Source organism: Thermobia domestica, chromosome 3 (genome assembly GCF_964235325.1).
Source record: "Thermobia domestica chromosome 3, izTheDome1.hap1.1, whole genome shotgun sequence".
Taxonomy (NCBI): domain Eukaryota; kingdom Metazoa; phylum Arthropoda; class Insecta; order Zygentoma; family Lepismatidae; genus Thermobia; species Thermobia domestica.
The window spans coordinates 126859603-127003781 of record NC_137456.1 but is presented as its reverse complement, the minus strand read 5'-3'; the positions used below and the strand labels follow the sequence as shown (position 1 = coordinate 127003781).

Sequence of the window (144179 nt, the reverse complement as noted above, 5' to 3'; positions counted from 1 at the left end):
TTGTAGGTTAAGAACAGAGATAATATGCATTCTTAGGACGCTTAATCGATTTTCAGAAACAGCTTCTAGTTTTCTACTAACGTCTTTTGCTCTACAGTGATCAATCTTAAACCAGAAGTCGTTGATTTCTGCCAATTCCAGTTCAAGAGTCACCTCCATTAATTTTAAAACATTTTTTCCTACATATTTATGTAACACTTGATTTAATTCCAACTAAACTTGATCCGCCTTATGCAGAGTCGTTTTGAAGAATGATTAGCGTCATGCTAAAGACCTGACTATTGCACGAAACATATGTTAGTCGAACTCTTTAGTATGATACTAATCACGCGTCAGAATGACTCTGCATAAGGCCCGATATGTCTTACAATCTGGAAAGAAATACGCGGGAGGGTAAGGAACCCCTAGCATCCCAAGGAGTAGGGATGGGAGAGCTGACATTTTAAAATAATTGTAATGATCGATATTCGTGTTGAATCCATAGTTTTCGGGTGAGTCGCTGATATGGATAATGCCTGTTTCCATGCCGTTCAAGTTCATCTATGAAGAATCGTGAAGAGTGACATTTTAAAAGTAATCAAAAATGACGGATATTAAAGGCGAATCCATAGTTCTCATTAGTGCTAAGACGAATAGTGGTACTTTTCATACAATTCAAAAGGAAGTTAGAATGCAACTTTTGAATTTAATTAATGTAAACTTATGCATTAAGAAAAACTAGACTATTTGCCATCCAATGTTGAAGGTGCGACTGTAGAGGTTTTTTTTTGTTATTATTATGTTTAAAGTATACTTCTAAATAGCACCACGACATGGGAGGGAAAGAGATTGAGAAATTTCTGGCCTTTTCGACATATTCTTAAACGTTTATAAAGATTTTATTAAGATTTTCTTATAATTTTAATTTATGTTTGTTTCTTATAATGCAAGTACATACAACTTGTAAGTAAATACAACTTAATTTTGAAGAGACTAAAAAATGGTGACGCCATTTCCGGTGTTCTAGTAGCTAGCACGCGCGCCTTTCGTGCACGTAGTTACAAGTTCGATTCCCAGTGGGAGTCTCTTACAAAATTTGGACGATTACTGTGTTTGAGTTTCATCATAATGTTTGAGTCTACATCTTATATAATCTCGATGCAGAAATGATATTCTAAACTGAAATAATTAACTAACTCGAAACCGATGAGAGTTCAAAACTCAAGGTTTCGGCAGAAAACTAGCACAAAACTTTGGAATAGAAAAAGTATCAAGTATCCAGTTGGAGGAGGAGGGAAAGGATGGGAACACGGACATAAGACCATAAAACACATTATTGAAATGGCAGTCAGTGATGATTACAGAGGTGTTTCTTGGGCCTAGAGCTTCGAAATTCCCTGTAGGGCATTTCCCAAGCGTGCTCAATTTGAGTTACCAGAATTTTCACAGTACTATATTCACCCATCGTTTATTCAATCCCCCCGCACTGGAAAATCTGAAATGAACATTGTCTCCTATCGTGCTCAATATGAATTACATGTATTTTTGCAGTACTGCTTTTCACCTATAGTGTAATTAAATTCTTCCACGAGAAAATCTGTAATCAACACTCAGACACGTAGCCAGGGAACCCGGACTCCCCTTCGAGACCAGAAATGAAAAAAAATAAGGAAGGAAAAAAACAAATGAAATGACAAAAAGAAGGATGAGCGTTAAAAAAAATAAAGGAAACTACAGGAAGCTTTTGCTTACTCTTTCTTATGAGGAGATTTGTATTACTTGCAATATGGTGGCGAGGTAAGCGAGGTATTCTGGAAGAGTCAGAGAATTTGAAAAATCAAGAAAAGTTATGGAATTCTCAAAATTCCTGCTACTAGTCAGGGAGATTTCAAGCTTTCGAAAACGTAAGTGCCGTTGTGTAACAGCGTGGACATTTTTAATCATAACTTTTCGTCATCGCATCCTTGCAGTATCAAATATGTCATTTCAAGGACAATTTTCTGTTGCTCCTTTAACCTGTCATTTGGAACCGACAGTAGTTGAGGAATAATAAAAACAAAAAGTTCTGTTGAAAGAAAGTTCTGTTAGCATTTGATTCAACAGAGAAAGGAACGCATATATTGTAAAACTAGTTGAATATACACATGCTTCGCACATGGGGCTGTATTTGGAAGTCAACGCCTGTGGGAGTATCACCATTGATCTCAGCGACCGCGAAAACTATGGATTTGATACTAACGTCTCCTTCATTCGCATCCACTGAGTGGAAACACTGAGTTGCGCCACTGCTTATGAAAAGACGAGCAACTGACAGCAGGTATAACCTGACCAGGATAGCTGTGCGGTTTTGGGAGGGTGGCGCTGCTGTTGTGTTTACATCAGTATTAGGCAAGCGCGGTAGGACAGGGGAGTGTAAGAGTTTCATTTTGCAGTGTATCCAACGGTTTTTTTCAAAGTTGCAGTTTAGATGTTATGCATAGTCTAATCTCTTTACGCTTAATAAAAAACGCCATAACTGATGTATGTATTGTAGTGAACCATTCCTGAAGTAATGCAGATGTATTGTGAATAGTGATTTATGAATGGAAATTACCAATTTAAGAACAACATAGCACAGTTGACAATTCAGTGAGCTTCTACCGTGTATTAAGCAGATTGTATAAAAATTGATTGCGTTTTATTCGATTTCATTATAAAACAGTAGCAGCCTGTAAAACGCAGGAATGACAATGTCAGTGACTAAAAGATTAATTTTGGGTTGATAGCTTAGAGTTTTGCGCAATATCTTGTAACTGTAAGTTTAAATCAAGTTAAGGTTAAGGCTCATGATGCTGCTGTTTAAGTGTATGTTTATCGATTGACAAATAAATTATTTTTTCGAGTTTTAGCCAGGGAGGAATCTCGAAACGTTTCCTCTCGAGAACTGTGAAAGTCCTTTCTGTTGGTCTATTGGCCAGCGCATGTGCTTTTATTGTATGTGGTTCTGGGTTTGATTCCCATTGAGAGAACAAAATTTAATTTTACAATCCTTCACTTTCATTAATCATCTGTTTCCTCTAGCATAAACAACATAATCATGGGACGTTAAAATAAAGAAATTTCATTTTTTTGTTCGAGAAACGTGAACCCTTTGGGGGAAAAGGAGGTGAAGAAATTTTTGCTTCATTTTTTAAAGATTTATGGGATTGGATAGCTTGCCTTTAGGGATTGATTTGTACAATTTGGTTCAGTGCACCCTTCTTTTAGGATCATTATAGAAATCCAGCCCTTTGGTAGAGTTCGAATAAAACTATTGATAAACATCAGCGTATGGGTAGTGTAAGAGTAGGTATCATTGCTTCAGCACACAATAAATTTTATTTATGAGGAAAGAAATTACCTCTGGACTAACTCTGAATTTCTCTCAGGTTTTAGCTAACAGGTCACAAAGAATTAAATGTACTAACTGTTTTCACACACAATATAATTTTGAAACTTGGGAGCCTAGTGTTATATTTGTGTCTGTAGTATATAATAATGCTGATACGTTATTCTGTTAAACATATTAAAGGTATTTGTCGATTGACTTCAGAGGACTGAGTTTAGCCCGTAAACACAAGTTGCTTATAGTTCAAACATATCAGATGTACGGTCTTGTTCAATAAAACCTGCTCCTCCCTGTCCTCTATCTGAAAAGTCCTATATTGTTATTCACATAAGAAAATCAAAGGCAAAGTCAGTCGTCTTTATTCAGTTGTATTTTTATTTCAAGTGTAAGTATTAAAATGCGCTACGCATGGTTGCAAGAGGTTGGGTGGCTTTTTTTAAAATACTGAACTGACATATCTAACATTGGCACTCATCTTCTTTATAAATTATTTCCAGCCAATTACTTCATCACCGGTATCTTTGAGCAATGGATAACAATGGAAGACAAACTTCGTTCTTTTCAAACTTGATACTTTGAAAAACTTATGAAAGTGGTTTTGTTATTCAAATACATATTCGCTCTAATCAATTTCAGAAGTAACATTAATCTTAGAATATCGTAATGGCTGTAAGAGTTACCCTGAAAATGTATTTTGTATGTTTTATTTTTTACGTAATTTAGAGATTTTGTCTGAATTTTACTGGAGTTATAAGGAACCTTCAATTATCAGGCTCCCCATTTTAATCGCTCCCGCTCCGCCGTCAATGCAACACTTCTAACCGTCTCCCCAGGGGTCCTGGGTCCACCCCTGATTGAGATGGTACATAAAAATAACTTTGTCTAATCTCTGTCATTATTTAGCATGCGTTAGTATTTTTTTTTTTTTTTTAAAAAACGATATTTCTGCCACATTTTGAAAACTTTATTTGAAAGTTTTCAAAATATAGCAGAAATATCTTCTTTTTTTTTTAAATTACTAAACCATGCTAAATAATGACAGAGATTAGACAAAATTATCTTTATGTACCATCTCAATCAGGGGGTGGACCCAGGACCCCTGGGAGACGGTTAGGAGGGTGGCGGTAAAAAAATATCAGTTCTCCCTCTCACCTAATTTTTGAAGTACATCCGAATATGATGTCAATGCAAAAGAATTTTCTTACTCAAGACTCCGATCGCTCCGACCCTGACTTGAGCATATGCGTGAAGTGGTTTATTACAAACAAGATAGAAAGAACTGTGATAGATTGATTACAGAACTGTGATCGATTGATTACAAGTAGTCCGGTTAGAAGCACTGCTGCTTGCATTTTAGTTCCAAAACCGGCCGCCCGCACTCGTTCGCTGGTTGTGTTATACCAAGACTTCTTGTTATTTTCTGTTTCCCCACCTCTTTTATTGCCCATGTTATGAATGGTGTTGCCAGGACACATAGAAATACATCGAACACGCAGAAGCGCACATATAGCTATTCATGGTTTGAGATTTCAGTGTCCATTCGGCGACTATCCGGTTCATATAGTTCGTAGAAGCATTTCCACTGTCTCAAGTTATTCCACTTTGAGAAATAGCTGTTAATAGTAAGCAAGCACTTCTTCTTATTTTGCTGCTCAAAAAGAAGAAACGTAGAGGAAAAAAAACGAATGTCCGTGCATCCTATGCTATCAACGAGATTGCAAACTGGCCTGTATCATACTTTGTATCGTGATCTCTGTGCAGACAAAATGAAGTTCTTTAACTACTTCCGTATGTCGAAAATTTTTAGATATTTAGAACTAAATCCTTTTCATTGAGTGAATTCCCTGGGTTTTGAAGATGCTGACATGAAGGGGAATAATTTAGATTCCCCGGATGACAGTTGGCCTGAACTAGCTTGAATGAGGTTCCTGAGAATTCACAGGACGGCTCTCTTTCTGCTAAGAGATTTGCCTTAGAGGAGGATTTGCATGAGAGCAATCCTGTCATTACGACTATATACATATGCATATTATTTCCATACTTTTTTTTTTTTTTGAGGTGTTGCAGCTCCAAAGTAAACATAAACTTTGTAATTAATTTCTCAATGTATATTCTTTTGTTAGACGCAGGTAATACTCTTCCACTTACCTATATTTTTGTTTATATATTTTTATTACTTACTCCGGTGCTTGTGGTCCCTAGTTCGACCCCAGCTCGCGCCGTGTGGACTTTGTGGTGGACAAACACCGTGCTCGTGGGTTTTCTCGGGGTTTCCCGTTTCCTCCCACTTTCTTCATTTCATCATTTCATTCATTTCTCATCATCACCGTCTCCTTTAGCCTAATCGGCATATCCGTGGGACGTAAAACTTAAAAATTTCATTTCATTTTTCATTTTTATTACTTCGAGTTCAACTTCATTTCAACACGTACGCTACTAGGCTACATGGGACGTAGATCTACAAACCACAGTACCTGTCACCGAAAATCGAACCCGACTCCTTCAAGGGTGCAAGTTCTAAGCATTTAGCCACAAAGAATCCCATAAATATATATTTGGTTTTGTCAACAACATATTTCCGTCCTTTACTTCTTCCCTTAATGATTTATTATTATTATTATTATTATTATTATTATTATTATTATTATTATTATTATTATTATTATTATTAATATTTTAATAATAATAATAATAATAATAATACATAATTCTGAAAAGACAATGAAGTGGAGCGTGCCAATATTTTTTTTTTTTTTCAAATTAGTCTGGAAACCAAAAATGGTACATGTGTACCAGGTTTGGTTTTAGTAAACAGATTAGAGTCGAGATGGAATATTATTCTTGGGACACAATTGATTACAGAAAACCGCTTCTCCCTACCTATTACTGTTTTTACCTTATAGTAATCAACGTTTAAACCGGAAGTAGTTGATTTATGCCATTTCTGGTTTAAATAGAGGGCTAAGAGGGGAGATAGTACATTTGAAATGCTAAATTGATTGCAAAAACACTTTTCGCTATCTATTATCGTTTTTATTCTATGGCGATCAACACTGAAAGCGGAAATGGTTGATTTCTGCCACTACCGATTTCAATAAAGTGTTAAAAGAGAAAATGCGAACTATTCTTAGAACGCTAAGTCGATTCCAAGGAAATCGAACTTGTTCTCTTATCGGTTTTCTCTATATAGATTAATATTGAAACCGGAAGTCGTACTGGATTTCTACCACTTACGGTTTTAATACAGTATTAAGGATGGACATGGAAGATATTCTTGGAACACTTAATCCATTTAAGAAAAACCCCTTCTCACTATCTATTATGGCTTTCGCTCTATAATGGCAACGTTAAAACCGGAAATGGTTGATTTTTACCACGTTCGGTTGATTAATCGTCTCCACTAACGAACTCGGACGAGATACCATAATCGCTCCACATATCTATTGCAAAAACAGAATATAACAATTTGGCATTTGTCCAAGAGTTATCGTAGGAGTAACGGACGGACGGACTAAGAATACAATATTATAAGTAGGGGTGTTCGATAAGGCTGAGGACCTATCGAACTTCGGGACTGAAAATTTATAGAGTTGTCATCGGTTACTCGAAACCTTTCGAGTATTTGAAATTATCGAAGTTTCGGGTATTATCGAAATTTCGAGTATTATCGAAGTTTCGGGTATTATCGAAATTTCGAGTATTATCGAAGTTTCGGGTATTATCGAAATTTCGAGTATTATCGAAGTTTCGGGTATTATCGACATTTCGAGTATTATCGAAGTTTCGGGTATTATCGACATTTCGAGTATTATCGAAGTTTCGGGTATTATCAAAAGTAGTGATGGACAGTTCGGTTCCTTCACCTCTCCAATGATTCCTTCTTTCAGCCAAACTAGTCAAACAACTTTTTTTTTTATCTGATAAGTTATTGCAAAGTTATACTTGTGAGGAGAAAGGAAAGCGTGCACAAATGGATTGCTTTTTGGTCCCCCCCCCACACACACAGAAAGCGTTCATTTTTCCCTGAATTTTATCTCTTGTTTGTTATTTGCTAACAACTAGTGTATTAGTGTTGCCAGAGATACGGTCTTAAACGTACAAATAGGGTAATTTGCTCTTCATACGATATAGTATACGCCCAACACCTCAACCATATTAATCACGCACGGTATTGCTAAAATGTTATAGCAAAATTTTATTTTTAAGCCAAATGTATTATCTTCTGTCGTGTTTGCTTTCTCTTAATGGTCACTAGTTCACACATTGTCGCAATCACATATGATATTGCTTTGGGCGCAAACTCCTCCTTTAGCCTTTCAGTAAAATAAATGTTAGTCAAATCAGTGGTGATTTCAGGGGTTGTTTAGGAGGAATATTTCCCCACAAACATATCTCTGATCATGTTCACGGTGGCTTACCAGTATTTTTGCTACTTTCACCCTCCGTGTATTCAAAATCTCCCGGGGTAGGATTACCATAATTTCTGGATATTTTAAAGAATGGTGTGTGTGTTTATTGAGAAGTTAAGAAAAGTCTAATCTTAACTTCCTAAAATGATTATGCTTATTTTCTATACTTAAAAAATATTTTTTTATATTATTGTCTTAATTATCTCCCTGAGTAAAGTATTCTTGCGAAGAACACCTTATCGTTACTGATTTTTTCATAAATATCAGCACAAGACAGAATTGCAAGCCAAGCAATTGACCAAACATAGCGAAATTTCCCAGTCTTTCATTTTCCCTAAAATTTCGGGCATTAGTTAATCCCAGACAATTTTCCGGATCGGGCTTGAATCTAGGACGTATGATAAGACTACGCGGGGGAAATCTTGAAATCATCACTAAGTTTAATGAAGGTGAAAAACGGAAATAAATCTATTTCCTCGACAGTGAATATACAGTGTAGCATATGTTCTATACAGTTGGTTTGTACATTATGATGAATCCACACACTAGCGGATCCAGAAGCGTCGTTTGGCGTCGTTAGATTGCTTCCTGGACGAATAATGTAGGTTTTAAAAACGTAAGAATTTTGCATGAATTTAGAATAACGTGGGGCATTATTTTATATAGAGTGTTTCAAAACAACACCGCCAACGTTTGGGTTGCCACACTACCTAATTTTAGCGGATACCACCAGATTTTCAGGTCTTATATTCGTCCCCCGCTTAATCATCTCTTAATCACGAAAAACCACCCGCTTTTTCGGATTGGAGAAAAATCTAAGACGACTTTGTTGATAAAGTGTTGTTATGTTCAACGTAAACCGCTACATTTCTGTGTCAATCTCAATCGTGAATGGACAGATGACAGAAACAAGATGAACGCAAAAACTGTCAAATTATTACTACTGGTTTTGTACAATATAAAAGACGTATCATTCGTAGAATTTTATGATAAGATTTTATCCCATCGAGATTTTTTAAAGGAAGTTAAAGGGAATGAAAAGTGTAAAAAATTTGGCATAATCATACACATTTTGGTTCAACCCATGAATACTAATGTATGATCTCATGGGTGCGTATTTCTTTGATAACATTCTGTCCAGTTCAACTGAACACGTCTATGTTGTTACGTAATCTATATGTTCAACTAGTCTTTATATATTCAGAAATGATTGCAAATTGAACCTACGGATCCTTAGCATATTGTTTAGATTAGATTCATTATTAGTATTTTTTCTTTTAAAATGTTTATACTGTATTTCATATATTGTGAAACTGTGGTATTTTCGTATGTTAGTATGATTTCAAGTAGAAATCATTGAAAATGATCAGAAATTTTATACCAAGACCCCTAAATATGTTTTAGCTTTCTTACGATAAAAGTTTAGAAATTATTTTGTATTCCTTAGAGAGAAAACCGTATGAACAACATCTGCCATATAGCGCTTTTTTTTTTTTTTTTTTTGAAAACTTGTCTTAGAGAAATCCTTATTAGAGATATTTTACTGTAATACTTATTTAATACTTACTTTACAATTCGAGACTCACATTTATTAAACTTAATAAAACATTAAAGGCAAAAACTAAATTTTCTTTATTTTAGTTTTGTTAGAAAAGTACATTGGAAGTGTCACTTAACAAAGAAATCACAAAAAAAAAAAAAAAAAAATGGTCAGAAGGATCGTCAGTATTTCTAATACACAAATTCACATCAGTACTTACGGTTTAGAATCTCCCGCTTTTCTAATTTCAAAATATGGCAACCCTATCCTGAGACCAAGATAAAACAAAAAGTATAGACCAACCTGGGTGCACAAATGCTTCCTTTTGGAGTTATAGGATGCCGAAAACATGAATAAATTAACTTTATAGGTCCATAGCTCCAATACTATAGGATCTACCGTAGTCCGGTTAAGGTTTTATTTAGGAACTAGTATGTGTCCTATCCAAATATCCAAATTTCAGAATGATCCAAATATCCCATATGATCTTTTCGCTGACATTTTCACTTCAGTAACTTGAACACACTTTCCAGTACCAGTGAATTAGGAGTATAATCTTGTTTCCCATAGAAAAATCTGATTACAACCGAAGTGCAATGTAATCGTAATGGGTTTTAAAGACATTGGCTTCTTGTTTCGGAAAAGAAAAAAACAATGATAAGTAGTCTATTGTATGCAAGACACAACAGGAGAGATAGGGTCTAATGTTTCTTTCAACAACTGCAAAGCAAGTAACTGCACGACCATCTTTCTTTGAAAGTCTGTTTGCAACAATATACGAAGCAGCTGAGAGAACCCTTGAGGAAATAATGTTTTCTATTTTTCCTTAAGAAGTGGTCGAAAGTTATTTTAATTTGATATGGAAATTGAATCAGAGCCATTGAAATGTAAGTCAGAGGATGTGTGTTTTTCTCCCCTTTCCCCTTCATCCCTTTTATCCCTCCCTGGTTCGATCCCCGACCAAGTAAGTTTGTGGTAGACAACATCGTGTCCGTGGGTTTTCTCGGCGTACTCCCGTTTCCTTCCACATTCCCATTCCACCAATTATTTCATCATCATTCACTTGCCTTAATCATACTTCTCCCTTAGCCTAACAGACATAATAGTAGGTCATTAAACTGGAAGATTTCACTTCATTTCATTTTCCTTTAGTCTTCGTTCTGTCATATGTAAAGTTCTCCCTTGTGCATAGCATCATGCCATGAGGGCATGTAGGGAGTGTGCCCTCAGTCATAGATGAATGTGGTGGTGTCGGCACCACGCTTCGGCCGTATCCCCCCCTCCCAGGTACGCATTGAATCTGAGGATGGTAATGCCCAGAGCCGCACGGTATCTTATGCACAAAATCAAATATCGTAAAGTAACCAAGAGCAACAGATACCTGACATATGCATTTAGACCAATCCTCTTTAAAATCGGATAATTCATTCGAAAGTTATCGTAGCTTTCACACGCCTACGCCCAAAGTAAGAACAAATACTTCAATTCGGGAAAAATCCCCTTGTGGTATGGCAACCAAAAAAATAGGTGTCTGGTGAAAGCAAAAGAGAGCATTTTAAAATAAGTTCCATCAAAATCGGACAATCCGTTCGAAAGTTATCGTCGGATGCCACATGCAAACAGACAGACAGGACGGCCTGTAATAGGGAGCTTCGCACCCAAAATTCTCAAGGTTTGTTTCACGACAATCTCAAATACTCGAAGGCATTCGAGCGCCGGAGAGTAAATTTTCGAAACGGAAGTTTGATAAGTCTTCAGCCTTATCGAATTTCCTTACCTCTACCTATATCAGTAGTTGTCTCTATACAGAACTTTAAATTAAACCCTCGAAATCATATTAAAATTATTTTTCTGCCTGCCCCGTTATTGGCGCAATCGGCAAAGTGACTATTACTAGACTAATGGTGTCTTGGATTCCAATTCCATTCAGGTGATGCATGTTTTCTCTTCCTCTTTCTCTCTTCTGACAGACTTCTTAAACCTTATACAGATCTGTGGGGAAAAAAACTTTCCCTTCACTTCATTGCTAAGGAGAGAAGTTTTAAAATAAACACTTTGCATATATGTAATACATACTATATACAACTATGATAACCTCGAATTCATTGTTTCTTCCGAACACTCCGATAATCCCGAACTTTTCAAAATATTCAAGCGACTCGACAAATGCGATCATATTGATACGTTTCTGTATTTGCTGCTTTCAAACAATTCGAGACTCTCGAAGTTGTCTAATGTTTCTTACATTTCGAGTGCCTCGAACACTTCGAGAGTCTCGAACATTTTGGGAGTCCCGAACATTTCAAGAGTCTCGAACATTTCGAGTGTCTCGATCATTTCGGGAGTCTCGAACATTTCGGGAGTCTCGATCATTTCGAGAGTCTCGAACATTTCGGGAGTCTCGATCATTTCGAGAGTCTCGAACATTTCGGGAGTCTCGAAAGTTCGATAATTCGATAAAATTAAAATTCTTTATCGATGAAACGGTTTTGAAATTTTATCGAATTGTTATCGATTACTCGATTATCGGAACAGCCCTAGTTCCGATACGAAAATAACCCCCTCCTGCAAAAAAAAAAAAAAAGCCTGACCGTAGCGAAAGGTCGTGAACCTTATTTATGCGATTAATCGGGTCCAATATTTCAATAAGTCTCTGCACACAAATATTTCAGTAAAAGAGGAAAAGTTATTCAAACTTTCTGAATACCTATTTATGGGCGAAATTTGGTTTCCTTGGAAGTGTTTAAGAGTTTGAAGGGCCGCCATTTTGAACATTTTCATCTGATTATTCTGGTTAACGAAATCAGCAAGATATTTCAACAATTAAAGTTTGTGCCAAGTTTCGTCTCAATCCGCTGAAAATTAGGGTGGTTATGGCATTCACAAATAGCGTTATATATATATACAGATAGATAGATAAATAGACACACAGAGGGAGAGAGTAAAAGTTTTTGCTCCCTTCTCGCACCTGTGGTGCGTCAGAGCTAAACCGGGCCCCTTTGCAAAACGTATTGACCAGCCTAACCTAAACACAAACCTCTTACTTGCTAACGTAGAAACGTGTCGGGAGGTGTAAGGCATGTAGAAATTGTATTTTTAATAACCATGAGTATAGTCCACTTCCATGTTTTTCTTTTTACTTTTTGCAGCTACATCGGAACGTTCAATTTTTATTCTTTACTAATTGCAAATGGCGTTTACATTCAAAATATGAGGAATTTTGGTGGCATTTGTTCGAATATTCTTCTCTTTTGAAATGAAGAAAAGAGTAAAAGCAATACGCAAAGACAAAAAGTATTATCTATACTAAACATTACCAATAATAATTGCTACGAAATACTAAACACGACCTCTTTTACCATCTCTCATGAGCTGCATGTATTATTATCGTCCAGTACATCGGGGTTGGTGACTTCTTCATCCTCTTTCTGAAGGAGGTTTCCGATCAGTCTTCTTGAACTATAGAAAGAGGCTAGAAAAGACGGGATAGCCAAGTCTGTGGCGCGACGGATTCCTAGACCTCCGTTTTTGACTGCTAATAATGCTTGTGGAAATGCTTCGTCACTGAGAGTACAATTTAGAACATTCTCCAATCCTGTTCTGTAAAATATGATATATACAACAAATTAAAGGAAATTTTAGGTAGACTCCAAATTACTCACAAAAGTTACGTATCTTTACAACAATTGAGGATATTCAACAAAACGTGTGGGGAAAGTGGACACAATTCCATCATGCTAAATGTTTATTTAATGGATGACTCGATGTTGCTTTCAGTGAGGTCCGCGCTTAATAAGGTAATCCACGTTCCAAGCGTGCAGTATGATTTCTGCTTCCTTACTTCTTGTGTAGGTTCCATGTGTTATGTGAAATACGATAATGTATGCACCTGCGGACGGATGTTATAAATGGAAAACAGCATTTATTATATATCGTGTTGTTTTCCATTTACAACATCCGTCCGCAGGTGCATACATTATCGTATTTCTTCTGTGTCATTTATAAGATCATTACTATGCGGAAAAAGGGTGTATCAATTCTCCAAACTGTCAACCGCCCGTGCATTAGGAACTGTCAAAATTATCGCCACTTATGAATATTTATGAGTGGCGAAAATATTGTAACAGTCTACTCTGGACAAGATTTGGAAAGCAGGGTACATAATAAAAAGTGGAAGAATTGGCAAATCTGGTCGAAAAATGAAATCCTCTCCTAGACAGAACAGTGTTTTGCGACGGTTGTTTTGGAGACAGGTTGGAGTCATCAGCAAATCTTGCTAGAAATTGGAAGAAAACATCTGGGGCCTTATGCAGTGTCGTTCTGTCGCGTGATTAGTCCCATACTGTAGTGTTCGACTAACATGTTTCCTGCAGTAAGGCCTTTAATATAAGGCTAATCATACATCAAAACGACTCTGCATAAGGCGGCTGGTGTCGACGTATGTCCGCGAACAGTGAAAAAGCAATGGGTTTGCGTTCACATAGCCATACCTTATACCGGAACAATGTAAAAGGCGCGTAGAGTGGGTCCAACCTCACAAGGATTGGACAAGTGACCAGTGCGCAAAGTTCTGTTAAGTGAGGAGACAAAAATAACCATTTATGGCAATAATCCATGCGCTAGAGTTTATCGCATGACTTGTGAAGCGCTTAATTCTGCGTGTACTGTAAAAACTTCCAGGTACTTTACCAGTGTAATGATTTCGGGATGTTTTTCTTTTAGTAGAATTGGTAAAATTCACATTTGTGATGGTGTTGTTAATGCACAAACTTATATTCTTGAAATGACAATGATACCTACGGGTAGAGATTTATTCAGCGGTGGTTCCTTTATTTTTCAAGACGATTCTGCCCCCTGTAATCGTGTCAGGCTTATAAAAGTCTATATGCTGTCCTTACGTCGTTTCCCAACTTCCTCGGCCTGGTAATTCGCCCGACTTAAACCCAATTGAAAATTTATGGAGTGTTCTGAAGGATAAGGTTCATGTAAGATATCATACAAGAGCTGAGTTAATTCAAGCAATAACCGACGTCTGGCAACACTGCATTTCAATAGAGACACTACAAAACTTAGTAAACTCCGTACCACAAGGATGCAAAGACGTTATTACTAAGCGTGGACATCCAATCAAGTATTAGCTTGAGCTAAAATCAATTGGATACGCTTCAGTTACTTTCTCTCCACTTAAAATTGACATCATATTTTGTTGAATATCATCAATTATTGTAAAGGTACGTAACTTTTGTGAGTAGATTTGGATTCTATATAAAATTTACTTTAATTTGATGTATATATCATTGTATGTTTGTGCATACTAGGTAGAAACTTCTTTGAAATCCTTACAAATGCGTAAAATTCCAAAGAGTTGCTATGAATTTTTCCATGACTGTATATTATATATATACCTATTGATCACCAGTTGAATTAGACACACCTACTAATACCATGTAGCACCGTATTTCGCCCTGATAACGGCGGGTACTCCACGATGCGCTTGAAGTGTTGTGGCATCTCAATCCATATCTACTGCAAAGTCTCCCACAGAACCTGCAGGTTGGTCGGTCCCCAAATGTTACTGCGCTGATACAACCTATGAACGAGGGAGTCATTGGAATCATGAAGATAACATACAAAACAAAGTTGTTTGGGTGTGACTGTCAAAAATCGAAGAAGGCAGTTATCTCTAAGAATTTTGAAGGAATTATACAATTTTGGATAGCGTTTACGATATTGCGTATGCATGGAATTCCATCAAACCCTTGTTAAATTATGGAGAAAGCTCTTTCGAATGTCGAAACAAATGTCAACCAAAATATTTGTGAGAAAAAGATTGAACTCATGCCGTCCACTACACTTGAGTCGGCGAAGAGAACATAGAGTGGCTAGAATGCGATTCAAGTGAGCCGAAGTTTGAACGACCGACTGACACTGTAGAACGAACAAAGTGAAGGTGATGAGGCGGATGACATACGAAACTACTTTGCAGCACGCAGATGGATTGCTTCAATATTTAGAGGAACAAGATGGTGATGCATATCTGGCAGAAAAACTCATTTTAAGGAAAGTACAATCTAGAATAAAGAAAAGGCGTTTCCAAAGGAAGAAGCAAAAACAAGTGACTGATTTTTTTAAAGGCTTGACTGAATACCTTTTGTTTACAATACAGTATCGTTTTTTTTTTTTTTTTTGTTTGTTTGTTTGTTTTAGTGATTTAGATGTAAAGCAAATGTTTCTGCTGTACTATACATATTTTATATTTTTGTACAATAAAACAGTTTTTATCCTGATTTTTATTCGTGTTTGCGTCTACATATAGGGGAGACCGAGGTATTCACGAACACTTAAGCTTTGATTATAAATAACTCCTTTTTTTTTTTTTTTTTTTGGAGATAAAATTAAGATTTCTTGTGTACAGAAAGCTTGGAGTTTTTCCTGTTTACTAAAGTGCAGAGGACGGTCAAAAGTAACATTTTTCAACAAATCAGTGAGATGTTTTAAAAATGTAGCTATGTTCGGGACTGCTCTAGTGGTCGAGGTAATCCCGAACATATTGTTTACTTTAAGATTTCCTTTACGAAAGAAGCGAAATGCATTAAAATACATGAAAATTATACCGTAATTTAGTATTTAAATCTTTAATAAGAATTATAATTACAAACATAACTCAAGTTAATGAGAAACATGACAGACCTCATGATCTTTGAAACTATTACAAATGATAGCTAATAGGTAACAGGGTAAACAAAATGTATTCTTATGAAACAAATTCAGAAATAATGGTGTGTTAACTAAAATATTTATTAAAATAATAACATTGTTTGGAATTGTAGAAATCACTGATATATGCATTAATGTTTTACTTCCAAGGATGGTATTCTTTATTAGTTCAATGTCCAAATACGGTTAAATAGGCTGAACAAAATTTGCTAACTGCTAATGGACGCCACTAGGCTAAATAAATTTGTAAAAGGCTCTGTGAATTACACACACACACAATTGCAGCCTATGATGAAGGATCAGATATCTAAAATAGGATTACTGGCTATAGAATAATGAAGTAGGCCTAAAATAATTCTAATAATAGCAAACTATTCCAATTAATAAAAATTATAACGCTTATTACCAAGACATGATCTATTTCCCAAACCAATTTCATTTTAAAAATAATAATTAAAAATTTTTGATAATTTATTTCACACCATTGCGCAAATCCGAACACTGAGGTAATGGCAAACATTCTGTCTGGCATTTCCCCATGAGACACCATTTTATTGTTAAAGTTGAAACTAATTGTTTACCGCATACAGGGTAGTAAGATTACAAAGAATTATTGGTCAAATATAGTGGAATATATTGCCTTATCTGTAACAATATAGATAAGATAAGACCCAACTTACATTGTCCAGATTGTCGAATCAACATTATAAGTGAATCGACGAAAACAACAAAATGTCTTCTTCCTGGCAATCCACTCAATTGACTGTCACCAAATTTATGCTACACTTTTCAAAGTCTTCGTGGCTAAGCGAATAGCGTACGCGCCTTTGACGCGGGAGATCGGATTCGATTCCCAGCGGGAACTTAAGTGGTTTGGAGTCCACGTTAATCAGTAGGTCCACGTCTCATATAGCCTCACTGCTGAACGAGACGTTAAACTCAAAATCAACTCAACTTTTCCAAGTGTCTCTGCTAGCGTGCAGAAAAATCATCTGCTTTCTAACAAGCTTCCTTGGGCGTAAACTTGGGTGTTCGGCATTACCCCAGTGTTCGCAAATACCCCGGTTTCCCCTATATGTGAGTACTATTCTACAATTCAAAGCGAAAAATACATATAATTATATCTTTCGGATCCTCGTCTGGAGACGCGAAATACACAATGTGACAACGTCGCAGATAAAGAACCATCAAGATGATGTACCAGTCTATCAAATAGTTACATAGATTCTTTTCAGATGGAAGTTACTCATTATACATTGACACTAGCACCACTTATTAGCACAATCAAGGGCGTCTCTGGCGGGAGAACAGGGGGGATGTATCCTCCAATATTTTGTCAAGAAGATGAAATTGAAAGCTGATCTATATGGAAGAAGTACAGTGAGGCAGAACAAATGAATTTAGATGTTTTCTCAAATATTAGGTTGGGAGGCCCGGGTTCGCTTCCCGGCGGGAGCTCATGTGGTTCGGATTCCACGTTAATCAGTAGGTCCACGTCTCATATAGCCTCGCTGCTGAACGGGACGTAAAACTAAAATCAACTCAACTCAACTCAAATATTAGGTTGGTATGATTGAAATATCAATTTGATGTGTGTCACTTCCAAGGAAATATATATGTATGTATATGAAAAGTTACATTTCTTGGTTAGTTAAAGTAGTCTTGGCTTCAGTCATACACTTTTGTCATTACTTAACCAGAAACAATTGGATTTCATGACGAACGAGGTCCAGAGAAGGGAAAAAATGTGTAGCAAGTTGATCCGCGAATTAAAAAAGAAAATCTAAAAGACAGAGGAATATACAATAGAAGTAAAAGATGACAAGATGAATTAACAAGGATAGAGAAATTTTAATAATGTATATGAAAGTAAATTTCGTGGAAATAGAAGATAGCAAGGGAAAACTATGATAATATAAGTTCTAAAGATAGAAATAGAGTTATAGCAAGAATAAATTTTATATCTTAGGTATTAGAACGAAAAACGAAGTAAATGATGATGGCAAAGAAATTGGAATACTAACAAGGAAGACTTACGAAAGTGTTATTCACACATTTGAATGAAACTTTGCACATTTGTAGAATATCGAAAAATAATCGACACGTATTTTTTTAATTATTATTATTTCGGCAATGGTGCGGGTTTAAGGGTAGAAACCACCCTTTGAATCATTAGGGGTGGTCTCGAAACATATACAGAAAACAATCATTTAATGTAGAAGAAAACATACTACCATAGGGGTTTTAGGACAGCTGATTCAGAATCTGACGTCAAAATTATAAAATTCAAAACGGCGGATTCAATATGGCGATTACAATTACAAAAAGTATTCTAGTTTGAAATGCTGTACATTTAACCAAGAACAATCATAATTGACAGGGATTACTGCGAGGAGGTTGAAGACCGATTTGAAGCCCCCTTCTGTAGTTATTTTAACATGATACTTGATTAAAGTGAGTCTCTGCACTTCTCACTATTCGGGGTATTTATGTATAGTGAGGGGCCACGGTGGCTTAGTTGTAGAACGTTCACCGCTGGTACATGGAGTCCCTGGTTCGGTCCCAGCTCGCGTCAAGTGAACTTTGTGGTGGACAAACACCGTGCAGTGGTTTTCCTCAGGGTTCTCCCGTTTCCTCCCACTTTCTTCATTCCACCATTTCATTCATTTCTCATCATCACCATGTCCTTTACCCTAGCCGGCATAACCACGGGACGTAAACCTCAAAGATTTCATTTCATTTATGTGCAGTGAGTCCTCTCGCCTCTCACTATGTCAGAACTTTATAGTCTATCCTCAATTGTTACAATTATGAATTTATTGATAAAACGTTTTGCAGTAATGATATTCCGTAAAAACAAGTGTGTGATCATGGGCGCCCACAGAGGGGGCAATTGCCCCCCTTGGACTTTCGAAGAAGATTAATATTTATAGGCTCTTCTGGTGACAAAAGTTTGAATTTACCGGTAATTGCTTTCAGAAGTCGATGACTGTTGCTTGTTACTTTTTGTTTAATCTCTGTTAATGGTGTAGTGTTCAGAATGGATATAAGATTTTTTTTTTTTTTTAACAGGCAGAACGTTGAGAATACCGTTGTTGTATCTGAAAGTGTTGAGAGGACTGAAAATATAAAGGATAGGAAAGGAGAAAGCGAGAGTGATAGGGTAAATGACGGATCATGCTCAATCGTGACATGTGCTGGAACATACAATGTTGGAAGCTACGAAAAAGACATTTAAAGTTATCTAGAAGCACATCATGTGGATGACAATTTAAAATCTGACGTGCTACGCTCACCGGGATTCCAAGAGATACTTACGGTTTTAAAACTGACTTACTGTTCGGAATCTGTCGTCCTTTCAGACATCAGTGGATAAAGGATTATTTGTCCTAGTTATCATACTACTCCGTTCTTAAGAGATCTGTGTGTTACACGTGTTTTACTTAAACCCAATGTTCACCATGGTGTCCAGGATAGTTTTATTATTAAGCCTTTTACTAAGTATTAAAACTTTCACGAGGCAGCACATCACATGAAACCTGAACGATATAAAGAGTCAGTTGAAAAGGCGAGATGGCAGATTCAATACGATGGACAATAAAACAATGAACGTGGTATAACAGATGAATTTCAGAATCAGAAAGCAAATTGAAAGTAACAGAAAAAAAGCTAGTTCCTGTATTATCTTCCAACTATCCAGAATCAGACTCGAGCATGTTCCAGGATCTGTTGGACTTTCGTGTCGAGGCTGGAGACACTGTGTTCAAAGAACACAGTGAAGAACGTTCGGGCAATGCGAAATATACTTCACATTGAATTCAAAATGAGTTGATTTCAGTTTGTGAAAAGAAAGGACCCCGCACTTTTCTTATGGAAAGTGGCTTTCGGCTAATGTTGTTGAAACTTCGCTGGTTGATAGTTCTTAACATGTGGATCAAAAGTCTCAATGGGCACAAAGACCGAAATCCACTCCTTCCCCCCAAAAACCGCCTCCAAGTAGCTGGGGGGAAGAACTGATTTCAGCATGTAAAACAATTTGTTGTTTTAATCAACTCAACAAGGACCCCAAATAACCACATGTTAGACTATCAAACTACCCCACTTGACACCGCCCTTTGCCCCCCACATACTCCCCCCCCCGCGAATTACCTTACGGATGTTCCATATTACTGTAGTTTATAGTTGCGCGTATGTGTTGAAATACCTACAGTTTTGGTCTCACCGACGATATAATGGGTTTCACGTATCGCTGATTACGAATCTGAGGTGAGAGTTCTAGAATTCAAGATGGAGGATCAATATGGCGGATCAAAAACACGAAACTCCTGAATGTAGCCACAAATAGCTGTTTACTAGGGTATTTTGGGTCGTTGGTTACGAATCTGAGGTCAAAATTCTTGAATTCAAGATTTCAGATCCAATATGGTGGATAAAAACGTCGAAGCCACAAATCGTAGTAGACTAGAGTGATTTTAGATCGCTGTTTAAGTACGCAACATTCCTTGATACTTCAGCCACCATGTAGAATTATTCTGCACCCTTGCCCTTTACCAAAACCCACCACAGATATCTTAATGCTGAACGGTGTTAAAATAATTCATCAATTATCTGTTCATTATTTTCATCATTTCGGTTTGCAGCATGTAATGTGGTACTTAGCAATGAGTCATCGGGATATCTAATATTCTGTAAATGTCGTGCATGGCCTAAATACCACAAGACACTTGCAACGTGCGCATATGTACCTAATGTACGAGCACCGCTTTCGCATATACAGTAGTAACCTTGAATAACATTTTGATCATAATCCTGGTCATTGTGTTAGTAGACAGAGGATACCGCGACGCAATTCCTTTACTGGAATATTTAGGAATTGATCATAGAATGCCCGCACTCCTACTACCACGTGAAAGACAACTATCAACAGAAGATGCGAATACTTCTTGACTAGTTACTAAAAGTCGATGGATAGTCGAGGCAAGAAACGGGCATCTAAGATCTGTTTTTAAGTTTCTAGCACAAACGTTGAATCTGCAACATGCAAAGAAACTGAATAGTTTCTATCGCATAGCTGGAGCTATTTTGAACAGATACCATCCCGTTATTTTCATGCAAGATGCAACCATTGAATTAGCTAGAGAAATGAGAAATAGGTCAATCATGCCGAACGTTGTTAAAGCAAGAGTGGAGGTAGGTAATCTTATTAGAAGGAACGGTCAATGGGTACCGCTGAATGATCAAGGCCTAATTGATTTCTCTGTACTTAACTTAAACTACTTGCGAGATTTCACTGTAGGCACATATCAAGTAGATCTCTCATCCTCTTACGTCCAAGATAAACTAATACGAGATAAGGATGAGCAATTCCAGCTTGACGAAAACGTAACTGAACCGGGATTCCTGCGCATACGTCTCTACTCAAGGTTCCGCAATGCAACTAAGCATCAAGTTTTCATAGCATATGTAGCCAATGATGTAGATGACCAGGATTATGATCAAAATGTTATTCAAGGTTACTACTGTACATGTCAAAGCGGTGCTCGTACATTAGGTACATGTGCGCACGTTGCAAGTGTCTTGTGGTATTTAGGCCATGTACGACATTTACAGAATATTAGATATCCCGATGACTCATTGCTAAGTACCACATTACATGCTGCAAACCGAAATGATGAAAATAATGAACAGATAATTGATGAATTATTTTAACACCGTTCAGCATTAAGATATCTGTGGTGGGTTTTGGTAAAGGGCAAGGGTGCAGAATAATTCTACATGGTGGCTGAAGTATCAAGGAATGTTGCGCACTTAAACAACGATCTAAAAACACTCTAGTCTACTACGATTTGTGGCTTCGACGTTTTTATCCACCATATTGGATCTGAAATCTTAAATTCAAGAATTTTGACCTCAGATTCGTAACCAACGACCCAAAATACCCTAGTAAACAGCTATTTGTGGCTACATTCAGGAGTTTCGTGTTTTTGATCCGCCATATTGATCCTCCATCTTGAATTCTAGAACTCTCACCTCAGATTCGTAATCAGCGACACGTGAAACCCATTATATCGTCGGTGAGACCAAAACTGTAGGTATTTCAACACATACGCGCAACTATAAACTACAGTAATATGGAACATCCGTAAGGTAATTCGCGGGGGGGGGGGATATGTGGGGGGCAAGGGCGGTGTCAAGTGGGGTAGATTGATAGTCTAACATGTGGTTGTTTGGGGTCCTTGTTGAGTTGATTAAAACAACAAATTGTTTTACATGCTGAAATCAGTTCAATCCCCCCCAGCTAATTGGAGGCGGTTTTTTGGGGGGAAGGAGTGGATTTCGGTCTTTGTGCCCATTGAGACTTTTGATCCACATGTTAAGAACTATCAACCAGCGAAGTTTCAACAACATTAGCCGAAAGCCACTTTCCATAAGAAAAGTGCGGGGTCCTTTAAAAATGTTTTAGTCCAGGAAGCAAATAAAGGAAATCATGAAAGTGTGGACACTGATTGCTGATGCATGATTACTGATTGCTGATGAAAGTGTGGACATTCCTGGCGTAGAGCAGTTGTCAGTAGAAATTAGATATTTAGACTCGACTCTAAATCAACCCTAAAATAGAATTCCTTGGTTTTGTGGCTCTACAGGAATTTAATGCAAAGGCAATTGCAACTGAAGTTTTATCCTTTTTGTCAAAATGTGACCTTGATATCGAAATTATGTGGACAGGGGCGGGTTATGACAGTTGGCAGGAACGGAAAGTGGTGTGAACAAAATAATACAAGAGCAATATGCTAAAGCGTGCTATACATAATTACTGTGCTATCAGTGTATATATTACTGTGCTATACATAAATTAAATTTGGTTATTAACAGAGCCGTAGCTAGAGATTTCGGCGCCCGGGGCGAAGTAGAATTCGGCGCCCCTACACTCATCTTACCAATCTTACCAATCATTATATATATATATATATATATATATATATATATATATATATATATATATATATATATATATATATATATATATATATATATATAATATAAGAAAATCAGCTTTTGTTGTTATGCTACGCTGAATTTTTATAAATCTTCTTGGAAAGACCATTGCAACAACCAAAAACGATCATTATGTATCCTTTTTCAAATAAGAGCTGTTTTCAAGAGTCTTATTTTGGGCTTTTTGTTAAGATTGACAAAACTACGTTTGGTTGTATACAAATTCACTAGGAGAACAGTTCAGGAAAATTACTACTATGTACAACGTTTAATACTATCGATAAGAAATTAAATTTCAATACATTAAAAACTGTGTGCTTCTAAATTGTTCGAAATGGGTGACAGTATTAATTTCCAATAATAATTGTAAACATTTTAATTTTATTCTGTATGTGACCACATCAGTAGCATTTTAATTTCGATCTTTTTACGGTAAAAAATATTTTGTGAAATGTAATGGAAATTCAGGAGGAGCCTTCTTTGTGAATTTCTAAATATTGATCGATGGAGGTGAAGAATAGGTTCAATGTTTGTACTTAAAATCCAAAATATACTTTGGCTACTACATATGTCTGAAATTATAACAATTACTTAATTTCTTAATGAATGAAAGTTCCGAATTTAAGCTACTTATTATTAATTAACATATTAAAATACACTAACACGTACTTATATTAAGAGTGTGCCTACTTATGTTTTGTATGTATGTAGATAGATAAAAACATCACACAACTAGACACGTATGCACAAAATAATATGCTGACAATACAAAAAGTTGATGAAAAAATGACCCCAATAAATTCCTTCAAACTGGAAGAATTTCATATGTTAATGGAATTTTAAAATAAATCATTGGTAGTGATTAGTATCTAAAGAAGTTGAACTTCTTTGGGCAAATTTCTGATCCCTTAAGCCCCTATTCTACAACTGCTTGAAGTTCGGAAATGTTATTGCTCCCCTCGTTTACCTTTATTTTTAATATTATCGCACAAACAACAGCTTGAATGTGTCTCTTCACTCTTCTCACTTTCATACCTTCATTCTCACCGTCGCATAGTGGGGCCGAACCAGGCAATTCTTAGCAAAAACTAGAAGAATGAAGTAAAAGATTGACTTGATATAATTTGTTATAATGAAGCCTTGATAGTGTACACGTAAGATAGTGTGCAGGAAAATAAGTGATAGCAACTTACAATGAACTCATGGGACGTGTAAATTTGGTTATCCGCTGAAGCCGGAGAGAAGATAGGAACGACAGAAGATAGGAAATTGATTTTGAATGCGACTATTCCTACATTGCGTGTAGACATTCAGTGGCTGGTAAACATGGTGACACGACCGACATGTATGTATCGTTTTGTATATTTAGAATATTGATGTGATGTGTAGTCAATAATCATATTAGCAATGATGCTAATATCATTATCATATCCTTATGATAATCCCCTACTTAATATCATATTTGGAAAATGCTGTGGTACTGAAAGCATATAAACTATGGTCAAACGATAGAATGGCATTTTACTAGAAAATATGGCATAATATGTCTGATTTTTTAATATGTCGTAACAGAAACATTGTTCTTACTGTATGCAAAGAGAAAACCTGCACATATTTGCACGTTTGGAAAATATAGCACATGAAAATGTTTGAGGAAAACCGCATTCTGGATGCAATGCTGCTTTTGAATTGAGCTGGGATAAATGTGAGAACAAGTGTTAGGTTATTAGACATGCACGCAGTGACAAAGTTGAATATAGGTCGATTCTGGGAATTTTGCCCCCAGACCCATCTTGTTTCCAACATCTAGTCATACTTCTCTGTCATTCACCAACAGAACTAAACTCTAGTCAAACATATTTGATTAATGGTGGCGACATTTTGAAACGCCAATGCTAAACAATCTATGGACCATAAGATAGAACCATATTAAAATGGTGTTGATCAATTCAGTATTGTGGTTTTTGTGATGCGTGCACAGAAGTGACATTGAAATCAACTGTAATGAGCCTCCGCTCGCTCCAGCTCAGAGTGTTCCAATCAAGCTCTGAAATGAGCTCACGTAATGCACGATGCAATATATGAAACAACCTGAACAGGTTACTGATGCTTGTAAATCATAATATGTTTAATATATCTGATAATATATTCATATCGAGAACTTGCGATGAGATAATTTTTATGTATTGAAGCGTCCTTGCATCTGCATTGTCATAACGAATCCTCCACAACTTTGAAATAATTTTGAGAAGCAAGAACTTTTCTTCAATTTTATTACTCTTCAGTTGTAAAATTAATAAGTACACTTTTTCTTTTCATACATAAGAATATAAGCCAATTATAAATTGCCAAATCAAAGAATATTGCCCACGCGTTTCTTTATGCCAATCATATAATCTGTTATATAATTTAGGCGCGAATATAAGGAATATTTCCTTTTATGATGTAAAACTCTATGTTTTTGATTAAATAATGTCGAAATAACATTATTATAGCCACTGCATACGCCGAACTAATTGATTTGAATTTTCCGCTTCATATTGCGAATTCTTATTTTTGCCAAGAATTCAGTGCTTTGGCCCCACTGTGCGTCGTGATTAATCCGATTGGGTAGAAAAACGTTTTGAAGTCAGCAAATTCACCACTGTCAAAACGCCGAACACGACTTTGCTCGTTTGTGATTTTGAAAATGCTCATGCGTACACTATAAGTCATTACTCGGCACCTTGTATACCACATGTCATTAAGAAATCATGTATAATAAATCTTCAAGTAATAAGCAAAAACTTGTTGTGACTTATTTAAACTCTTGCATTGCGAGCGAAGCGAGCAAGAAAATTTTAAAGAAATCTATGTATTTCATTGATAACCTACAGCAATATTTATCTAATAGGGCGCCAATACTTTCTGGGGGCGAGTCGTCTTTTACTAATGTTCAACACTACTTTTTCTTTTTCCTTCTCGTGTGGCGCCCCCTTGCTGTCAGCGCCCGGGGCGGGCGCCCCGCTGGCCCCCCCTTAGCTACGGCTCTGGTTATTAATGACACTGATGAAGTTAAACATTCGCAATTCAGTAATAACTATGCAAGATATAAGAATTTATTTTATTTATTTATTTTATTTTTTGCGGGAAAGCTCGCGATAACGTGCTCATTACTTACTTTCTTCAGCGTCATCTGATACATTTACAATATTAATTCACATCATAGCCGCATACAATGCTATTTTAGATCCAACTACAAATGCTCCACAGAGAGAGACAATAGATCTTTCTACAAGAGCACATTGAAGTTATTTTGGACATGTTTGAAAATCATCGCTGAGATGCCATCAACTGCTTTCACCAACTATACACAGTTGCCGAAGCCTCGGCTGTCGCTGTTGGAAGATTTCAAGGAAAAAAACATCAAAATTCCCCCGAAAATTGCCAGCAAGATTATACAGAATACAATTCAAGAAACGTACTACTAAGAGCCCTCTAAGAAGTTTATTATTATTATTATTATTATTATTATTATTATTATTATTATTATTATTATTATTATTATTATTATTATTATTATTATTATTATTATTATTATTATTATTATTATTAAGGCTTAAGTTCATATTTGACAGCCCATATTAAAATCTTTACGGAGAAAATAGAGCCATTTTAGTCACTCTTGGATAAAAATTCTAAATTTATATGGACTTCGAAACATGACGAACTTTGGAGAAAATTAATTCACCATCGCTTCACCACTTTGACCCTGCCTTAGATATTCACGCCTACGCAGATGCATCCAGTATAGGTGCCTTCCATTTCAATTCAGGCAGAGCATGTACTACCATGAGCAAAATAAATGACGCGTCTCTTTATTTTGAAGTTTTTTTGAAAATATCTCCGTTTTCTTTATATGTTCGAAATTTCGGAAGGTTTCCCCAGCAGGACAGGTTAATAACAAACCCGTTTTTAATATTTGTGTTAGATATTAGCTTAAAATAAAGAAATTAGAAGCAAAAAACATTAAATCGACAGAAATCTCGAGAATTACCAACTCTGCTAAAGTGGGAAATTTTCAAGAACACGAGGGAATTCTGCATTTCAACACGAAGCAGCGACATCTATGTCATTGAGAGAAATGTGGATTAAATCTACAAACTAAACTTTTAACGAATATTTCTAGTATGTCTTATTATATGCATTATCTGCAAACTCCAAATATATGAATATATGCTAAGTATTAACATAAAGATAGAGCAAATAGTGGAAATTATCTATGGAAAAGGACGAATTGGTAGGACGATCGTAATGAAATATCGTCTTTACCGGAACAGGCTCAGTTCACGTAAAAAAACAAATAGCTCAGTTAGTTAAAGCAATGAGTCTGTATGCTGAAGGTAGCGGGTTCGATCCCATGGAAGTGCCGTTGTCATTTTTATCTCTACACTACGGTTATTTTATTTATTTTTTTATGTGGGAAAGAATTAAATTGTAACGTATGTGTAAAACTCATGACGATACCAAAAAAAGAAAAAATGCCGTTCTCGCACTTGCATTGGCGTCCCTAATTTTGTTTGCAAACAGTTTCGTAATTATTTCCCCTGTGCTCACTGTTCACCATATGCTCGCTGGCGCATAACGAATGTTTCCCAGTAAATGTTAATTCTAGTTTGGAGAATTTTATAAAGTTTTACAATATTTCTCACTAGATACTCTTCTATCTACGTGTTTGGATATTTTGATAACAGATGTCCCTATTAAATGTTTAATTTTCCCTAGATGTTTAATTACGGAAAAGTTTTACAATGTATTTGTATTGAATTGAAATTGTTTTGAATTTACTACATAAGGTAAGTAGACCGAAGGAGGAGAACTCAAGTAATTGATATTCTACTTAAAAGCAACCTATTGTAGAATGATGATGCTTCTTACCTTCAGCACATAATCTTTACGTTAGAGAGTCAGACAGAGAAAAATCCTGGTTTTTCCTCCTCTATGACCACCCATCTTAAACCTCTACATATCATTGTTCGTCTCACAAAATTTCGGTGCTCCAAAAACATTCAAATAATAATAATAATAATAATAATAATAATAATAATAATAATAATAATAATAATAATAATAATAATAATAATAATCCTGAATATGCCATCCTTACATAATGTAAGGATATCTTAGTTTCCTAGTTTAAATCTTAAATATCTTAGTTTAAAATGCTTTCTTTAGTACTTATTTAAGCAACCATGTAGGAGGGGGTACGACTTTTTATTTTGCCCCTCTCATTTCAGTACCCTTCCAACAGAAAGTAATTTTTGATAAGCAGGACAGACAAAATGAATAAGAAATATATTTACAGCATCCTCTCCCCTTTCATGATTGCAATATCACGTAATATTTTTTATTCTACGAAAGATGGCCCTGTGCGGTTAGGGGTAGGTAACTAAAAAAATACCTAATATATAGCGCCCCTTGATTGTAATATTACCGCTTCTTTATTTGTACGAGGGAGCCCCTACACAATCAAGGGTGACAAAAAGAATAGGAAGAGTGTCTATTGATTCCAGTGGTGGATCCAGCACGAACTCCTGGGGGAGGGGAGTTGAAGTGAAACATTCTTTTGATGATGTGAAGCTGTCACAAATTACCACTTAACTAAACTAAACAATAGTGGGGGGAACCGGAACCCAGTCAGTTTAAATTGATGTAAAAGTTTAATTTTTGGCTTCATATTAAAAGTTGTGGTTTCAAATGAGAATTTCAGTCCAAGTGGTCAATCATCAAATCTCGTGGGGCTCTTCAGTGTAGGCTAATACGGCCCCCTTATGAGAAAAGGCAAAATTATTAACATGTTTATAACTTTCGAATTTTTCGTCTATTTTAAAGAAATATTTTGCTTCGTATTAAAGTGTTGGTTCCAAATGACAAACTCAGTCCAAGTGGTCAATGATCAAATCTCGTGGGGCTCTTCAGTGTAGGCTAATACGGCCCCCTTATGAGAAAAGGCAAAATTATTAACATGTTTATAACTTTCGAATTTTTCGTCTATTTTAAAGAAATATTTTGCTTCGTATTAAAGTGTTGGTTCCAAATGACAAACTCAGTCCGTGTGGACAATGATCAAATCTCGGAGGGCTCTTCGGTGTAGGGGTTTCGGCTTCTTTATGGGACAAGATTCACGTAGTTGATATTGCAAAATTGTTTTGTATATATAAGTGGAAACTTGCACATTTGGTTAATTTTACCTCTTATGTTTTGCAGATTCATATTCCAAGCAATAGTTACTTCGCAGAGCTAAAAGAAGGCACTTACTAGTTTCATTAAAATGAAATGTCTTTTATGAGAAGTTCTCATGGAGCCGACGAACGAATAGGCATCCAAACGTTGGTTAAGTCGAACGGTTGAAACCCGTTGAGCTCGCTACAATTATTATTATTATTATTATTATTATTATTATTATTATTATTATTAATAATAATAATAATAATAATAATAATAATAATAATAATAATAATAATAATAATAATAATAATAGAGCATTCACCTTTGGTGCATGGGGTCCGTGGCTCGATTCCACTTCGCGCCAAGTGAAATTTGAGGTGGACAAATACCGTGTGCATGGGTATGTGTTTTCTTGAGATTTTCCATTTTCCTCCCACTTTCTTCATTTCACCATTTCATTCATCATCATTCTCCCTTAGCGTAGGTGCACAATCGACCAACGTTAAACTAGATATTGCAATTTCAATAATAATAATAATAAAAATTAATTCAACTGAAAGGACTGTAATTTATGTGGACAGCAATTATCATAAATATGCAACCATTATAAAAATAATGCTTTGAGTAGAAAGATAATCCTTTCCAAGTGTTAACGAATGCGCACGAGATAAGACATGTCTCGAGAAAGAGACAAGACGCGCTTTGTGACATCCAAGATAATACGAGGCAAATGTTTTGGACACGAGATAGCTTGTAAAATGTCTCGTCTTGTCTGGAATGTCTCGAAAACAAAAGTCTAAGTTTTAATATTATCTTTCAAGATCTATTCTCTCAGAAGTAGTTCTCTGCCTTAAAATTAATAACGACATTTGTGATTTAAAAAAAGATAAACAATGCCTAAAGTTAATAGTTAACTTTTCGAAAAGAAGCTTCATTAAGGGTGAACCTGAAAGATGTCCACAAACTTCGGGAGGTGATTCGTGACATCAAAAGGAGACAAATGGTCCTCTTGCAGTTTTCGAATTCAGCTTCGTTGTCGAGATACAGGGTTGCCAACTGGTCGTGTTTGAGAAACTCACTGAGAATAAATTCAAGTCCAAGAATAAACTACTACTCATATATTTTTCAGGTCAATTGACTTATACCATGTTGTAAGGTCAAATATTTATTTATGAAGTGTGTACAAAATTCGCCAGGGTCTTTTCTGAGAAAATCGTCGAGAAAAAGTCATCTCCAAGAATAAACTACCCCTTGTAAATTTTTCTAAGAGAAATATCTGATACTGCAATATAGGGTTGTTAATTAAATATTGATTAATGAAAAATAAACAAAATTGTTAAAACCATTTTTGAGAAAATAGCGTTTTTCGATTTTCGGCTGTTTGTAAACCACACTTATTTTAGGTGGTAGGATAAAATGGAAAAGCTCCTGTAAGAATACTAAGTAAACCCTAAGTTTAAAATTTGGTGTAGATAAGTTGAACGGTATGGCCTCTAGGCGAGTGCATATAAAAGTGTGCCGAACGGACGGACCGGAAGGACGGGTGTCGAAAAGTCACATTTTCGGTATGTAGACGCCATGAAACATGTAAATCCGTTGAAATCTGAATTTGATATTATTTTCACAATCACTATATTTTCTTCTCTTTTGTCGCTCGAAAAAGAAAAGCCTAAGTTTACCACAAAAAGCTAGGGAGTTTCTCAAAAAATATTCAATTACAGGGCCACCGCACTAAACTTTTTCAATTCAATTTCTTAACTGTGTTAGGCCGCAGTTGTTACTGAAGTGTGTATTTGGATAATACGAATAAAGTTATCGTATTATTCAAATACATCGAATGTCAGATTATCGAATAAAAAACTTCGATTGAAGAAAATCCACACTACAAAACTAACTCACACTTTGAGCACATTTTCATTAGACATATAATAGACCAATTAATGCAATCATTGTTTATGAAATATGAAAAAAATCAAATGAGTCACTTTGGGAAAGTCGTTCAAAAAGAACACGTCAAGAGTAACCTACCTCTTGTGAATTGTTTCGAACAATGAGTTAAGACATACTTTTGGTTATTAATGAAATATTTATTTGCGAAATTTGAACAAACTCGCCTGTCGTTCGAGAAAATTGTCGGGGAAATAACCTTGACCCCAAAAATAAACTATCCGTTGTAATTGTTTTTCATAGAAATGACTTATACTAAAATATAGGGTTATTAATGAAATACTTATTTATGAATTATAAATAAAATTGTCCGAGTAATTTTTGAGAAAATCGTGAGGGAAAAATAACTCCCCGAATAAACTATCTCTTGAGGATTCTTTCAGGGTAAGCGAGTTATTCCATATTACTAGGTTTTTAATGAAATATTTATTTCTGAGTACGAACAAAATTGCTTGACTCATTTTTGAGAAAACCGTGGAGGAAAAACACCCTCAAGAGTAAACTACCCCTCGCATATTTTTTCAGGACAAATGAGTTTTGCCATATTGTTCGGTTATTAACGAAATATTTATTTTTGAAATATGAATAAACTCTTTTGAGTCGTTTTTGAGAAAATCGCCCAGACAACACTCCACCAAGAATAAACTACCCCTCGCATTTTTTTAGGACAAACGAGTTATGCCATATTGATAAGTTATTAATGAAATCTTTATTTATGAAATATGAACGAAAACATTTGAGTCCATTTTGAGAAAATCACTGAGAAAAAACTCACCCCCTTAGTATAAACTACCCCTTGTAGATTTTTCTCAGATAAATGCCTTATACCACAAAATAGGGTTGCTAATTAAATATTGATTTATAAAAAAAGAAAGAAAACAAGATCGTTAGAGCCAGTTATGAGAAAATATCTTTTTTCTATTTTCATCGTACAGGAAACTACCCTTGTTTTGGGAGTAGGAGGGAAATAAAAAAAACTATAGGAAATACTATGAAAATCTTAAACTAAAATTTGGTGCAGATAAGTTGAACGGTATGGCCTCTAGGCGAGTGCACAGAAAAGTGTAGCGAACGGACGGACGAACAGATAGACATGTATCGAAAAATAACTTTTTCGGTGTTAGGGGCTATAATACGTGTAAATTCGTTGAAATCTCAAATTTGATTTTTTTTTCGAACACCATACTTTCTTCTCTCATTTGTCACTTCAAAGTAAAAGGAACTCAGAACTACAGATAAAAGACACCTACTTTTACACATAGACATTATTTATTGATTTAAAACTGTTTTAGTTTGTGTCATTTCACTTTCAATTGAAAGGTTTTACAATGATTAACGGCAATGACGAGACGGAAGTTTTCAGGAAGTAAATGCATTCAGAAGTCTAGATTGCATTACAGCTATCAGTCTGTTTTTATTTCTGCAATTGTTAACAGCTGTAATTTCGTCCAAACGCTACATGAAATAATTTTTGGTTGACGTCATTGTGTTACTATTTTAGTATTGTTCTCTTCAGACTTGGTTGAAGTTTTGACTTAACGGTTATACATTTTTTTCTTATTTCATCGTTACACATAAGAATAAAATGTTGTGGTGACTGGATAGATTCGAACCTACGAACATTGAGTTTTTATTCTTCAAACAATTTACCAATGGACCAAGCTTTGTCCTCACGTTAACGTACGGTTACAGGGTTTATTACGATTTAAATAAAATGGCTGGCTGTTAGAGTTTCCTGCCCAAATATTTCGATAAAAAATTTTCATTGCTTCTTACATTGTTTAGATACACATTTTAGGAGAGTGAATTTTGGTGTATATAATAATTTCATGCCAGATAAAAGCTGGATAAGTTTTAATAACATGTTTCATATGTAGTTCTCAATAATAGACTTGTTCGGGATGACGTTCCAAGGTTTAGCATTGACTAGCAGCTTTTGCTATTAATATCCCTTCTAGCAGTATTGGCAGTAGACAAAAGTTAGCCCGTGTTAAAGCTTTTTGCTCCTAATTCAGTTATTTTACTTTATTATTTAACGAATATATTGAAAATTGTCAGAGACACGTATGCAGTAATTTATTTCGGGAGGGGTCCGACTTCAATATTAGGATAAATTATAATAAAATTTTAAAAGATAATCCCCAAAATTAGGCTAAATTTACAGAAAAGTTGGGGTTTCAGAGGGGGTCCGGACCCCCTAGACCCACCCCTAAATGCGTTCTTGTTTGTCAGTAACATTTCCTCATTTAGAAACCCTCAAAAACTTCGGATAGACTATATAAAGGAAAACGAGTTATTTTCGATGAAATATCACTTCAAGGAGACGCGTCAGTTTTATTGCACAGTGTGGTATCCCACGTTCACAATGGCAAGAGTTTCTTTCCTCTGATTCTCTGTCATTGTGCTCTATCGAAAGGTTAGGTTTGTAACATATTACTCCTACGAACAAGCATGACTGGCAGATAGGAATACTGAACACAACTCCAGAGAAATGCATGCTGGAACTTACGTTTATAGCTACGCTTTGGTGATTTGCCCTCAAGGTCAATCGAGTGGTAATTCAGTTCCGTCTCTGTTCTTAAGCCATGTTCGTATTACTTCGAACAGTTTTGATAATGAAAAGCATGCCTCTTAATATAACAGACTTCTTTCGCGTAAGAAATCGAAACTCAGTTGGTCAGAGCAACTAGTCTGTAAGAATTAGGTTGTTAGTTAGTTAGGAGCCCAGTACGAGTAAGGGTTTTTATTACTATTGTTTTTATCTTTTTTATGTGAGGAAAAATCAAATTGTGACATCGCGATATCAAATGTATTTGATTAGGTAGCTTTGTCTTACCTAAACTTTAAACATCAGTAACCGTCGAAATTATTTCACTAACCGATCACTTACTGAACATTTCAAACACGTCAAACCAGTGGCATAACATGAAGGTTAACCTCTCCTCCGCAGTCCTTAGTTATGCGTCCGTACTTTCAAGGGCGGACTAAGGGCCGGGCGACTGCCCGGGGTGCCAGAGAAAGAGGGGCACCAAAACGAGCCTCAAAAAGTAAATTTTACAATGTGCTTTCTACTGACGTTTTTGGTTTATATTCTTGTAAAGTAGTGGCAATTATATGATCTTTTTACATTTCACTATGGAAGAAGAGAGTTTCATAGTACTAAGGGGGCTGTATCGAAAAATTGAGAGATGGCATGTAGAATAAAGAGTGCCGGGAATTAAGTATTGTTTGTTTGTTTGCTTGAGTTTAGCGTTCCACGGTTATGCCTTAATGGGCAAGGGAGATGTGGATACTAATTATAGTGGAATCCGAACCACTTTTATCGTTCAACAGTAATCCACCGGGAATTGGACCCGGTACCACAGAGGGCAGGCGTGCTAGCCACTAGACCAGAGGGGGTGGAGTTGGTATTGTTTATAGCGGGTCATATTCTTTGTGAAGTTTTCCTAGGTAATGGATTTCTTTTTGAAAATGGGTTTAAAACAGGGGCGTCATTTAGGGAGGGCAGGGAGGGGCATTTGCCCCCCCTGAGTTTGAGATGTATATAGATTTTATCATTAGAATAGTAGTAAATCAGTGAAAAACGCGAAATTTTACTTATATCAAGAGATCTTGCCCCCCCCCCCAAAGCAAAATCTGAAATGACGCTCCTGGTTTAAACTATTAAAAACACTATGATAAAATGTAAAATATAGGCTACTACTAGGGGAAGGGCGCCAAAAAGTCACTTGGCCCGTGTGAAAATTTGGCCTGCTCCGCCCCGGCGTACTTTCTGTATATTTTTTGGCCTTGCAGCTTGTGCGGTCCCCACGCCACATTGTTGCGGGGGCGCTATTTACGCCTAGCTTTCGAACGTAATTCAATAACTGTTTAAGAAATTCTACCATCAGCGTGGAAACGGGAATATATTTTTCTAATAGTCCCATAGAACTTTCACTCAGAACGCCAGATGCAATTTTTCAGAGTGGGCTCTGGCTCATACTCAGGAATAATAATAATAATAATAATAATAATAATAATAATAATAATAATAATAATAATAATAATAATAATAATAATAATAATATTAAATATGAATGTCTTTGGAGAGCCGAAATTATGTGACACGAATCATTATAGATAGAGCTTTAAGATGAGTGGTCATAGGGGAGGAAAAACAGGATTTTTCTCTCTCTGACTCTCTAACGTTAAGATTATGTGCTGAAGGTAAGAAGCATCATCATTCTACAATAGGTTGTTTTTACGTAGAATATCTATTACTTGAGCTCTCCTCCTTCGGGCAACTTTGCTTATGTAGTAAATTCAGAACAATTTCAAGACAAATATTTATAGAGAAAATTAAACATTTAATAGGGAAATCTGTTATCAAAATATCCAAACTTTTTTTTTTTTTTTTTTGGTATCGTCATGAGTTTTACACATATGTTACATTTTGATTCTTTCCCAAATAAAAAATAAATAAAATAACCTTAGTGATAAAAATGACAACAGTACTTCCACGGGATTCGAACCGTCTACCTTCGGTATACAAACTCGTTGCTTTACCTAACTTTTTTTTTTTAACTTTTATTTACATGCTTAGTAGTACATAAAGATCACAGGAAGGTTTAACATTTAAAAAAAAAGAAAGAGAAAAGAAAAAAAACACCAATACATATTGATAGTATATACAAAAGACCAGACGATTAAGTTAAGACTGTTAAAAAATTAGCAAAATATTTCCGCTTACGAGCAATAGAAATGCTGGTAGCAGCGGATTTTAGGAAAGCAAGGTAAAGATCAGGGTGATAAGGTCCGGGGGTGGTTAACAAATAGACAATAGTGTGTGCCACAAACCAAATAACAGTATTATTCTTTGTAACAGGGTAGTAATTAAAATCTGGGTAAAGTATTAAAGCAGTGGCACGAAAAGAGGAAGGAGGAAGACGGCATATTTTGCTTAAAAGTACACACAACTGCTGCCAAATACTAGTGACTGAGGAGCAAGTTTCGAATCTATGACTAAGAGAGTCAGGTTGTTGGCAAACATTACACAAGTTATCAGCACCAATGTTTAAGTGATACAAACGTTCTTTTGTTTCATATGCGTTATTAACAATAACATACCAAAGAGATTTGTGGGTATAGTTCAGAAATTTAGCATGAACATGACACCAGATACGAGACCAGTTATGAGAGGGTTGCTTGACTATGATATGTGGTGTAACTGCGGGATGAATGTTTAAATAGTACCAATACAAGTCCTTAACAGACATGCATTCTATTTCACATTTTGTCAAAAGTGCATAAGCCATGTCTATTATGACGTCTTTCAGGTGAGGATATTTCCAACTCCACGGGAAGGCATTGATAGGTCCCTCAAGGTCAATACAGGCAAAACACGCTGCAAACACCGCTGCAGAGACAGTGCTGTGAGTAGAACACGCGACCTGACAGCTGCGATGTAACAAGAGAGCTTTGGCTTGAATGTTTACATCTAGAAAGCCAATGCCCCCGTCCTTGGGAAGCAAACGTAACTGAGTGGAAGACACACGTAATAATTTGCCGTGCCAAAGGAAAAACAACGCAGAACTATGTAAGGAGCGGGCGATATTGTGGGGGAGGGGATAAATCTGGGCGAGGTGCCAGAGTACGCTATACCCAGTCTGTTTAAGAAACAACATTCTGCCTAATAAACTAAAATGACGATGTTTATGAAAATAAAGAATATTTTTAATTTTTGCAGCAACGTGGGCAAAGTTAGTAGTAATGGTACGTGTGGTATTAGGAAACCATTCAATTCCTAGTATTTTAAGAGAGTCGACAACCGCAAAATAAACCCCATACTCTTGAATACAATTGTCATTTAAACACATAATTTTCGTTTTACTGTCATTTAAACACATAATTTTCGTTTTACTGTCATTTAATTTTGCACCAGATATTCTTTGATACTTGGTTAGTAAATACATAATATGTTGAATTTCTACAGGGCTGTTCACGAAGTAATGTGTGTCGTCGACATAGCTTTGTGCAACAATTTTAGTATTATATACAGGGACCCCTGGTAAAAGAGATTGAACAGAAAATAACAAAGGAGCCAGAGATAAACTAAATAAAATACTGGACATGCTATCGCCTTGAAGGATTCCGTTATTAAAAGGAATCGCTACACTTAAGCCACCATTAATCTTCATCTTAGTGATTCTCTGAGAATAGACACCTTTAATCATAGAGATAAATTTGTCACCAAAACCAAAGCGAGTTAACACATTAAACAAATATTGATGCTGAATTCTATCAAAAGCCTTAGAGTAGTCCGTTGAAAGAATAGCCACTGTATGATCAGTTCTACACTCATAATATGCTATAAAATCTCGAAGATTGGATAGCGCTTCATACATACGGCGAGTCTGTCCATGGCCATATTGACAGGGGCTTAAGAGATCTTCAATGTATGTTTTCATTCGCAGAGTGAGGCAACGGGTCAAAATTTTGAGGTCCGTACACAGTAAGCTGAGAGGTCGAAGGGCATCAACGTCATGGGCGTTTGCATGTTTGGGAACCAACACAGTGATACCCGTTCGTAAGGAGGTTCCTAAAATGCCACTATCACGATACTCGTTAAAAAGGTCAGTGAGAAAGGGAGCAAGGATGTCAATAAAAGTGACATAGAATTCCACGGGCAAGGAGTCGACACCAGTGGATTTGCCTCGCTTACCAAGTTTAATGGAGGTCATGACCTCGTCTACCGTGAAGGGCTGGCTAAGACGCTCCCTGTCACCATCGGTTAAGGTAGCTGGTATGTGTTCAAAAAGAGTATCATCACTGACAAACAAAGAAGGCGTGGCATAGAGATGTTTAAAATGTTCTATAAGATATGCAGTCACGTGAGGTCCCTCATATAAATGTCCATCGGGGTCTTTAAGATGCGAAATCAGCTGTTGTTTACCTCTACTACGTTCTCGCTGTACGTGGACAGTACTAACAGATTCTGTGGAATCAGTCGAAGGAATCTTGCTACGAACAATATGGCCGTACATACGTCGGCGATGCATAGAGAGAAGAAAAGCCTTGATTTGATGAATTTCAGGCCGAACAGATTCTCCTTGAGCCTGCGCCTTCACATAGTCCCGTAAAAGCTTAGAATAATATGCATACTGTTCACAGAAGGCCTGATGACGATGAATACTGTATTGTTTACTAACAAAACGAAACACAGGTTTTACATGTTTCTCCCAAAAGTTCATAAAAGTACCTTTATAGCTGCGTTTCTCCTCCATTAAGGATGCCCACTCAGCACGGATGACAGATTGATAGTCCGCTTCAGCGAGGATCGACGTATTAAAATACCACAATGAATTACTTTTAAGGAATTTTGTTACAGGTAAATTGATAGTCATAACGACACAATAATGATCACTAAAAATCACAGGTTCAATTTTGATGTCCTTGACGTAAGGCAATAAGATGCGGCTGACGTAAATTTGATCAAGTCTCGAGGATGAATGCGATGTCCAAAAAGTATGACCCGGAACGCTGGGAAAATAGAAACGCCACACATCGACGAGGTCATATGTTTCAATCACTTTGTGGAGGGAAGGTGAGAAGGGGTAATGAGGCTGGGCATCTATCTCTGAAAGTACTGCATTGAAGTCTCCAGCGAGGATACAGGGGTTGGACCCATTATATAACGCCTGCATGAGATCAGTTTCGAAGAAATTGTTCCGTGCCCTAGTTTGAGAGTTCCCAGCAGGAGCATAACTGTTACATAACCGTATAGTCCGTAGTTGGCCCACAGTAAGTCTATCAGTCAGAGGAGTAGGATGTTCAAGAAAGTCTATATCACTTCTATATATAATTGCAGTCCCTAAGCCTTGGGGATTAAAATTAGAGCACCAGGAGTGAGTAAAGAGGTTGGAAAAGTCAGGCAAAGCCACTTCATGTGTGAAGAGGATATCTATCTCTGCTTTACGGATGAAATCACTCAAAGCATGTTGCTTAACCAAGGAACTTAAACCGTTTAAGTTTAGAGTGGCGATACGAAAACTATACATTTGGATCCACCAAAGAAAAAAAAATTGTAGAAAGGAGAAAGAAGAGGACATTAGAGAGAGAAGGGATATTACGAAAGATCCGATGCACTGTCAATCCCTTTCCTAGGACGAGATTTTGAACGGGTACGAGCGGACTCTACAATATAACTATCTTGAGACTTTATTAACTTCAAAGAAAAATCACTGTCGCCACTTTCAGTTTTCTTTTTCTTGCGCCGGGTTTGGGACAAAAACACATTTTCACTTGCACTAAGGTTACTAGCAGTAGAAACAACCACATCACTGGGCAAAACACTATCACTAGTAGGTGGGGCGTTGACACTAAGTGGGGCACCAGAAGGGGACAGAGAGGTGAGAGTTGTCACATCAGATTGGCGATGCACAGAGGGAACGTCATCACTGTTGAGAACACGTTGGTCAGAAAGTGAACATAAACCTGTATCAGGTTCCTGTGGAGGCTCAACAATATGGTCATCACTAATGGGAGGGGCCTCTTCAATATTCACTGTGCCGTTGGCAGAATCCATAGTATCAGAAGTCGACGGAGCTGTATGCATCCTGGAATCACAAGGAAGGTGCACGGGAGGATCGGGCGATTTGACAGCAGGAATGTCACGAGGCGAGGTCAAAAGTGGGAAGGTGTTGAAATTAAGTAATTCTGGTGTGGGCGTTGCGGAAGGAAGATTAACAGGAGCAGGGCGTGACAAAGGGGAAGATCGGAGTACGGGACGAGAGGATAGGGGAAGGGTACTAGAGCGACGCTTATCACAATCTTGGAAAAAATGTAGAGGACTATCACAGAAACTGCATGTCTTGATTTGACCATTATATGTGACCCACAATCGTAAACCTGCGATTGTCACATAGGAAGGTATGGAATCAGGGGCGTCATTTCAGATTTCGCTTAGGGGGGGCAAGAGCACCACCGACATAAGACTTTCACGTTTTGTACTAGTATGTTGGTAGACAATAGATTAAAGTACATGTATTCCTCAAACTCTTGGGGGGGGCAATTGCCCCCTCCTGCCCTCCCTAAATGACGCCCCTGTATGGAATGCTTAATGTTCATGCGTATCAACTTCCTGCCAGTACGAGTTTTATAAATGTGACCTGCATCATAGTATTCGTCTTCAATATGTTGCACCTCGCCGTACTTAGAAAGCACACTGATGATTTTTGCATTATCTAGTTCACTAGGACATACGTGTAGTTTAACTAATTGCGACATATTACTAGCAGAATCAAGGTCCAGAACAAATTCACTGTCATCATCTTTGTACACAACTTTACCTTGTGAATCACGTAGTATTTGCTCATAAGTAATCTGGTTTAAGAGTTTAATATACAATATTTTCCTGTTGAAGTCCATTTCTATTGAGATAACCTGGTCCGGGGATAATTTGAAGGTTGAAGCAATCCACTCATGGAGTTTAATCGACGTGGGACGATTACTGACAGGACGAAAATTAATTCGTATAGTATTCACTCGTAAACTAACCATGTCGCAAAACCGTTATCAAAAGACCAAAAGAATAGCACTGGGTCGTAATAAAGACGTTCACAGTCCAATACCACACACAAATGTGCAAAACACGAGGAACAAAAACGAAGCGTTCGCAACTGCACACAGCTTACAAGCACACAGCAGACGAGCGATGTGCACACCGCGACTGCACAGACCGAACTCAACTGACCTAACTGAGCTATTTGCTTTCTTACGTAAGCTGAACCTGTTCTACAGTAAAGACGATTTTTCATTACGATTGGGCTAACAATTCGTCTTTTTCCATAGGTAATTTCCACTATTTGCACTATCTATACGTTAATACTTAGCATAGATTCATATATTTGGAGTTCGCTGATAATGCATATAATAAGACATACTAGAAATATTTCGTTAAAATTTTCGTTTGTAGATCTAATTCACGCTTCTCTCAATGACATAGATGTCGCTGCTTCGTGTTGAACTGCAGAATTCCCTCGCGTTCTTGAAAATTTCCCACTTTAGCAGAGTTGGTAATTCTCGAGATTTCTGTCGATTTAATGTTTTTTGCTTCTAATTTCTTTATTTTAAGCTAATATCTAACACAAATATTAAAAACGGGTTTGTTATTAACCTGTCCTGCTGGGGAAACCTTCCGAAATTTCGAACATATAAAGAAAACGGAGATATTTTCAAAAAACTTCAAAATAAAGAGACGCGTCATTTATTTTGCTCATAGTAGTACCATCACCATCTCAGATATTGTTGAAACTTTTTTTTATAGCAACTATACATTGTTCGGCATAAGCTCTAAACTGCGATAAACAACATATTTGTATCCTTCCGCTTGTCACAATTACGATTGGCTAGTAATGTATCACTCCCACTCCCCACGGGGAGGAGCAAATTATACACGTGGATTTTGACAATACTATATCGTGTTGTCCAGATACTTACAGCAGCAGAAGAAAAGAAAGAAAAAACTCGAAAGATAAAAAAAATGAATTTCGCTGGTAAACAATTGTTGCTTAATGAGTAAAGGTTTACCTTGTTGGTGTTTCAGCACAACACTCGCGGAACCGGGATTCATGCCAACCATCTTTCAGACTTTAAAAGTAGAACACGCCTTCACAGTTCAATTGGCGCCATAATTACTGCGCATGCTTAGTGTTTATTTGTATTGTTTCATTAACCACACTCGATTGCAGTATTATTAGATAATCTGCATTTTTGTCATTTATAATAACGTAGTAGTTTTATGTGGAGCTTCATAGTGAAAGTAATAATCAAATCATATGAACTATTTTGCGGAAGAGTACAAGCGTCGGTAGGCCAACAGCAAATCAGCTAGATTTAGTTTCATGTGGCTTTGTTTATCGCAGTTTAGAGCTTACGCCGAACAGGGAATAGACATGTTTCTAAGAGACCCATATATATATATATATATTTTTTTTTTGTTTTGTCGAAAAAATTTTCCCGCCAGGTAATGGGCCATCAAAGGCGGGGAGTACAATTTATGAATTGTAGAAGACATGGAAAATGGTCAACTTCGGAGCCTCACCATTCGGCTGTGGAGACAGGTAGAGTTATAATTCTTGTTGTGGTACATACATAGGGATATAAATAAACTATATTTTATTATAGTTTGGTTTGCGCATGCGTATCTTTTTGTACATAAATTAACAAATGAACGTCAATTTATCTGAAAAGTTGAAGTTTGCGAATTTTTTTCGAGCACTTCCTGTTCGAATTTTAAAATTCTGTTTTCACGGTTGGTAAGACCTCGTTCCCCGCTTTCCGAAATTTTTTTTTATATCGCTTCTGTGTGCAACCGTTTTGTCGCAAAAAATTCGAGAAATTGTAAAATTTTCCAAAATCGCCATTTTCTCGAAAACACCATCTTTTAAAACTCTGAAATTTTGTCAGATGGTTCAACTTTACATGAATAATAATAAATACACCAAATATCGTTCTCGACCAATGCTTCATGAATTAACTGCAGCCTTTTAAATTTAGCGAAATTTCGTTAACTTTGATGCCACAGTTAGCAACACTGCGAACAATAAAAGTGCAATGATTTGATGATGTTTGTGGTTCACATTCATTAAATGAAGAATAAAAGGTTTTCTTGACTGGTTTTTTATTATTTTGATCAAAAAGACTCTCTGAAATAGTAAAATGAGCCTACCCCTACTCCTCCGTTTTCTTAAACGGAAGTATAATCGGGTGGAAATTACGATTACGAAATACACAAATTTTAAGTTTAGTTGAAATGGCCATCCAATAAATTCTGATGATCTATAAAAAGCCTGAACTATTCCCTCTGATGATTTGGAATGTCTAGACAAAGTCTCAATTAAGTGCGATGTCATTACAGTGTTCGAAAAAGGACAAAAAGTTAAAAAATCGAAACGTTTTCTTACGCGTTCCAAAGAAATTTACTGACTTTTTAAACAGAACAATCCCAGCATAAGAATGGGTCACTCGGAATTTTATAGTATTTGACTAAAGTGGGTCAGTCCGCAACCTGCGATGGGTGTGTGTGTATTGTGCAAATTTTATGTTAGCTGCTACTGCGTTGCTACAAATCAAAGATGCAGCCTGTGTTGAAGCTGTCATGAGTGACCTATTTCCTTTATTAGTATGATCCGTAGAAAATGACAGCTGTCTTCTTCAAGAATGTGATGAATGTCCTGGAGTGGAAGGAATAAGTGTGGATTCTTTAATTATTGATCCTGATGAAAATGAAAATGTTACATATGCCATATGGGAAAACAATGATCTCGTTAAAAAAAAAAAAAAAAAAAACTGTCACTTTCTGTTTTCGTATCGTACATTGCTGGTTTAACTGTAAGAATTGTAATTCATGACTACATCAAGAAAATCCAAAGAGAATTAATTGCTACCGAAAAGCACCGTATAAAATTTCAAGATACAAATTCTATTTTACTTCATGTGGACTTCCTTAAAACTGGATTGTTATTCTGCAAAGTGAAATTCAGAGTTATCACAGGAATATGAAACAACTGATCGTTTTATTGTAATAAACGACTCATAGCCATAGACAAGATTCTAAAAATACTCGAAGAAAAGCGAAAATATATTTTATAGAAAAAGGTTTGAATACGTGAAAATAAGTGTCTACAATTTCCCAAACCGTGTCAGTGATTTCTGATGGTGCTGCATCCCACTTTAAAAATCGCTTTCAGATGTTCAAGATGCAGACAGGTCCGATAAAGCAGTGGTTTTGCAGTGAAACCGGTCATGCAAGGGTCTCTGCGACGGTATTGGAAGGAAGGGGGGGGAGAATGTGGCAACGCGGCATAACCTTAGGCAAAAACAGATACACACTATTAAAACCACAGAAGAAAAAAAAGTGAAATGAAATCTTTTTAAGTTTTACGTCCCACGATTATGCCGGTTAGGCTAAATGAGACGGTGATTATGAGAGATGAATGAAATGGTGGAATGCAGAAAGTGGGAGGAAACGGGATAACCCCGAGAAAACCCACGAGCACGGTGTTTGTCCACCACAAAGCCCACACGGCGCGAGCTGGGATCGATCCAGGGACCCCAAGCACCATAGGTGAACGCAATACTACTACTCCGCCATCGCGCACCCACTAAAATGGCAGAAGAATTCGTAAGTATAGTGCAAGTACAAACTCCGATTATTACTCTCGTTTTGTTACCTGGAACTGAATTCGACGACGAAGTCATCTTTGGCTTTCGGAAAATGGGGAAGTTTTTATGGCAGTAACGGGTCACCATGAACTAACTTCATGCTTCCTCCAAAATCGAACTTCTACAATTCAAAGTGTAGATTTAAGAAATTTGCAAAAATGAACTTTTGTTACATAGATATATATATGGTAACCAGTGGGGCGTAGCAGAAATATTATGAATAAATCATGAATTACGTGAAGTTGAAGTGCTGTATATGCTTCCACATGGACCTTCAGAAGGGTACAGGTTTCCAGAAGAGCATAAGAGAAGTGAAAATAAGTGTTCTGTGACTATCGACAATGTGCTACGCAGGGGCGGATCCATGACGGACTTCTGGGGGGGGGGTTGTAATACTGCTACTTAGAGCTAATTTTAAGAGCTCCAAACTCTGGGATGGGTTTCCTTTATATATAAAATAAGAAAGTTTCTTCTTCTGGGAGGGATAAGTTGTGAGTGAACCAACACCTATTGGAGCACCTCCAAGGTTACATATTATTAGCGAAGAAGACACCAACCAAGCAAATGATTGGCCCATGGAAAAAAAAAATCAGTGAAATTTTGTTTCCGAAGACCATTTTAAGTAAGTGAACTTGAAATTTGCGTTTTTCGTAATCGTAATTTCCACCTCAGATTATTTCGATTTAAGAAAACGGAGGAGTAGGGGGAGGCTCATTTTACTATTTCAGAGAGTCTTTTTGATCAAAATAATAATAAAAAAACAGTCAAGAAAACCTTTTATTTTCATTTAATGAATGTGAACCACAAACATCATCAAATCATTGCACTTTTATTGTTCCCAGTGTTGCTAACTGTGACATCAAAGTTATGGTCGAGAATGGTATTTGGTGTATTTATTATTCATGTAAAGTTGAACCATCTGACAAAATTTCAGTTTTAAAAATTGGTGTTTTCGAGAAAATGGCGCCCAAAAATGGCGATTTTGGAAAATTTTACAATTTCTCGAATTTTTTGCGACAAAACGGTTGCACACAGAAGCGACATAAAAAAAAAAATTTCGGTAAGCGGGGAACGAGGTCTTACCAACCGTGAAAACAGAATTTTAAAATTCGAACCGAAAGTGCTCGAAAAAAATTCGCAAACTTCAACTTTTCAGGTAAATTGACGTTCATTTGTTAATTTGTGTACAAAAAGATACGCATGCGCAAACCAAACTATAATAAAATATAGTTTATTTATATCCCTATCACAACAAGAATTATAAATAACTCTGTCTCCACAGCCGAATGGTGAGGCTCCGAAGTTGACCATTTTCCATGTCTTCTACAGTTCATAAATTGTACTCCCCGTCTTTGATGGCCCATTACTTGGCGGGAATTTTTTTTTCGACAAAACAAAAAATATGGGTCTCTTAAAAACATGTCTAGTTGCTATAAAAAAAGTTTCAACAATATCTGAGATGGTGATGGTACAATTTTACATTTTGTTGCCTGAGTTGAAATGGAAGGCACCTATAGAAATTGGAGGACTTTTAGCCTGCTGCAATCTTAAGACTAAGGAAGGAAAAGTAGTTTTTTTTATATATATATTTAGCCTACTAACACCGTCACCTAACACAGACGGAAAGAAAAGCTTCAATTTGACATCGCCAATTATGTGCATTAATCTGTATTGCGATAATTTCGTATTTCTTGTTAAGTAGGAAACTCAAACTTTCATACGTGCAAACTGTCTTGCATCATTAAACACCCAACTCAACAGGGTAGGGAAATTCACACGATACAAGACATTTTTTTGGCTGATTATAAATTTCACATTAGTCACATCAAAAGTTTACAACTGGCCAATATCTTTAGTCGTCCTGAACACGAAGAAGATATCAAACAATAACAAAGACACGAAGTTGACAACTTTTGTGACAAGGAAGAATTTAAAGTTTTTATTTCTAGTTCTTTAGATGACCTTCAAATTGCACAATCTACGCCACAAGACCCTACTGTTAGCGAAATACTTCCAACTTAAAGACGGGTTATTGTATCGTACGTACCGACACCCAGAATTGAGGTTACTTTATCTTTTTTATATTTCGAAATCACTACTGATTCAGTGGTTCGATTCCATATATAACTATCCTACAACTCCGCACTTTGGATTTACTAAAACTTATACCTTATATCTTTGCGAAAGTATTACTTTCCCAACATGAAAGCATATTTAGCTTCTAAAATAAAGACTTTTATCCATTGTCAGAAACTAAAGAAGTTACCTACTAAACGAAAGGGGGAACAACTACATCATCCAGCACCATGTATAGTATCCGCCTGGCAATTCGATAGTTGAGGAAGATTTACCACCGGAGACGGCCAAAGTTTATTTTTGTTGCCATAGAAATCTCAACGCCTTACTGTGTCATCAGAGTCAGCGATTGTATTACCGCCGAAACTATTGAAAATTTTCTTCCTGAAGATATTATTAATCGTTTTGGTGCATTTTCTTATTTATATGTGGATAAGACATCCTGTCCACAACGAACAGACTCCAACAATTCGTCAAACTTTATGACTTCGAATCCAAATTTTGTCTAGCATACAACCACAGCGATCTGGGGATCATAGAAACATTCAACCGAATCGAACAAAATTCGCTTAAATTCTTTGTACACTCCGCATCAAAATAATTGCGACAGTTAGCGCCGTGCAGTTAGGCCACCCAATATACACCTTCTTATCCCATAATCATGTCAGGTAAACAGACCCCCCTCTCTCCTCCTTTCTTCTCTCCCATACTAAAATTAGCTAACAACATGAGCGCAAATCCAATTTCAAACTACACATGTATTAGTTCGATAAAATGAAATAAAAAAGAGACGAAACAAGATCCGTAAGTTGATGTAGGGAGAAACTGAAACACACAGAACGTAAAATTGAAACCAATGGATGTCTATTACACATAGATTCAGAAATGAGGCAGAGAGAGAGAGAGAGGAGGAGAGAAGAAGAAAAAGAAAAGGGAGAATAGATAAAAATGTGGAATTCAAACGTAGTAAAAAAGAACCTAACATTATAAAGTTCCGTTTCCAGAAATCCAAGAGTAATATAGAAATAACGTTTGTTTTTACATATCTTTCAGAACTATTCGAATATATAGAGGAATTCATTATGTCACTTTCATAATTGATAGCATACTCAATTTCCAGTAGAACTGTAGATCTCCGAGACACATCTAGGATAATGTCAAAAGTTTAACACACATGCTTTGTTTCCTCGTGGTTCGATCGCAAATTCGGCAGTGTTCATTGGACGTACTGATCCAAAATACATTTCAATAAACCCAGTAGATAGCGTTGGTAATATCCTCCATTTCAGACTACTAATGCAAACTGAACAAGAAAAAAAGAAAGGAAAAGAAAAGAAAGAAAGAAAAAGAGAAAAATGAATGAGTGCTATTTTACTGCTAAATTTCTATCAGAAATACCTTATATTAAAGTCCAAACTATATCGTAATGAAAAGTTACAAATGTTCGAAAGGAAAAGTTTATGTTCCTCATAGATGTAGCATGTTTCAAATTTCAACGGGAATAAAACACATTGAATTATAGGATGGAAACAAATTTTGTGTCGAACTAGTATAAATAAATTTTTGTTTTCAAATAACCAAAGAGGTTACCATTTTCTAGTCTTTTCCCAAGATTTATCTGTTCCGAACATCCAGCATTGATTTAATCTCTTGTGGATATAAAGTATTTTGCAGATAGAATGAACACGCTAGAGCTCAAACGGATCATCGTGTCAGTCGGATGATGTTTGTTAGGTTATAGACCACCACTGGGTCGAGGACTCAAATCCGTAGTGACCCGGTAATTCGACTGAGACTCGGAAACCCAGAGGATAAAAAAGAGATTTTACTTATTCCCTTGCGTTTAAACAGTATTTCTACTCGCATCACAGATGGCCAACAATATAGATGTTATCACCAGAGCACGAAAAACACAACGCCGAAGTTCTCAGTTAATTAGATTCTCCAGACCATGTATGTCGGGCTGTTGCTCCGTTTTAACTTTGGAACATAAAGTGCGTGAGAGAGAGAGAGGGGAGAAGTGAAACATGCAAAGACAGGGAAAAGTCAAGAGAAAGAGAAAGAGGGGAACGAATATAAATATGAAACATATTTATCATCGCAGTGTATGATGTAGAACGCACACACTGTTTACTAGAATTATCGCCAATGATGCGTTGTAAGTTCATCAGAAGATGATTCTCTGTTTGTAGCCATTATTTTATGAGAAAAAATCATACTACCTAATGGGGAATCGAACCAAGATTTTCCATTTGGAAATCTAGCGCGTTACCACTACACCACAGACTTCTTTAGCCAAACTTGTTTAACAAATGGTGTAGTGTTTCTGTCTGAAAACGATAACACGAAAAGTGTATACTGCAGATCAATGATGTGTTTGCAATGTTCTGGTAATTCCTTTACCCTTTTCTAACCAACATTCGCAAATCGTCTCTATCATGATACAGGTGTTTGCTTCCACATTCTTACGTATTGCTTGTCCAGTATGATAAATCGATTCTTTGTAAAAATGATGAACTTTTTCGTAAACAGGATTTGAACCTGTTAGATAGCTGTATTATTCATAAGGCCATTGCGTTACCCCTACACTATCATGACGCCTGAAACTCCAAGCCGAATATTACTTACTTTAGCCCTGATCATTGGAACGTACCAAAGTGCACAACGAAATCCATTTATTCGATAGCCTAGAGAGAAATTAGTGCCCACTAATAAAGGAAAAGCATACATTCCAGGAAAAATTACAGAAATGAAACATATTTTGCAGTAATTTCGCCGGGCAAGTTCGAAAGTACGTGAATAATAATAATAATAATAAATGTTCACATTCACAGTATAGTTGTCAATTATTATTATTATTATTATTATTATTATTATTATTATTATTATTATTATTATTATTATTATTATTAGCATCCATTACCCGCTTCGTTCGGTTAAATTGAGAAAAAATAGTAATATGTTCCGTTACTCAGTCACTTTTTAGTATTAGTAAAGCTCTTTTAGATATCGGTCATTTCCGATTAGTTTTATATATGCCCTCCCCACTCTATGTTGTGGGGTCGGCATCTGCAGTGTCATTGTTTATCTCAGCGAGCCGGAAAACTGTGAATTCGACACTGATATTGGTTATTTCGATCATTGTTTTGTTTTCCCCTCCTCCAATTTGCGGGGCTGAATTTGGATTTAAACAGCATAAGATGTGTCGCAGCGACTCCAAAAGTTATAGATTCGCCACTAATACCGGTCGTTTTTCGTTCTTTTTTAAATGTCGCTCCCCTCCCCCTCCCTTAAGTTACATCATCAAAGTGATATGATTGAAACAATCTCAGGTTCGAACTTCATCTAGGTTGAAAATTTGATCGAGATTGGTTTGATGGTTCAAGTCATTAAGTTTTATTTATTTTTATATATCTTCCTCTCCCCTCCCCCTCCCCAAGTTCTCCCGTGAAAGTGAAATGATAAAAACCATCTCAGGCCTGATCCTCATCTATGTTAAAATTTGATCGAGATTGATAGTTTGGTTTACGAGTTATCAAGTTTTATGTATTATTTTTAACTCCTCCCTCCCGTCAGCCCTAAGTTATATCGTCAAAGTAAATAGATAAATATCATCTTAGGTCCGAACCTCATCTATGTTGATAATTTGATTGAGATCGGTCGGGTAGTTCAAGAGTGATGAAGTCACAAAGACAGTCACTTTCATTTTCATTTTTTCTCCCCCTCTCCGGTCTCTACATTGCACCGTCAAACTGAAATGATAGAAGTCGTCCCAGATCCGAACTTTATCTATATTGAAAGTTTGATAGACATCGGTCTGGTGGTTCAAGAATTATTACGTTTTATTCATTTTTATATATCAACCCTCCTCCTCTCCTTCTCCCCCTAAATTCTGCCGTTAAAATGAAATGATAAAAAAAGCTTTCCAGGCCCGAACCTTATAAATGTTGAAAATTTGATCGAGATCGGTCGGGTGGCTCAACACATTAGGAGCCACAAACAATTACTTTCAATTTTATAATATAGGCTATTATTATTATTATTATTATTATTATTATTATTATTATTATTATTATTATTATTATTATTATTATTATTATTATTATTATTATTATTACTTGCGTACCTTTGAACTTGTAAAGTGAAATTACTGCAATTAATATTTGGCTTGTATTTTCAAGTGGCATGATAGTGTAGGGGTAACGTAAGGGTCTTATGAATAATACAGCTATCTAACATAAGTTCAAATCCTGTTCACGCCAAAGTTAATTATTTTACAAAGTGATTATGAAGAATCGACTTATCATACTGGACAAGCAATACGTAAGAATGTGGAAGCAAACACCTGTATCATGATAGAGACGATTTACGAATGTTGGTTAGGAAAGGGTAAAGGAAGAACCAGGACATTACAAACACATCATTGATCTGCAGTATACATTTCTCGTGTTATCGCTCTCAGAAAGAAACACTACACCATTTGTTAAACAAAATTTGGCTAAAGCAATCAGTGGTGTAGTGGTAACGCCCAAGACTTCCAAATGGAAAATCTTAGTTCGATTCCCCATCATGTAGTATGATTTTTTCGCATAAAATAATGGCTACAAACAGAGATTCATCTTCTGATGGAGAACTTACAAAGCGTCACTGCCGTTAATTCGAGTAACAGTGTGTGCATGTCCCCCCTTTCTCTCTCACATACATGCACTTCATCTTTCAAAGTTAAAATGGAGAAAGAGCCCGATATATCTGGTCTGGAGAATCTAATTAACTGGGAACTTCGGGGTTGTGTTTTTCGTGCTGTGGTGATAACATCTATAAGTGTTGGTCATCTGTGATGCGAGTAGAAATACTGTTTAAACGCAAGGGAATAAGTAAAATCTCTTTTTTATCCTCTGGGTTTCCGAGTCTCAGTCGAATTACCGGGTCCAACCAACATCATCCGACTGACACGATGATCCGTTTGAGCTCTAGCGTGTTCATTCTATCTGCAAAATACTTTATATCCACAAGAGATTAAATCAATGCTGGATGTTCGGAACAGATAAATCTTGGGAAAAGACTAGAAAATGGTAACCTCTTTGGTTATTTGAAAACAAAAATTTTTATACTAGTTCGATACAAAATTTGTTTCCATCCTATAATTCAATGTGTTTTATTCCCGTTGAAATTTGAAACATGCTACATCTATGAGGAACATAAACTTTTCCTTTCGAACATTTGTAACTTTTCATTACGATATAGTTTGGACTTTAATATAAGGTATTTCTGATAGAAATTTAGCAGTAAAATAGCACTCATTCATTTTTCTCTTTTTCTTTCTTTCTTTTCTTTTCCTTTCTTTTTTTTCTTGTTCAGTTTGCATTAGTAGTCTGAAATGGAGGATATTACCAACGCTATCTACTGGGTTTATTGAAATGTATTTTGGATCAGTACGTCCAATGAACACTGCCGAATTTGCGATCGAACCACGAGGAAACAAAGCATGTGTGTTAAACTTTTGACATTATCCTAGATGTGTCTCGGAGATCTACAGTTCTACTGGAAATTGAGTATGCTATCAATTATGAAAGTGACATAATGAATTCCTCTATGTATTCGAATAGTTCTGAAAGATATGTAAAAACAAACATTATTTCTATATTACTCTTGGATTTCTGGAAACGGAACTTTAAAATGTTAGGTTCTTTTTTACTACGTTTGAATTCCACATTTTTATCTATTCTCCCTTTTCTTTTCTTCTTCTCTCCTCCCCCCCCCTCTCTCTCTCTCTGCCTCATTTCTGAATCTATGTGTAATAGACATCCATTGGTTTCAATTTTACGTTCTGTGTGTTTCAGTTTCTCCCTACATCAACTTACGGATCTTGTTTCGTCTCTTTTTTATTTCATTTTATCGAACTAATACATGTGTAGTTTGAAATTGGATTTGCGCTCATGTTGTTAGCTAATTTTAGTATGGGAGAGAAGAAAGGAGGAGGGAGGGGGGTCTGTTTACCTGACATGATTATGGGATAAGAAGGTGTATATTGGGTGGCCTAACTGCACGGCGTTAACTGTCGCAATTATTTTGATGCGGAGTGTACAAGACAATCAGGCGATATGGTCAAATTTAGTTTCACATATAGCTATTACAATAAAGACTTTCGTTCAAGTGGACACTAGAGCTTCTTCTTCATGGTTTTAAACCAAAAATTTTGACCGATTCGACACTTAAATCAGCGTCTCATTCTCGCATTGACAGAGAGCATTTAAATAGAATACGTGGCAGTGGAAGACAATTTGTCCAAAATGCATCGTTAGAAAAGATATTACGAATCAAAACATAAGAAAAGTGACTTCTCTCCTGGAGAAATGATATTAGTATTTTATTCTCTTCATAAAACAGGCTCCTCGGAAATATGTACCAGTAAGTACGAAGATCCAGCCTTTATTATTAAGAAATTAAATTCTAATTTCTGTAAAGACGGCTTCCAAATACGTTCCGAAACACGATTCAAGATATCTCAGCTGACAGACTTAAACCATATTACGAAGGCTAAGCGCACCCGATCTGCTCACTGAAGTTGCATATTAGATTTCGTATATACAAACACACGTGCTAGGCTGATAACATCACGAATAAAAAAGAAGAGGAAGAAGACAGAATGAAATACAAGATGTGAAATTGAACTCTGGCATTTTATACATAAATAAGCTGTAAGACTATTCATGGCTTTGAATTGATTATTTTAACAAAAGAGACACTGACCAAACCAGAAAGAGTGCTCAGCGGGAGCGTACTGCCATGAGAGGAGCGACGTGGATAGGAGTATAAAGAGAAATTTCATAACAAATATGATAAGAAGAATAGAAATGCTGGAGGACGAAGAGGAAGGAAGGAAGGAGAGCATACAGAAATTCTACAGACAGTTAGAGAAGAACGGTTACAGCAAGAAAGAGTTAGAGAAGGAAGAAGAACGCAGGAAGAGGAAGAGAGGGAGAAAGAAGAATGAAGAGGATGAGAGTGGAAAATGGCATGGCATAGAAAGTATGGGAGAAGAAACGGAGAAACTGAAGAATTTATTGAAGAAAGGAGGGGTCAGAACTTATAGAAAGAGTGGAGAAACTTTATTAAGATCAATAAAGAAGAAGAATAGAAAAGGAACTAAAAAGATTAATGAAGAGGAAGAAGGAGTCATCTATAGGGTATGGTGTGAGGACTGCGATATGTCATATATAGGAGAGACAGGAAAGAGAATGAAAGAAAGGATAAAACAACATGAAGATGATGTTAGGAGGAAGAAAGATACCAATGCCATATACAAACATGTTAAGGAGACGAATCACGGAATTAATTGGGATAAGACGGAAGTATTGGAGATGGAGAAAAGGATGATAATAAGGAAGTGGAAAGAAGCAGATTGGATAAACAAGGTAGGAAGAGATAAACTGATGAACTGGACAGGGGGCTTACCTATTAATGAATTATGGCAAGGAAGTTTGAATAGCATAGAGAAAAAGAAAATAAATAAAAAAAAGACCCTTATAAGAACCAAAAATGAAGGAACGTGATTAGTTGGAAAGTGAAAACGAAGACTTATGGGATTGGCTGAAGGCCTCAGTAAATAGGAATAATAATAATAATAATAATGAAAATAAAAAATATAAATAAATAAATAAAAATAAAAAAGTACAACAATAACTATACATATGTCTGTTAAAAGAATTTAAACTTTTTCATAATAATGACTATATATATGACGGTTAAATAATTTAAACTTTGTCATAACAATATTTATATATATGTCTGTATTTTCCAGGGCCTAAAATTCAACGAAATCACAGCTCCACACTGGTAAAAATTTTATATAGTATAAAAAAAACTAGTTTAGTCAGCATTTGTTTAGACATATAATCAGTGTTCTGTCCAGTACATCATGTTTACCTGCGACCAAAAAATTATTATTATTATTATTATTATTATTATTATTATTTAGGAAAATTTTGGCATCCAGAGCAAACAAAATTAAAGGCACATTAGGATACATATTTAATTGTATTCATAAAATACAGAAAACAAACCGGTAAGAAAAATAGTCACACTGGAAGAAAAAAAGTCACTTACATAAAAATTTCACTGTCATTTTTCCGTGATCATCATGCTGTCTCAGTCCGTTTTCTGCCGCAGCAAATACACCGTTATACCAGGGCTGTTCATTTGACTTCCTACCAACTTCAAAACGCCTTTCCTCTCTGGTCAGCCTTTTCATAACAGCAGGGGTTGGGCTAAAATCTTGCATCGAACCCATATTTATATTAACGTGAAGGTAATTTTTCACAGTAGTGGGAGCTAAAGACAGTCTGTTATCTGTTTTCAATATGTTGTAGTCACATATAAGTCTTTCAACATCGGAAGAAGATGGTTTCGAAGCAACAACTGGGGCTAGACTTGTTGACAGAGCATGAAATGACTGATTTCCACAGATTTTCATGAGAAATCTTTTAGCGTCCAGACCTTTCAACATACTGCACCATGATGCCTCTCTATATTGCATTGCGAACTGCAAAATATCTGTATCAGGACAAATAACTTTGTGGCATTCTCTTAGGGCATCATCAGTTACATCCTCTTGCAAAACACGCAAAGGCTCCAAAGCAACAATACTGTCTTCATACAGTAAACGCTGACTAACAAAGTTAATTATGGAATCCAGGACTTCGTAGCGTACTACAGTAACTGACATATTTGTTATGGGATTTATTGCAACGTGTGTTACGATGAAGTTGAATACCATGTAATGAGTACTATATTTCTCCGTTGACGTTCTCTTGCACACGTTCGTTTAAAAACTTTCTTTTCTCCACCCGCCTAACAGAGGTTTCTCTTTCATACTCTCCAATTGTGCTATAGTTCTATTTTCATTTGTTATTATGTCCAAAAGAAACATTTCATCACTCTCAAACTTCTGCTGGCAGTTCTTGAAAACATATAGACACAGACACAGAAGACGAAGGCGATCTACTTCTATCCATTTACGCAGATGACCATTGGCTTCATTACACACATGGCTTTCCGTTTACAAGTAAAGGCAGCTTGAATACCAATTTCTTAGGAGAGTAGTGAGCATACTGAATGAAAATTTTGTCCACCTGACGTCAAAATATTCTGGGTAGTGCAAAACTTCTAAGTTATTTTCTGAAGCTACCATCGTTAAACTTTTCGTTCGCTGCCCTGAAGAGTGATAGAAAGCACACAGTCCAGATGCTGCTTGTATGAGAGATGAAACTTCTTGGACATTCTTGGTGACATCTTTCCATATTAAATTAATGAGATGGGCAGCACACCAAAGTTTCAACAGAGGCAACGTTTCACCTGAAGCACTCTTTCATCAGTTAACAATTTCCACATTCCTTTGTGTTCTCCTGTATTCATGTTTTCACTATCAGTAACTATCGAAGTCACTCTGGGAAACATTACTCTTTCTACTGATTTTTGTAACGCTGTGCTTCGGCTAAATTTTTGGCGGTTATTGATGTACGTTATCTCTGGTAGTAGCAGAGCAGAGAGCAGAGATTTCTTGGCGGTTTTTGTGGTTGATTTAAGTACCGGGCTTGGGCCCTTGCCTTCCATTTGTGTTGTTGACTGTCTTTTGTTTTGCGTGCGTATTTGTTGTGAGAGAGGACGCAACTGTCGCGCTCCTCTTTTGCTGTTCCTATGTCAGTTTAGTGGTTGTGCGTTTTAGGGGTGCGGCATCTTGTAAGTTCGTCTTCTTGGGTTGGCCGTTCCTATGGTGGCTATGTGTTGGTGTGGTGAGGCTCTGATTGTCCTCCAGAAGTTGGCTGATCTGTGAATTCTGTAGTCATGTAGAAATGGGAGTTCCAAATCTTCATGTATTTGCTCGAGGCGAGTGTCTCTCGAGTGTCCAGTGATAGCCCTGGCTACTCTGTTCTGGATGACTTGTAGTTGGCTGAGGTGCGTTTTTGCTGCGTGTTGCCATGCAGGGTGGGCATACATCAGGATGGGACGAATGCTCATCTGATATATATGGCGTTTGGTTTTCAGGGTGAGGGATGGGGAGAGGAGTAGCGGTAGCAAGGCTTGATGGCGTTGACTGGCTTTCTTGGCGATGGAATGTATATGGTGAGCAAATGTAAGTTTCCTGTCCAGTATTATTCCGAGGTATTTGGCATCATCTCGGTTCTGGAGGGGTGTTCCAGCCATGGTGATCCTGACGTGAACCCTTCTTCTGTTTCTTGTGAAGTTTACTACTGAGGTCTTCTGTTCGCTGACTTTGATCTTCCACTCTTCAGACCATCGGTGGAGAAGTTCGGCGTGTCGTCTGAGGTATAGTTCAGCGTATCTGATGTTTCCATGGCTGGCAAAGATTGCCGTGTCGTCTGCGAATGTTGCTACCGCTGTGTTGGGGGTTGTGGGAATGTCCGCCGTGTACATGGCGTAGAGGGTTGGGGATAGGCATGATCCTTGGGGGACTCCTGCTAGGATAGGTCTGGAGGGTGTTAGGTGTCCTGCATGGGCAACACGAAAGGTTCTTCCTTGAAGAAAGGATTTGATGATTCTCAGAAGGTAGTGCGGAGTGCCCTGGAGCATCATCTTGTGAAAGAGGCCTTCGTGCCACACCTTGTCGAATGCTTTTTCTATGTCGAGAAAAAGCCCCAAGGTGTGGCATCCCTCGTTGAATCTGTCACATATCTTCTCTACCACCCGTACCAGCTGCTGATCCGCGCAGTGTCCTTTCCTGAAGCCGAACTGGTGGTCCGGGATGATGTCATGATCTTCTATGAATTGCTGAAGTCTGCTCTGCAGTACTCTTTCAAACACCTTGCTGGTATGCGAGAGCAGGCTGATAGGGCGGTAGTTGGCCGGGTTTGATCTTTTCTTTCCTGGTTTGGCCAGCATTATGACTTTTGCTTCTTTCCAGGCTTCTGGGTAGTGTCCGGTTCTCATAATGGCGTTGCACAACTTACAGAGTAGGACCAGGGCCTTTCTCGGGAGGTGCTTCAGTGCTTGCGGCGTCACTCGGTCTTGACCTGGAGCCCGGTGTGCATTGATCCTCTTGATGATTGCTTGTATCTCCCGCGGTGTTGTGAGGGCTTCTGGAGGAGGTGGGTCTTCTATTCGGGAGAGGTGGTAGGATCTATGTACTGCTGCAGTGGTGGTTGCTGGCGTGTACATATTTCTATAACGGGTTCAAAGAATCGTGTAATTTTTATCTATAAAACAACACATTTCATTATATCGCAAAAGTGTAATGTCCTATTGAAACAACAGATAAACGTGCAGTTAGTTGCATATTTTAAAACTATATGAATGCAACCGAAAACGTTTGAAAACTAAATATAATTAAAAAGTTCCTTCATCTCAAAATTGGCAATGGTTTTCTCTGCCATCTAGGAGACACCTATACGTATTAACTCTGGCTTATTGCCATATACTGCCAGTTATATGGAATTGAGTAACCCATTGCATAATGAATGTATTGAATCAGTAAGACATAGTTTGACACACTAAACGCGTTTAAATGCATAATCCGAGAAAAGTAAGGTACTCAGATTAACACCACTCCACACTTTAAGAATTACAGTTCCACACTCCCTTCCCACAGTTCCACAAAGTGTGGAGTACTCCACTCAATTTTAGGCCCTGGTATTTTTATTTATTTTCGATAGTGTCTGAAGAAGGATATGCTAGATATACGAAACAGTTACAAATTATAATTTAAAATAAAGTGGATTTCAAGCTTTGGTCAGTGTCTCTTTTGTTAAAATAAGCTGTCTTTCAAATGTGAAAATTAGTTTATATTTTCCTCGCCAAAGTAATCTTTTATTAGCAGAACGAAAACAGTAAGAAAACAAAAATATATTGTTATTTGAATCGTTAGTTATGGACACTACGACATGACAAAATAATAATAATAATAATAATAATAATAATAATAATAATAATAATAATAATAATAATAATAATAATAATAATATTCACTGGAAGAAACAAGTGGACCCACTAGAATGAATAGTTTGCTTATCATAAACTCATGTACTTCGTAGTCTGTTTTTCAAAATTCGTTGAATCATTATTTCTCATTCACTCAATGAAAAACGCAATATTGCATTTTTTTACATTTCCATATAAAAGGGCTGACCATCTATACAAGAACATAAAACAATAATTCTCTATTTCCTTGATCGTTTCATTTTTAATACGACTTACATAATTGTCACTGACATTATGTTATAAACATACATACGTTATAGATGGTGCTCATAAAATCAGGATCTTTATTACTTTATACAGGATATTTGGACATTCAAGTTCACCATTATAGTGTCAATCAGCATTAGATTCTTTTCATCTACCAGTCATTCGTACCAATACTTCATGAACATTCTACCTTATACAGGTTGTTCAGAAAGCCAGACTGATCATATCATGATTTTTTTCCTCCAGTATGGACACCCTATTTATAGCAGTGTGTCGAACATTTCTAGTGCTTTTATTTACTCTATTATCATCTTCGCTCGAACCCACGAGATGCGAATCGACGAAGACTCGACATTTCTTCACCTATTCTATTAGGTTTTTTTAATGGCAATACCCCCAATGATGTGAAACTCCACTAACAACTCATCCACATATTACCATCAGTGAGTTGGTGTACTGTATTGTTACATCAAAGCTTTTAACAGCATATCCTCGAGGGATGTGTGTCACCCATGGATCGTGCTTAAGCAAAAGGACTTTTTGCTTTTCTCCTACCACCAATCCAGTGTTCCCAGTGTGATATTTTAGTGCTTTGTGCATTCATTTTTCCAGGATTTTTCTTTAACTGTGTTCCATAGCCGAATGTCTCCTAGTCTCTTTCTCCCAGAAGAGAAAACCCTTTTGGCTTATTGTTTAAAGTGGACTGGGAGGTATGATATCCCACATGGTTTTGTTTACAAAGAACTGCACGTGGGCGTCACTATGGGCGTCTTACTACGGACTACTATACTGGCAGACAGAAACATCAGCGACATCATTGGTCATGCGACAACGAAAGATCACCAGCGCAACCGCTTCACCTGGAGCACCTACGTATATAACCGAGAGCATTTTAGCAACAAGAATCAGTCGCCGGTTGGTCAAATTTCCTTCCTTAGCTTGCAGTGAAGCTCTAGGCCTCCTTTCCCTCCTGGCTTTCAGTGGAGCCTTGTTCGGACCTTTACCTCTCTCTTTTTCTCTGTTTGCAGCATAGATGGCCATTTTCCACTGGGCTCGCTCGCGCTCGCGCTCACCTGTCTCAACTGGGCTCGCACTCACTCGGGCTCGCGCTCATCTCTTTTGACTGGGCTCGCACTCACTCGCGCTCGCGCTCAACTGTCTCAACTGGGCTCGCGCTCACTAGCACTCGCGATCACTTCTCTCAACTGAGCTCGCACTCACTCGGGCTCGCGCTCATCTCTTTTGACTGGGCTCGCACTCACTCGCGCTCGCACTCAGCTGTCTCAACTGGGCTCGCGCTCACTAGCACTCGCGATCACTTCTCTCAACTGAGCTCGCACTCACTCAGACTCGCGCTCATCTCTCTTCACTGGGCTCGCACTCACTCGGGCTCGCGCTCACCTGTTTCAACTGGGCTCGCACTCACTCGGGCTCGCGCTCAACTGTCTCAACTGGGCTCGCGCTCACTAGCACTCGCGATCACTTCTCTCAACTGAGCTCGCACTCACTCGGGCTCGCGCTCATCTCTTTTGACTGGGCTTGCACTCACTTGCGCTCGCGCTCAACTGTCTCAACTGGGCCCGCGCTCACTAGCATTCACGATCACTTCTCTCAACTGAGCTCGCACTCACTCGGGCTCGCGCTCATCTCTCTTGACTAGGCTCGCACACACTCGGGCTCGCACTCACTTCTCTCGATTGGGTTCGCGCTCACTTCTCTCAACTGGGCTCGCACTCACTTATTTCATTGGGGCTCGGGCTCACTCGGGCTCGCACTCAATTATTGAGCCCGAGCCCGGTTGAGCGCGAGTGCCGAGCTCATGAGCGCCGGTCTCGCGAGTTTGGACACCTATGATATGAACGCCTAAGATATTCAAATCATTACACAATATACTCCAATAAGAAATATGGTTGAAATGTTGTTAAATTACATCCTTCTTAAACTTCTCTCCTGACGCAGAAGGATTCTGAGAACTATTGGATAAGGGAATACATTTTGTACTTAAATTTACAAAACGAGACGAGAAGTGAATCCTCGATAATCTAGACAAGAAAGAAGTTTTCGAGAATTTATACAAGACGAGACAAGACTTAGGGTTCAGGAGAAGTGGTGTGATCACCAGTGGGAACTGGCAAGTCATCTAATTCAGATTCCAAATTAATATAGAGGTTTCCCTTTCATAAACCTCGTTAAACTTAATCAATCAACTAAGCTTTATTAAGCTGAACGAATGTAACTTATGCGTCCACATGTAAACGTTTATTTACAGATATTTCTCTCGAAGATGGTTTGAATTATGTTGTCCAAATTTAGCGCTATCATAATGATCGTGTATCTGGTTTCAAAATTAACTAGATAAAAGGCCCATTTAAGGGGTGTATGTCAACTTGACATCGAACAACTTGCACCAAATTTACTTAAAGCGGGCCATTATTCACCTCCATTCTTGGCAATTTGCCGAACAGGTAATTTTGTCACCGAAAATTTTGTCACAGTAATTTCGTCACTGGTAATTTTGTCACCAAAATATTAGCATATAGGTAATTTCGTCACCGGAAAATTTTACACAGTAATTTTGTCATCGGTAAATTTATCACCACAGTATTTGCATATAGGAAACTTTGTCACGAAATTTTTCCCCTTTGTTGAACTAGGTATAAACAAAGTAAACGACCAAAACAACTTATTTATCTTAATCAAACTTGGAAAATAATTTAGTTGGTGTTATATTGTCATTTTGAATTTATTCCTACATCCATATTAATATATGTATCTGTATACGAAAAACAACGTATCAGTCTCGGTCTTGTTTCGATCAATATTTGCAGCTCCTTCCTGACAAAGCAGCTAGCGTACGTACCTTTGGCGTGGTAGACCCGGGTTCGTTTCCTGGCAGGTTATGTGCTTAGGATCCCACGTTAAGCTATAGTTCGCTTCTGATGTGGCCCCGATGATATAGTCGCAAGAGCCTGAACAACAGGAAATTTGTTTGAGATATCCTCGGTACCGAAAACCAACATTAAACCCCAATAAATAAATTCCAACACTTTGCATTACATTATACTCGAATAGCCAGAGCACATGTCTTTGAAGCATGGGGTTCCAGGTTTGAATCTTGGTGGGAGATCATTAACAAGTTTCAACGCATAACGGTAGCTTACATTCCATCTTAAACCGTAGGTCGACATCTCGTATAGCTTTGATGCTGAAAGGGACGCTAGATTCCAAGCCAACCAACTACGCAATTTATATCTTGATATTTTAACAAATACTCTGGTTTAATCTGATAGTTTTCCTTTTCCCATGATCTTGCCTTATTCTGAAATTCTAATCTCTAGCAATCTTAGCATTTTATTCTCAGCTTCAGAACAAAATTTGTACAACACGAGAAGTAGCAGTAATAAACTAAAATATCTTTTCAAGGAAAATTTCTAAGCTGAGTGGAAAGAAATGTTTGGAAACTGAAACATATGTTTGTTTTATAAAACTAAGTTTCGGAATATTTTGGCAACGTAGTTTTCCGGTCATTTCAAAAACTGGAAAGAGAATAAGATATATTGAATCCTAATTCAAAATTATGTGCTGTTTAAAACATTTTCGTTATACCCACGTACCAAACTATTAGAGGAAGCATTTTCTCCCTCTCTCCCGTGCACACGTCTATGACTTAGACCATTCAAGGGCAATTGTTCCATCATCTAACATATAACATAATATGAAACAAATTTTGGGCAAGGCATGTAATTTCAGTAATTTCTGTTACTATTCGACACGAGACCAAGACTTTCGAGGTTGCGCTTGGTCTTGTCTTGGCATGTCTCGATATACAACTGTTTGTAGGGATGGGCACGAGTCGAGCTAAAACTCGACTTGACTCGAAACTCGAAGCGAATTCGAGTCGAGTCAAAGGTAATTTTCTCGAGTCGAGTTCCGAGCCGAGTCACTGTTTTGAGGTCGAGTTTCGAGTTGAGTCAAGTTTGATAAATGGCTCGCTCGTTTAGCTCGTTTTAACTCGTTTTGAAATCATAGCCTGATCAGACTGGAAAGTGAAAGCTACGAATAGGGATGCACGCGAGACGAGACGAGACGAGAAATGGAAAAGTCTCGTCTCGTCTCGCAGCCTCAAATGTCGGTCGTCTCGCGTCTCGTCTCGTCTCGCAAATGTGAAGTCTCGTCTCGCGTCTCGCATAAAATTTTGTGTCTCATCTTGACAAAATTTCCCTTCATCCAAACCGTTCAAGTACTTAGTAAACGTATTTTTAATCGTTTTCGCTTCCACCCCTTCGCCCCAATCTTATAACCACATATAAGCAGATACCTGACAGCCTTCCTTTGAGCTTACGCAGAATTTGAACTTCATTTGTTGTTTAGGTATTTAAGGCGTCGCGATAGAGGAGGGGAAAGGATATGGAAAGGTGTAGGCCAGGACTTATGTTAAAGGTGCAATCTGTGCATTTGACTGGCGTGACTGAGGAAAAACCCTATAAATACCTCGGTCAGGACTGACAACCTAAATAAATCTTAAAAATTATAAAATAAATATTATGTAAATTTAATTTTTATCCTAGATATCATGATAGATTTTAATATTAATGTAACCTAAGGTACAAAGAAAATATTAAGTATATATGTATTTGGTATGTACTTACTTAAGAACAGTACTCCCATATTTACTGAAATGAATGCGAACAGTTACAAAGAAAACTCTAGCTGCTACTGTCTTTGGCTGTAGACGAGGAATGTCGTAAGCACAATACAAACTAAATCAAAGTTTAGAGATGCGGAATTCTTAAGAATTTATAATTCTGTGCGCACAGTCACCAGAAAATTTGTAAACTTACACAAACACACATACGCTAATGACCCAGTATTCGCCTATATATACATATTTACATTCACGACACGCAGATTTTCTTCTCTTTCATCGATTAATCCTCTTCACAATAAATTATCTGGTTGGGAAAAACATCTTCTGATTGAGAAAACCAAACTGTTATAATAGTTGGAGTGATAATTTAATTGAGAAATATTTTATCTTATTGCATTGCATTTAATTCAACAATCGGAAGATTAATTTTGATAAAAGATTTTAAATAAGCATTGTTGTAATGTTTCGAATTTAACTGAATATGTTGATCGATGTGTAATGTTGATAAATATTAACGAATGCAAAACAAGAAGACTTGTGAGATTTTATGTGAAATATGTGCAACGGATTATGTTTGGAACAAATAGGATGTTGAATTTATATTGAATTTTAATGAGATTAATCAGATACGTAAATACATTCAATCTATAAATGATTGAAGAGAGGTTGAAATTTCCCTGCAATATTGAGAGATTACAAGCAATTTCCCTTTTCTCCAAAATTTACTCAAAATTTCCCTGCGGCAAGGGAAATTTCCCTTCAATTGGCATCACTGCCAGACCCGGATCATTTTACTATATCTATATGTAAATTTGTTCGTCTTTATTTAACCGGATTTCAACCTTGTCTTTGCCTGCTTCTAGTCCGAGGAATGTTCTAACGTCACAATATCCAAAATTGACAGGGATTGTTCCCTTAGAATAGGTTTGAACTTTCTTTTCAGAAAGTTTAAACTCTCTAGCATTAAATTTGTGGAAGCAGCAGAGAAAATATAAAAATACGTTACTTGTGTAGAACAGTGCTACCATCTATTGTCACCTATCTCCCTTTACACCAACCCCCAAGGAATAACGTTACTTGTGTCAACGGAGTTGTGGATAACGCAATATGTTAACAATTGTGAGAATCAAAATATCCAGCAAACTATACTTGATACGAAAAAAGCTTTCTGGATCAATTTCCAGATCATACAGTTGAACTAACTGCAGTGTTGCCAGAATATCAAAACCTGAAAAGTTTTGGTTAACCGGACAGCACTGGTGTCAAGCCACACAGACACAGACCACATTTATTTTGATCCTGAGCTAAGTAAAATGCTGACCTTACAAGAACGCGGTTTCGTGTAACTTCCTATTTCAACACCTCAGTTGTAGACCGCATTTTATCGCTTGCTGAGAGGCATTCTATCCGGAGAAAAGGAAATGTTGGGTCTGACAGACTAGGCGCCAGTCCTCGTGTTACTCAAATGAGAGGTTATTATTAAAAAAAAAAAAAAAATGTAAGTGTAACTCCCGCCAAACCTATAGGGCCATCCTAACAAACCAGTGTTTGAATTAAACTTCCGAACTAAAGGGGGATGTTTTTGATAAATATATAGAAAGAAAATACTTATCCCATGTAAAAATATCATGTTATTTCTGCGAGCCGGGCCGGGGATAAACTTTGACGAGAGGGGATTTCCCCGCCATCCCCCAACATTAATCGCTAGTATTAATGTGAAAAAGACAGAAACAACAGAAATATCACATTTCGCAGCAATAGGGAGTCTAATTCACTTTTCAGACCAAAAACAGAAGTTCATGTATTCGTGCGCGCCCGCGTGTATGTGTTTGTGTCGCAAAATAAAGTCCTAAATCGGTGCTGTAATAAATTTCCAATTTACAAAGCTTTTCTTTTTTAATGATGTTTAGAAACTAAAGAAGGCTTTTGTTCTGAAAATCAACCTTGAATAATAATAAATCTCATAAAATGTCTATTGCCCCAATCCTGTTCCTGGAGGCATTAACGCTCAACTTAGAAAACTCAATAAATGTAAAATCATTAAATATACAATTAAATGTAATTCATAAATGTTGCGAGACTGCGAGAAGTCTCGCGAGACTTAACCGAGTCTCATCTCACATGGTTCAGTCTCGTCTAGCGTGGTTTAGTCTCGTCTCGCGTCTCGCATAAAATTTTCACTCTCGTCTCGCAAATGCAAATGCGAGACGAGACGCGAGACTTCTCGCGTCTCGCGTGCATCCCTAGCTACGAAAAATTTAAGCACTATTGTGGAATATTTTTAGTGTTGCTCACGAGGTGGGATATTGCTCGCATCTCGTCTCGTCTCGATTAACAAGACGACAATGAATTTTTATAAGGCCACAGCCTCAAATGTCGTGAGCACCAATATAAGTAGACCTTATACTATAGTTCTTACTACCAAGGCTGAGACCTGCACGTTCGAGGTTTTGAGCAGAAGCAGAAGCCCAACCCGAGTAGTGATGTTAACCTCCTCAGTTCGGTTCAACTGAGCAAACAGCTCGAGCCCGCTCGGTTGAAATGAGGCACCGACTAGGCTCAGGTGAGCTATTAGCTCGAGCAGGCTCGGTTGGGGTGAGCCATCATCTCAGTTTGTTTCGCCTCGAGCCGGCTCTGTTGAGTGAGGTGTCGGCTCGGCTCGATAGTGAATGAGCTGTGAGCCGACCCGCTCGAGCCGTTCAGAACCCTAAACCCGAGCCGAGCAGTTTTAAACATGTTTGGCCGGCGCTCTCTAACTTGCAACGATTTTTGGTTCGAGCCCAAATACTTGCTCCTCCAGAAATCAGACCCAGAACCTCGTGAATAATGCCTTCCCTCCTAGCCTTCACGACTACCGAAGTCAACAGTCAACTCGCTTTTAGTATTTAGATACAAATCGCCTATCTTTCATGTATATACACGGTGTTGTAATAATAATAATAATAATAATAATAATAATAATAATAATAATAATAATAATAATAATAATAATAATTTGTAGTAGCAGTATCATTGATAATTATATTGTCTATGTAGGATATCTGAAGAAAGTATTTGAAACTACACACAACATTGGGCTCGATTTGGCTCGACTCGGCTCAAATTCGAGTCGAGTTTCGAGCCGAGTTGGAGGAATTTTTTCGATCCGAGTTTTCGAGTCGAGCTCAAAGATGTCTGTTTCGAGCCGAGTTGAGTTTTAATGAAAAATCGCTCGAACTCGCTCGTGCCCATCCTTAACTGTCTCTCGTTCACGGTTTTGTTTAGGACTCTCAAGTAAGGCTCGATCGATATGTTGAATCTCGGTCTAGTTTCGATTTACTAAAGTCTGTCTAGTCTCGAAATTTAAAAGAGGAGAAACATGATACTTAGAGTAATCTCGGTCTCGGTATCATCAATAGAATATGTTACGTATGTTCAAGTTTAATTCTAGAACGTTTGGAGCAATTTCAACGAAGTTTGATACACATATGACACACAATCACAATAATATTATAGGGGCAAGATATCTCCGGTCTCCCTAACGGTGGATAGAAGGATGACGTATAAATAATCGAGAACGACCTACATTCATGTCGAATACACATTCTTAAGAGTCGCTATACTGATTGTTGAGAGTCCAGATGACACTTAGGCTCAAGTTTAGTCTAATAGAACAATAGATCTCCGTAGAACCTTATGCTAACTGTTAGAAATGAATAGAACTATTGAACCTACCAGAAATTTTGAAAACAAATAAATTGCACGTCAAATATACATTTCAAATATTTTGAATAAACTCTTATTCTTCCGTTTATACAGTTCAAAGACTAAACCATATTCGATTACCCATTAAAGAAAGAAAAAAAAACGAAAAAAAAAATCATAATTTAACGTCAAACCATTAAGGTCTTTCGGCTGAAGGAGATGAATGATTAATGAAAGTGAATGATTATGTAAAATTAAACTTTCTGCTCTCCTAACCTGAATCAAACCTGGAACCACGTACAACAAAGAAAATACGCGCTACCTACTACACTAGCAGAGAAAATTGTTTCTTGCACTCGTTCCAAGCATGCCTTTGAGTACAAAGGCTATATGACACGGTGACCTTCAATTTAAGGTAGAACCATAAGCACCGCAATACTATCAAATTTCAAGGTTCTCCTCATCAGGACTCCAACCCAGGACACGGTGTAAGGAAGGCGCACGTGCATGATTGTAAATATTTTGCCGTAATTTAAATGTGTTATACGGAGTATTCATATAGTTTTTGGCCAAGAAGAAAAAAAGAAAAGTTGTAAGCTGTTGTAGTTTTATTCATTGCTTATAGCATTGTTTCAAATTCTTTAAAAATAAATAAATAATAATAAAAATAAAAAAAACTCACTGAAATCTAGTTACATACATTAATTCATACTATCCTTCGATATGGACAACAAACCCATGTGCAAAAATCCTGCTGCTCTGTAACAATAGATAGCAATTTCCAAGAATTGTCTCACTTCCCTCTATGTTCTGTACCTTCAACCATAAAATACAAGCATCATATGATCTTTGCATCTTTCGGAATGATGGGAGAATTTTGAAAACGCTACGTCTCATTCAGAGCTTACGAAGCAGAGATGGGCATTTTTGCTAACTCTCACTCACACTCACCTACCAAAATGAGGGTGAGCGAGCGTGGTCCCCTTGAGAGCAAAAATGAGTGAGGGTGCCAATCTCTGGCTCAGACATCGTCAAGAATATGCTTTTCCATCGTTTTGTAAAGTTTCTTCAATCTTCCTTTTCAATGCTGCACATGGAATGCGTTTCTTATGTTCTTCTCTCTGAAGCAAATGAGTCCACGTAAGCGCGAAGCGAGTGCGGGCTCGCGCTCAGTGATCTTAACTGCACTCGCGCTCGGTCGCACTCGCGCTCACTAATCGTAACTGGGCTCGCGCTCACTAATCTCAAGTGGTCTCGCGCTCACTTTTTTCAATTGGGCTCGCGCTCACTAATCTCAAGTGCGCTCGCGCTCACTCGGGCTCGGGCTCAATTATTGAGCGCGAGCCCGGTTGAGTGCGAGTGCCGAGCTCACGAGCGCTGGGCTCGCGAGTTTGGACACCTATGGTTTGCAGTGGAGCATTGGGAGATTCCTTTTCATAATACTCACCTAGCTTGCAGTAGAGCTTTGTCGGGACTCTATAACCACTCCTCCTTGCAGTGGAACATTGAATATCCAACCCCCTCCTCACTTAGCCTGCTTCGTGAGGAATCCTTCCGGAGACCATCAGGTGGAGACACCTATTTTAACCCAAACATTAGAGAATTTGTACTTAATTGTATTATACTATTTCAGAGTGGAATTTTAAAAATAAAATTTGGTAGTGGGAGAAAACGATTCCGGACTATAGTTTATTCTACCTATGCTTTACCAAGACCTGTACAAGCAGAACTTTACAATATAATTTGGTTACCGTTTATTTTCTTGCATAATGATTCCCTTTGTGCGAAATACTGAAGAACTAGATGAACATTTTCTATGTTACTTTCGGCTCAAGAATATCGAGACAAAAGAAGCTTTACTACATTACATTATATAACATATATAAGGCATGTAGCCAATGGGAAAAACAACTGATGTCTCTACCATCCCAGTGAAATCTTTGGGTGCTCCACTGAAGGACTATTCCCTTTGCTCTCTTCAAGTAAGCCTTGCCACAGCAGAGAACCCGTACTTTTGACGAACAGTAAAAAGTCTGTGACAAGAAGTTGCAATTGGGCATGTCGACTGCGTGCTAGACTTCTCCAATGGAAACTTCGATACCAGATTGTACGGTCACTGAATATAGATCACTGGTTATGGCGTCATGGAATTAACTGGGGTAGGTGTAGTGGTGTAATTTATATAATTTAACAGGCAGTTCTATGATTAGTATGAATTGAATTAATATTACAATTATATTTTTAACTATATGGTTATAACATTATGTACTTGTATTTTATTAATTTACTCCAATGATATTAGTAAATTTGACTACGTCATGCGACATGCTTATATTGACACTGTTGACAAAACTCACCAAGTGTTGGGACAGGTCTAGAATTAGAGAATAATTATGAAAATATAACGACGCAAACGATAGTGAACGTTATGGCAGAACAATAACAGTGTTGTCAATTTATTAACAGTAATTTCCCGTCCGAAACGGGGCAATTTCCGCATTAGACACAAAAGTTCAATTTTTCTTCTGCCCACTGAAATATAGTAGCCATCATGTGTGAGCGCCAAAATACGAAAGCATCACGGCCTCCATTTTGTATCGGCTTGTGTGGGTGAAACAAACTTTGCGTTTCTGGCGAGGAATTAGAAACAAGTTACAAAAACGAAACTGCGTCTATACATCAGCAGAATTACATAGCCTTTGATGGTATTGAAAAAGATTATAAAATATCATTTCAACATTAGTAACGCTTGTCTATCTTATTTGGAAAAGGAAAAAAATATGTACTAGAATATCAAAAATTGTACTAGACTTATTGGCAACTATTAACTTATTATTACTATTATTAACTAGGTACGTGCACCTCGAAATTGTCACTATATATAGGAAACAACCTTTTTAGATTATTATGTGACACTGCAGAAAAACCTCAAGTTGTTGTTAATAAACATCTTTTCTGTAGTTTAGAGGAATACCTTCAGTCTGATCTTTCTGTATAATATTGATATTACGAGAAACAAATAGAACAAGGTTAAATTATTTTTGTAAATACATTTTTAGCTTAGTAGTATTGTTACGTATACATTTCGAATGTACAATATTTATACTATTAATTCTTGTACTGTAATAATGTATATCTTGACGAAGCCATGAATCCAGAGTTCTTAAGGTGGATAATAAAATAAAATAAAATAAATTTACAACTGTTACAATTCATCATGCTAATTTTCGTGAAACTGTTGGATGTGTTACAAATCTGTTGTAACCATCGTAACTTTTTATACTTCTTGGATTAATGAAAATAAAAAGTAAAACATTTTATACATTTATTCTTAAAAACACATTACAACATACAATTTTAATAGTAGTGAAACTCGGTCCATTTTGTATTTATAATACACAAACTACAAATCAGTGCAGCTTCTCATGTGGTTATTTTCACATTATTGGCTGTTATTAATGCAAATGTGCACTATTGCTTTTGATCAAAAGTAATACCATAATTGAACACTTTCTTTACTAACAAAAATACACAAAACATCAAATCAAGTTCATGTGATATTTTAATATAATAACCATACAAAAAATCGTTATGTTTCATAAGTATGGAAAAACACTTAACTTGAATTAGCAGTCTCTGTATGTACTAACGAAAGTGCGTAAATCTGTACCAAAAAGCATCAGACTAAATAAGCACCATTTTGGAAGTAAGGAAATTTAATGTAAAGGAACGTTGATACGTGTGAGTTTGTAATAACCATCTTGTGATCTCTATTCCAAGTATTGATAAGAACCTTTTTAGCTGCTACTTTTGAGAATCTGATTAACGATTATACACATCTGCACTCAACAATTTTATCAGTTTCATATTTCAAATCTCGAAAACAAGTAACACTAGGATTATCCTCCCTTGTGTCTGAAATCTTATTTCCATTTCGACTATCTTGGTACAAAATATACTGTATTCCATGTATACACGACTTCTCTCATTTTGACGGGAGTTTGGATTTACCCTGTATGTTACAAAAAGTTACCAATTCAGGACAATACTTAAATAGATTTCTTACCTTCTTTTTCATTAAATTCAACAAAAAAGTTATATCCAGTTATAGTTTAAAGTGCTATACGCAACATTAAAAAAAAATGTCCAACTGTCATGCATTTTTTACAGTAGCCTTGTGTATATGATACTCATTTAACTGATGGACAGCGCTTAAGATCCTCTAACTCAAAATGCTTTAAGCCTCTTCCATATGATTTCAAAAATTTCGTGCCCACTATACAGTTGCACACGAAATAAAATTACATGCACCTTAAGATTTAGTGCTTGTTAATTGAATTCCCATTAACAAAATATTAAAGTTGTGTTCAAGAAGTTCTTTCTTCATCATTGTGTTCCATTCACGTATGACGTCACAGGTAGAAATTAAATCTCATAGTTAATTAGTTACGATTAAGTTTTGATTAGGTAGTAGGTAGATATTACCACCACTAAAAAATTTTAAAAATGTATAGTTTTTTTTTGTTTGTTTCTTTAGTTATGTTGAAACTCTGAAAAATTAACTCGTGCCTCCTCTCAAATCTTATTTTCATATCCACAGACAGGAAAACTTTCTCTTTCTAATGTGTATGAATTCTACTACCTACGAATGTGAGCACGTAAATTTCAGGTCATATGGTAGCCAAGAATCCTTCACTATCAACTGTTCTGAAATTTTGGAAGTCTTATGTCATATCCAGTAAAATATTGACAATATTTTGATCGGAATCCAAAGGAGCTCTAAACAGAATTTCACACTAACCCTTCCAAATTTAACATATATTAGTTGAGAACTTAATCGGACCATTTTTATATCATTCGAAGTTTAGCTTTCAAATTAACATTACCTCAACTAATTTTAGTTACTGAGCATGCAAAAGAACGAATATTTCTTGAAAAGAAGAAATAAAAAAGGTCCATTCACTTTACGGAGGAAAAAAAGCTCATTCACAAAAAAATGTGTTTTGACAATCACTTAATAACATCCATCTGTGATACACTTGGTCCCCTCATTATAATCTGCCTTTCTATGTGAAAGGCAAAACTTTCGTATTAAATTGAAATAATTCATATAGCAAACGTTGCGTTTTTAATTTTGATATCTATGTTGAAAGTGAGTTATGTGATTGTACTTTGGAAATGAATGTAATATATTACTTAACTTACATAACAAAATTATTTGGATTTTTTTTTTTTTCAGTAATGTTGTTTTAGCAAAGCCTCAAAATCTCATTTTGCAAAGGATAAAAAACTATTTGTAGATATAATTTATTACATCTCAATATAATTTATTTATTGAGATATTACATCTCAACTTTCCTTCTGCACTTTAAATCTGAACTACACACATAAATATTAAGTGTTCCACTAAGAAGAGAGAGTCCTTTTATTCTAAGTAACATTTTGACTGCGAACACAACTTCTGAACTAACTGATTACTACAATGATAAAAACAGGACCAATATTTTACAGTCATTAATGAAACCAAAGTAGTCGATACGAACTGCGGTCAACAACTCTATCATTCAAAGGCAAATGCCGAAATTTGAATTATTAATAACAGATACATCGTAATGACCATGGGACATTTACAAAATCAGAAAGTCGCTTCTATATTGGCGACGATATCATACTATAGGCATAAAGCCTTACCGTATCTATAAGTTTGCGACTTTAAGCGCGTAAAAACAATAGTGATTTTCTGTTTAGCTAAAAGTCGCAGATGCAGTATAGGATAAATCAGTTTTTCATCAGATACGGCCTTTTGCCTTTGAACGGCAGAATTTGCTTATCTCGTATTATTATAACATAAAATGCATTAGTAATTTGTCAGAATATTAAAGTGAATCCCACAACTCTGTCATCAAATAAGTTGCAAGTTTACACTTGAATTCTGTTCATGACATACACGAAATACCAGAAAATAAGTTTATGTTAGTAATATTAATAATAAGCAGATGCAATCATTAAAAAGGCATTATTGAGTTGCGTTCACATCTTATTAAAAAAGAATAACTACCCATTTACGTGAACCCTCCTATTACTTTCTTAATACGAAATACCTCGGACACCATTAACAGACATCACAAAAACATATCTCAAGTCTTGAGTAGAAAACAGTGACAATACAGTTATTTTAAAGCTACAATATTTCTATTAAGATAACGTACCCTGTCTAATTCACAATAATTTGCACTGCTTGAAACGCAGCAAGTATCAACATTATTACCTACGTGTGGGGTTCTATTTGCGTGAGCATTAATATTAGGCTTTTCATTTGAACATTGCTTAAATATATCAAACTGACAGACCATAATGAAAGAAGTAATTTTGTTCACAATATACAGTCTTACTTTGAGAACAAATATATCAATCTTCTTTTGAAAGTCATTGTACTCTCAATTGTACATAAAAAAGGCGCATAAGAATACCCTACCTGTGGATATGACGTTATCTTTCTTTCTTCAGGTGATTATTCCCCAGTGCACATTGAATTTTATAAAACTAATTGCTTTCTTTTAGTTTAAATCTTTCATATGTGCAATTATGTTATCAATGTGATCATACGAAAAAGGTAAAGCCCCAGTCAGGAGAGGCCAAGTAAGGGCAATGGAGTAAGGGCTTCACTTACTCGACTTCCGACACATTAGGCGATGTAATCAACACCATGCTCCGCCCGTCCTTACACCTTCTAACTGTTCTCCCACGTATCCATTTTAGGGGCTGAGGACCCTAAGTCGCACTGTTAAGTCCCACCATCCCTTATCGAGTACGCTACTGCGGTTCGAATATGATAACTTTCCAAAGATGTGGATGTTGATTTTCTTTAAGGTGAGAGTAAAGGCTTCACTAAGGGCTAACAGATGTCAGCACATATTCCCTATCTTTCCAATGTACTTTGTAAGGAGTAACAATAATCGAATCAAATTCGAGGTGAATTTGGAACTTTGCCCAAACACAATCTGAATATTTCAGAGAATAATATGTGTACTTTTTGATTGTTTTATTCATTGTACAGTGTGTCAGAGATATAGGTAACGACTTGTTTAGAGATTGCTTTGGCAAGAACCACATTGTAAAGCAACCCTGCTTGACATGTAGAAAACTTTCTTTGCTCTAGGATGTTAAAAATAGTTTACGTAGTGGACGTAAGATGTGAGGAATCATGTAAACGATGGAAGTCGTTTAGATCCACTGGATACATAGTTCGTACGTGCAAGTAGTCAACTATAGTATGCACCAGATAAATAAACTAAAATTACACTTGCATTGGTCTCTCTTGTGACACTCAAACTTAGGGGTACGAGGACTTCTCGGACACACTGTAGAAAGAACTAATTTTACTTTTGAGAAGCATGATCCCAACAATAATAGATCTGTTAATAATGAAACTAACAAAACATTACAAAAGTGCAGGGATTACTCTATTTATTGGGACTCCTGAAAGACAAGTTATCTTTGGACAATGTTCGAATATTTCTCTCTTGAAGCTGATTCACTTATTGTGAATGTTGCTGCACCCTAGGTAATACATTAGAAAAACTGGATACATGCTGCCATCTGTTGATCAGCTCTCCTTTAACTTAACTTAGTTAACTACAAATGAACATTATATCAAGACAGACAATCCGCAAAAACGCAGTATTGTAAATCATTTCATACATCACGTTAAGGCATTCAACATTTCTTTTGTAATAAGCTTCTATGTTGTTTGAGTACATCTTTAGTCATCCATAATAGTATATTAATAATTTTGGGGCTTTCGATTCACTGTGCACGAAAGCTCTATAGTACGTAGATACATTTCGACGTTCGTGATGGAACAACTTTCTATATTCTGTTGCTGAATGCTATTAAATTTGTACCCGAAATCTCACGAATTTTAAGCGACATACGCTAACAATACTGCGTCACATGTATTCACACGTAAAATTAATCTTACTGTTACTATGTTCCCTATTAACATACAAAGAATTCTTTAAACGAATATGCTTGGGAATAGAATGTCTCATAAAATTAAATTTGTTAATCTACTGCGTATAACTTATATCCATATAAATTTGAAATAATGTCCGAGGAACATATTTTAAATATATTTATTACTAATTTTTCTGTGTTCCTGATTTTTGAATTTTACGTAATTGCTGCTGCTTATACTGAAGTCTTCATCGGGTGTTGATGGATTTATGAGCTGAGAAACTACATTTATTTCACAATACTTAACATTTAAAAAGTTATATTTACGAGCCTTAGCTTAAAAACACGGAGTGGCCACCCTGTCAGTAGTATACGTAAAGCAGTGGGAAGAGCATGCGTACAAGCAACCTTGAACCTTCAAGAAGAGAATGATATACATTAGTTGCCGCTCTCAATCGGGTTTAGTCTGTGAGCAGCGATTGAAGAGAGGTGCGCAATCATCTTGCCGGAAGAATGACAAATGTGAAAATTGAGCAGTGCCTTAACTTAAAATTCCATGTGAAATTAAAAAAGTATGTGAAACTGTTGCAGGATGTGTATAGTGATAATACGATGTCACGTACGTGAGTGTGAGTGGTACACCGAGGGACACGAGAATGTTGATGACGATAAAAGACCGTATCGTCCTGTCACAGCACCAACAGAGGAAAATGTGGAAAAATCCGGAAAGATCACAGGCTCAGCATTTGAGTGATAGACATAGTGAACATCGATAGAGAGAGTGTTCGCGCAATTCTGCTTGAACATGTGCAAAGTTTGCGCTAAAATGATACCAAAAGTCACGCAGGGTCAGGACTTCCGGAAGCACGTGTGCAGTGACACAATGGAACGTCTGAAAGTAGAACCGGACCTGTTAACGAGATGCGGATCTTTCAGTATGATCCTGAAGCGAAACTGCAATCCATGCACTGGAAAACCACCACCTCGAATGGAAAAGGTATGCAAGAACAAATTGAAAGTCATGCTCATTGTGTTCTTTGAAATAAAAGGTATGCAAGAACAAATTGAAAGTCATGCTCATTGTGTTCTTTGAAATAAATTGATTGCTGAAATATATATATATTTTTGTAAAATTGCGAAGTAATTTTATTTCGTAAAATGAATAATTTTATTTATACAGAATACCCATATCCTTTGCTTCAACAAACCTAATTTGAACCGGGAGGCGAGATAGCGTAGTGGGGATCAGCCTATATGGTGACGGTCGATCTTGCATGGTGGTCTGTGCACAAACAACTGCACTGTATTTAAGTCCCGCACTAATTCGGAGACCACGTTAGTAAGTCCTGTTCTTCAGGACTTCTGAGCTGCACATAAACACGCAAACCTGATTTGTCTATATATTATTCTGTTCATTCCAAACCAAGAAATTATTGAACTTAGTTTTCTTATAAGTGTATTCTTTTCATACCATACGTGGTATTGTAAAGAAAATAAATTTTCTTAACTCGTCAACTCTTTCAACTCTACGTAAGCAGTTGAAAGTATTGAGTAAAATTTAAAAATCAAGAACACACGCATATATTTGAGGGAAGTAAAATCATATCCAACTTGTTCATGCTTCCCCTTCAACGATTACTCCCATATCTGCTATGTACGCGATTATACTACCATATATAGGGAATGTGATTGGCCTTATGCTCCAGTATAACTTGATAGCAGTTTGCGAAAAGAAATCACAGCAAATATCTATTTTGCCACTTCTGCACTTCAACAAAGGTGGTTTCGCTTTCCAAGAATTCATAGGCAGCAATCGAAACAAGTTTCAAAAGACATATTACTACCCCACAGAAATAATTTGTGAAAATTATTGTAAACTATACAAATTATCAGTAATGTTTATTGATTAGGAAAAAAAAAAAAAAAAAAAAGACGACATACGAAATAACTTGTGAATTGTATAACATGATGTCGCTATTGACTACGAAATACTGCTAACACCACAACTGTAGTATGAAGATAGGAAATTATTGCTTACCCTATTGTCTCTTTGCCCTTATTTATACCGATACAGCAACTGACATGCAAAGCAGGGATGTGATTAGTATTTGTGCGAAAATTCGCTGAACTAGTAAAGTGGTAATTTCCATCAAAACTGTCTTAATATAAATTAGGACAAAGATGCATTAAGTTAAGCACCCCTTTTTCTGAATGCTAGTTAACTATTAATATGCTGTACTAGTGTTCTGCACGTAAGAGGAAAAAAAATACTAAAGAACTTTAATTGAGAACATTTGGGCGATTTAGTTATCGGCCTAAAATACTATCAATCAATCTAGACAATTCACGTTAAATTGCCATTCCTTGAATAATTATGTATTTCAAGTCATTATACAGAATCTAATACAGTAGATACCACTTGTCCTCAACTCATTATAGTCACTTTTTATGCTCTATCTAATTAACTTTTATTTTAAAAAATCTTACTCCTCTGACATTGATATCAACAAAACAAATAACACGATAAATACAAGATTATTACAAATGACTCATCGAGCTTTTAACATGCTCATTGTAATAATCTCGCAACGAAAATGCAACTCAAATTGTATTCGCACATGCCTGAACGTTACTTGTACGGTCTGTGTTAGCAAAATGGTGACTTTGCAGAATATATAGTTTTGTGATTTAGATTACGGGAAGTGTTCTACCCAATTTACAGCGCAGCGTACATTGAAATAAAATGAAATTAAAGTTAGTTTAACGTCTCAATATTATGCCCTTTAAACCAGGGCGAAAAATTTAAGGTTGCCAGGTCGCTATTAACTAAAAAAATATATAGACCTGGCGACTAATGTTCAGCTGGAATGGTTTCTGCCTAAACTTACAGGGATTTGGCGTGGAAGAAATAAAACTGCTTTTTAAGTACTTGCAACCAAAGTACACAGTGAAAAAGTAGACCTTGTCTTAGCATAGTGGGCAGAATATAAACTTTTGTTTTCTTCATTGATGTTGAATCAGATACTGAAAAAGATTTACAGTGAAAACTTCATTACGAGATTCCCAAATTTGCTTCTAATTGACACATTTTGTGCAGTTTTACCTGTGAGTACTGCTTCATGTGAGAGAGTCTTCAGCAGTCTCAACAGTTAAGACTGCCTACAGAAATTCACTGTGACACACTGGATGATTTACTGATAATTTCCATCAACAGCCCTTGCTATAAGGTCTTTGATCCGATAACTGCAATCGACAACTAGTATTTCAGTGAGAGAGAGCGTTACAGAAAGTGAAGTCTTAAGGTAAGATTTTTTTTAACATGTATATGAATTGTTCAATTCAAAATTGATAACCCTGAATCTAATTGTCTGGTTTTGGAATTTTATGCCCTGATGTAATATCTTTCTTTGTCAAACCAAAGGCCTGGGGGGAGGGGGAGAAAGGAGGGGACGTGAGAGATACTGGCGACCGTCATTTTTGGATTGGCGAGTACGTCTGACTTAGAAATTTTGCGCCCTGCTTTAGACTAAAAGAGATGGATGATTAATGAAAGTGAACGATTGTGAAATAAAGATTTTTTTTCTCTCATCGTGATACAAATCCCGGGATCACGTGCTACAAAGGGAAACGTACTAGTCACTAGACCGACGGGGAGAGCTCTAGCGCACATTCCAGACTCTTTGCTTTCTAACTTTTCTTTTATAGTGTTTATGTGGCTTCATTGCCATAACACTGCATGGCCTTAGGAATTGCATTCATAGCAATTATGATGCTAGTGTAGGTCGAACTAAACTTTCTTCCTAGATACGCGCCATCGTAGTGTAACAAACTGGCAAATTTAATTCCTTATGTATCACTCAGTGTTTCACGTCGATTGGCGAAGTTCTTTATTAATTAAAAGAAGAAGGATCACTTGTAATGACCGGTTTATCCCGAAATAGACATATGCGAGTACAGTGCTATACGCTATCACGGGAGGGGAGAAGAGAATATCAAAAATACTACTTAGTATTATTATTTTCTTTAAATCTCAAATCACGGATGATGAGAATCGTTCAACAAAGAAAAGAAATCAGGTAAGAAGCCAGTCGTCTCAGTTTATTGGTCGGACTTTCTACTGAGAAGTTTTGTAACCACTTTCTTACAGTTCAACTTCCCTCTCCATAGTTTTAGTTCTCAATGCATTAACTCATTTGATTCATCGCATGGCTGTTAGCGGAAAAACAAAATATTCAAATGACCACTATTAAGTCGAAGTCAGGTCTGTACAGTATTAAACCAGCACATTCGATATGTCATTATATACGAAGCTAACTATACGTTTTCTTCCTTCCTTTATTCAATTAATCTATAAGTCAGAATATAGGTCATTGTACTGGCTTCCATGCATCAAAGAAAATAATTAACGATGAAAGATCAAGATCTCTCTCACGTATTTACAATTTTTCTATTGCCTATACACAACACAAATAGCTCACGGAAATAAATTAAAATATTCTGTATTACCAAACAAATACTTGTAAATTTATCAATACAATAATAAGGTACAAAAAAACTATTACAATTCTTCTCATCCATAGAGGCTTTAACAAATACTGCTTTTCTTTTCAACATATCTTTTAATCAGAAAAAAGTCATAACCATTTCTTGCTCATGAAGACTCGGAAGCTTAAAGCAATGATACACTGTTTCGATATATAATTACTTCACTTATTCATAAAAATAACTGAAGGTTGTACATCAACGAACTAACATTACCGGAAAAAATGCCTTAAATGCATTTATTACCTCATACTTGCTGCCTTGTACATACTCCCAACAAACAGATTACATAGTATGAAAGTTCCCTAAATGAGAAAATAAACCATCAGGAATATTCGAACAGTTACTTTTTGGTTAATCCGGAGGAAAATTAATTACGTAATACATAATTGCTGGCATGGGATCAAATATTTGCTTGCTCATTCCAGTTGTAACAGAAGTGAAATTCAACACTTATGTCTTGAATACAGTACTTTCATAGACGGAATTTCACAATATATGTGCAAATCGCAAGAAAAGAAGTGCAATTTAATGAAATTATAAATAAATAAACAAAAACTGGACGTTAAGAATGGACCGATTCTTTTGATATTACTTTTAATTTTCTCATGAACAAGCTTTTATTGCAAATTTCTAAATTTTCAAATAACTTACACCTGATACAAATTCTAATTGTAGTCAAGCTAAAAGAATACTCTTCTGAAGCGAGTTAGTACTCACAGATCCTTACATCTCAACGCTTCGTACATTCATTGATTTAACAACATATTACGCTCTTCCATTAAGGTTAGACCAATACGTATACATAGCTTTATGTTTATTTTCAGAATTTATGCTTTACAATTTCACTGAGATATTGTAAATACTGTAGTTCCAAGTTGATATTCAAGCCCAACAATTATCACAAATTATCAGAACAAATATTCTAGAAACAATGCAAATATTCTCTTTATTGCTTTAACATTGTTCATGATACTTATTACTATGTTATCACAATTCATTACAGATAATATTTCAGATTTTTCTCCCTTCTCCTCCACTCCCATACAGTATTTTCTTATCTTACCAAGTAACAGAGCATTGACGTACAACCTTTTCTTTCATCATTATGAACCATGAAAATTCTCACGGTCATTATATATATATATATATACCGACTTTGTCTTTCCATTTTTTTTTAACACAAATTTGAAATTTGCACAACAACATTTTTTAATTTCGCTTCCAATACCAGTTAATTTGAGCAGCTTGACTGATAGATTCAAGAATGCATTTAAAAAAAATCGTGCAAACGTATGAAAAACCTAACAGGAATTAGCTGTTAGAAGGTAACACATCTTGTAAAATTTTCAACTTTTATATATTAAATAAAGTTATGTGACATTCTTTACATTACACAACACAAGAAAGAAAAAATCCTAATATACAAAACAATTTCTCTTACACACACTAAACAGCATCTTCCATAACTGCTACCTTAGGCTCTGCATCTTCTTTTGTTGCCAAGTTGAAAATTTGTGATACGCCGCATTTAAAAGTTGATTTAAATGACTAGTAAGGTTCTGACTTATTGGAGACTCACGCATTAATCTATCCTGCAAATAATAAATAGAAATGTAAATAAGGGTGAAAATTTCATATCTTTAAATTACAGTAGGGCTTCACATCTACAAAGAATATTTCAAAAACTTTCAGGTGATTGAAAATTCGTACATAAGCAACCAGCTTGCTCATTTCGTACGTAACTTGATTTATATGCATTCGTGTAATAAAACCAACATACAGCAAGACAATTAACACTTAATACCCTAATAATTTCTGGCGATTGGAGTCACATTTACCACTACTACGAATAATAAAAGTAATATGCACTTTCTGAAGCTCTGTATCTTATTACCAAACGTATATTCTTTCGTTTTATTGAAACCTTTCCTGCAACGAGCGGAAGCAATGAATTTTAAAATAATTGAAAATGTTAAAACAATTAAAAATTATTACATCATCATCATCAGATATTGTAAAAAACAAAAATCATATTAACATCTCACCGAGATCACACACGAACGTCTTTTAAACATAATGAGTTCTTCAATTGTTTAACGGACTGACAAGAGTATTATAGAAAACAACACGGCAGTAAAACAGGAAATACTACAACATTCAAAGGAAAAACTCTTGCTTAATAAGCACAGTCTATGATGAGTAATTTTTAAGGAAATCACATGTAAGAAAGGCAAAGCACGATGTGGCACAAAATCTATTTCTTTAAAAATAAGCGAGCACACAAAGAAAATGTCACTTCTTTATTGGATGAGCTCCGTGTTGTTTCTAATGTATCGATCCACTGGACTTAAACAGAACCAATCTAGAGGATTAAGTTTTTGATATTTTGAAACCAGACAGGAAGTAATCGTAACTGACATTTTTCTAAAAGAGTTCAGCCTATAAATGTTCCAATAAGTAACACATAATTAATTCATTCATATTCAATTTGATTCTTATTTTATAAACTACTTTAATTTCACACAGTACGTCGCCAAGAACCCATAATGGTCAATAACTGTAGACTGACTATAAAATCCGTGCTAAGTGCCAAAATGAAAATGTTGAGTAAAAAGTCCAGATGTTTCTTCAGAACTGTACGGACAGGCTCTCGCGCATTCTTCTGGCGATTATTTGAACTACTTCCACAGTGAATACTAGATAGCCCGTTTATCACTGAGCAGTGTTATGCACAAGTCCATATTTTGACCAACTGAACTTTTACATTTTTGGCACTTAGCACGGATTTTATTTTAGTCTATAATTGCCAGCTTTCATTTCGATAACCCTAAATCTCTCTAAGCTCAGTTGTTAATTTTACTCAAAATCAATGACGCTATTGACAGCCTCTTGGTTTTGTGTTATGTGGACTAACATGCCTAACTTATTTAAAGTGCCACGCCACAATATTTTAGTCTTCCACGATTAACAGTTTAGACAAATCCGCAAGACACCAAAAAGTAACAAATCTCCTACTTTCTACAATTCAAATAATGAAGAAAACAATAATTGGTTAGTTTATATTTACGTGTTTTGTCATAAGCAAGAGTCTATAGGAAGAGGTCTACAGTTTATGGGATGTAAATCACGATAGTGAGTTCAATGCTCTACCACCACGAATGAATTCCAAGATTTTCGTGCACCAAATGTAGGAGCGCTAGACACTAGACCAGCGAAAAAAACAACGACTAACTGCAGTTTTTTTTTTTTTTTTTTTTTTTTTTTTTTTTTTTTTTTTTTAATACTATAAGATGATTTGCTCTATAATGTGAAAGTTTTTGGAACTCACTCTCCCTAACCACATAAATTGAACTATTAGCACTGAAAATTTCGATTTACCTAATTCTAACCGGCTTGAAATGCGCTACATACTTGACACCAAAAGTTTTAAACTAAATAATGTACCTCCCTCGCCTGTACATTCAGGTGACAAATTTGAAGGAAGTCCCATTGCTGTACAAGATGGCATTTCACCAGAATGTCTCTGATAGGAACGTGATTTGCAAAGAATCTGCAGGCTTAAAAGATCACTTTGCGACAGAAATATCTTGAAGTCCAGCTCTTGACCTCAATCGGCCCTGAGCTCAATAACTGCATACCAATACGTGTTAACAAGAGTGCTGGAAGTGGATAGCAAGATAGAGTGACTGAGCGAGTTCGAAGCCCAATGACGTAAATGAGCGAGTCCACGAGTGAGTAGAGTCCCAATTGTAAAATGGCCACCTCTGTTTTTGAAGTCCGTGGACTAGTACACAGAAAAAAAAAAAAAAAAAAAAAAAAAAAAAAAAAAAAAAAAACCGCATGATTGAAGATAAGTTAAATTGCTGGAATTTAGCGACAAGACTGAACACAGACGATACCGATTAAATTCTGTTAGTAACAAAAGCAGAGCCGACAGAATTATCACTTCTGGAACCGTACATATAGAACACAATGAAATGGCAGTACTGTTCTACCAGTGTTCGGAACTCATGTTAGTGGCGATCGATATGTATTATAACATATCTAGTTTAATCTAATTATCACATGATCATCAGCTAACCGAATTATAGCACCGAAAGAATACTTCAGACAATAAATTAAAAAACGGAAATGAATTTATATTTAACATACCTCAAATACTTTCAGTCTTGCAGAGTGAAACCTCTTAAGGGCTTCATACATATGCACTGCTTTTTCTTCTAGTGATTGTGAAGTAGTAGGAAAACATGCCCAAAAATGCCTTAGTAATTCGCATAAAGATGTGTACATATTCTTCAGTTCTTGTTCTGCATTAGCAGGCACCAATTCTGAAAGGAAGGAAGAAACAAAAATTATGATTTACTGCGAAAAACAAAGTGATTTTTCAGTACTAATTTCGGAAATTCCCATGTTCTTTATGGATAGCATCAACGTATTGAAGTTTTGTTCAAATTCTTACAGTATTATGACGATGATGAAAAAGAGGTGAGGCAACTTCAATTATTTCCAAATATCTAATATTCTGGTAAGACTTCTAGCCTGGAAGATTCTACGTTACTTGACTTGTAAGAATCAGAAAAAATCGGAAAACTTAACACACTGACTTAATACATAAGCAACATCGAAATTCAACAAGTACCAAAATATATTGTTGTTGTATACGGTTTACTGTGTCTACATACAAAAACAAACCAAACAAAATTACCTTGGAAGTTTTTCGATCATTAGTAAATTACCCTTAAAAAAAAAAGAAAAAATAGATATACAATGCAGGGAAGTTCATGTCGCCATATTAAAGAAAAAAAAAATACTTTTGTAGTCAACTTTATAATCACCGCACAGAAACTTATGAAACTAGGATACTGACTTTTAATCAAAGGAAATTAGAGAATTTAAAAAGACATTAAATGTTCTGTAAGCATAGCTGCCAGCTTGGATTTCGTTATATGAGATCAATATCGGAAAATAACACCCATAAAGAATAACTCTGCAAGTCGGAAATGAGCCATTCCAGGTTAGTCCAGGAAATCTAGAGCAATTTTACCCTCAACCTGGGCAAAATTGCAACCTTTAGTTTTACACCTGTATTTTGTTTAGGTACCTCACCTGATGAAAATATCCAAAATCCGACAAAATCGGACCACGGGAACACCCCCAAAAACGGTTTCAAAATGGCCGACCATGTTTTTTTTAAAAAAAAATCGTAGATCTTTACATTGGCGGCTCTAGTAGCCCTCTTAATTGACACAGAGACATGAATGATACCTCGTTGGAACGCTCATAGACCACAAATTCCAACGAAGTGACTTTTGTACTCATCATGCCCAACCTGTATAAGAAAAAGAAGAAGAAAGTTGATTCTTGTTTTTTAATTGATATTTTTTGGACCCTGGCAACACTGTACATCCTCATACGCCGGCAGAAAAATTCCCACGCATAGACCAGACATCGGTAACAATAATATAAAAGAATGAAGGACGTAGGTTCAACAGTAAGGGAGATAAAAATTCGGAACCGCGGACAAAGAAGGGTCACTGTGTATATTTTTTACTGTGGTCTAACTTCTGTTCCTTAGATCTAGCATCCTCCCTAATTGTCACAGAGACATGAAGCATACCGCGTTGGAAAGCTTATGGAACCCCCTTGCGAGTGACGTATCGTTTGTGCTCCCTGTGCCCAACCTGTAGAAAAAGAAGAAGAAGAAGAAACCTTGAAAAAATTGGGAAAATCTACACTTTTACCTTTCTTGGGCTCTGACAACCCTGATAATCGTTGCGTATAGGTGGCACAAACGATACGTCGTTGGAAATGGGGTTCCATAAGCTTTTCTACATATCATAGTCTTGCATGAACCTAGGCACTGTAGAGCCATGGCTGATTCCCTTACACGTTTGTGTATCATCTGCAGAAGCCTAGATCCTGACGATAACCTCATCACACTTCAAGAAAAGGGAGCTGAAGGAGTGAACAATGCCAGTAAGGCTCGCGGTAGTAACATTCTCGCCGCTACAAGTATGGTGGTTCATGTCTCTTGTCGCAAACGTTACATTGATAAAAAAGATATTGCGATTGCCCTAAAAAGAAAAACGTCATCGCCGATGCAAAAACGAGTTACTCGCTCGTCGGATGGGTCTTTCAACAGCAACGTGACTGCCTGTTTTGCGGAACGCCTGTCTTATTTGATGACCGTCACGTGTTGAAATCAGAAAATGTGCGAGTGAAAACACAAGCATTGCCACACAACATTTTAAAGTGTTGCAAAGAACGAAACGATACCGGGTCATAAACTGTCCGAGGTCGAATTGAGTACTTCTCATCTGATCCTCATGCTGGAGATTGTGTCTATCACAGATCATGTAGTATCAACATTCGAACAGGTAAATCAATTCCTCAACAATACTGCACCGACAATCAGTCAGCATCAAAAAAATTCCGGGCTGTCCGACCTACAAATGATGAGAGAATCCGAGCATTTCAGCGCATTTGTAGTTATTTGGAAGAGCACGATGATGAGAAACTAACTGTGGGAGAACTTGTTACAGAAATGGGCACATTTCTTGTAGGGACTGATCACATTGCATATGACGGACGACACATGAAGCGTCAACTAATGGAGTAATTCGGTGAAAAAAATATAATTTCTATTGACAGTGAAAAAAACGACTTCATTACACTTCGAGAAACTGCCAATCACATTCTACGGGCATATCGTGATTTACCACGAGAGTATGATGAAGCAAAGGTAAAAAATAGAATAATAGAAACCGTAGCTCGACTGATCAAAAGCGACATAAAATCCAAACTACATATCGTTCACCCAGCGACTTGAGCATTCAGGAATTTCTTCAGTACATTCCACCTAGCCTTAAACTATTCTATGCCATACTTTTTGCCGGAAAGGGCAATGAAACCAAAATAACATCGATTGGCCAGTGTTTGATGCAAGCAGCCAGACCAAGAGATATGTTAGCTCCTCTGTAGTTAGGTGTTGCTGTGCAGCTGCACCACCACTATCGATCGAAACACCTGATTGACAGGCTGCATCACCTGGGATTTTGCTCTTCATATGCGGAAGTGCAGCGGTTTGAACGCTGTGCTGCAAGTACATTTGGTTATCGTGTGATCAAAATGCCAGCAGACCAGACTCTCCTCTTTGCAGCGGATAATGTAGACCATAATCTCCAAACGCTGAGTGGTTTAGGCACATTCCATGGTATAGAAATGTTGGCGGCCATTACTCCATCCACTACTACCAGTCTAACCATTCTTCGGAAGCCCGTCTCTGATGCTGATGTGAAGTCCCTTGCCAGTGTTCCCATTCACGCATACACTGAAGCCAGGGCTATTCTTGAAAAGGTCAACTGTGAACTGGTAACAGCACCATCACCGAACGAAAGCTCCCTGGATATTTTCTGGAAACTTTCCTGGCACTTTCCGTCACGCACACCAAGCTGGTCAGGAATGATGCAGGCCATTCACGCAGATCCATCTCTTCATCATCCAGGGAAATCCACTGTTCTCTGCTTACCGATTATTGACCTCCATCCATCTTATATGCCATGCATCTATTCCACTTTAGTGTACCTGAATAATCTTGCGAGAAAATATGAAGTCACACCAATCATCACCTTAGACCAACCAGTGTTTAGGAAAGCTTCACGTATCCTGCATGACAGAGCACATAACACCAGTATTAAGGACACGGTTGTCCTGTTGGGCTTATTTCATACTCTCATGAACCTTCTAGGAGCAATTGGTTCCCTGATAGATGGTTCAGGCTTACGTGAAATCTTGCATGAGGTTTTATGGAGAAAATTCGAAATGAGGTTTTACGGAGAAAATTGTTAAGTGGCAAGTCCGTAGCAAGAGCCTTCCGTGCGCACATGATGGTTGACCTCGCATTAAGTGCATTGCTTGTGGAGAATGTTTTTCTGGAGACCGATGACGGAACACACAGAACTATCAACGATGCTTCTTACTCTCTCTATCAGAGTCTGATGTCGGGTGAGATTACTGTAACTGGAGCTAGTTCTTCACATCTTCTTCAAGAAGCCCGAGAAAAAATAGAAGCACGAAAGTCAGAACTTATTAACACATCAAAAAAAAAAAAAAAAAAAAAAAAAAAAAAAAAAAAGTCAGTTGTTTCTTGCATACCAGCGCATGTTGACTACAGCAAGGAAACTTGTGGCAGCAGACCTAATAGGAAGCTGGGAGGATCACCTTGATGCTATAGCCGAGTGCATTCCCATTTTCGCTGCAGCAGGACACTTCAATTATTTGAAGTCGACTTGCTTGTACCTGCAAAAAATGTCAACGCTGCCATCGGTTAATCCAACGTTCACGAAAGCTTTCAAAATGGGTTCGGAGTTATTAGAAGAAGCAACCGTTATTGGGCTGGGTTGTCCTCTGATCTAGTCAGAGAGCAGGTTCTGATGAGATCGCTAAAATCCACTGGAGGTCTATCTAACCCATGGGAGTGGAATGTCGGAGATGCAACGATCTTTGTGGGTGCTCTCAATGCCAGCATGCTCCGAGTACAATCTGGCGATGCAAACTCTTACTCACACAGCATATGTCACTAGCGAACAACATAAAGGAGCCGAAACGTCAAGAATGTCACGTGATATCAGTGACACACGTCGCATGCTTGCACGACTGCAGCCCATTTCACCATTTGACGGAGACAAATCGTTGAGAAATATTGCCACTGGCGTCACACCGGATTCCTCGGTCAACGTTCATAATTTATTTTCAGTTGGGGCAGACCATGCGAAGAAACTATCTGGTAAAGACCTGTTCACTGTAAAGGGGAAACGTGCAGATAAAGTCAAAACTCCGCGAGTAGTGTTAAAATCAGCAGCGATATCTCCATCGATTCGAATCTTTTGTTTCAAAGACTGTTAGTTGTCGCTAATGCAGGCAGCACATCTTTAGAGGAGACCTTAGCGCATGAATTATGTGCCTACCCACCGGCTTTATTTGAGTCACCCAGCATGATGCGTAAGGCAGACAAAGCCCCACTGGCCTATGCGATACGAGAGTTCAGCAAGCAGCAGAGCGCACAGTTTGAGTGAACGGAGCCAGACAATATTCTGTATGTCTTAGACAGAGGATCTCTGTTACATAGACTACCATGGTGTAAAGGCAGTTCGTACGACAATATCGCTGCATCATTTGCTGAGTATACGGTTCGTAAATATGGCACATCAACCATCGTGTTTGATGGGTATGGAATTTGCTCACCATTGTTCATTGCAACTGTAATTCCGGGTGTGCAAGAACGTATTATACTTGCAGAAAGCATGCCCTTCCATGTACTATTGCTAGTGGTGTGTGCAAAGAAACTGAATGTTCTAACTCTTTAAATGAATATGGTGAGGTCAGTGTTAGCGTAGGCGATGACGATGTAGATGTGTAATTTGCCTCCCAAAGTATTTCGTCTTCCCATTCTTTTGCCTTAGAATATTTTTGCTTTATATATAGGTGTTATGTTTCTACAAAACGAATTGTCTTGTACACTCTATTATGGTATGACCTTCTATTTGCTATTGCTTGTGGCGTATGCCAAGAAACTGAATGTGTTAACTGTTTAAATCAAAATGGTGAGGACAGTGTTAGCGTAGGCAATGACGATGTCGATGTGTAATTTGCCTCCTAAAGTCTTTCGTTATTCCCATTCTTTTGCTTAAGAATATTTTTGTTTTATGTATAGTACTTATATTAAAGCGACCTTTGATTTAAAGAAAGAAGCAAGATTTTTTCATGCGTAGAACGGTTATCAGGGTTGCCAGAGCCCAAGAAAGGTAAAAGTGTAGATTTTCCCAATTTTTAAAGATTTCTTCTTCTTCTTTTTCTACAGATTGGGCACAGGAAGCACAAACGATGCGTCACTGGCAAGGGGGTTCCATAAGCTTTCCAACGCGGTATTCTTCATGTCTCTGTGAAAATTAGGGAGGATGCTAGATTTAAGGAACAGAAGTTAGACCACAGTAAAAAATATACACAGTGACCCTTCTTTGCCCGCGGTTCCGAATTTTTATCTCCCTTACTGTTGAATCTACGTCCTTCATTCTTTTATATTATTGTTACCGATGTCTGGTCTACGCGTGGGAATTTTTCTGCCGGCGTATGAGGACGTACAGTGTTGCCAGGGTCCAAAAAATATCAATTAAAAAACAAGAATCAACTTTCTTCTTCTTTTTCTTCTACGGGTTGGGTATGTTGAGTAAAAAAGTCACTTCGTTGGAATTTGTGGTCTATGAGCGTTTCAACGAGGTATCATTCATGTCTGTGTCAATTAAGAGGGCTACTAGAGCCGCTAACGTAAAGGTCTACGATTTTTTAAAAAAACAACATGGTCGGCCATTTTGAAACCGTTTTTGGGGGTGTTCCCGTGGTCCGATTTTGTCGGATTTTGGATATTTTCATCAGGTGAAATACCTAAATAAAATACAGGTGTAAAACTAAAGGTTGCAATTTTGCCCAGGTCAAACCGCATTTTGACTCGACTAGGTCAAATCAACACAATTTGAGAACAAAATTTACCTTACCATCAGATTGTCATGAAATTTGCATATAGACTAAGAAAAATATCAAATTTCAACTTTATGTATCGACCGATATTGAAGATAGGGTTATGTAAAGATTGGAAAGAATGCCCAAAATAGCATGGTCAATGTATTTTGAAATTGCAATTGTAGTTCTCCTAATTGAGCTAGCGAGCTGGTTGAAGTGTCATTTTACAGCATTTTTCATTCCCTTTCTTGGGATATTCAACATGATATAGGCTAACCCAAATTTTTATATTCAAAATAAAGATCAAAATTTTACTTCAAAATTTTTAAAAAGGTACATATTTTAAAATTTTGAAATTAATTCCATGAATAGATAGTATTGTTGTAAAGCACCTGGCAAAATATGAATTTGGAATGATAATGGGTTCATTGTTAAAAAAAAATTGAAACACTAGTTTTCATAAACACCCTGTACATAGTTAAAAAAATACACGAATGCATTTATTTTTTTAATTTGTGGGAATAAATCTGAACACTAACATGAAGAGTACAGTTGGGTCTAAAACATATACCGACTTGTAATCTGCTGGCTATACTTATTACCTCATACTTTAAAAACTAACTTAAAGCAAGTTCAAGTACTGATACTTTTGAATTTTAAAATAATATTAATAAAAGTTCACAATTAAAAATGTTACTGTAAATAAACGTGGTCTGTAAAAAGTACACATATAGCACTGGTACAACAGCAGGGTTGGCTGGTTTAAATCAGGTGTTTTTTTTTATAGAAAAAACAATTGGTGTAAAAAATGTAAAAATGCCACAAATCGTAATCACATATACCACGTGAATTTCATAGTAACGTTTTCACATATGTCGAATCATCTGTGTTAGTTGAATCTAATTTTTGCCTTGTAATTAAGGAGCCCGATGAACCCACAAAATTTCTCCCAGGTGGAAACCGAGTACTGGTTCAGATGCTGCTTCAAGTAATATGTCCAATCCTTCATAACCTCGCTGTTACATAAGGATGTTAAGCGTAAATAAACCAAACGAATTGAAGCAACTTTAGCGGGTAGGCATGAGTTCATTGCCAAGCAAAAGGGAGCCTTCCTTAACTACACAAAAGAAAATCTCAAAGAATCAGAATTTGCTGTCATCTGTGATTTTTTTCTGAAAATTATAGCACAGCGCTACAAGATAAAGCATAGAGCTACCACTGAACAAGCTAACAGGTCACAATCCATCCTTTTATATTTCAAACAGAAAAACAAAGTTGAAGATATTAAACATGTAGTTGTTTCCGATTACCTGGAACACAATACAGTTTCTGTTCACACCTTAAAAAAAAAAAAAAAAAAAAAAAATCATTTCTGACATCCAAATTTAAAAAACTCCCAAACAAGGTTTATTTTTCCGACAGGTCTACCGCGCAATACAAAAATAACAAAAACTTTTTGAACCTCTTTCATGAGCCAGCTTTTAAAGTGAAACGAGGGTGGTACTTCTCGGCTATAGCACATGGAAAAGAGCCTTGCGATGGAGTAGGCGGTTCAGTAAAGAGACTAGCAGCTTGTGCTAGTTTGCAAGGACCCTATGCAATCAAATCCAAACCCCAAGACAACTTTTTTGAGTGGGCAGTAGAAAACATTACCAAAGTAAATTTGGCCTACTCAACCCAAGAGAAATATACTGAAGCTGAAATGTTCCTGGAAAGTAGTTTCGAACAAGAATTGACTATCAAAGGAACCGAACAATATGATACATTCATTCCCAAAACTACATCAACATTATTGGTGAAACACTTTTCAGATGGTTTGCAGGGTTGGGAAAAGGAAGTGTCACAATCCCCAAATAAACTTCAATTAGAAGACATCAGGCTATGCCACCGCTGTCTATGAAAGAAATTGGTGGTTCGGGTATGTTTAACAGAAAAATGAAGAACCTGATGAAATAAAAATAACTTTCCTTCATCCACCTGGCCATTTCCATCATTCTCATATCCAAGAAACGCTGAGGTTCTGTGGATGTCTGTAGTGGACGTTCTGCCAAATGTGAAACCTGTAACTCCCGATGGAAGAATTTATGTTCTCCTTGAAAGTGATGTATGCCGAACAAATGTGGCTTTTTCAAATTTCAAGTGATAAACATGTCCTATTACTTATTGAAATTTTACTATGAAATCATCTGTACTCTTTCTTCAGATTAGTGTTCATTTTTATTTTCACAAAAGTGTAAAACTGAGTATTCTTCTGTTATTACTAGAGATGCAAGGGCTCGAAAAAAAACCGACTTTTTTGGAAAAAAAACTCGGTTTTTTCTGCTTTGCTTTTTTGCTTGGGAAATTTTGGGCTTTTTTCAAAATTCTGCTTTAAATTGATAAATCAGATTTTGTTTCGCTTCTCTATAACACAAAAAGTCATTTAATTAGTGGTTGATGCCGATAATAATATAAAACCTTTAAAATAAAACCATGAATTTCTAAAATATATTTCAAACCATTTTACTTCTCAACATATTTACATTATGAATTCCAAAGGATTAACCAATGAATATAATAAGATTTTTTAACCTCCTATATACAAAAGTAAGCAGGGTTGGGAAGAACCATGGTTGTTTTTAAAAATGCCAAAAACTCGTTTTTTGGGGGAAGTTTAAACTAGGCTTTTTTGGCTTAAACCAGTTTTTTTGGGTTTAGATATTTTGCTTTATGTATTTATATTACATATTGACAGAAATAAGTGTGTTTCGCCTTGGTGTTATTATGCAACAACGGGGTTATGCTGGAAGAGGTCACATAAGTTTAAAGAAGTCCGGTCAGTAAATATCTTAAATTGGGAAACTTCCGCCCTAGCTATCGGGAAAATCCCGTCATTACTCTAAATGTAAAACAATAACGGAAAAATCCTGTTATTGCTTTGCGTGTAAACTTTAAAGGTCAACGTATCATAATCAGTACGCTAAAACTGAGGTATTAAATTACAAATTTAGTACGTACATATCATTGAAAGTCCAATCCAAGCTAACGTTGGAAGCTACGTAGGCAATCGATAAATTATGCCAACTTCTATCAATATATTTAAGCAACCTTGGCTTCTTTATAAAACAACAGGCATTCAGGCATGCAGAAATATACAATTTGGTTTCGTTTTGTATGTTCAGGCTTAACATTCCTACGTAATACCGAGGTTATCAAGGAGAAAACTTTCGCTTAAAGTTACATCCGAACCGCTACTTTGTTTACGCATGAAAGAAGGGTTGTGGTTCAACCGAGAATTGAACATGGGACACCTTGATCAAAAGGTGAAAAGGAAATAAAACTAATGCATTGTTTGATGTGTGGAAACGTCACCATGAGGTTCACACGATTCGCATTTTTCGTTCTTTTTTTTTTTTTTTTTTTTTTTGTTTTGTTTAAACCAGTTGTTTATTTCAAAAAAGAAAAAAAAACAGCTGGTGTAAACCAGTCAACCCTAAAAGTAAATGCTTCTTTTAAAAAAAATACACAAATAACTAGCAAAATTCTTTGTAGTATTTTTACTTCAAAATATTCCATACCCTCTTTTTTGGAACAAAATAAAATTAAAATAAAACGTAAGTGAAATACTTAGATTTATATGATACACTTAAAGGCTGCACATCTAGAGCTTTTGGTTCTGTATATTCTTGAAATTCTACAGTTTTATATAACCACCATCACGGTTTAGTCAGTCCTCAAGTTTTCTGTATTTCTAACAAGAGGGATTCAACATATGAAGGGTGTGAGGCAAGAACATAGTAACACACAATTTTACTATTTTAAGAAATTAGAGATTTTCTGTTGCACAATCCATCTTGAAAGTCGGAAAGCTGATTTTTCACATAAGACTATACATGAAGGACTAAACGAAGCGGTATGCGTTGCTGTCTACCTGCTGCATAACTCAGCAATTGAAAATTTGTTGGTTACCATGTTCTTGGCTCACACCCTTCAATATCAGGGTTGGCAAAAACCATGGTTTTTATTGGGGAAAAAAAAAAGATTTTTTGGTTTAAATAATTTATTTTATGTATTTATATTAGATATGGACAGAAATTTGCTTGTTTCGCCTTGGTGTTATTATGCAACAACAAGGTTATGCTGGAAGGGGTCACATAAGCTAAAGCGGAATCCAAACAGTTTCTCGGCTTACATCCAGAAGAAATTGTCCATTTGGACACGAACCCGGGACTAATTGGTTACAAATGCTATTGCCGACTCACTTACGAAGGATTCCTGATAAAAATACGTTGTACTGATCTTTACATAGGCCAACTTGTTAATATAATTGTCAAGAGTCATTTCAGAAGGACAAAAACATAAACAGTTACACAAGTAAAAACATTATACAGAATTATATACAAATCGGGAAACTCTCGCCTTGGCCATTGGGAAAATCCTGTTATTACTTTAAATGTATTTGTATGTAAAACTAAGGCCAACGTATCATAATCACTACACTAAAACTGAGGTATTAAACTACAAATTTGGTATGTAGATATCATTCAATAAAATAAAACCACGTCAAATCCAAGCTGATGTTGGAAGCTACGTAGGCAGTTGGTAAATTTTGCCAATTTCTATCAATATATTTAAGCAACCTTGGCTTCTTTATAAAACAACAGGCATTCATTCAAGTAGAAATATATAATTTGGCTTCATTTCGTACGTTTAGGCTTAACACCCTTATGAAATACCAAGGTTATCACGGAGAAGACTCGCTTAGAGGGACACCTCGAATCGCTATTTGGTTTACACTTGAAAGATGAGTTGTGGTTCGACCGAGAATTGAACACGAGACCCCTTGATTAAAAGGTGAAAAGTAGATAAACGTAATGCGGATGGTATGATATGTGAAAACGTCATCATGAAATTCACACAATTTAAAACATTTTTGGGTTTAAACCAGTACAAAAAAAAAAGTTTAAGCCAGCCAACCCTGCTTCATATCATTACGGAACTCTCCCCACCCCACCACCACCAAAAAGAGGACTACGGAATATATTTATGTTAAGATAAATACAACTGCACAACAAACATGACTGAGTGGAGCTTTTGCGTTTCTATCGGGAAGTTCGGGATTCAACCCAGCATTCGACCATTCTGACAAAGCTTTTCTTCATTCCATCTGTGAAGTAGAAATAGTGCGTGTATTGAGAGTTGGCCGACTTCCTTTCTTATTGTTTTTAAATCGTTATTATTACTAATTACCAGCAGTGACGGTTTTGCGAAGATTAGAGGGGCGGTCTTTCCCTGTTCCCCAAAATTACGGAATGTCTAAAACAAAGGAATTATCTATTAGTTATGCCTTTACTCATAAACTTTAAGCTCCCGTCAAATGAAAATTACGAATATTTAGAAAAACAACATTAGTAAGAGAAACCCCTCCCAAAATACACTTCTAAATCCGCCACTGATTCTCAGTATAAAATGATCTTCAAGGTTGTATTCGGAAGATTATCGCTAAGAAACAAAATATTATTCGTGTACTCATAAACTTCAAACTCCTCCCAAATAAAATTAGGACATTTTAGAAAACGAAACAATCAGAGAAGTCCCTCCCAAAGTACTTTTCTCAATCCGCTACTGATTATTTGTATAAATTAGTATTCAAGATTGTATCCGGAAAATTATTGCTAAATCGTTGCACAACTACAGTATAACAGAAATGTGGAAGTACGGTTTGACGGATATATTGAAAAACGTACGCTTTGACGGATATATAGAACAACATAAGTGTAACTTTTGCGCTAGAAGCTAGAGTACTAAGCTCTTAGAAATGAAACACGGATGACAAACTAAAATGATCTAGAGAAGAAAAAAATGTCTATAACTCAAAAGTTAGTTAAATAGCCTGTAAAATTGCCCTCAAATACTACATTCTTCATGTTAGCTTTAATTAGTAAAACATGTGCTCCATCCATCTTGATGGTGAATTTCAGAGCGAAATATGGCATTTAGGTCATGGAACTCTTATCTAATTATAGAATATACTATAAGAAAGCTATTTAGATAGAAAAATCATGAAAATGAAAAAAGCCAAAATTTCCAAAATTCTCGTTTTTTTTTCAAAAAAGCCGGCTTTTTATGTGAAAAAAACCATCGATTCAAAAAAAGCCGGCTTTTTTGCATCTCTAGTTATTACCCTACGTACAGAGTATATTTGAAAAGTTAGTATTAGTTTTGAATTTTTTAAAACAATGAACCCATTATCATCCCAAATTCATATTTTGCCAGGTGCTTTACAACAGTACTATCTATTCATGGAATATATTTCAAAATTTTAAAATATGTACTTTTTTGAAAAATTTTGATTTTGATTTTGAAAATAAAAATTTGGATTAGCCTATATGATGTATACCACAAGAAAGGCATGAAAAATGTAAAATGACATTTCAACCAGTTCGCTAGCTCAATTATGCTTTTTTGGGAGTTTTTTTTTTTTTTTTTTTTCTTCCAAATTTTACATAGCTGTATCTTCAATACCGGTTCATATATAAAGTTGAAATTTGGTATTTTCCTTAGTCTATCTAGAGGGCATCTATGTACCAAGTTTCAATAAAATCTGAGATGGTGAGGTTAAATCACTGTGTTGAATTGATATGGAATGACCCAAATGCAAAGAAATCTTTTAAGTTCTATGTCCCACGGTTATGCCGGGTAGGCTAAAGGAGACGATATGATGAGAGATGAACGAAATGGTGAAATGAAGGAAGTGGGTGGAAACCCACGCACACGGTGTTTGTCTAGCACAAAACTCACCTGGATCGAGCTGGGATCGAACGAAGGACCCAAGGCACCAGGTGAACGCTCTACCACTGAGCTGCCGTAGCCCTGAGCAAGTTGGATACAATCTTAAAGAATGAATAACAGAAGATGGAACATGTCAAATCAACGCACTATAAGAAAGAATTACCCCGTAAAATATTATGAAAATTAAATTGAGGAAGGAAATTACGCTCACACTGAGATTCCTCTGTTCCATCCACTGCCTAAATTGTTGTCTAAGATTTTGTTTTAGCACCCAGATAATATAAACCAGACTAGTAAGTTTTCGTATTATCAAACGTAGACTGAGAAAAAAAAAAAAAAAGAAAAGAAAAAAACCGACAATTACATCCTCTCTGAAAAGCAAATATAATCAGATAAAAAGCAATTCCAATGATATTTCTCAAACTTACGTGATAATGAATGTTGCTGAAACCCTTTCATTAAAGCTCCACCAGGACTTAATTCTCCTAACACATTAACAGCCGTCGCAGGATGCACTAGTTCCTTCGTCCTGTGGTGAGAGTTCCAACTTCGGACTTCACGCTGTACTTCATCCATATTGTTCCACAAATCGTCAGTGCTCAAGTAATCTTGGGACAATCCAGGAGTTGGTCCATGAAGATACCTTTCCACCTTGGAAAGACTTAAGGTAGGGCCTGATTTTGTAGCACTGCCTTCTAGGTCATCGTACTCTAATTTCTCTAGAAGTCTCGCCTGCAAAACAACGAATATCATCAATATGAATTGTTGCAGTGGGCATCATTTCTTTACTGAGCAAATAAAGCATAGTTCGATTAATTTAGCAGTAGTAAGTGCTAGTGCCCGGGTTCGATTCCGCACGGGAATACAAAATTTTCGATATTGATTTAGCATTATGAGACAATTGAAGAGCTACAGGAAGAGGTTTTTAAACCAACATTGTAGAAGTCTAGAATTCCACTCCCTAGGGGAGTTCCCTCTACCAGTACGTAAAACTGGGATATAGACTTCGGTATGTTGCGACATGGGCGTTATCTTCTTACCCTATGTGATTTTATTGCTCAACTGGCATGCATCTTGGATCGAGCAGTCAGTGTAAAGCCTGAGGAAACATGCCAGTTTAAAGTTATGAGGTCTGGTACTGGTCTCCGAACGAGGGTATTTGCCTATCTCGAAAAGGGCAAGGAAGCGTTATAGCAGACAATACCTCAAACATGCAACTAATGCCCCTACATACGGTGCTGGAAGTGTATCATCGACATTGAGATACGCACGCATTCAGAACGTTAGTGCGACATTTCGAGTCATATTACATATAATACAAATTATATTTACGTCAAATCTACGTATCAGCCGGGCAACTTAATGTATGTAAACTCAGAGATAAAGACTCAGGTCTTAGAAGTAATGGCACTGGGACTATTCACTAACCATGCACTAGCCAACTGAATTACCTGATCGGTCATAACCCTTTATAGGCTGTAGCACCAAGTTTTTATATTATTATTATTATTATTATTATTATTATTATTATTATTATTATTATTATACACTCAAAATAGTTCGTTAAGAAACCATGAATGAAAAATTCCCAACACATATTTAAGCATGTTTTTTTCCTAAAGTTTTTTTTTTTTTTTTTTTTCAAATAGTGTGAGATTCAAAAAGATGTGCTCAATTTCGTAAGCTATATTTCCTAAACTACACGTCGCATGTGAATAATCTACACAACACTGAAAAAGAGGATTCTAAAGTTTCAAACGTCAACGCTAGAGCAAGCAGCGTCAGTTAAGAGCAAAATTGCTACTATACTCTTTATCGCTACAGGCAGATTTTTTAATTCCTTCCTTTTGAGAATACGGTTCGTGAGGTAACGTATCTCATGATTCTGCTAAACTGGTTCTTCCTCAGAGCAGTGAAAATTCAAAAGACTGCAAACTTAACCGGAATGTCAGGTTTTTATTATTCCTGATGCGACTTATCCATCATCTCTAACATCATGCGTTCGAGATTCGTTCAGAGAACATCTAACATCCCAGATCCAACTGGGTGGAGCTCCGTCCTTGCAATTCATTTGTGGAAGAAGCCAGTTTTGCAACAATGCAACTTACGTTAACCCAATAATTGTGTTTTCAACACACAACAAACTACCTATAGCTTTACGACCACTTCACCGCTTATAGTAGCCATTTTGCTCCTAATTGTCACTGTTACACGCTAAATGAGTATTCTATCAGTGGTATTTAAAACATTCTCTTTCAAATGATGTGTAGGTTATTCACATGCGAGATACAGTTTAGAAATATAGGAGTACAAAGGTGAGTCAATCTTTCTGAATCCGAGAAAACTTACTCTTTAAATGCGTAAAACACGCAATACATTAGAAAGAACTGTATTTCCATAAAGGAGGCTGGAAGTGTCCATTACTGACAAAGACACGCAAGCAATCTGCCACACATGAGTTCCTTTGGGTGAGGTGGTTGCAATAACTGATGATTTTCTTCAGCTCATCTGAATTTTCGGGTTGCTCTTGCACACTTCTAGTTTTTGAGATTTCCCCAAGATAAAAATCACTGAACAGTTTAACCAGGAAAATGAGGAGGCTAAGTTTAAGTGGTCCCTTTGCTAATGACCCTATCACGCTGAAAGACCTCTTGAATTGAGGGATTGCTGTACGGATTGTTGAGTCATTAAAAGTTGTAGCTCATTTGGTGTTGACTATTCTATTTCAAAAAAATAACAAGCTGATACTGCACATCACAATACATTCTTAGCACCATGCAAAGAACTTTACGTTCCACGTATGGAATTCCAGGTCATATTTATGGTGCAATATTTCCTAAAGATTATTAAAAAAGTGCAACTGGTGTACCATAGTTACTTTTTAGTCTTATCTCCGGTATCTTCTCTCCAGCAACGTACAGAAATTTAGTGCAATTTAAGGGCATACTATTCGCAATACTCATCTGTGTGTAACACCTACGCTAAATATCACCCCAGGGCTAGAACGTTGGGTTTTGTTGTTATTAATTTGCTCAGATCAATTATGAATTTGACTGGAGGCAAATCCAACTGAGTAAATAAATAAATGAAAGCAAAACTCACCTTTTTTGACTTAGGTTGAGTAGTATTTCCATTATCTATTTCTGAACAACTAGTTTTGGACACAGTTCCATTTGACTGGCTTGAAACTGTAGAGGAATTCTGTTGGTCACTTTGATTGTTAAAGGAAGTATTTTGCTGGCAGGCTTTTAATACCATGATAGAGTGTTGATTGAACCTAAAACGATAAAGTAATATGAAATTTAAAATTAACAGCATAAAATATAAGACATCTCATTTTTAATTATTATTCGAAGATCAAGGGGTCACGCGGATCATAGCATAACAAAACTAGATACATTCAGAAAGCACAGATCTAAATTTCTATTACTAAATACATAAAAGAATATGTGGATAGCTGAGTTTCTTTGAGTTGCTAGTCGCACTGAAGATGATACGAGCCCTCGTCTACGGACTCGCTTCTTCACACGGCAGATAACGGTTAGGTCAATAGACTCATCATAATCGCATCTCATGAACATGTCCTCAAACACTAAACATTATTAATACTAAAATTTATTTCAACGGAAATTTTGGTGTCAAATTTTATCTACTGAAATTTCATAACGTTTTAAAACTGAATTCATTATTGTAAAATCCAACTGGGGTTCTCTAAATTTAATTTTGGAGCTTTCATTCCAATAAAATAATGATTCGTATATAGAGATATTTTCATCACGGACGTAACCACTAATGACAGTCGTCTTTAGATAAACCTGACAACTGCAATCTTTCGCGGATCTGATGTGTTCTCGAATCCTACAATATTCATTTTAGTTACTCAAATTAACTTGTTTACAATCATAAAACTTTGTATGTGATCATTTGTTTGTAAGTTGTTATTAAGAACATTTCTATATATATATACACACACACACACACTACCGTCCATATGTTTGGAAACACTAAGAAATCAATATCACAATTAACAGAAAGAAGCTCTTTTCCCATATGATGAAACAACGTTTAAAGAAAATTAGTTAAGTCGAAAATAGGTTTTTAAACACGGAAAAATTAAACTCTACCCTCGCCAAAATAACCATCTTAATTTTTAGCGAGTGTCTCACAAATTCTTGGGGCATTCTGATTAATTTGTTAGTTAAAGACTACGCTTCCAATTGTTTCCATTTGGGCTATAGGTGGTCCTCCAACTATATAATACTAATTACAAACTGGCTTTTCACTTTTCTCTCGACTTCATCTGTCACAAACTAGATTCAAAGTAACTGGAGGTGACGGCCATTTCATGATTTTTATTAATTATTCGTCCTGTTTCTGTTCGAGCAATCCTCTACACAGTTTCAAAGCATTCTTTGGGTCGTTGTCTTGTCAACACACAAAACTAGGCCCCAAAAATAAATATTTTTCGCAGAAGGTTTAGCATGGTCCCAAAGAAATTTTCAATATCCTTTTTATAATATTCCGTCTATTTTCACCACACTGCCATGCTTATTGCCTCCAAACATCCCCCAATCATTGCGCAACCTTCTTTGTGCTTAATTGACACAGCACACATTCCAGATGCCCTCTCGTTTTCTAAGTGGCGCACAACACAAACATTTCTATTAGAACCAAATAACAAATTTAAATGCATCTTCCAAAGACCTTCCTTCCATTGGTCTATAGTTCATTTTTTGTGTATATTTGCCAAATTTGACATGTTTTTATCATATCTAGCTGTTAATTTGGTTTCTTAGCGGCTACACATCCTCCTACACCAACGGACTGTATAAAACTTTTAACTGTGAAATGAACACTTGAGTTTCGATATTTCATTTAAGCAGCGGTGAGTTGTGGAGCAGTATCAATTCCTTTTAGATAAAGCTCTTAATTGTTTGCTTCGTTATGGTGGAATTCGGATCTTCCAATTCAATATCAGTCTTCATTTGTATGAGTTTATAATTTCCTAACAAGTATGTGATGAACATCTTTAACGATATGTTGAACTTGTTCACAATTTACCATACCATACACTTCATCACGTAGAATACATACAGTACATTCTTGTTCAACAGCAAGCAACTTTTGCCTTGCCATATATGCATAAGTACTTTGTAGTGCACTAGCATGATTATCTGAAGCACATTGAAGTACAAATGTTTGCTATGCGAATTTAATATAGCTACTTTCGCTCACGGGAGTTTCAATGCAACTGATGATGAAATTTACAAATATATTAATTTTTGACGAAAAATTATTGTGACTTGCAATAGACGATGGTAATAAAACACATGAAAGTCAAAACAAGACAATATTAAAAATTTCCAAGTAATACGCAAACGAGTTTCTTGTTTCCGATTTTGCTGAATCAACACAAATAACGTTTTTCAATATTGATTTAGCGTAAATTACTTACTGACATGTAAATATGTGACTGCTTCCAGGCTTTTGGATGGTAGTGTAATTAATGTTTTTCAATTTGTTTAACTTCGACTTACTGTAGCCATTTTGTGCGCCTAGTTTATATATTTGTCCTAACTGTTACTACATACTGTATTTGTCCTAACTGTATTTAAGACAACTTTGTAAAAAATTTATTCCGACATTACATTTAAGCCTGAAGGAATATATATTTTTTTATTTATTAGAAGTTACATGCCTTAGGTTTCATATACAGGGTGCAGAAAAAGTCCCGGAACGGTCCAGTATCTCACGAAATATACAAATCAGCAAAACAAACAAAAACGTGTTAAGTAGTTTTGAAAAGATTATCCAATAATACCAAACACAACCCCCTATCTTCACCCCCTGCGGCGGGACGGGGGTAGCTTTAAAATTTTACAGGGAACCACCCATTTCTTATTGCACATTTGGATTCTCCAGAAAAAGAGGCAGGGATCTGATTCAGAATTGAAAATAATGCCTTCACGGATGGCGCTTGAATCGACACACAAAAAAGGAGGGTAGCATAACGTTATGAAAACGTGAATTGTCAGTCCCGTACTCTGTGGCTATATGGTTAGCATACTGGAGCGGAATCAGAGGTCCAGAGTTCCATTCCCGCCTAGAGTAACATTTTTATGTATTTTTGGTACCCACATATTGAATTTATACAATCCATTTTATCTTCGATAAAAATGTTTGTCCATAAGATATTAACTTGCAGGAAAATACAAATTACGACAAAAATGATTTGTTTTTGTTGTAAATAACCTTATGAACTCTAACTCCATTACTAAGAACCACTTCATAAAGTTAGTTTGCAAAACCATTATCGAAATTTGTATTGTAACTTGAATAAAGTATTAATTGAAGTTAAAACATGGACTTATTATTTGGGGAAATAAAAGAAAAAAGGTCTTAAGCGAGGATCGAACTCAGGACCTTGACTCCGCAGTCCAGTACGCTAACCATATGCCCACAGAGTACGGAGTTAACATTTCGCGTTTTCATGTTTTGGTAACACCTTTTTGTGTGTGTCGATTCAAGCGCCACCCATTAAGGCACTACTTTCAATTCAGGGTCAAATCATTGTTCCTTTTTCTGGAGAATCCAAATGTACAATAAGAAATGAGAGTTCCCATTTAACATTTTAAAGTTACCCCTCGTAACCCGAAAAGGGGTGGGGATAGGAGGTTGCATTTGATATCACTGGATAGCTTTTTCAAAACTATTTAACACGTGATTTTATTTGTTTTGCTGATCTGTATATTTCGCGAGATATTGGATTTTTTCCCGCACACTGTATATTAGTAATGAAATCGAAATGAAATCTTTCAGTTTCGCATCCCACGATTATGCCCTTTACGCTACGGGAGACGAATGATTAAGGCAAGTGAATGATGGTCGAATGGGAATATGGGAGAACACGGGAGTACTCTGAGAAAATCCACGGACAGTGTTGTCCTCTACAAACTTACTTGGGAGGGGATCGAAACAGGGACCCCATGTAGCAGAAGTAAGCGATCTACCACTGAACCACCGTGCCCCCGAGTACGTAATGAAATCGAGTCAACCGAAGTCCAAGAATAATTTTATTCCTCTCTTCTAATTCTGAGGTAAACTTAATTTCAGGAGGTATGTTATTTAATTAAGTAACAAGCAGCTTCATATATATTTTTTCTTTCTATAAATGGGAAGAAGTTATCTACAAATCAGTAGAATTTTACGTATTTAAACTTGTTCTTGCGTCAAAATTTGACTTTCATTACTATGTTAACTAGTTACAAAAAAGTGTGCCAATAGCTAGTCAATACACCTGTTTGCAGAATTTGCTTTTATAGATGGAATGAATTTGTTTGAAGGCACAATTCCAATATTTTCGTAAGTATGTTCAACCGAAATTATACTAAAGGATAAATAAACTTCAGAGAACATAAGGTAAGAAGTATATTCTTTATTAGTTCAGAACATTTACTTAGCACAAAACTTTGTGTTTGGTTTACCTGTTATATAAAACTCTAGATGAATTTTAATGTGCAGTTCTAACGAGTTCATAAAATGAAGTTAGTAACCTCTCATCACGTTGGCAGTTTGTAGGTTCGAGATGTAATTCTTTGTTAGGCCTATTGTGTTTCGAAGTATTCAGTCAAATACGAGAAAACTATATACGAATGGTTATAAAAATAACGAAAGCATGAAGAATACAACTTAACTGCTTAATACAGCGTTGGACGACTATTAGCCTGCAGATCAACTCCGATTTGTCGTGCACTGGAAGCTTACTGCTCATGAATGGTTTCTAAAAGGATATTGTACAATTCGTCACGCAATCTAGTAGTTTCGTCAGCGAGGATAGAGGATATCTGCTGCTTTATTCTAACTCCAAAACTAATCACAGGTCTTACACAATGCTTAAGTGTGGGATTTGGGCGGACCAGTCTGATACTTTATTCCGATGTTTCTGAAACCACGTCTAAAAACATCTCCAGCAATTTGAATTGGCGCATTGTAATCTTGGAAATCGTGTCATTGGCCTGAAACATCTGTACCATGGGATGCACGTGGTCACCTAAAATGTCGCTCTTATAACCAGGACCCACAGGATCACAAAGCTGCCACCATGAGGATACATTGCACCATATTATACATTGATAATTATCGACGCTCCACTTTACGTGTACTCTAAAGCATTGTTGGCGATAATCAGTGGTTTGGAAATCGTAACGCGACTATGAAATTTATACAACTAATTTCGAACTGCTGTTATCGCAATACTGTGTTCCAGATAATACTGAGTTCCGCAGTTACTTTTGCCAATGTTGTTTTGTTGTGTGTTCAGTAGTAGGGCATCATCAGTCTGCATTCTGCTCTTCGTGACTCACCTAATAAACTGCTCACCTTTGATATCAAGCAACCGTGCAACATCATTTTCACCTCTTTGAAACAAGGTGTACTATTTTCCAACATCATCGTCTGCTCGCTCGAACTCACAGCCCTGTTCTTCCCCACCTGACTTACTACAGACTATCACCTAACATATAACTAGTAACAGCCAGTCACTGCACATGCATGTTTAGTGTTAAAAACTTCCTATGTCTTACGATATTGCAAACTACAGGGTTCAGTCATTTGATAACCATTTGTACATTTGCTGAGAGACTACAGTTGCGCTATTATTTGCTTGCCATGAAAAACGAATTGCTACATACTCAGTCTTCATAAAGTACTTACCTCTTAATCATATTTTGATGCACTATATTAACACTTTGAGGCACTGTAGTTTTATCCACGCCAGTCCCATAACCCTCATCAAGGCTAGCATCCTCGAACGAAGAAATATCGACCAGTGGATCTTTAATACCATTATCCAGATCTTTTCTAATTTCTGAAATCAAAATAATGCATCATTTGATATTAAAATCCAAAGGATCTATAGTACTGTGTAATAACTAACTTATTGCACGCAATAAAAGGGCGAACTCTTACAATAGCTACCAAAGAGTGTAATAACTTCCAGATCAACAGAAATTAGTAAATTAAACAAACCCTTTCCAGCATGTCTAGAAATGTGTTACTAAATATATCAACGATGTTTTATCATCGTTGTGTGTGTGTTTTATACACATTATATTTTATATAACACACACAACTTCTTTTTTGAAAGTTCTACTCACTAAGGAACATCAGTAACCTGTTTAAAATATTTAGACTTTCAAGAAAGGAATACATGCTTCGCTCACTGAATACTGAAGACAGTCTCTGAAGGCGGCATTGTTTCTTTACAATAATTATATTTTATTATGATAAAGATTGTTATGAGAAGACGAAAACAAATTACGTAAAATGTTCTTCACAATTGTACAGGAATGAAAGCATTATGACTGTTTTGAGCTAAAAGTTTCCGAAGTCCAACTTCCGGTGTCTGGAAAATGTACACCAAAGATGTCAGGTTCGAGCCCCCAGAGCCACCCTTCGCAATCGGTAGCGTGTTTTTCCTCTTTTAAGTGTAATAAGACACGCTGAAATACTTTTAAGTGTACAAAAAAAAAAAAAAAAAACATTCATTGAAATATTTAATGATATATATATTTCGAAACTATGTATACATGTGAGCACATGCTGTTTTTTTGTCATTTCGTTTCGATATGTAAAAGAACATTTCCAATGAAAGAAATGACTGAACATAGTTCCGACTATAGAATAAAAGAGACATAGGAGAAAACAGCAATATTTGCAATAGATATGAAGATCTCTGTCTTGGAAATTAAGTTATATTTTATCGGGGAGAGATCGGCAGGATGTTCATGTTAGTTCAGTGGTAAACCGTGGTACTTCCAATCGTACAATCATGAGTTCGACTCCCGTTTGGATCAAATGTTTTGATATGTAATGCTATATTTCTCAATATATGAATCTATCTATTAAAATGCTACAATAGCAATAAAAACGCATTAGCTCCAACCTGTAACTTTTGATTTCAAATCATTGATTTACGGTTATTTGTGATTTGATGTTTAACAAAGACAAATATTTTAAAGTGTGTGTACTTAAAAAAAAATATTTAAATAGATCTTTTATATAAAGTTTATTTCTTTTTAAATTATTGTTCAAAGTCTTTGTATTTTAATAAACCTTCTCCAAAATCAATGCAAAAGAGTTGTGCTGCCCTCCTTGGAGTTCTTTTAAACTATGTTTATATGTTTATGGCCAATCACAGGCTCCGAAAACATGACGTTTTCACTGATCCATTGCAAATTTTGCGTAGATTGTCCAGTTCTAATTGAAAATTAAAAAAAAAAAAACGCCCATTATTTCTTTATTACATTTTTTAGGGTACACTGGAAGTGTTGAAATTAAAAAAAAAAAAAGTAAAGCATCATATCCTAAGCATTATACATTCCAACACGATATAATTGTATACATGGGTTGCATACCTCTCAGGAGTTTGTTTCATGGTCAAATTATAATGAAAAAGGAAGGATAACAATTTCTCTAGTCTAAGTTGAATCAGTAGCGGCCGGTGGATTGTGGTTTTGGGTGTTGCAGTACGAACGATAAGAGACAGAAGATATAAAGTTGACTCATTGACTAATCAGCATAACTTTAGATGCAAATGCTATGTGACATGTTAAATTAAATAAAATTCTGTTTTTAAAAAATGCAGAACATTTTATCCGATTAATCACCTTAATTAATTAGTAAGTTCATTCTCCTCTCTTTGATTGGAGCAAATCTGTCTAATACATGCTGGTTGAACTCTAGTATTCTTATTGTCAGGTCTTTTTCGATGGAAAGCATAACCAATCGTGATCTTTCTTGGCACATTCAATTCCTTGAAAGTGTCAATTCTATCTCATGTGAAAAAAAAAAAAAACTTTTCGTCTTTTTCTGACGCCATAGGTACAGTTTATATTAATTTCAGAAGCTTTGTAGATTCACTAAATATCTTTTCTAGATTATTGCGAACGATTCATTCTAGCAAACTCAGTCCCTAACAGTGATCCGAATTCCTCTTCAGCGTTGACTGTAGAGAGTTCGATGAAGATTAGAGATTAGTGTTATAAAAAATGTACATTGAACACACCTTAATCACTGTTTATCCAGGAAAATTTAAAATAAATTGAGGAAATGTATTTGGTGCAAACATTACTGCCATAAGATATCCTGTAAATTTAAACTGGATTTTTTTTTTCGAACACTCTCCTGAATTGCCCTTTGCTTGGTTTGTCTAAGCCTTAATTGCAAATTTTTCCTCAGTTGAAATCTGGTCAATGTTTTTTGTAAGTTATTTACAGAAGTCATGGTATACAATTCATTCAGAATTTGTAGGTTATTTACAGAATTAAAGCACACACAATAAAATTAAACATAATAATTAAAAACCAAAACAGCTGATACAAAATAGGTACTGGTATATGAATTCCGAATGTCACATATCCATACATCAACACACACACATGTGCATAAAAGAAAAGAAAAAACTACATTCCAAATCATCCGTCTTGGTTGTTACGCAATGCTGGAACACAATATACTTCCACATGAGGCGAAACAATGCTTACCAATGTGATATGTTCTAGAAAGAAAACCTCGAAACCTGCCGGATGAAGGATCAGCATGTAACAGAAGCCAAAAATCAAAGAACATCAAAACAAACAGCATTGACAGTTCTACACCCAGAAATGTTAACTGGGAGGGGTACAAAGTATTTGAGGGAGGTCCACTACGTCTACATAATATGGAACCTGTCTTACACTGCACCCGAAAAGACGATAAGTAATTCTTACTTACTGTCATCTATATTTTTAGAAAAAATGATAGAACGATTATTTTTATGAGAAAAGAAGAGTACATGATGAGGCGTAAAATAAAATATTTAGCCTACATCAATCGTTTCTCTGTTAAACAAGTATATTTCGTTAAGAAAGTCTACAAATGTTAGTCAAGTTTCGAAATTTTTGGGAGTTCCGGACCCGGTGGACCCCCCTCGTGACTACGCCCCTGAGAATTGCTAACTAGTCCCAAATTCAATGTGGCGTTCCTCATCATACAGTTTTATGTGCAAATTATCAAGAGTATAAAATATACTTATTTTACAAAAGAAATATGTTTATACTAAAATACTATCCACAGAGTGGGGGGAAGCGATTCTACATACTGACTTATTAATATTTGATTCACTAATTACTGTAGAAGAAGCCTTCATTATCAATATAAACTAAGAATTAATTTGTAAATGCGGGTCTACTAAGAATTAATTTGTAAATGCGGGATATTTTCTTTCTTATTTTGTAATTCTGCAATCACTCTTTTTAATTGTCATTATATTGATTTGCTTCAGTATGGTCCCGTAATTTAAAAATATGAATGCATAAAAACAAATTCCATTTGTTAATTGCTAGCGAAAGAAAATTCAGAAATCTTATTTAGCGTGAAAAACCTTCTCGTTCACTGGAAACCGTGCTGTGTTGCAGATGCACTGCAACGACCAGTCCCTTTAACTTCTGAGATAGGGGAAAGGAGACTTAACATTTGCTCCAATTGCCGCGCTGAAGGAATCTGGTCGTTGTATGCTTGCTGCAACACAATATAAATTAGAGACTCTGTGACGGATTATTTTTCGCTTTTTAAAACGAATTAACGGAACGGACAGTTACAGAAGTAAAAAAATGTTATTTAAAGTGTATATATGCAAGTATTAAAAAGTATTATTCTGTTCTTTATTACTATTGATAATATTTTTTTCTATTCTGTTCTTTATTACTATTGATAATATTTTTTTCTTGAATATTTTGGTCGTTGCGCAACGCTACAACACTAACATTAGCCGCCACTGAGTTGAATCTTTATTGTTTGGAGTGTTTTGCACAATGAACACTATATCACTGACATCATACTTAATTGAGTGTGTAATGTATTTGCTTATTACATACTGCATGCAGAAAGAAAGAAAATACTGATCATACATGGATTAAAAACTCCAACCGGAAGTAGGCTCAAATCTTGCAAACAGAGAGAGAGATTGAAAAAGTAATCGAAAAAAATCTTCCCTTTACGGTATCTCTTGCCGATTTTTATCAAGACATCTTTCACTTGTGTCTGTAAAGGGGAATGTACAAATGTGAGGAACAGCAAGGAAATTCATGCTCATATGTGAATGATTGTGTAGAAAGCGCAGGTTCACCTAGTATTTATATAAAATAATTACATTAAAATAAATCAGTTGTAAGTATATTCATATAATCATATCGGGACATGGATTATTATATAACACCTGAGATGTAGTGTTGGGTATATTACACAGGGTGTTAATGAACTATACCGACAAACCGTAAGAGGTGATTCCTCACATCAAAATAAGAGAAAAAGTTCATATGGACCAATGGCAAAAAGTGCATAGTTTCAGAGCTAGAGCTGTCAAAAATCGCGAAAATACTAAATTTCAATAGGCCCTATTTCGAATTCCAAAAACTGTGGATGGTGGTTCTTATCAGCGTAAAGGAAGCCATGCATACACAATTAAAAATTGCATATTTCATCAATTGTCAATAGGTGTAGAGGGTATTCCCTTCAGGGTGTAATTCTCAGATATGTTTTCAATCGAGTTTTCAGATATACCCCGATTTCAAGAAGGGTCCAAAGTAGGCAGGAGGTAAACCTTGACAACAATGGACATCCAATGCTTCGGAGGAAAGGCGGAAGTGTTAGGAATCGGCAGCTCCATGTTTCTTTGTGTTCGGAATAACGTGTGACGTTATGTATTTCGTCACGGTATATTTCACGTTTTCTTCACTTATAAGCGTGAAAGAAAACATCGCACCATGCGTTTTCCCGAGTACGGGAGACCGTGCTGCTGACGATCCTTAACACTTCCGACATTGCGCCAAAGGATTTCGTGTTCACTGCTATCAAGGCTTATCGTTTGCCTACTTTGGACCAATCAAAGTCAGAGCATATCTCAAAATTCGGTTGATGGCGTGTCTGGGAATTGCACCCTGCACAAATACTCTGTACACCCATTGAACATTGATGAAATATGCATTTTTGGATTGCGTATGCGTGCCTTCGTTTATGCTGATAAGGACCACCATCCGCAGTTTCTAGAATTCGAAATAGGCCTCTTGAAATTTGGCTTTTTCGCGATTTTGGACAGCTCTAGCTCTGAAACTATGTACTTTTCGCCATATGAACATTTTATCTTATTTTGATGTGAGGCATCACCTCTTAAAGTTTGTCGGTATAGTTCATTAACACCCTGTACATGAATGTTAAATACAAATTAAGAAAATTGTGTTAATAACAATAAAAAAAAGTAAGTGTACTGTATTTGTCTGCAACTATTTGTCATACGGAGGTTACTTCTCAATATGTTCTTGGAATATAGTCAGAGGCGTAAAGAAAACATGCGGGTATAGACAGAAAATATCCAAAATCGGATCGTGGTTAGAAATATAAAACTCACTATCCCCAAAACCGTGTCCACAGAAAGGTCAAAATTCCCACAAGTTACTTTAAGAGAATAAATTGTGCTTTAGTAAGGAAGGCAGAACAGAACTTCTTTCCATAGGTTTTCACTTTAATACTTTGAAATACATCTGAATATAGAAGAGGTGAGGCTTTGGTCGCTTTCTCTCTGCCTCTCTCATATATATATAAATGGATGGATGTGTGTGTGTGGGACGCCTGGAACAATTTTAACCAAACTTCCTATACATATTACTTATAGTCTGGAAAAAGAATACTGTCGGCTGTCGGGTTAATCTAATACATCTATGAGGAATGGGGGAGATGATACATACAAAAATGATCGAAAACGATCGATGTTAGGGTAGAATTCATAGCTTTTGGGGTCGCTTGGATAGCTGCCTAACTCCGATGTAAGCTACCATTTGCACCCGAGATGGAGGTGACGTAAAAATATCGAAATCGACCGATAGTAGTGCCGAATCATTAGTTTTCAGAGTCGCTAAGTTAATTAGTTGCAGTTCTGATGCCGTTGAAGTAAAGTTCAGTCCCAGTGGTGGCAAGACCCCCTCAACCCTCCTAAAAGAGGGGGAGGGGAAGATAAAAATGATCAAAAAAGCGACCGATACGCCAGATGCCATTTAAGTTTACGTTCAGCCTCCATTAGCACATGTAAAATTAATTGCAAATTACCGATATTAATGTCGAGTCCATAGCTTTCGTGGTCCGTAAGTTGATTGGTAACAGTTCCAATGACATTTACGTTCAGCCTTATCCCCTAGCATACCTAGGGAGCGTGGAAAGAAGTAACATATTAAATGATCGAAAACGACTGATATTAGTGTAGAGTTCATAGTTTTGGGGTCCCTAAGTTGATTATCGGAAATCCCTATACCATTTAACTCCCATTAGTATCCCTGGGTTGGTGGGAAAAGGTTGACATTGAAAAATAATGCAAAATGATTGATAGTGTGCAATCCACAGTTTTCTGGGTCGCTAAAATAAACAGTGATGTTCCCAATGTGCGCTGGTTGATCATCCATCACCCTATATATTCTATGTGCGATAGAAGTTCCTGACATTATCACGCAGTTCGGAAGGCTGCAATACAAACTCACTCCAAAGAGTGTTAAGGACATTCAGGCAACATGGGCTAAACGAAATTAAATGTACTCTCAGCATAACTTAAAGTTAAGTATTTCAAGTTAGGTACTTCATGTATGATTGATTGACGTTCTATTCACTTCAACTTACGTACACATAGGATGTTGTGACAAATTACTAAACATACAGTTTCGAAACAGCCGCCATCTTGAAACCTAAAGTGTATCTTCTGAAGGTGTTATATTTAAATATTAATGTGAATACATATTTTCCTCTGCAGAAGTTGTATGCCCCTTCTTGGATTTGTAGTGTAGATATAAGGAAACCATTACTTACATATCGACATTTGCAGAGGCCGCCATCTTGGATCCTACGGAAGTTTTCTTGTCGGATTTCGTTTTAAAATAACTTATATAGGTAAGTATGCTTTCTCAAGCGGTATGCTTTTTTGCTAAATACAGTGAACATTTCTTTTGAAATTTGCAGTACATAGATCCCAAAACAATAATTTAGGAAAGGTCCCCATCTTGAATTCTCAATGTCTTCGTGGTCTGGTGATTTTGTATTCATAGCGTTCGTACGAATATTTACGTTGTCTATATTGTTACATGGCCCTACGTCAATTTGTATTTGTGTGACGCAAAGCTAGATACCATGTGCCGCCATCTTGGATTTTAAGGTATATTATCATGGGGCCTCGTACTAAAATAGTTTCTGTTGGAAACTACTATCCCAGTTACCAAGTGCCGTGCTTCTTTTACGAAATGCAATATTTTGTGACATCTATGGTGTATTGCCTGTGCTCTCAAACCTAAGGTCATAAATTGACTTAGGAGCTCTGTAGGCTGTTACAAGTAAAAACCCCCCGGTATTTTTTATTCTCCTAATAGAATTATGTACTCCCTTAACCGGCATTTACTCATTGAATTCCCCGTTTAGAGAAAAAAAAAAGTTATGCGTAATTTAGTAAGTACCTTCGAAAAATTCTATTCCGCCATTTTGAAACTAAATTTCATGGTTTGGAAATATTATGCAGTTTTGGACCTGATTTGTACAATCCTCATGCAATTTTCATTTAGTCTGAAGAATTTGAATACATTTGGGTCAAACGTGGCCTTATGGTGCTCAGTTGAAGTTCAGAGTGACGTGCCGTTCATTTATCCCAGCATACACAAAATCGTCGGGAAGAGTTCTCTTTCGAAGGCTGTCAAAACCAAACCAGAACTAATATGGGCAAAATAAAAAAAAAAGTGTTCTTATATTTGTCTAAATATACTGTATACCAAATTCATTGCAATCGGAGATGGTCGGGTGTAAAATTGCATTTTCGCTGTACGATTTGGCGTGGATTAGCTCGAAGGGGCTCCAGGTAAACAAGGTTGAGAACCACTGGACTAGATGAATAAAGTGCAATTATAAAATACGGAACTTTAGCAGTAATTAAATAAACACCAGATGAAATGTCTCATTTAGCTACCATAATACTATATTTAAGAATGTAAACCCATGCTGTAATGAGAATATGGAGAAGTAACTTTCATATGACAAACAGCTGCAGACAAATACACAACACACTTATGTACTGCCATTACGCGTTTTACTTAATTTGTATTTAACCACCACACATAATATACCCAACATCCACCACATCTCAGATGTTATATTTTAAACATAATAATTACTTATGTCTTGAAACGATTATATGAATGGATATGATTAACCCAAAAGGGAATTGAACTCACGACCTTACAATTAGAAGTCCCGTGCTTTAGCACTGAATTAACAAACACTCCTGCAGAGCTCCTGCAGAAATATAACAATTTCAAAGACAATGATATCCGTTGCATTCTTTTTTCATTCTACTATGGATGCGAGAACTATGTTCGCTGTCTTTAATTTCATTAGAAATGTTCTTTTACGTATGGAAACGCGACAAAACCAGCATGTGATCACATGTACACAGTTTAGAAATACTATATTATTATGTATTTTAATGAATGCTACTTTTTTCTACACCTGTCTTATTACTTAAAAGAAAAACACACGTGCACATTTTTTCCAGATTTCGAAAGTTGACTTGGGGCTAGGAGTTGGGCTTAGAAAATGTTTAGCTCAAAATAGCCATAATCAATGCGCTTATTTTTTTGGACTAAGGTGCACCTATTTTATATTTCCTTGAATCAACTTTATTTTGTAATTCTCCTTACTATTTATTTTCACTTCGCACAAATCAATTCCTCTAATTTGCTACTCTGCAAATTCAGACTACGTTTAGCCACTGTAATCAATAATATACGTACTTTGTGAGAGATAGCACTTAATATTCACCAACTCGAGCGTCAACAGATCTACGTAAATGAATATCTCATACAAACTGAACACACTGTTGATCGACAATTATGTGCCAGAAACAGACACATACGAAGGTGAAGTACTCCACACAAAAATTATCGAACAATGAATAACTCCATTTATGGAATTGACAATTACAATATGTTAATACGTAAGTGCAGGAAATACTAATGGCGGGATGAAAATTTAGTACATGGCATCGTTCTTGATAATCTTGAATGTATTGGACATATATCAACAATACTACAAGCTAGTTTAGTACACGGACTTTGTGCTTAATAAGATCTTACTGCTCTGTGGATAACTAATACATATTTGATTGGACCCAAAAATATGTGTTTTGTGAGCTGAGTAGCAGGACCCACTGAACTTGTCTATTCTAGAGATTCCTTTACGTTAGTTTTAATTTGAGTATATAAGCTTCTACGTTAAGTATAATAGAAGATATACACTTCTGAGAATGCTCAATGAGTATGTAAAAAGAAAAAAAGAAATAGGCACATATGTAAAAAGACACAGAACATATAAAATTTGCAATCTGTTGCTGCCAGAAGAACGAATAGTATCTGAAATATTGCAAATGATTATTCAAAATGATTCTACTCAGGGAACATAGAGGTAAGTGTAGGAAGTATGTAAGCCTGCTTTACGTTATTTAACCCTTAGAAACTTATGATTTTATTTTTAATCACTATTACATTATACATGCGACATACTCGTACTTCGTAACACGCAATATATGTTCTGTATAAGTGAGACTTACGATTGTGATGTAATAATGGATCTAACTGAATTGCAATTTGACATAAAATTATGAATTTATATAACTGAATTTTAATCATATAAAAATGCAAACTATTATATTACTGCATGTTGAGACGGTATTTACCTTGTTCATCGAGTTTGGCACACTCGGTGAATATATCCTTGGTTCCAGCATTTATTCTATCCCTATGAAAATAGTGAGATTGAAAAAATTTGGTCCAAAATTCTTGTTCTGAAAGTTTATGAGGCACATATTCCAAATGTTTTTTTCGCACGGCAGGGTATGTTTTAAAAATGGACTCTAGAACATCTTGAGTTAAGTTGTACTTTAAACCATTGCATCCATCAGTCTGTGGTTTGATATCAGCCTGCAAAGACAATTTTAAGAATTTCAAGTTTTGAACCTTAATACATACTTTCATATCTGTTATATCTATATATAAAATTATTCTGCAATGTGTGGGTGACTATATATAAGACCACTGTTAGGAAACGACTCTTGAAACGAAAAGATATAAGTCTATCTTGCATATTAACATCCTCTTTACGTTTCTATTACGCAATTTTCTATCTTTAAACAACAAAATGCTTCTCAAAATCATCTAAATATTTCCACAAATTCATAGATAATGTAAGACTACGGCAAGATCTGACAAGTATATCTTACTGGAAATCGATTGCAAAGGACAATGTGACAAAACCGGCAACGTCGAAATTTCTTAATAGTTAGATTTTAAGTACGTCGGCTCTTCCCTCTCATGACAAGTTTCCTCAACACGCTTGATGAGAAAGATATCAAAAATTGGCCTTGGATAGCTCCTATCATTCTAATCAGCTGAATGTTTGTCAATAAAAGTTATCTTTCACAATTTCAAACATGTTGAGGTTGTACGGAAATTCAAAACTTGGAATTTAAAATTAGAAATACAACTGACGACAGCTATTTTTCAAAATACATTGAAAACATCCAGTTGAAAGGAGAAGTCTACAACATACAACTCTCCAAGGAGAATTCACATATTCAAATTGGCTTTGCATTCAGTAGTAAGTGACAGTGTTGTTCAGTGCGCTTCGTATTTTTATTACGATATAAAAAACTATATTTATCATCAACTGCGTGTAAAAATAACGCATAAATACGAGCATGAGAATTACTAATAAACATATGCAATTTTGGGGCTACTGATTGATTCCCCTTTAGAATCTTCAAATTAGAGTGTACGAGGAAACACAAGCAGCCTGAGAAACATACATAACCTCAGGCAACAACACAAAACCTTAGAACATAACTTCTACTATTCTTTCATCGAACCTTCAGAAGTCATCGGATGCAAAATGAACAAATTCGAAAAACTGTGAAAAAGTTATATATCTGCTAATAAAGAAATATATCTAAATTATTATTCTACAGATTTTGTAATTGTAATTGTGCAAGAAGGACGACATAATGAAGTAAGATCTTACTGAATCTTCAATCTGATTTTGACATCTAATTGATGTCAATGTTGCCAGTTCAAAAACTCAACTGGCACAATTTTGTGTAGCTGAAACTAAATACGATGTAATATTATTGTGGGGCACCGTGACTCAGTAGAAGAATGCTCTTTTTGGTGCGTGGGGTCCCTGGTTCGATCCCAGCTCGTCAAGTGAAGTTTGGTGAATAAACACCCTGTAAGCATGTTTCCTCAGGGTTCTCCTGTTCCCTTTCATTTTGTTATTCCACTATTATCATCCATCTCATCATCATGGTCTTCCTTAGCATCAGTGCATAATTGTAGCACATTAAACTTTTTTTTTCTTTTTTATGTGGAAGGCCTTCAGAACTGTGGCTAAACTCAGCTTTGGATCTTTAATTAAAATGAAAAAATATTCGTACATCGCCTGTACTTTGATATGTTTTGGAATTATGCAGAGTTTAAACTGTTCAATCTCGTGTTTACTTCCAAATAAAATACTTTGATAACTAAGTACTACCTTCGTTGTCACTGTTTTGGAGTTTCCAGTATGTTCCAGTATGCTATTAGAAAACTGACTACAGAAAGGTTTAAGTAAATATTTGCACACTTTATTCTTAATCAGGATGTACTGTTTTCTGATATAGTAAACATGCTATTAAGTGTTAATAGCACCCTTACTTTCGTCGGAAAAAGATTGTTACGTTCGGTTATGGACTAACTCCCGAGCGTGGGATTGATTGGAATGAACATTTATAGATAGGATTATAAGCAATTTAGTATTATTATGAGAAAGAAAAGACAGTTCAACATGAAATCTGAATTCTATGCACACGCACCAAAAAAGCCAGAATTAATAACCATTTTAAGAGTCAGAGTACGTGAATGACAAACTGTCAAAGAGAATATAAAGGACAAACCTGTAACTCTTATTCCAAAACTACGAATATAAATAAAGGATATAAAAATTATAAAATACTGTTGTAATAATTCTCAACTTGAAAGCAGTTCATTTTCCACTAAAAAAATTTTTGTCTGTCCACTTGCAGATGTCTTCGGTACAATGAATAAATTTTAAAGAAATTATTAGGTGTCTTATTGTGCTATATTGATGCTATGTGTACCGTACAAAAGTAAATTCAATTGTTTAACAACTACCAAAATATGGAAATGTGTTTTATGTTGGCTACTCTATTGTAAGAACCTATAAATCGGACACTCAACCTGATTTTTTAATATATATATATATATATATATATATATATATATATATATATATATAAATATAATAGACTGGTCGAACTGTTTTTCAATCATGAACTGAAACACTACAGAATGAGCTACAATCTCTAAATTAACCATGACGCAAAGAATCTTGTCAAAATTTTCGAGAACGTTGTACAAATTTTAAATCAATTCTTAAGAGAAGCATTGAGAAAGTTCTTGCATTACTTTCTTGAGATTCAATTAGCATGACTTTCAGTTCCTTTGTTGCACGCACTTACACAGATTTTTTGTTCAAAATCAAATAATAAACTTACCAAAAAGGCACCTGAAACTCCTGTATCTTGTTTATTATTTTCTTGTTTCTTTGTGTATTGACTTGCGTACTGTGCCCAGAATTCTTCCGATGATATTACATGAGTGATTACCAGATCCCTATACAACTGCAGAAGAGTTGGGTTTTCCGACAATAACCTGTAAAATATCAAAATCATAATACAATCTTACCTTCATCAAAAATTTAGAAAATACCAAACGATTATTTTCCTGATTGCTTGCTATTCACCTAATATGTAATAAGTGAATTGGCTAACCTAAGGTTTATTTCTTGAATTACAATTACATTTATCAGTTTCCTTTGCTAAAAATTTACAAAAGAATGTTTAATATGTTAATTCAGAAAACAAATCAAGGCAGCATTCCTTCAAAATTCAAGCATTTGTCTCAACGTATATGCCTACTTCACGTGAATAACCCTAAGAATGTACCTTCTGTAGTCATTTGGAAATATTTATTCTGGTCCTAACATGAACTCAGATAGTAGATTAAACAATGGTTTTGATTTCACTTCATGAACTGGAAATTTACGTTTCATAATTTATGTGGTGAAGTAATGCCTAAGCAATGTGCCAAACTATTTACTTTGAACATACAATCACTTCTAGGTTGGGTGGGAGTAAAGAATCATGTCAGCATAGAATTCATGTTCTTCATTGTTGTATTGTACTATACTCCCATACAATACACGGATTTTCACAGCTAAATAATTATCGACTATACTCTCATCAACCTAAAGCATAACGTTTGATTGTATCATCCACAGGTATTACCCATGACTACATAACTACATGAATCTAAGCTAGGGCAACACTTGCCACACACAACTAGAATACTTCAGCAGCGAAACTTTCGAAGATTGTCAATATTTTACAGGAACTGGAACACCGCCGCTCTAGTGCCTAAATCCTTAGTTACTCAAATCGCGCGTTTTCTTCCTGAATACCATATATATTTCCCTAAAAACCCTATTTGAACTTTGTACCTTCAAAGATATTCACAATACTAAATGGTGGAAGGGATGTATATTTATCTTAATTGATTACTTGACTAGGTTTGTATTTTGCTAACAATTCTAAAATACCATAAAATAAAAAATAAATGAAAAACCTCTTACCTATTTTTCTCTTCTAGCTCTTTGTTGACCTTTCTCTTGAATTTCGGTAACAGCTGTTGAAGTAAATCCTTGACATCATCTCTGTCTTTGATTTGTGCTTGTTGCCCCATTGGGTTGACGAAGTGAAATGTTGACGCTGTACCATCATGTAGAACTACCTGCAGCTGAATCTTTGCTTTACCCTCTGGGGAGATTTTTTGTACTGTAATGGAAGAATAAAAGTATTTTAAAACCTAATATATTATCCAAGAAATAGTAAAGTATATACCGTAAACTGGGGTTACTTAGAAAATCTGGGGTTATTTGGAAAACCGGTATTTTTTTCTTGCATGGTATAACAGGGTGTCTACTAAAATTCCAAAATGAAATTTCGTGACTTTTTCGTGACCTTCTCTTCACCAAATCATAAAATTTCCTAACATTTTCAAGAGCAAATTTGGGTGCGAATTAGGCCGAATTTTCATCCATGCGATAGAAACGTACTTTGCTTGCGATTTGGTAGCGTATAAAGCCGACCACAGACATTTTTGGTGGGGAATTTTGACGTTTTATAGAACGAAATTTTCCAATCTGTACTTACATTTGTACAGTTAAAAAAAAATCGTGACCCAAAAGCTAAATTTCGTGACTTTCATGACCGTTTTCTAATTTCGTGACTTTTTTGTGACTTTCGTGACCAATAGACACCCTGTATAATAATGAAAGAACTATAACAGACATGTCGTTTTCTTCCAAACCAATAAAAAGCAAGCACCTAAAAGAAACAATATTAAATGGTCGTAAGTGCTGTTTTATTTATAAACTGGTATAAGAATTTTCACAGCAATTGATACTATTTTTTTCAAAATTTTCTGTAAATTGTCCCTGTGTTTCCGTAATGCAGTTATTTTTATCTGGTTGTGCTACATATCATTGACATCGGAAGTTTCCTAATGAGACGAATTAGTTTTAAATTTCCACTTCCTTTCTGGGACAATCTGTGGCCATTTTTTAAAATTTCCTTCCTTTTTTTCTATTAAAAATTATGATATTGATCAGGGGCTAGACAACGATGACACTGAAGTTTTGCCTGAACCTACCTAAAACCTCAGAGAACAAGTTTATTTTTCCATATGACTTTGCATCAAAGAATTTTAATATGTGAATTTCTACTAGTAAGGCCTTGCTTAGCATTTATATTTTGTCCTTATCATACTGTGTTACTTTATTATAACAGAACCATATGATATTTTTGCAAAGAGTTAACGTAAATGTACACTTGTAAAAATGGTACTAGGTAATTTTGTAAAATAATGTAAAGCAATTATTGATCTGATACATAGGCCTACATAAAGTTCATAAAATTATGTAGGACATGTTTTAGTGTCTTAAAGTCGTCTCAAGATTTTATGCGTGTATTGGCAATTGCCAAAATTTCCCTTGTATTGTTTAAAAAACTACTACGTTTATAACAGCATATTTAAAAGAGTTCTGTAGGCCTTCAGGAAGAAAAGCTTATTACTGTAGTAAGTTTAGATTGGTTCAACGATCTATTGTTGTTTAACTAAAAGGTTGTGCAAACAAACGAAAACAAACAAAAAAAAAGTATATTTTATTTAAAACGGCCCAGGAACACATTACTATGAAACAAAAAGGCATTTGCATATCAATCTTCTCAGGAAAGTGTGATCTTGCAAGTGGTTCTTTCCAGATAGCCTCATCTTTCACACAGCTCTTACTACTATGAGAAGACATTTTTCAAGTAACCCAAAAGCTGAGCTACTTGTAAACTGCACACTCCGGCTGCTGGGAGACTTCAGTCTCAGTAAAATTTTGTTATGACTGCAGAAAAACGTAACATGGACTAAGCCCTAGAAATATCACACGAAGAAAATTAACTGCAATAAATAACATGGGGTAGTATGAAGAAAGAAAAAAAAAAAAAACTTTCCAAGTAACCCCAGTTTACGGTACATGCTTTTGCTAAAACTATTCAGATTGTGAGGAGAGGATATAGGGAGAAAAGTAACATTAAAGAACACAGAAAAAGGTGATAAGTATCAAGGTGAGCGCCATGTTGGAGTGCAGTCACGCGGTAATGTTACCAGGCTATTAAGTAGGTAAAAATTAATGGAAGATTAAATAAATAAATAAAAAACTAGTGGGAGAGGTTGGTAGGAACTTTGAAAGTCACCCTGCCAGTAATGTGTATATAGTATTTTCATGGATGTAAACGTATAATTAGTCATAAGAACTTATTCCTGAAGTTGGCCTGCTAGACTGCAAAAATTCTGAGATTATTGGTAGTGAACCAACTACTGCAAATCTTGGATCACATAAATATAGAAGTTCTGCATTTATCTTCCTCCCCTAAGCTCAATCTACTTTCAGCCGGGAAACACCTCCATGTGGTCATGTGACCCTGAATTCAACGTTGAGGCCACCTGCACGTTACATAGCTTTTTCTGTTCTACCTTTTTTCTCGTCTCTCCCTACCTGATAAAACTTCTCAGCGAAAAATCTTATGTACCTTTTTGGTGCGTCTGTGGTTGTTTTCCCTATTTTCTTGTAAATAATTTATTTTTAATTCCTGCTTCGGGACTTCTTTGTTCCAACATTATACATGTGTATTCAAACAAAATAAATCATGTTAGTTCTTACAATTCAACGATCTGGTTTTCATATAAGATGACAGCAATACAATAAAAATGAAGTCTGTATCAACAAATGTCCCCGCACTGAGTAGTATGGAAGTAATAGGCTTCCGAAATAGTGGGAAAATTAATTTTCTAACTGAATATTGTCAACATATGTTCCCGTCTTAGACGTACGACTTGCTGTATCTAAGTATATCATAAACGTGCAGTAGTGGCGCAAGAGATTTATTTAAAAGGCGGAAGAATTTTCTGGTAATTGTGAAAAGTAAACTTAGTGGCAGTAAACGAGCATATATCAATCACTAATTATTCGTCTGCGGAACGTCGGTAACATGGCAAATAATATAACATTCAATGGGTGTGGACACATACCACGAACATGGAAGGGATAGTAGTATATGTATTCGCTTCGAATGAAAAATTGGTTTACAAATTCTAGAATATACTTCTTTGGATTGGAACTAGTTTAAACATCAGTATGGGCAAATATTCTTATTACAGTACATTTGTTCAAAAGCGCTGTAGCATCCAGAAAATTTGACAGCTTGTGGAATGCACTTTCGCTAAACCGACCACCTTCCTGTTATGCTTACTATTATTATGCTGCATTTTTCCGTTTGCAGACAAGTAAAATAAACTAGTTTTATAAGTTTCTCACGATCATAGCTTCTTCACTTGATCGAGTAAATCTGAGGAGGGACTTTTGTCCATACGAACATTTGTGCTCGTTTTAATATAAGTACGTATTTTTCAGAGTTTGTCTTTTTGTCAGGGACCAGGTCTCACCACTATTATTATGAATTACTTCCGCCTTCTAAGGAAATTACATGATCGTGAAATGAGCATTGTTAGACAGATGTCTAAGAAGCGCTTGGTTTTGCAATATTCAACTCGGAAAGTCATTTTCCCACGATTTCGGAAGCTTATCACTTTTAAATTATTCATTGTGGACATGGTTTGATACAGGATTTTTGCCTTATTTTCACTCGCAGAATTACCTCAACTTTGTCCCTACAGTTCGTGAATACTATAATTCACTTCTAGAACCTCTTGTATTCAGTGGTGAATCCTCCATGGAACAGACAGTTCTATTATACTTTTGTGCTATTCTAAAACCTCCGTTTTTCACGGGAGACCACCAGAAAAAGTCCATTCGCTCCTTACTTACGTGCCAAGTCTCTTTTGTCGTCTGTTTTACAAATGCCATTCAACACTCAATATGGAAAAAAGCAGATACGAACCGAATAATAAATGTGCGTGGAAGCTATAGCTTAGCGCTGTTTCTTCAAATGCACTGGACACAGTGGGAGTGAACGTAAATTGATTATGCAATTTACATAACGAAGACGGATAATTACTGCTGGAATGATTATATGGGAGAACCCCGAGAAAACGCATAGGTATGATGCTACTCATTTTATTAATGCATGCTAATATTGTCTTAGTTTTTGTTAATCGCGAAGGGTATGCCATGATCTGTTCTCCGGCCGGAAACAGCACCACACGCCTCTGGTTGTATTACGTTTGAACGTACCACATACCTCTATCACACACAAAGGCGCCCATCAGGGGGGCAAGGGGAGCGCTCCCCCCCCCCAAGAGAAAATCGTACTTGGGAATATTGAAAGCCCAATAGAATTTTTACATTAATTATAGCAAAATTTGAAACTATACTTGAAATCTCGCTTATATTTGAACCCCCTTGGAAACCACAACATGGGCGCCCTTGATCACACATATAGGCTAGATGTGTGATATGTTCAAATTGAAGAGAAAAATAAAACTAGCACGATTGCCCTTGTTGCACGTGGTTTCAGATTCGACTTCCAGTGGATGAGCACTAAAAATTTAATTTTACAATCATCCACTTTCACTAATCTGTCTCCTTTTGCCTAAAGAGCACAACCACCTAAATGTTAAAACTAAAAATTTTATTTCATTTTTAGTAATACAATAATTTTGGAAATGAATTACATTATAATTTGATAACTGATCAACTACCAATGTATAAAACTGTTTTTCTAAAAATTGTAAATTTGAAGTTTTAATTCAACTAGGCACTACACAAAACTAAATGGATAGAACTTACGCTTGACATCTGCGTATCTATGACTCAATGTAACCGTGTCCTTGTTTTCCACAATCCATGCCAAACGTTCGTTCATAACATAGAGTGTTCCATCGTTCTTTTTGTAACGAACATGATTCACTTGTAAAAGGACATCCTCTGATGAAGTTGTCATATTGGTGCATTGGTTATCAGGCAGGAGGGTAATGCTGGAATGAAGAAAAGAATTACAAACGAATATATCATCATAGTCCATTCTATGAATTCTGTTAGCCTACAACAATTCACACTTTGTAACGTTGACCGTCAGTAAATAAGTTCATAAACTACGGTGGATATCATACGTTAAATTTCAAAGAAATTTTTCGCACATGGTTTTAGCGTCTTGGAGGCGCTAAAAGAATACATTCTAAACCAAACTGAACAAGAGTTAAAATATCAAACTTTCTTTTATTGTTATTTAGTCATATAATTTCCTTCAACTACGAGCTGATGAATATATATATATATATATATATATATATATATATATATATATATATATATATATATTACCTTTTATATATGTTTACTTTCTTGATTTCTAAAACTGAAGGAAAATGAACATGGAAACTTCGACAAAGGTTACTTGCTTCCAAAGTAAACAATGATTACACAGAAACTTGCGTCAAAAGTTCTGAATATTTTCCTATCTAATATCTGCGAAATTACAGTGCATCTTACGAAGCTTAAACCTTACAACACGATTTTTCTCTCAACGTTATAAATTGTAAAAGAAGTTTCCAAGTGATAGAAGTAACATTTCCTTCTTAAATGATTGTTTTCAGTACGAATGCAGACTTGACCATGTACTCAATGTTGTATATACATAACTGACTTTAGAAGCTTCTAGTGGTACATGTAACCATCATTTTCTTCTAAAGTGAATACTCTTCGTGCAAGTTTGATCACATGTTCATTTCCCGTCAGCTTAAGCAATGAAGGAGGTATATATTTTCGTCAGTATTTAGTATATCTGGGATTCACCAATTTCGTTTGTATAAACAGGATGTCCGAACTGAAACTCTCTAATTTCAATTACTCATAATAAACATAAACAGCCAAGAATATTGTTAAGTACTAGATGGTAGCTTAGCTGTGGAAATTTTAAGACTAAATTTACGTAGGTGCATGAAAGGATGATATATATATATTTTATATATATATATATATATATATATATATATATATATATATATATATATATATATATATATATATATATATTACTTATCAATATATCCTCTCGTGAGAAAACTAAATATTCTCCAAACGTTTCGGAACAAGATAGTTCCGTCTTCAAATGGATAAGAGAAATAATGTATGGAAAAAAAGGAACACATACCAAGTAAGTATAACGTGAGATATGGATACTAAAAACAACGAACTGAGTGGAAAGGAGCGCGGTGTCTGTTACATCACTGTTGCCGGAACCAAAATATAGGCCTAAATCAAAAGTAGGTAGCCAGATTTTATCAATATTGCCAGAATCCAGATTTGAAGCCGGTTTATATTTATGAATGAACAATGATTTTTTTTTTTTTTTTTTTAGTTTCCCTTTGGTTGCTTTTTTTTTTCTGAACATATCACATTAATCTGTTTTATACTGTATGTTGTTTTAGGCGAAGTGACAATCCCGATATACCCTCTTCTTGTGACTTTGATCGTCTAATGTATTCTTTAATTCTAGTGTTAATATTACATTTGATTTGACCTATACATGAAGCGTCGCATTCACACTGACCCCGGTATATACCTCATTTATTCAGTAGATTAACAAGATAACTTTTAAAGCCGGTGAGATGTTTTTCTAAACTTTTCGGGGGTTACTGGAAATAGATATATTATGCTTTACAAGAATAAGTTGAATTTTTGTCGATAATTGTTACAACGACTTATCAAGGATAGTCGTTAACCTGGTTCGTTTGATGATATACAAATTTCGAGTGGTAGTATTTCTTTGCATGTAAAAATTAGCTTCAATAATTACTTACTATTATTCTCACCTTTTCTATCTGAATAATAACGTATATGAACGGTGCTAAAAATGGTTTATTAGTTGATATACTTTATAATATCTTTTCCTTAAAACTGTCAAGCACACAAACTTGCTGACTAGGTATCCATAAACATGTACATAGCAACAACTATCCCATAATATTATTTTACATATCTTAAAAACATTCTTCTTTTGTTAATATGATATTAACATTCTACTAAGTATAGTGCACATGTATGAGCACTTTCTGCCCAAGGTACAGGTAATTATTACTCAATCCAAAGTATTTTGTTATATAAAATGTCGCCCGACAATTGGACTGAATATAAAAGTCATGAGTAAGCTTGGCTTTTATCTTCAAGAACCACTGGTCCGTTTACAATAGTGTTCTTACATTGCATATGTCCATCACATTCTGATCGCACCTCGTATATCTCTTCATTACATTTCACATATATATATTTTTAACAAATCTTACACTTCATCAATACTTATCTTTTATTACAATAATTATATTTATTTCATTATTATTCATTACATTATTATTATATTTTCTTATTAAAAATATCGTCGCTCATTTACTTAATCGTTGAAGGGTGCGAATTCAAAAATCGTAAAGGACAAACATGAGTTACAAATAGTCAGGGCGCATTATATAATAAATAAGTTAGATGTTTTAAAATAAACATTGGATTCCTAAGGTATCAAAACATAGAAGAATCTCATTCAAGATAGTCGTTGAATAATTAGTTTTATAGAATGGATCTTATTCTTAACATAATCTTTGACAATTAAGTTTTCAACACAAATCAATCTAATATAAATAATCTTTGCTTTTAATCATTTATGAATTAAATTATAATTCTTACATATATTAAAAACATTTGAGAATTATCATTGATTAATGAGAATTAAAGAGAATTAAATTGAATAAAAATAAAATAAATGTTCATGAAAATCTATAGCTGATATGGATTTAACCAAATTTCATTAACGGTAATCAGGTTACATTCGTACTTGCATACGATTCTAATAAAGTACATTGTACTGCACAATCGTGATTAGGTTCTGTACTATTTTGTACATGTATTACGTCGTGATTCTGGTTTTGATATGAAGTGCCATCTCTTGATCTCCAATTACATCTATCCGCGTAGTTTGCTGTATTCCTGGAATTTCGCCATACATTACGTCTATTTTTAAACCTATTTTGATTGTATGGTCTAACATATGGATTGCTACGATTAATTAGGTTAGGCGGATTCCCTACATAACCTTGCCTATTTTGCTCATTTTGATTGCTAGAATTTACTCGGCTTAGGTTAGGTTTCGTATTATTCACACTTCGGATATCTAAATTCCGAACAGGCACAAAATGATCTGAATTATTCTTATTTTTACCCATTCCTGTTTGTTGATTCATGGCATGGTATTGAGTTTCATAGCATTGGACAAGCATTAATAAATGGTTGAAACTCATACACTGGGTGGAAAATAAGATCTGTTGTAACTTAAATGGAAGCAAATTTCGAATCGATGCTATTATTCTCGATTCCGATTGCAATGGATTAACAACCTTTAATTCGTTGTATGTATTGACAACAAATTCTACAACAGATTTATGCAATCGAGGATTGAAGTGTTGATTTCGAATGGTGGCATCTCTATTCGCAAGCAAAAAGTCATTTTCATAATTTGCGATCAATGCCGCTTTGAATTCCTCGTATGTATTGATGTGATCACGTACTGCTTTAAACCATAATGAACAAGGTGGGAGTAATACATGAGGGATTAATTTCATATATTGTGATCTATCTATACACATTATATTGCACTCATCCTGGAATTTCTCTAAGAAAGAAGTAGCATTCTCGTTACACTTACCACTGAATTTACTCATGGCTCGTATTTCACTCATCTTAACACTTAATTTTACCTTCCTTTTATCACTCCGTGTACTTGTTGGGTGATAGTTCCTATCCATTACGTGATGTGTCGTTACACCATCTATGTTTCGCCCATCTGTACTCTTCGGATGTATTTCGTCCAGTATAATATCCTCATCAGACCCCGGCGAAGGTGAGTTCATCACTGGTGAGTGGGGAAACTCCAAGCGATCACTACCCAAGTTATTACGGTATGTGTTGTCCTTAACCTGTAGCGTTCTAATCTCTTCCTGTATAGTAGCTAACAATTGCGTATTTACACGTACGTTGTTAGAATTGTTGATGACCTGGATCTTTTGCTGTTGAACGGAAGATTCTATTACTTCTAAATCTTTTTTTACAGCACTGATTTCTTGGTTTTGGTGATTGTGCTTCTCCTGACAATCCTCGGATATTCTTTTTAACTTTTCCTCGAACTGTGAGGATATGTTATTCACCACCTGGACAATTGTCTGTTTCGTTTCATCTGACTTCTGTTCTATCCGTCTACTTAATTCTTCATATTGCCTGTTAGATTCGTCGAACTTCTGTTCCATTCGTCTACTTAATTCTTCATATTGCTTGTTAGATTCATCAGACTTCTGTTCTATTCGTCTACTTAATTCTTCAGAGTTATGTTCTATCGTCTGCTTTAATTCTTCGTATTGCTTATTGGATTTTTCGGAGTTCTGTTCTATGGTCTGCTTTATCTCGGTAGACATCTGAATCAATTGTCGCTGTAAAGCTAACAAGATTCGGTCTTCCGATGTCAATCCTGGTGTTACACTAGTTTCACCGTTGTCACTATTATTTGATTCATGCTCCGTTGTTTCGTTGACCATTTTTCTTACAATTATTTTACCACTTCTCAATACGGTCAAATTTGTATTCATTAACTAAAAAAGTAAATTCACTCCTACTATGCTTCGGGATGAGAATTTACAGTATATCCCGGGTGAGGTAAACCAAAATTTTTAACGAAGACTTATCACTGGATAGTCGTTAACCTGGTTCGTTTGATGATATACAAATTTCGAGTGGTAGTATTTCTTTGCATGTAAAAATTAGCTTCAATAATTACTTACTATTATTCTCACCTTTTCTATCTGAATAATAACGTATATGAACGGTGCTAAAAATGGTTTATTAGTTGATATACTTTATAATATCTTTTCCTTAAAACTGTCAAGCACACAAACTTGCTGACTAGGTATCCATAAACATGTACATAGCAACAACTATCCCATAATATTATTTTACATATCTTAAAAACATTCTTCTTTTGTTAATATGATATTAACATTCTACTAAGTATAGTGCACATGTATGAGCACTTTCTGCCCAAGGTACAGGTAATTATTACTCAATCCAAAGTATTTTGTTATATTGTGGAAACTGAGGAATTCCTACTCAAGTTTTAGCTTCTTTGGAAATCATCGTTTTAGGGGCTTGCACCGATTTCCATATTTGTAAGGTACGCAACTTATAAACTTTTTTTTTTGTTTTGTCCTATTTGATATAAAAACTGTATTTCATCATTGAGATCATTTGGACTATCACCAATTAGTAATACCCTACGAAAGAAATTTTTCCAAATATTTGCCATGGATAAACTGACTGTTGATGTATGCTTAATATGAGTACGACGGGGTTTGGGTATATAAACTCATGCTTTTAATGGTATGAGTGGGACAAGAAGTGAATAATTATAGAACTCGGGCCTACCCAACTTTTCTGTTATGCGGCCTCCCTTCCGCCATATTAGACCGTAGGATCCAAGTAGATAAAACTATTTTTTTTTTAAGTTTCTTCAGTTCTTCAGAGGAATCCGCTAGATATGAATTATTCTTTTAGTTTAGTGAAAACTATTCTATTCTCTGACGCTGTACTTTGAAATACGGTAGTACAGAATGTCCTCATTAATGTTGATACCTTGATAATCGATAAACAAGATGAGAAGAATTATACTGTAAGTGATTATGAACCAGTCGCCCGCTTTAGTTATTTCCTCCGATCACCAACTGAGCACTTCTTTACGAATGCTTTCTTCTGTAATTTGTAATTTTTTCCAATAGTTGCATTTAAGTTACGAAACATGACGGAGGTACAATCTTTTATACTCAAAAGAACGTTAAGTGGATTAAAAGTGTAAGAATATGAGCAAAATGGATGGCAGAACGTAATCGCCATATAATTAATCGTAACTTGATAAAATGTTGTCCTAGTACATAATTGACTTACGTGAATGTTCTTATTGTATATAATTCAACTGCAAAAAAAGGGATTGGGTAACGAAGTGTCGAACTTTATTCTATATGCTTTCATAATCATAATTAATAAAAATAACAAGGGAAATATTTATGAAAAGCAGTGTCCAAGTCAGAATAAGTAATTGTCATGGTTATAGTTTGAATGAAGATATCCTCTCTGATACTACTGCTACTTAAAATTGTACTTTCTTTCAACGCGAAGGTGCATTTTACTGTACTTCAAATGTATTACATGCTATAACTAATATCTCGTGCATATGCGATGCAACTAGTAACTGTGATTCTATTATATTTTTTGGTCTCCGTTCTGTAATGGTAAAAAAAAGCCTTTTAGATGAGAAAAACCAAAAGATATAAGACAATTAAAAGCGACAGTTTCCACTTACATCATATTCACTGTGACGACTGATTGAAAAAGGAGTCCTAACTAAGAGCAGCGTTTGCGGTACACGGAAAGGTTTTGTTTTAAATAATGTACCCTAGTACATACATCAGTAATTATGTTATTACATGCTGTTTTGCATAACTCTCAGATGGAATGAAAAATATTAGAGACGAAGGGAACTTGCAATCTAACACACTGGTTTCTTTTGTCTTAACTAAACATTCACAAACAAGGGCGCATTTACGATTCTAAAGTAGACTATTTTGTAAAATTCTCCCAATTCTCACTTAACAGGCTTTCAATTTACTCAAAATCAGAGCTGATAACAGTAATCTTGGAATAACGTCTTTAATTCAGGGATCGTCCACGTGGATAATCTTTTTGAAAATACGTTACTTTATCACCGAAGGCTATCATTAGTTCTTCATAAAAATAATATAATCGACTTTTAATTTCTAGTTTACACCCAGCAACAAAAAACATTTCTCCAGCCTCTCAAAACACTGCAAGTAGCAAATCTACCTTCAGTACTTATACCGAACTGAAAGTCATCCTGTCTCTAAGATCACAATGATAAAAGTGCCACACTAATTGTAAAGACAAGCAAGAGGAAACACATTCTATAGGCCCATGGTTGTGTGCACACACTTTTATTCGCTCTACCTTCTGAATGTGTGCACATAAGGAACTTATTAAAAAGTTTTGAGTTTACCTGTAAATATCGTAATGAAAGATAGAATTGTATTCTTTATTGAAATCCTTGAAAGAAACTTTACCGAATAAATACATCACAGATAAAGAAACATATAGCATTGAAATAAATATGAAACATATACCGGTTTTTGCTCCTTTACCTAGCAGCCGTATTGCTTGGAACCCAAAATGCAACTTTTGGAACTCTATACTTTCGTGGTTTCCAGAAGTGACTAAATTACTTGATTCGTCCATGGCATACGTTCCTAGTGGGTTCGAAACAAATGCGCGTCTGGAGGTTACAATGATTATGTTTGGCGCCGGCCTATAAGACTACAGGGATGGATAGCATTAGTGCACGCTATAGGATACATATTACAATTTAACTTTTCCATTGCTTTTGCTTAGATTTCCGAAAGAATAAACCTTAAAAAGCAGGGTTGGCTGGTTTAAGCCAAAAAACAAAAATGTTCGTAAAAGTGTAAGTGTTTGTAAAATCTTGATGAACACACATTTGTGGGTTATCACGTTTCACTCCCGTATATTATTCGTATTATATTCAGACCTAAATTCCCCATTCATTACTCAAAAAGATTATACTACAAAAGCAACTTTTTTATATAAGTTTATAAATGTTTATTTTGTGATTTTTTGTAGTTGTTATTACTGTTATGTAATTGCAATCGAAGAAAAATTCTAAATATTGTTTCGTTTCAATGTTTACTATTGATAAAATACATCGAAAATGCCGTACTTTTTGTGTGTGTGGGGAAGGGGGGGGGGGTCATACAGACTCCACGAGAGGCATTTAGTGAAATAGGTATCTTTGGTATCTATTTATGTATAAATGAGTCTGAGCCAAAGTGGACTCAGATAATTCGTATCTTTATTCACTTTTCTTATTGATATGCAGATTAAGTCGGTGTATTTCTTTAATTTGGACCAATGAAAGTCGTTGTTAACTAACTTGAACTAAATTAGTTCTTCTGTACTCCGTAGTACTTTGAAATTGTTCATATGTAATTCTGTGTAACGGTTTCACTTGTGCAACTGTTTACCTTTTTGTCCTTCTGAAATGACTCTTGACGGTTATATTAAGAAGCATGTAAAGATCAGTACAACGTATTTTTTTTTTTTTTTTTTTTTTTTTTTAATCAGGATTCCTTTGTGAGTGAGTTCGCAGACGTATTGCATTTGTGGCCAATTAGTCCTGGTTCCGAGTTCAAATGAAGGACAATTTCTCTCAGATGTAACTCGAGAAGCGGTTTTTATTACGCTTTAAGCTTATGTGACCCCTTCCAGCATAACCCGGTTGTTGCATAATAACATCAAGGCGAAACAAACTTATTTCTGTCCATATAAGATATGAATATATAAAGCAAATTATTTAAACCATAAAAACCTGGTTTAAACAAAAAAAAATCAAGTTCATGGTGAAAGGATACCATATGTGATAAGAAGTGTGGGTAGAGTTTAAGAATATGGTGCTAATTATTGGAAAATACAAAGGTAAAATGTCTTCACAAAGGAAGAATATTTAAGGAATTTGTTTATGTAGGTGACCATGACCAAACTGTAAGTCATATTAACCGTGTATTTTATGTTTATAAGTATATGATACTAATCTCAAACCATTACAAGTGCTATACAACAGTTAAAGTGAGTGAGTGAATATAAAAGAGGACTGTATTAAGTATCATTCTACGCCAACGGAGTATTTCTCCACAGTGTATTTTATGTTTATAAGCGTAGCGTTATGTGTACTAAGAACGACTAAGTACGGACAGTCAGAAAGTGATTGAAGAAAAATTCTGTACAACTAGCGAGGAGAGATTCTACTTGACACTCCACACCATTGGCAGGAGGTAAAAAGCACCGAAAAAACAAACGATAACTGAAGCGGTCCTTAAGACAGAGGAACGAAGAAGGGCGAAAACTAGGGACATCAAAATATATATAAGGCTGAATAATGAATTGAGAAGAGAGAGAGACAAAGCCCAAGAGAAGTACATGGAAAAGATGTGTGAAGAGGTAATGTAATTTTAGCGGCACGGCAAATATTATCTGATGTACCAGAAAGCATAAGAGGGAAAATAACAGAAGTATACGCACCTTTGGAATCGGAAATCAACAGTCATGTAGAAAGAAGCATTAGAGTCTGGGAGGAATATATAAACGGTCTGTATGATCAAAAAACAGTCCCAAAAATATTGCAATCGAAGTAGAAGGAGAGGTGAATAATGATGAAAAAGGACCCAGTGCTCTGACAACTGAAGTAGTACAATCATCAAAAGACATGCGAAGGAAGAAGGCTACTGAAGACAATATATCAGCGGATTTACTCAAGGGATTAGCAGACAATCTAATAAAAGTACGAACTTCACTTATTTAAGATCTACCTGAGTGGAGAATGGCCAAACGATTTTCTTGATGTTACAATGGCTGCATTACTCAAGAAAAAGCAAGAAAAGAAGGGCAGTGATCACAGAACAATTAGCCTTATCTCACACTCTGGAAAGATTATAGTACACATATTGAACAAGCGGCTTGAAAATAAGACGTAAGAAACGCTGAAGGAAGATCAATTTGGATTCCGGAAAGGGAAAGGTACTAAAGATGCTATTGGGTTGATAAGAATTATATTAGAACCAGTTCTTGGCGTTATGTTTCGGCTTCATCGACTGGCTAAAAGCTTTCGAGAGGGTCAACTGGAAAGACTGAAGACTTATTCGCAACCTTTACAAAGGACAACGAGTGAGATTACACTTAAATCAAGGAGAAACCAATAGTGTGGAGACTGGAATAGGAACCAGACAAGAATGTAGTATGTGACCCCAATTATCCAACATTTGCAATGAATGTTTAATAAAAGAAGCACTAATGGGAATTAAAGATTTCAAGATAGGAGGGCAGATCATTAACAAGGTCCCATAGCTAGAACCGAACGAGGACTACAAGAGATGATAGACAAATAATTGACACTGGGAAACAATAGGAACGGAAATCAACATCGAAAAATCAAGTCATGAGAATATCCCGTGAAACGAGCACTTACGGGTCAGAGTAGAACAAAAAACTTGAAGAGGTAAATCATTTCAAATATAGGGGAAGTATTTTGACAAGACTCCTACTGCACTACAGATGTGGTCAAGAATTGCTGTAGTCAAAGAAGACATTCAAGAAGAAAAGATCATTCGTAACCAGCAGGCTTAATACTGAACTAAGAAAGGAGTTGGTCAAGTGTCATATATCGAGTATTTGACTGTTTGGTTTAGAAATTTGGACATTACGAGTTACAGAAATGCTAAAAACTCATTTCCACAAGCCACATCATGCCAAAAGCAGAATACTTAATAAGTGTTGGATTACTAGCATGAAACCATTACAAGGTCTACACAAACTCGTACCACTGCCAACCGACATTGCGGTACTTTTAAATGCAACATACAAGAACTAACCTACTCTGCTGTACTAAATTATCCTAACGTACCCTATTATAACCTATCTTAACACACGTTTGACTTTTTCCCAATGAATACTCGTTTTCATTACATCAGTTAACCGGCATATTATCAATCTGTTTTCAGTGAATTGCACATGAACGAAGAAAAAACGCTTTAGCATACATTAGATAATTTACCAAGTAGTCCCCATTTCCTAGTCTGCACGAAAATGATTATTACATGACTGACTGAGCGTTCTTTACGTAGCAATCATGCTTCTTGGAACCGTATTAATCTGTTAAAATTGGAAGTTACTCGGTGGGAATGGTGCCGAGCGCTTACCTCTGGTGCGTGGATCCGCTGGTTCGATCCCCGGCCAAGTAAGTTTGTGGTGGACGACATCGTGTGTTTTCTCGGGGGGAGTACCATGCCCTCCTATCTTGAGATCTTTCAGATTTCATTTTTTTTTTTCTTTCGGAAATTACTCGACTACTGAACTGCAAATCTTATCTACCCAGAATCCCTCTGCCCTCGTTGACTGGTTAGAATTTCATATCTCTTTTTAGCACCAAGGCTATGAAACAAATCTACCGTACAGTAACATGGAATCCAAACCAGCTCTCCCATCTTCGTGTTAAGCAGATATAATAGGAAAAAACATATAATTAACACTATATGCTAAATTACATACTGTGAATGAAAGGAGGGCTTAATTGGGGTTAAATCTAATTGCGGGGGGCCAATACAAACCATAAAGGTAAATACAACGTCATGTAACCTAACCTAACCAAAATTAGGCTGTAGTTATTAAAAAGGTATAATTCTTACGAAAAAATCCTGGTTCCCCAGTAATTAGAAGTTATTCCTTAATTGTACGATCTTGTTAAAAGCCTAGGATTTTATAATACCTGTGTTCAATTTTTTTTTTAAGCCTATTCTCTAACCAATTAAATTATTATCAGTTATTGAACTTAGTCAAACAAAATGTATTTTTATATACTTCTTACAAGACTACAGAGAAAAAAGGCTGTACAAAGACATGTTTACTAAATGTTACCGGTATGATTTTTGCCGAAACGATTCCCAATACATACACATTCACTACTAAATACCATGTCGATGGCTGTAAACGGGCACGTGAATATACGTATACAAACACTGACCGTATATATGGGTTTTTGTGAGTATCCCTACTATGATTTGAAAATGCCGGTACAGTACACTTATTTCCTAAAGAAGTTACTAAGGTGTTTCAGATATAAGAAGGTGCAATCAAGAATACTGAAATTCAGTCTTTATAACCTATTAGGACTCATATTCCCCTCTTACTAATAAAGGGGAACTTACTTAATGCTAGTTGCACTGAAACCGTGATCAATAGTCATTAATAAAATAACCATGCTAATACGTATACCATATCATGAAATGGACACATCTCCTGCAGCTTAAAGTGTAAGATGTACTATATAGGAATTCTTTAAGCTCCCCACCACTAAGTTTATTCGATCTTACTAAAATTCTTATGCTGAGTCATGCTTAATTGTAGGGAAATTTCTCCGAACCTATATTTAGTCACCATCACACAAAACTCCCACTTCGCGACTGCAATTCCAATATACGGTGAATATATAAAACATCTTTGCTTATTATTTACTGTAACATCAAAAGAAGTGTTGATATTTGCCCTTCCAACTCTACATGACGTTACCACTTAAGTTCTTATATTTTCATACAATTTGAGTATTTTCATTAGCTACATTCCATTGGCCTTCGCAACCTCTACGAACCTCCCGCAAGTTCAACATGCAACGTCCTTGATGTCTTGCGAAATCATAATTCTCCTTGCTTTATTATTTCTTTATATGGATTTCTATATTGTACTACTTATTCCTTCTCTAAACTACTGCCACGTTTTTACACTCCGATCATTGTTGACTTACGAACGATCATTCTGCACTATGAAAACCCTCAAGCACCACACGAACAAAATGGCAAATTCACAGGAAGTATACACAAGTAGCTATGACCAGAATCATTTTTTCATTTATTTCTGATATATTAACAAATAGAACATAATTTTTGTGTTAAAATTAATCTACGGGTATTAATATAATTCTAAGCATCAATATAATGCTAATAAATACAACTTTACCAGCACTTATGCTTGTGTTTTTGCGGACAGCTCCTGAGCCCCTCCGCCCAACAACAGAGCCATGTGTGACATACATAACGCGTAGCGACATCTCCATCGACCAGCAGTCCTCACTGGAATAGCGCGCAAGCAGCAGCCGAACTCGCCAGACTTCACTGAATCCACCTCCTCCCCTGTATTGGATATCGTAGAACTTCAGTGCTTATGGAGCATATCGTAGACAGCAAGGAAACCCTGAAATACAGTGTTGTCAAATTTAGCTCTCAAATTCGTAAAATATTTAGAGGTCAAAGAACTTAACATTCACAATAACCTCACTAAAATTTAATTATTTTTTTCTTAAATTAAGACAATGATATTATAAACTTGGTCTCCTTTGTTTTCTAAAGTTGAAACTGTAAAATTTGGCTTCACTGCCATCGTGAACTTGATGGAAGTTACTTCCCCCCGAAGATATCTCTAGTTAGGGATAACCTTTATATCGTCGATGTGCTGTTCAGCGAATCTAGATAGTCTTCAGCATCCCTTTCAGGTCTAGCAATGCGAGAGATGGCATTCGTCCCTCAAGCACGTAACGTTGCGTAAGCAATGATTGTCTCAAAATATTTGAGAACTTGTTAAGCCTAAGTAGTATTTATTTTTTTACGCATATTAAACGACAAATTTTAAATATACAACTATTTAAAACAATTGGAGACATCTTTCAGCGTTTCCTATTTTTATATTTAATCTAGTATACCTATAAAACGGTTCAGTAATGTGAAAATCATCATGAGATTCCTAATCATTGTTACAATCATTTATTTCACAATCGAAATTAAATCGATCAGGTGTATGCTGTTATGAAATATATATATATATATATATATATATATATATATATATATATATATATATATATATATATATATATATATATATATATTTCAGTCAGGGTCGTACTCGCCATGCGGGAAATTGGGAAATTTCCCGGTGGGCCCTGGACCAAGGTGACCAGACGTCTTGTTTTAGCCGGGACAGTCCCTTTTCTTCAACCGTTGTCCCATCTTTTCAGATTCTCAAACGGGACGCCAAAATGTCCCATTTTTAAGCCAAAATGATCCAGGTGTCCCGTAATTATTATTCAAAATATAAATGGTCAATTCAAATTCTACACTCTTCCGTACCAACACTTGACACCAGAAATATTGACTAAGTGAAACTCAAATAAAGTACGTATTTCCTAACAAGTGCTGGGTATTTTAGCATTCATGTTCTAATAAAGTACCGTACCACAGCCTTCTATATACCAGAAGGCTGTAGGAACATATAGAAGGCTATGACCGTACTCAAATCTTCTAAAAGTTGTGGAGTTCCTTCTCTGTTTACCCGGGACTAATGCTCCAACTGAATGTGTATTTTCGCACATGAGTGCTTTGTGGACAAGTGAAAAAACCCAACTTATAGATACTAGATACTTTTATTAAAGTTGTGCTGAAAAGTAAGATTAATTTTGATGAGTCTTGTACCTATTCTACAAACTGTTGAGTGCAAATAAAGACCTTTGAAAGATACATTTATCCGAAAAATACCAGTAAAGGTTACGCTAGATTGTATAATAGAGAATATCGGGTAGGCCTATTCAATAATGAGATAAGTAGTTTATTAGTAGTTAAAAGCATTGTTGGGTAATACTTAACTTAGAAACACTGTGTTATCACTCATACTTCTATATTTTGTAAATTGAAAACAGTGCTGAGGCCCAAAACGCAATCTGGAAGTCAGTTATTTACCCCTCCTTCCCGTCGCCGATTCGTATGTGTCCCGTTTTTGCAAGTACAAATTCTGGTCACCTTGCCCTGGACGGTTAATTTTTTTAGTGGGACGTCTGCCTCGTATCGCAAGTAGCGGTATAGGAACAAAAAGGCATGCGTCACGCACCAGTCCCGTATCCAAGGGGGTCTGGGGGGGCCGACCCACCTAAATGTTTACCGGCCCTTAAAATTTTCACGGTAGGCTTGCAAATGAACTATAACATGGTGATGAAATATAATATGTTTGTATCGGGCCTTCCTACATTTTTGGGCTGGCCAGCGGCCTGAAGGGAAGGAACAAAGGACGATAATACTTCGAGTACCAGCAATGCAGTCAGCTAATCCCAGACCAGCGTTGCCAGCCCATGATGTTGCGAAAACAGTCTTCCACATTTTTCGTAACTCATCTCTTGAAAGGTTCCTAATTTCCCACTCTGCTTTATACTTTTCTTAATATTGAAGTATTCGGCTAAATTTAAATCTCAAATGATGCCACAACTTGAAATTAAATAATAATTTACATATTACCGCACCATTGTTTTCCGTATAGAAAATATACAGGGCCGGATTAAGACCGTTGGGGGTATGGAGCGGGAAATACAAGCCGGCCCCACCAAAACTTTTATGATGGGCCAGGCCCGCAACCAGCCACAGAGATTTGGGGGGCGGCATGAATAAGATAGGGGGCCAAGTCATTAAAAATTCTTACAAATATCTAAATTATGATTTTTGAATTAATAATAGTATTTTGTATTGAAGTCTGGTGGGGCCATAAAATTTTAGGGGGCCAGGCCCCCATCCCCCCTCTAGTTGCGGGCCTGTAATGGCCCCTCTCTCAAACTGTTCAAAAGGGTCCATAAATTATATAGGAGTGACTCATATCGTTTTTTTAACTTTTATGGTGGAAATGTTACCAGTAATTTTTAAAAAATTTTTGGTGCTCCCTTGCTCGCTGTTAATCAGAACCATAGCTAGAGATTTCGGCACCCGGGACGAAGTCGAATTCGTCGCTCCCCTCCCCTGCATTCATCTTACCAAGCTTTTTTCTTATACATATAAGAGAAGCAGCTTTTGTCGTTATGCTACGATAAATTTTTATCAAGCTGCTTGGACAGACCATTGCAAGAACCAAAAGCGATCATTAGTATTCTTTTACAAATAAGAGCTTTTTTCCAAGAGGCTTATATTAGTTTTGTTAAACTTGACAAAACTACTTTGGTTGTATACAAATTCAATTGTAGAACAGTTATAGAAATTTACAACTATTTACATTTCATACTATCGATAATAAAGGAAATTTCAATGTATTAGAAATTATATGTTTTCAAAACGTTCGAAATGGGTGACAACATTAATTTCCAGTAATAATTGTAAACTTTTCAAATTTTATTCTGTATGTGAAAATAGCATTTTAATTTCCACTATTTTGCGGTAAAAAATATTTTTTGACATGTAGCCTTCTTTGCGGAGATTCAGAAGAAGCCTTCTTTGCGAATTTCTCAATATTGTTCGATGAAGATGAAGAATATGTCATATCTTTCCCTTTAAAATCCAAATGGGAGGATTACAATGGAAGATGTGCTTCGTTATTAGTGAGAAAGATAGTTATTGAGTTTTTGTGCATTGGCAGTCATATTTCATACTTTTATTAGTGAACGACAATCCATAATATGGGTTCTATTAAAAAGTGAAAAATTAAAAATAAACAATTAAAATGTAAAGTAATATTTTTAGTGAGTGTTCAGTGACGTTAGTTAAAACGACATGGATTGTTCCAGAAACAAAGAAATGCAAATTGTAGGACACAACTTAATGGACCCCCTTTTTAAGTGAAAAAAATAAAAAGTGCAAGCTGTCATAATTTAAGTTAAATTAATAGTAGTAAGATTTTATAGTAAATAATTTTAGTTAGGTAAGGGTTGTATATATAATTAATATAGTAGTTAAGGCATTAGGTTTAGATCTCTTCCTTATTTCTTGTTAGGGTTAAAGCTCGTATAAAAATGGCGGAAGGTATGCAGGCAATTAATGAGCAAACGAGTGGTACAGATTTAATCAGTACAACAGGTAATTCTTTTAATAAGAACAAAACCAATACAAATAATGAAACAAATATGGAAGTTTCGTACGAAAATGATAACAATAAATCAAAGATCAATAAGTCAAACGGTGAAATACAGAATAACCTATATCAAAGTCACCATCTTGCTCCATATTTTGTATTTCTTAAATCGAACGATAAAAACTTGGGGAAAATGCATCCAATGGGAATAAATAGAAAATTATACCTTGCAGAAATTAATGGGATTATGAATTTCCAGGCTATTGGCAGAAATTTAATTAAGGTAACATTCGATTCAGGCAAGAATGCAAATGCATTCTTAACACGTGATATTATAAAGAATAACAATTGGTTAGCGTTCATACCGACACATGCTGTGTCATCAATGAGGATAATTAGAAATGTAGCTCCAGATATTAGCACGGATGAACTATTAACAGATATTGAATGTTCAATAGAAATTTCATCTGTTAGACGTATATTTAGAAATGATAAAGACAAAAAGAGAGTTCCTACGGGAACAGTAGTGTTGACTTTCAATACACAATATCTGCCAAGAAACTGTAAACTTTATTACCAAAAACTAGACATAGAACCGTATATACCGCAAGTAAGACAATGTTCTAAATGTCTCTTATATGGCTACATCCCCCCCCCCCAAAAAAAAAATTGTAATCTAGTACTACACGTTGCAAAAAATGTGGGGAGACCCATGAAATTAATACTTGTACGTTATCATTAAAATGCTTTCATTGTACAGAAACCCACGAGGCTGACTCGAAAGAATGTAGGGAATATCAACGTCAACATAATATAATCCACTTAATGGCTACAAACTGTATCTCATTTAATGAGGCAAGTAAGTTAGTACCAACAATTTCATATCGAAATATTACAACTTCAAATGTACCGGTTGGGGTACAAAGTTCCGTAAGTGGCATGATTCAATCTACTAGTAGTCAACTGACAAAACACAATTATTCCTTCTCCAACAAACCAAACAATAAATTCACACAAAAAACAACAACCTTCCTCACAATCAAACAATACAATTTTTAATTCAGAAAGTCAAAACACTAATACCCAACTCAAATCGTTTAAAAAACGTAAAGAATTAGAAGAGGATGAGGGGGAGGGAGACTCCATGGTAATTCAATCTGACACGCCATGGATGGTTTTTAGTCGTCAAGGCCCCTCCACTTCCAAAACTACAACAAAGACAAATAGTACTTCACAAATTAAGAAAAGAGGGCTAAGGAAAAATGAATCCTTTGTGAGCACTAACGAATGACAATATTTAGGACTTTCTTGCTTGAAGAGGGGACAGGGTGGGGTCACGTTCACAAATGTCAGCAAGAACACTTCCGACAGGGATGTATGTGAGGGTAGGTCCTGGGGATCCGGACCTCCCCGAAATCCCGACTATTCTATATATTGGACTAAAAGAAACAAGAGGGTGGGAATCAGAAATTGTCATTGCATACGTATATACAGTACAGATGGTTTTAAAAGAATATCGTAACATTTAGGAATTATTCAGTATAGTATACTTGTTCGTAATTGTTAGTGTAACAATACTATTTCTTTTCGTGTTCATCTTTCACGAATTTTGTTTTCTCTATGTTTGTGTGCCTTTTTTTAAAAATACAAATACGGTATAATGTTTTGAAGCACAGAGTGTCCCATATTTAACAATCAATTTATTTTCTTCATACTCCAGGGGTAAAATTGGATCTGAGAAGGTAGAGGGCCGTAGGTAGCGGCATGACGTCACGTCGTCCCCTGCCTATCTTTGCCCATTGTAATTCTTTAGGAACTGAGGGACGCCGTACATATTTTTTGGAGGTGAGGAGACGACGTTCCCTCGCGTTCCCCCTCACTTTTATCCCTGAAAAGATACACAAATCAACAACATTCATTTTTAAAACAAATGCGACAGCTCTTCTAAATTTTAAAACAGGGTAGAAACATTTTGTTTATGATTAATTTCTTGGATTTAAAATCAAAATATAGGTATTTCTCTAAATAGTTTTCTGTTTCCTGTGAAACCAATGATTTGTGATTGTAGAATATTGCAAGCATTATTATTATTAGTTTATCAGCCCCACAAAGTCACTAACGAGCAGCAGTGCCGCAGGTCCGAGGTTCGATCCGCGAGGCCAGCCATCTTCGTGACAGGTTATTTCACGGTTTCCCTCAGGCAAATGCTGGGATGGTACGTTCTTTAGTGGCCGTGACTTCCTCTTCTAATTACTTCTTCCTTTCCGTCCTCTGTTCCTTTCTCCGGGTTGTGTGCTCGCCGAAGGACGTCATCCCTTAGTCACGTGAAGGATTGATATAGCCAAACTTGCTGAAGGGCCCATAAAAATTCAAATCCTATCCCATCCACAAAGTTGATGGTCTAACAGGGCCGGCGCTAGCAGTTTTGCCGCCCTGGGCGGTACTTTCAAATGCCGCCCCTTTAATCCGCAAACTTTATTTTGACAGAGGACGTTCAGGTATTAAGAAAAAGTAAGATACCATATGAAAAATCATGTATGAAAAGGAAAAATAAACAAAAAATTGAACTACCTCTCTCGAATGATTACGTAATATTTAAACGACTCCATACATGACACAATATTCAGTATGATCGATTTTGCTGTATATCTGTGATATACAGAAGCGCATACAGAAAATTAAAATATATATATGCTTTAGTCCGACTAAGAATTTTAATTTTTAAGCTTAGTTTATATCAAAAGGTGTTTCCAATAATGTGGAGCATGAAGATAATATAGCGAATGCGATATTACGGCAAAAGTAAGTGATTAGCCTAAGCCTTATAGCGTACTAAAACACAATAGAAACACACAAATTTTACATACTTTAATTGAAAAAACTTTTTTTGCTTTGATATGAGCAAATTCCTTTATCACATTCGCGTAGTCCAATGTTTCAGCTAATTCGTGTTCCATTGATATCATCACTAGACCACCTATGCGTTTTTCAGATATGGAAGAATGTACACAATTTTTAATAAGCTTAGAGTAAGTTTCGAAAAACTTCTTTCTCTACTTGCCACTGTTACTGGTAAGGTATACAAAATCATAAGTACAACACTGACATTGGAAGCAAAGTCATATTCCTTAATTAATTTTAGTCTCTTTTGTTGAA

The 144179-nt window shown here is 36.0% G+C and overlaps 1 protein-coding gene across 2 annotated transcripts; it reads right to left on the bottom strand.

Annotated features, from left to right (window-relative positions):
• Positions 1–70282: 70282 nt before the first annotated feature.
• Positions 70283–137328, bottom strand: LOC145680717 (general transcription factor IIH subunit 1-like). Of its 2 annotated transcripts, none has more exons than XM_081751650.1 (10): positions 137169–137328; positions 124284–124471; positions 119559–119760; positions 118423–118579; positions 115552–115795; positions 105474–105627; positions 99864–100038; positions 97190–97493; positions 83628–83803; positions 70283–81067 (listed from the first exon to the last, which is right to left on the bottom strand). In XM_081751650.1, exons 2-10 carry the CDS (start codon positions 124435–124437, stop codon positions 80945–80947), a joined length of 1689 nt encoding a protein of 562 aa, XP_081607776.1. In that variant the 5' UTR covers positions 124438–124471; positions 137169–137328; the 3' UTR covers positions 70283–80944. The 2 variants fall into 2 exon arrangements, with proteins under 2 accessions (XP_081607776.1, XP_081607777.1); XM_081751651.1 differs by lacking the exon at positions 137169–137328 and adding an exon at positions 136804–136941.
• Between the last annotated feature and the right edge of the window lie 6851 nt (positions 137329–144179).

Coding starts and splice junctions, on each gene's coding strand:
- LOC145680717 (XM_081751650.1), bottom strand. CDS start 124,437: ATGACAACTTCATCAGAGGATGTCCTTTTACAAGTGAATCATGTTCGT. Junction 119,761..124,283: donor TAGATACGCAGATGTCAAGC/GTAAGTTCTATC, acceptor CTTCCATTACAG/TACAAAAAATCTCCCCAGAG. Junction 118,580..119,558: donor GAGCTAGAAGAGAAAAATAG/GTAAGAGGTTTT, acceptor GATATTTTACAG/GTTATTGTCGGAAAACCCAA.